Source organism: Cheilinus undulatus, linkage group 1, assembly GCF_018320785.1.
Source record: "Cheilinus undulatus linkage group 1, ASM1832078v1, whole genome shotgun sequence".
NCBI classification, from domain to species: domain Eukaryota; kingdom Metazoa; phylum Chordata; class Actinopteri; order Labriformes; family Labridae; genus Cheilinus; species Cheilinus undulatus.
The window spans coordinates 27,337,357-27,439,612 of NC_054865.1; the positions used below are offsets into that span (position 1 = coordinate 27,337,357).

The 102,256-nt window shown below is 39.3% G+C and overlaps 1 protein-coding gene across 1 annotated transcript; it reads left to right on the plus strand.

The window, feature by feature from the left end:
* The first annotated feature begins 26,243 nt into the window (after positions 1-26,243).
* Positions 26,244-101,602, plus strand: si:dkey-234i14.2 (RNA-binding Raly-like protein). The gene is made up of 7 exons (XM_041791148.1): positions 26,244-26,379; positions 36,607-36,682; positions 85,353-85,403; positions 92,138-92,307; positions 95,196-95,309; positions 96,417-96,574; positions 98,826-101,602. Exons 1-7 carry the CDS (start codon positions 26,358-26,360, stop codon positions 98,862-98,864), a joined length of 630 nt encoding a protein of 209 aa, XP_041647082.1. The 5' UTR covers positions 26,244-26,357; the 3' UTR covers positions 98,865-101,602.
* Positions 101,603-102,256: the final 654 nt, after the last annotated feature.

A 102,256-nucleotide genomic window follows, 5' to 3' on the forward strand; every position in this document is an offset into this window, starting at 1 on the left:
ATATAGTAGGCCTTTATGAAGTCATCTGAGGACATAGTACTAGAAAAAAATAATATAAGAGAAACCTCAGATGCTTCAAAATGTATTAACTTCATCATTCAGAGTTTTCAGTGATTATGTTCAATTATTGTAAGGATCTATCCCTTCCCATCAACTAAAAAACAGCCAAACTCTTTTATTGTTACACAGTTTTATGGCAGTTTTACGGCAGCTGCAACACATTTTACGGCAAACAGTAGTAAAGCAGCAGCCATCACAGCAGCCAACGATCACTTTGTAAGTCAAGACAGAAAAAACAAACAAAAAACTTGCCGGTCCAAAGGTAATATAATAACAGGGAGGGAAATAGACAAAAGAGTTAATCTGATGGAAAGAAAATAATAATAAAATGCAATATTACATTTACAACAATACAGTGTTTCCAATACATGTGTGTTTTAGGAGTTGATTTAATGTTTTTGCCAAAAATGTATTCTCCAAGCATCCTGACTGCCAGCAGCAAACTCTGAATCTTAATCCCTGTGGAAAGACGTTAAGTGCACAGTGTTATACATTTGCATTTTCAAAAACCTTAATGCTCCTAATCTGTGATTATAAGGTCATGGCCTATGGCTGACTGAGCTACATGAAAGATTCATGGTTCACAGTTCAATACTTTAAATGATGTGTAAAAACTTTCTGAAAAGCAAATGAAAAAAGAAATATATTAAAAGAGTAGGACATTATCCATAAGAAGTCACACAGACATTTTCTATTTAAAGCCTTACAAAGCAAAATGACAGCATGCCTAGAAAGCCAGCCACACTGGATTTGTCATATGCTTCAAGAAAGATCTCCAACATTAATTCGCTTAGTTTCTTCCATTGTCCCTTTCTGCAGAGCAACAAAAAGAATGTTTACAAAAAGCTCATACTACATTGACCATTGTGGGTTGAATTTTTGTGGCTGTTCAGCCAAGTTTGGGGTTTCACAACAGAGGTTTCTTTTCTCTTTCTTAACATGAGCTGTGATATGCTTGCAAACTTTCTTATTAAAGTTGGCTGGACAGTGTAGACTGCAAACAACAGAAAAGAAGTCTGCAAAGTCAGTGGACATTCCCTCATTCTGTACAAGGGTACATGAGGCCACCCATGGGGGGGGGGGCAACAAAATATTATTTTTATTTCTTTAAGCTGTAAAGACGCAAGTATAGAGGGAAAGTGGTAAAAAAAAGCTGAAAAAAGCTGCTGGGGGAGCAAGTAGCCTAGTGGTTTAAGGTGCTCTACATGTACACAGGCGGCCCGGGATTGAATCCGGCCTGAGGCCCTTTACCTCATGTCTCTTCCCCACTCTTGACCCTGTTTCCAACTCTATCCACAGTCCTCCTCTATCTAATAAAGGCACAAAAATGCCCCAAAATAAATCTTTAGAAAAATGGCAAAAATGGAATTAAAGTGCCAAAAGAAGTGGCAAAAATGGGTAAGAATGGCAAAAAGTGACAAACAGCAGCCAATTAGGGCGAAATATCACAGAAAGGGGTAAAAATTGGTAAAACAGTGGCGAAAATGGGTTAAAGTGGAAAAAGGGGACAAACAGCAAAATGGGTTAAAAGTGGCACAAAGCAGTAGCAAAAATGGTCAGAAAACTTGTTCAAAAAGTAGCATGAATAAGTAATCCCAGCATCAAAATCCAGTTAGTTTGATTCATTTTTCAGCTCCCAAAATGAAGGAACTGTTAGCCAGGACACCTTGCACCAATTCTACTGATCCAACACATGTGCACTGATATCAATAAATCACAATTTGGGAGGGCCCATTCTCTGGGTTTTTTCAGGGGCCCAGCCAACTCTGTTGGCAGGCCTGAGGGTACATCTTATACAATTTAATTCATTCATTGTTTACATATATTCTAATTTATATATTAGTTGTATTATGCATTTTAAAACTGATTTACACTGGTTCCTTGGTGTTCAGGAAATGTAATGTAATTTAGCATTTTTAATGGAGTTGAAGGTAACTGTGCCTTAAAAAAACAGTTTCACAACATACCTTATTTATCTCCTTTGTAATTAATATAATAACCCAATTTCTTCAGGTCATGGATCTTAAACACACAGTTTTACCTTCAATTTGAAGCACATATTAAAGAGGAGAGGGATGGTTGCAGGAGAATCTAAGAGGAGTGTAAACGATGGAAAATATTTTTGTATATATGCTGTTGAATAATCAAAGACTGACCTGAGAGCATTGTAGTTTGTAAGCAGATATGAGATGTTAAAGGATACATGGTGTGAAGCAGTTCAAGTGCTTGACACTGCCCTATGAAAAGGGCATCTACAGTGAGAGAGAGGGGAAAAGAGATCGGGAGGAAAACGAGTGGAACATCTTGAGAACAGTGCCGATAAATGAATAAATAAAAAGTGGGAGAGAGGAGAGGGCTGCTCAAGGATGTCATATCTTAATTGAAAATGACAGCTTCAATTAAAAATGTAATCATTCTGTCCGTTTTCTAATTAAAAGCGAAACGACTGATAGTTTTGAGTCATTAACTTCAAAGAGTGATGCAGCCTGTCAGAGTGGGGAAAGTGTGTCATTTGCTGAGTGGAGAGGGAGCCAGCGGATGAGAAGAGGCATAGCTCTCGGTCAGTGGATGAGTTGTTAAATGACAATAACCAGGAGGGAGGAGGCCAGTATTCAGTATTGTTATGAAGGTTGTTAAACCTGACGACAAGCAAAATGCTCTCAGCAGTAAGAAAATAAGAAGAGACACTTTTTAATCACTTTTCTTCTGATCTAACAAAACCTACAGTGACAATGAAACGTCCTGATAAACGAGGCAAGAAGACCCTAACTCTGATCTGATGCCTATTTTCTGAGACAAATATTTGCTTCTGGTACCAAAGACAAATTCAGGTCCAAGCCACAGTTTAAAGGTATAATATGCAACTTGAAAAGTGATATCCAGAAGATCTCAGACTGAAGCACCAGTGTCTCAAATAAAAATTAAGCTTTTCATTCAAACAGTCATTTGTAAGACCAATCTCCAGGCAAATGGTGTTACGTTTTTGTTTTTTTTTCTCTGAATTATATTAGACCGTGGGTTGGACTAATGTAATTCAATGTCGCTCTGGACTGCCAGGTGCCCACCCCTGTTTTAGACCAGTCATAGTCTTTGCTGCACATTGGAAAGTCTGCTGGTTGTCCTTGAACTGCCCTCTTGTGACAACACTTCACCATTGTACCTTTATACACAGCATTCCTGAGTAAATAGGGCCATCTCTTTCATCCCACATAGTGGCAGGGCTAACAGTTGGGCCTGGCATTTAAGTTTCTATATCCTTGTCCAAACAGGCTTTATGAGTTTGACAACGATATTTTGTGAATGGACTTTTCAAAACAGTTTGGTTGCAGTCCGACATCTCTGATGGCCCCTTTCTAGAACCAGTCATGTGAAACTGTTTCAGTACAAAAGTGCCTAACTTTCTGGTAGAACATGTTTCCAGTTTTAGATTTTTTAAATTGAATTTATTCATAAACAAAGCCTGGCAGTTACATTCATGAAATAACTGGACTGCAAACATTACAACTAAATAACATTTCTTAAATATAACTGAGAAAAGGCCATATATCTAATCCAGGACTGAATTATGTATAGGCCCGTTTCAGAAGTAGTTACATGGCTCACTTTAGCTTCATTACCTTAAGCTAAAGCTAACATAGCTATGTAGTCAACATTACAACATAAGCCAGCTAGCTAAGTTATCTTTAGCAAAGTGAGCTTTAGCAAACATAGCTTATATAGGTGCTAAGTGAGCTACTCTTTAGCTATGTTGGCTATGTAGCTTTTTCAGCTAACATAGCTATGTAAGCTACATTGCTGTGTTGGAGTACAGAGGACATGCTTTTTCATATAAGTAGACTGTTTCCTCAGTTTTATTAAACATATTGTTATCGGGTTTTACAGGTCCGGTTTTTATATTATTTAAATATTTTATTTTATACATTATTAGTTTGGTATCCTAACCTTTACACTAACACTGAACAGAAGTTTAATCTGATTCAGTTTTTAATGTTTAGTCTCTGACAGAGACGTGTCTGGCATTAACAGCCTACAGGAGGGGCTGTCAGGGACATTTGGTCCACAGCAAGACCATTCCTAACTTTTGAAACACTCCTGTCTCTAACCTAGCACACTGCTGGATAAGAAACATGCTTGGTTGTAAATTAGCTTTTGTGACTTTTTGCTTACATGCTAAGGATAGCAACCTGGGCTTGATATTACTCTCTGAGGCTAGTTATAAAGCAAGCCAACAGAGCTATTGTAGTTGCTAAATTATATCTACTACAATCAAATCATTAAAAAAAAAAAAAAAAAAAAAACATACAGACATCAATAATTATAAAACAGTGGTGATGCAAACCCCAGTCCCCTGAGTGATAATCATATTACCACTGAGCTATCTGATAAGCTGATGACATAGGCAACGACGACACCTGAAGTGGCCGTAAAAATCGATAAAACACGTATGTGTACAAAACAACACAACATCTACTACTGCACTGGCAAATAAACATGTTTAATCAATAGTTAGATTCAGCATCAATGATTCAGTCAAACTGATTCAAAAACGATAGTCTGCTGGTTTCATTAAATTTCCCAAACGTGAGCTGAACAACAACTTCTGGAGCATCTGGAGTAACTGAGCCATCACTCAAAAACTTGCTGGCCAATAGGGATACACCCCAGAAAAGCCCACCCACACATGACATTTGTGTCAGAACTGAGACCAAAAACTCAAGAAACACAAACAAAGGATCAGGCAGCGCAAACGCAAAACTGAGAAGTGAAAGCAAAAGTCCGTTCACTGAGAGAGAAAAACAGGAACTGTAAACAAAAAGATGTTAAAAATTCAAAGACTAATAATTTGGTTGCTATTTCAAATTTGTTCTCTTGATATGAACATTTTGTTGCTTGGATCACATTTTTTTGTTCTCAAATGCTAATTTTTGTTTGACATTGAAAAAGTTTTGTTTGAATCTTTTTGACACATATCTCATTCCATAACTGTGGCCCTTTGCCGCATGTCTCTCCCCACTCTCTCTCCTGTTTCCAACCCTATCCACTGTCCTCCTATGGAATAAAGGCATGAAAAGCCCAAAAATAAATCTTAAAAAAAAAAAAGATTTACTCTTCCTGGCTAAATTATGTGTTCTGCTCAGATGTCATCATCTGCCAGTTTTCTGCTCTAAATCTACCAGTCTAAGACTTCATCATACTGTTTGTATATTTAACACCTATGATCCTCTTTTTGTCTTAAAAGTGCATCATGTGGAGGGCTGTTGCTTTTTGTTAAAAAAAATAAAAAAGCCAGTCATCAGCAGCTGATTATTGTTTGCCATTGTACTGTTTTGGTCCAATCACAAGTGTCTCTTCAGCCTCCTTTACAGATGAAGCTGGCAGCTAATTTAAATGAACATTAAATTATTCTTGCCCTGATATTCAATAAGCGCAAAAAGAGACACCTTTCCCTATACATGATGCAGAGCAGGCAAGTTAACTTTTATTTTGCTCAATACTTGTAGAAATTGGGACTGCTAAACAGTTTTTTTTTTATCACATGTAAACTTGGAATAGAAACTGCACCTAATCATTTCCAATTTCATTTTTTCACATTTAAAACAGTTTTTGTTTCATTTGTGATTTTTGTTCTGTCTTGAACTTATTCATTTCTATTTAGGATGCAAACCTGCTTTTATTTAAAAGAAAATAAAGAGCCTGGGGTAGATCAAAGGTTACGGCATGAACTTAATCATGGAAAAAAGAACTTGTTGTGGATTGAAAAGGAAATAAGGGAACAGTGAGAAGTTAAATGTTTGATAACACAAGGTGCAGATGACTTTTGACTGGTCCACTGAGCTGTCTGTGAGCTTTTAAAACTGGAATGAGGCATTAAGGAGCAGTAGTGGACTTATTTTACAACACTGTGGCTGCAGGGAGATGCTGCAATGGCTTAACTAAAGATAGCTGAAATTGATATATAGCATGCCTTTAATTGTAAAATAATAATAATAATACAATTATGGAGTTTAATGGATCACAGTTAATGACAGCCCTAGTGGAAATGTCTGATGGATAAATAGGTACATGTTCATAAGTTTGTTAAATCACATTGAATGCAGTTAAAAATTGGGATAAAGGATGTGAAAATCACAAATCACTTTTTTTGTGATTTTCATGAACGTGATTTCAAGGTGCAGTTGGGGGTAGGAGGATTTCTGGTTCGGGGAGCTCAGAATTTTGTCTCTGCTGTTTGCAGATGATGTGGTTCTGTTGGTTTCCTGAGCATAGGCATGCACCCCCAAGTCTGAGACCATGGTCCTCTGCCAGAAAACGGTAGATTGCTCCCTCCGAGTCTTTGCCCCAAGTGAAGGACATCTCTAGGTCTTGTACACGAGTGAGGGTAGAATGGACCGTGAGATTGACAGATGGATTGGTGCAGCATCAGCCATTTTGCAGGCGCTGTAATGTACTGTTGTGGTAAAGAGGGAGCGACGCTGGAAGGAAAAGCTCTTGATTTACTCATCGATCTTCGTTCCAACCCTCACTTGTGCTCATGAACTCTGAGTAATGACTGAAAGAATGAGATCTCAGGTTCAAGTGGTTGAAATGAGATTCCTAAGGAGGCTGTCTGGGCTCAGCCTTAGAGATAGAGTGAGGAGCTCGGACAACCGGAGGGATCTCTAAGTAGAGCCGCTGCTCATTCCCATTGAAAGGAGCCAGTTGAGGTGGTTGGGGCATCTGATCACCTCCCTGTGGAGGTCTTCAGGGCATGTCCAACAGGGGAGGAAACCCAGAACTTGCTGGAGGATTTATATTTCCTATCTGGCCTGGGGGAGCCTCAGAATCCCTCTGGAGGAACCAGCAACCAATGTTGCTGGGGAAAGGGACGCCTGGGTTGACGTACTTTGCCTGCTGCCACTGTGACCCAACCTTGGAACCTGGATGGATGGATGAATCATGTGTAATTTACCCGTGTCTTGACTAATTTAAATAACTTCCTTATGCAGATACTTTGGTGGATTTAACTATTTTAACCTTTAATTTGTTTTATTGGCAAGAAACAATTGTTTTGATTGATTTGATTTATTTTCTATTTCCAGTCTCACCTCATGCAGTAGACTTAAAATGGATCCACTTTTGCATTGTTCTTCTGAAATGAAAATAATCATATAATGATGTGCCTAAAATTGTGTCTTAAATTGTATCAATTGTATGCTTGGCACAAAATATGTGATGTTTCAAAAAAAAATTTGCAAGGCATTTGGATAGAAGAAAATCAGGCTTGAAAATGGTCAAATACAATAAAAAACTGTGACAGATTTCTCCCAAACATATTAATCCTCATAATCATAGTCTTACTCAGACTTTGTTGCATGTTCTTTGCAGAGTTTGATTGTTTGGGGTATTCTTGTGTGTTTTCCCTCAGCTCTGATCTCTGTAAGACTCTGGATGAGTTAGTTACTAGTGTTTTTTTATCCGTCTCAGCTGGGCAGTCTGAGTGAACAAGGCTGGCCCTGACATGGAGAGATAGGGCTGTAGGGGATGATGAATGAGTCTGTTTGAGAATGCTACTCGGATCAGCCGCTCTCTCCATTGTGTCTGTCTCATCGCATGAGGCAGGCAAAGAGGTGCTAATGCAAAGTTAACTGAGTTCTACCCTCTCTCTGTCAGCATAATTGAATCATTATAATTGCCGTTCAGGGGCAGGCTGATAGTAAATTGGATTATCCACTGAGGAATCTGCTCTGTTTGTCATCAAGCCAGTTCTCCTTTGTTCAATACCACAAAGGTTGGAAAAGGATGTACCGTTGGCCTGTATGTGTTCTGTACCCCCAAGTGCTCTGTGAAGTGAGAGACTCATCCAAAACTGAGATCAAACTGGGAGGAGTAGACACTGTTAAATCGTATTCATGTTGGAACCATTAAATCAAATCCTTCCTACAAAGACACAGTCTGATTTCATGTTTCTATCACTGTTTAGTCATTATTTTCAGAAAAAAAGGTTTTCTATCAGTTTACACTGATTCTGACATTTTAAAAATGTCTGAAACTTCTGGTTAAACTGAAAGTCACCCTCTCTTCCTTCTTAAAAACTGAGTTGTGCTGAAGAGTGATTTCTATTAAACATGAGACCTCACTGATTGTTAAAGCAGAGAGCCCACAGCAAAGCAGAGTGAAGGAGGTGCCAGTTTTAGGCTGCTAAATGTGTAGTTGGCCACTGGCCTCTTATCATCAGACCTGCCAAATCACACTGCTGCAACAGTTTCCTGATGCTCAGAAATAAAACTCTCACCACCTGGCAATGTCACACTGATGGAGCCTTAACTGATTAATTCAAATTCACACACACACACACACACCCACACACACACACACACACGCAGGCATCAAAACTCACACATGCATGTACTGGATCAGACCTGGACTGCGGCTCACCGTCCAACTGAGTTTGTGGGTCCAGTAGCAGAACATAATTAGGTTTTCACACTGAGACACTCCAGCCAGAGAGAGCGGCGGGTGAGGGCGGTGTGAGGGGGAGTCAGTGGGCGTGACAACAAGAGAGAAGGGGAAGGAAAGAGAAAAGGCTCTCAATGGTAATGTATGAGCTGTCTGAACTGCTCTACATTGGGGGGAAAGAGTGCAGTGTAGCATTTAAAAAGAAGATTATCATGTCAAGATACAGTAATACCTCAGTGAACACTGATTTTCATTGTTGCTGATGCTCTGCTCAGCCTGTCTGCGTGTGAAGAGGGGATAATCAGGAAAGGGGGTGTGGGGCGGGTTGCGGTGGTGGTGATAGTGGGGGGCCCTCCATGTCTTATCATAAAATTATGACATTAGCCTTAAGCAAAAATCAACGTCAGACAATTTTCTTTGTGTTATGTGTAACCATGCAGCCTTTTAGATGTGAGATAATCAATAAAAAGCCTATCTTTTTTGTGGACTGGTACAAAAACAAGCAGCCTGACCAAAGGTTTTGTTATTTTGGAAGGGTCAGTTCCTTTAAAAGCTGACAACATGAAACAGCTTTTGTTGTGTATTTCTCTTACTTTGCACTGTATGTACATGTTTGAATAAAAAATGTCTATCTTGCAGACCAAACATAATCAATATTTTCCTTGAAAACCTTTTGTTTACAATCTGATAAATGATAAAAAAAAATGCGCTCCAGTGGATTATCAATTGGTAGAAATTCCAATGCCATGAGTGCAGTTACTGCACAGTTTTGAAAGAAGTAGATGCCATTTCCCACATTCTGGTGCATTTTATCATGTTTTTAGATTGAAAATTATCTCCCCATTTCATTGTTTTTCCTTGGAGCCAGCATGGTCTGCAATTACTGTCTACTATGTTCTGGTGTAACACACAGAGGACTGATACCGACAACTTTTTGGCACTTTATTCTTTATTTAATTTCATTTGATTTTTATTCTATTTGCATCTGATTTTTAGAAATTAAACTTGTTTCAGGCTATGTAGCAAACACTAACCTACTCTTTGCAGAAAAAACTGCCTGTCACCTTTCAGCACCTCAGCATTAGAGCTGTCTCCACTCTCCCTGCATGCTGCCCCTGCCTCTGACTCACTCTCAATCTCAACCACCTATATCAGGAGACATGGAGATGCATCGAGCATTCTTTCATATTGATAATTGAAATAAGCTTAATGTAGATTGTTCATATGAAGATTTCTGTGATGTAGCTAAGTCATGTTATCAGTATATCAAATACACAGGGAGTATAGCAGCCTAATAATTACGTAGGCTACATTAGAAATGGGCCACTTCCCTAAAACATGACTGAACAGTTTGACAGTTCAGAAATTGTTAAATGTGTGTTCAGACCTGGAGTCTTTTTTAATGGATGCTGTCAGAGAGAGTAATAACATCATGAGAGAGAAAAAAGTGAGTAAAAAAGACCCTAAATATGTTTAGAACTACAAGTTTGTCACAAGTAAGCCATAAGTTTAGTTGTCTTAATTTTGGTTTAGTTTTGAAACATATGGTCCATTTAAGAGCCTGCAACAAATCACAGCAAGACATGAACATTTTTAACCATTTGATTCATAATATGTTTTTTCTTTTTTTCTTTGGTTCTAAATTAACCAAAAAGGAAAACTGCCAAAGTGATGTGGAGGGTTGAACATCTCCTGCTCCAACGCAGCTAAGAGGGACTGCTGTGTGAAGACTTGGATGCCTGTAAGAGCTTTGAGACTGGGAGGGGCTCACGGCAGCCCCCGCTGGTCACTGAGAGGACTAGCAACAATACATGCTTCAACGTCAGTCTCCTAAAGTCTCCTTTAACACCAGAAAGAATCACTAGATTTGTCGCTTGTTGCTTTAAAAAAAAAGTCACTAAAGGTGTTTGAAAACTCACTAAATATAGCAACAAAGTCACTAGGTTGGCAACACTGCTCCCGCACAAGGTACCTGAAGAGACCTACACCAGCCTGCTTAGGGTGCTAGCCGGCTAACGTTCTTATCAGAAAAGCTAGCTGTGTTTGGCCATGAAAGAACGCGATTTAGCTGTTTGGTCACTCAAGGGAATGCTTGTGCAACTCTAATTTACTTTCCTTTTCTTTGGAAAAAAACTCCTTATGTCCATCTCTCGTCTGTAGAACAGTCAAAGAAAGTATTTCAGCAAAAGCTGGACATTTTGACATTTGTTGTCGCTGTCATTGATCCAACTCTCAGTCTCAGTACCTCTACATGATGCGGCTGTGTGTGTAGGAAACCGGGAAAATGCGGAGTGGATTTCTATTGATATGGGTAATTCCCCCTAATGAAAAAATGGAACAGATTTGATTGTGAAGCAATGGAAAGAACGCTGAAGTACACCGGTCATGCACTAATACTTTTGATGGCAAATATGGGGGGGTCCAAACGACTTTTTCTTTAAGGTGAGGGGGACGTGACCCCCCCTTATTGTATTGTGGTGACGCCCATGCAATACATAGTAGATGGTATCCTGAACATGATGAAAGAGGATTTCCTTGTTCAGTGTGCACTTTACAGTTATCGTCACTTAAATTGGCCTACCTTAAGTAACACAAATGTTCAAGATTAAAATGTATGTGAGTGAGGAACATGTAGTTATGAAACATACTTAAACATGTTTGTTTGAGTTGGTTTAAACACTATTTCAAAGCGTAAGACAGTTTCCACAGTGTAGTTAAACTTTAAAAAGGTTACATTAACCCAACGTAACACATAAGTAAAACTGAGTTGATATAAGTGATTAGCTAAGTATCTGCTACTAAACAAATATGTCTTTTCAGTGAGTAACTTCACATTTTTACGTAATCAGCTGAATCTAATATTTTGAGTTCTAATAACACATCAGGGATTAATGTGTTGATTATATATTTTAAGTTGAGTCAAACTCTAACCCTTTTTTCACCTCTCACAAACTTTGATGTAATCAGTTTCAACAGAATTTTGAGTAATATTTGGTTTTACCAAGTGAAGGATTACTGGGTTATACAGCTGTGAGATGAGCTTTTATTTAATCTCTAATCACCAATACTAACCCCTAAAGAAGAATCAGTGTTTTTAAACCACACATTAACAGAGATCACATTACAATGGGCAGTGCCCTGTATAGTTTGCCCTCAGGTGAATCTGGCTTCTGAAAAGTGCTTCCTTTTATCCACAGGTTTTGTACTTGATAAATTAGGTCTACACCATCATCATTTTACCACATCTTCAAACACAGGCAGTGCTGCTGCTTGGAATGGACACACACCTTGAGGCATTTTTTACAGTCATACAGCTTTGATGAAATGCTTTCATTTTATAACCTTGTTCTATAAGCCCATTAAGAAACTCAGTCTTGAATGCTCCTGATACTGTCGGCTTTTTAATCCTCCTTCCTTCAAGTATCTTTTGCTGCAGAGCTGTTTGTTGGAGGACATCTTTTTTAAATGGTATCTTTTAAAAGTGCCTCTCACTTTGTTCTACTGCACAGAGTTCAGTGATTTTCATTCATCTCAGGTCTTATACAAGCACCTTTTTGTACCCTTGTTGATTTTACATTTACATTTATTAGTTATAGAATTGTATTCACCACAGTTTAGGATGCGTCATTTTAGATGAAAGGACCTTCATGGTACAGCCCAATATTTAAATGCCATAGTGTCCATGAGTGTTTCTCATCCAGAGTCATAAAAAATATCAGGTCTGCTTCATGTTTCAAACAAGTATTTAAACAGGTTCAAACTTTTTACAGGTTTCACTGAAGTGCATCGATTTGTGAAAAGAGAAGGGGAGATAATCTGTGTAAGAAAGTAGTCCGTTGCCTGTGAGTGAGGAGTCATTCAGAACACTCAACAGCTCCCACTGTACCAGAACAGACAGGATCTGCTCCAGTAGCTCTTATGGAAGAGTTTGATTCTGCTTCAGATTGTCAGAGGATAAAAAAAGAACCCTTGAATCTGTAGCTGCAAGAGATTGTGTGCCACACCATGCAACCACAATGTGAGTGAAATGAACTGCAGAAGGAAAAATGGAGAGCCCAAAGCCCCAGGATTTTATTTAGCATGTTTTACTTTGGGTGTGCGAAAGACGGTCCTTTCATGAGAATTAAATGTCATCCACCTAAAAAAAAATACCCATAGCTCTACTATTAAGGGGCTTTAAGCAAAGATTGTCATGAAAGCACGGCTGAAGTAGTCCTGATGTATCCTTCCCTTAAAGTCCCTGTAAAATGATCAAAAAATTGTATTTTAGATCAGTTGTATGACAGGCCACTATGTTGAACCACCAGACCAAATTCTAGTCATAAAAACATCACTAAGGTCAAAAATTAAGCTTCAACATCATGAAAAATGAGGAGGAGAAATACAAGACCCAAGAATTTAAAGAAATGCCAAACCTTGAATGGAAGAGTCATCTGTCTGCTACGCTGATATGTTACAACTCTCTTTGTTAGACAGAGAAACAATCATATTTATATCAGGACAGACAAAAAGTTTAAAGCTCAAAAGTCTCTGTTTCATTTACTTATCCTGTATTTCAGGATAATCTCATTTTCTGAGAAATGTGGAGTTAGTTTTTTCCCCCAATTATGAAACACTCAATTTCTCAATGTTACTCTTCAAATTAAAAGTCTTCCATGATGATAAGCATTGGAGGCTTTTAACGTGACAGACTTGGCAGGAATAGACTGTGTCTATCATCAGATGCTTAACTAAACTTAGGCTGGCCACACACACAGGATTTAAAGTCCGATTTGAGGCAAGATTTGCCTCCCCCGACGATTGTGGGAGCGTATCCCGAGAAATTTTCATTTATCCCTGTCGCAAATGAAAATTTGTCTAAATAATCTGCATGTGTGTGGTGTCAACACGATTATTTTACTTATCCAAATTGCGTCATAGCCTCCCAGACCCCAATTCTTAAATATCAAACATGTTTGATATTTACTATTTTAGGTCGTAGTGCCTCTGATGGAGTAGCCACAACAACCCAAGAGAGTCTGGCTGCAGACCTCGACAAAACCTCTACACTGGGGCGTTCAGCTGGAGACCTCTACGCTGGGGTGGACCTCTACGCTGGGGCGTGCAGCGTGTTAGCTGTTGTTAGCATGACTACACTGTTGTGCTTACTAGACCTTATAGCATAGCCCCATACGCTTGGGCGTGTAGCAGCAGCAGACCCCGACCCCTACGCTGGGCTGTGCAGTAGCAGACCCCGACCCCTACGCTATTAAAACCAGAGTGGTTCAGTTTAGGCATTAAAACCCAAGTGGTTAGATTTAGGGTAAGCCAGTGAGTGAGTGGATAGAGCAGAAAATTTGTCGCGGGTAATATATGTCATCACCCCAGCATAGAGGTCTGTGCTCCCCTGATCTCGGTCAAGTGTCTGGTGCTTCAGGCCTGATTGTGGAAATTATTGATATGATTTATTTAACTTGAGTTTAATGAACATGCAGTCGATTTAGCAGAGGCCTCAGAAACACTTGTGCTTCAAGATCAAGCCAAAGAAGAGAAAATTTCCATGCAGATAAAAAAAATATGACTCCAGTCTTCTGGTTCATGTTTTGAATTCCTGTACTTTTCTTGTACCAGAAGTTTTAGGAAACTTCTGGCAGCATGGTTTAGACAAAACCAGGAATGGTCTTGTTGATTTAAAACAAGCCATTCATCAAGGCCTGTTACTGACTACTCTAACCCTAATCCAAAGTTCATCTCCCTGAATAGTCAAAAAGATTTTTTTTTCAGTTATAATGTCATCATAGTTACAGGCACTACAAACATTTGAAGTGATAGAAGTGGGAGGTAGTCTGCCAAATGTAATTTCAGCACTTCCGATCAAGTCCATGAAAATGGACAGCATACACTGTCCATAGTTCAACAGCCTCCCTCCTCTTTACCTGTGATGACTCTTCTCTGCCTTCTGAGTACAAGGTAAAGTTGATTTTCTACAGCAGCATTTGATCTGAGGTGTTGAAAGTCTAGACAACATGAACTTAGGTTACACATTAAAACATCCACAGCTGAGTTTAGATATTTTCCCCCGGTGAGTTGAAAGAAGTTAAAACATCTCTTTGCTCATAAAGAAGTTGGAGTCGTGTTAAAGTCAACAAGCCCTCAAGCTTTTCTGTTAAGGTTTGCAGGAAAAGGAAATATATGCACATTTCTGTGTATCAGACAAGTTTTAGAAAATGATTTATTTCATACCAGCACACAGACTGATAAGCAAATCATGTTAGTTCTTGTCTGGATGGCAGCAAATGATTTAACTTGCTTGTATTTATTTCCTTTGTCAGAAACCCTTTAGTGCTGGTGGCAAAGGACAAAACAACATTGATTTGCCCTGTAGCTGCAGGATTAGATCACTTTGAAAGAAGGCCACAAGAGTTTGTGGAGCATCAGCTCCATTTTAATGAGCCAAGGACTGTTGGTAATTCTGGGAGTTTGGTGAACACAAATGTTTTAATAAAAATTTGGATGAGCATAAGCAGTATTTTCTGGAAGTGTTTGAAATACAAAAATGGGTATTTGGCCTCCTGACCATGACACCAACAAGGACTGTGATGACATCATATTCAAATACATGCACTCTGATATGAAGTTGGACTCCCTTTTGCAGCTTTTAACAGCATCAACTCTTCTTGGAAGGCTTTCTGCAAGATTTTGGAGTGTTTCTGTGGGAATATGTGCCCATTCATTCTGTAGAGCATTTTTGTGGTCAGATCATTCCAAAGATGCTTGTTGGGGTTGAGGTCCAGGCTCTGTGCAGGCCTGTCAAGATCTTCCACACTGAACTCATCAAACCATGTCTTCATAGTCCTTGCTCTGTGCACTGGCGTACAGTCATGCTGGAATAAAACAGAGCCTCCCCTAAACTGTTGCCACAAAGCTGGAAGCATAGCATTGTCCAAAATGTCTCGGTATACCAAAGCGTTAAGGTTGACCTTCACTGGAGATAAGGGGCCAAGCCCAAACCCTGAAAAACAGCCCCCTACCATTATCCCTCCTCCAACAAACTTCACAGTTTGCACAATGCAGCCAGGAGGGCACGTTCTTCCTGCATAAGCCAAACAGTCTTATTGCCAAGGTGGCATCCATCACAGTGCCACACTTCAAGTCACTGAGCTCTTCAGAACGACCCATTTTGTAACACAAATATTTGTAAATGGAGACTGCATGATTAGGTGTTTGATTGTATACATCTGTGGTGAGGGATCTGACTGAAACACCTGAATTCAATAATTTACAAGTGTGGCTGAATATTTTTGTCCATATATTTTTTTTTTTTTTTTTTTTTTTTTTTTGTGGAGGAAATGTTAAAGTTATCTTAGCATAAATGTCCATTGTGGTGTCCCTTTAAAACTATCTCGGTAAAACTGTGTCACATTGTTGCAGTGATGTGGACCCACCAGCAAAGGTTTGAAATATGTTAACCCAGAGAGCCTTGTGGCTGTTTGCAGTTTTCTTTTCCTGTTTTTTTACACTTTCATGCAATCAAAAATACAATTAGGAGCTGTCCTTAATCAACAGAGAGACTGCACCCAGCCAGGCATGGATTGGAAACTTGGGTTCTGACACAGCTAGCTGCAACGCAGCCTAAATGAAATCAGTGCTCTTACAATCTTTAGAAAGACCTAATTACTGCAAAAGCATGACACTGTAACCTGCTGGTTCCAAGCAAAAGAAACTACCAACAAGGTAAACATCCTGATATGTCAATTTTGGATGAAGAAAGCAGGCTTTTGACTCTGTGTTGTGGATTCTGGACAATCCATCAATCAAATTACACTGCCAGGAACTCCATTTATCCATTTTCTTCATTTATCCAGGGCATAGCCATGGTGGCAGCAGGCAAAGCAAGTCAACCCAGACATCTCTCCCCCCCAGTAACATTTCCCAGCTCTTCCTGGGAGATTTCGGGCCATTCCCAGGTCAGATGGGATATATAATCTCTCTATTGAGTCCTGGGTCTACCAAGGGGTCTACTCCCTGTTGGGCGCACCTGGATACCCAATAACCAAACCACTTCGACTGGCTCTTTTTGACGTGAAGGTGCAGTGGCTTTACTTCAAGCTCCATTTGGATGTCTGAGCCCCTCATGCCATCTCGAAGGCTGAGCCAAGACACCCTCCTGAAGAATCTCATTTCGATGGCTTGAACTTGCTATCTCTGTCTGTCTTTATCCAGAGCTCATTACCTTAGGGCAGTGGTTTTCAAATGGGGGTACGCGTACCCCTGGGGGTACGTGAAGGCACGCCAGGGGGTACGTGAGATTTAAAATATATTCCAGCTATTTCAGAAAAATAACGAATTTCTATACGTGTCCGGAGCGTCAAGATGTGGCGAGTGTGTTACGTACATTCTAAAATCCCATTCGTGCTGTGAACATCTGCGGTGTGTTTTCTCTGTCCTCTGATAAACAGTGATATCTATTGAAGCAGAAGATAAAAGGTTTCTCCCTCCCCATCCTTCACTCCATGCGTAACGTGGCACTTTTACGCACAGCCAGGAGGTCAGTGCCGTCTTGTTTCACTGTTTCAATCACTGTGCCAGCCAAGTTTGTAAGAGGAGGGACTGACTTTTCATTCATTCTATGTCAAATATGATCAATAATAGTAATAAGGACACAGCTGAGGCTCACTGTGAGAGGAGTTAACTCACCTACAGCGCACAGATTGGCTCACCTGTTTGTGTTCCAGACTGCTCATATGGACATGTCGAGCTGCCTGCTGCCTGTCTACCTCTCTACCAGGCTACGTGAGGCAAAAACACAAGGCAAAGACTACAGATATGAGGAGAGGACAAACATCAGGTGGTGTTGGAGAGGAGGACATTTTTTGTTCCTCTGTCTGCCTTAAAAATCGGCACCACCACCATGTGCGCTCCTCGGAGCGAACCTTTGAAAAATATCCGCAGCAATTTTGCACTGCAAAATGATGTTGCAGGTGTGGAACCTTGCACTGACTCACTACAGGTTCGGAAAGTAAATAATTTGTGTGAATAGTTGGCACGAAAAATTTGTGTCTGGAGTGTAAGGACCTTAAGTTTATGAAGTGGAGTTTATATTTTGTAAATTATTAAATTTAATCACCCTAAAACCCCCTGAGTCTTTCCCATGGCAGAATGGTTTGACCCACGCTGGCACATACCTGTCAATCACTGTATTCACAATCTTTCCATTCATAAAAAGGTTTATGATTTATTTTTTGTGAAGAAATGCTGATCTATAACTAAGTTCATGATTTCAGTTTGAGGAAAGATCTTTATTATGATCCAAAAAGGGGCATTAAGCTGTCTTTTTTATAATTAGTTAATTTTTTTTACAGGTTTTTAGTTCTCTATGTTTTTATTTCCAAATTGTTCCAGAGGGACCACTGCAGCTGAGCAGTGTTTTGCACACTTCTGGGTTCAGATGGATTTATGCCTTTCCAGTCTCTGTTTTCAATACATTAATTTGAATTCCAACATTTAGTGATGAGAAGATGTGCCATGAATTTAGTCATTTATTTTTAACATTTAAAATATTTGAAAAAAACATTTGTAATTTATAATTGTTTATCAGTTACAAAGTTTGATCAATCAGACGGCTGTCACAGCGCTGTTTAATGTCTTTCTTTTTGGCCATAAAGCTTTGCGCTGTTTACGGGGTACTTGGCTGGAAAAATACTTCACAGGGGGTACATGACTGAAAAAAGTTTGAGAACCACTGATGTAGAGGGTTACAAAACTCATGTATCATATATGATACGTTTGGCGTTATAGGGCTAGGAAGAGGTCTCTCTATGCTTCATAAACCCCAGGTATCCCAAGTAGAAATAGTATGTTTGACTTGCACTGAGTGCACAATAAAGGTTGTAACCATCTAAGGTCTATCGAGGGATTATAAAAGACTTTAAGGCTTTTCCACTATGATTTTATTACAGGATCACAATACAATGAGAGGGCAATGAAATTGCTGTATTGTTGCTAATATCCTGTCTCTTTTTCCAGGGCAAAATGTTGTTATGGTGCAGGAATACATGATGAATCTGATTATGCAAAAACATCATCCATATCTTATCCACAATTTCCACAAACAATGACTGCGATATGCACCAAAGCGCAGCGGGTTTGCTCTGACCGAAAGTGAGCGACCTTGCCCACTGGAAGCATGTGTTGAGTGCTGTGCTGCGGTGCGCAGCCCTGATCAGCAGACAGAGATCACTGGAGAACTGTCAGTTCACCAAGGAATAGCATGTCAACAGCAGACTATTTTATCTTTTGGGGTTAATTTATCATCCATTCCGGTATAAGTCCATGATATCATTGCTTCCACCATTGGGTGAGTACATTAGGAAGTGAAAAGGTCAATGTTTGCTTAAAGGATCTGTGGTTTTATGTAAAATTCTTTGGCTTAATGTCCTCAAAAGTTAACTTTTTTCCGTCAGAGGTGCCGTTGTAGCTCTGTGACCCACCGACCTCTCCGTGACCCTTTGCTTGCGTTGCAGGATGAGACGTAATGTTGATAAATTGAAGATTTACGATCGGGAGTCCGTGCATTGTGTTGTATTTTGAAAGAACCGGATATTCTACACTTGTGACTTCCTGTTTGGAGCTTTCTGATCGATGGGAATTGACACAGATTGGCAGTGGCCAGTGCTGAAAATAGACCCGCAACGTATCCCCAGCGAAGCACAGCATAGTGGCGATTCAGGGATGCGCCGGTGCTGGACTGGAGCGCGGGCAGCAGAACTGCTCTGATTGACTAGAGAGGGGGCGTTTTGCTCTGCAGTACGGTTCGCTGGCAGATGGCATTGCAGCCGCTGTCTGTGGAAATTGTAGGTTAGGGCATTGTTAAAGAACGTTTATGGTTTGTGTCCAGGGGCATCAAGCATCCCGTAAGTCTTGCTGGCTGCAGCTGAACCACAGGTTAAAAAAGAACAGGACAAAAAGTAAGGTAACAGGAACAAAAAAGAAGTCATTTTTCTGTCACTATATATAGTTCAGTGTCAGACACACAAACAGAGCTCTTCACTTTTGATATCTTATTTTCGGGCCCTCCCTTCAACCAATTTGCATTTTAATCTCTAAGTGAATTCAGCTGTGACTTTACTTCAAAATTACTCCACTTCTGAACACAGCAGCGGTTAGCGGTTTCAGTATGAATGAGTGGAAAAAAGGGCTAAAGAATCTGAGTTATCAATCTTCTACTGACTCTTCAAAAACCATCACACAAAACCAGCACAGAAGCAGCCAATTATTTTACACTTCAGCTTCCATGCAGGAGAGATTTCCGCATTTTTGGGGTACCATACACCAACAAGTTTGACTTGATCTGATTTTATTGTTTTCAGTCATTACTTGCTGACTGCTGAACCTCAGCATGGCTGCCTGCCTCCTCATGAGAGTTCATCATCAGCACATAGCCCACAGCCAGCGTACTCAGCTACGTGGTCAATTTGTCAGTTGGCTAAGCACAGCTTGAGTATGTCAGCTAAAACAAACCTTTCTGCAGACCCAAAGCAGAGTTTGAACATAAAATGCAGAGGTATGGCTAATAACAGGAGCACCCTTTCACTTACCTCGCACATTATATTTAAAATAAGTTGTTTTTCAAATGGTAGTGGCCATTAACGATACTTTTAGGGAGTTCTTGTGAAAATACCTCCAAAAAAGTTTCCTTTCCTTTCCCCCTTATTATGTCCCTGTTTTATAAAGACTTTACCCAGCTCCTGTAGTTTATTCTCTCTGTGTCTTTCTCTCTCTTTGCCCCCCTCTCTTAGCTTCCCTTCAGCCCTCTCTGTGTAGGTGAGTCAGTCAGCTGCTCTGCATCAAGCCCAGTTCTGCTCCACTACCTCTCTCTCCCCACTGTCCCTCCCTCATCCCCTCACCATTCCACCCTCTTTTTTAAAACCATTTGATCACTGACTTTGACCCTGAATACACCTTGTCTAGATGGTCTCACACCACAATCTTTAAAGTTATTTATGTTAAGTACATTTAGTTTTGGTGTTTCTATAGAGAACTACAAGCTCCTGATTCATGTGTTAGTGTTAGCACAGAGGTGACATTCTTCTATATCATATAGTGTAGCGTGTCTCAAAAAATGTATTAAAAACCAAAGGTTTGAACTAATTTAAACACTGTTTGCACTCCAAATATAGAAGTATGTTTGTGTATGTCACCCTGCAGGAGTTAGATGATTCTTGTTTTATTTACATTAAAAGCCAGGCTCAGCCAAACACATGCAAGAAAATGTTTGTGTAGAGGTAAAGTCAGCTCATTTTTTGCATTCTTTTTTACTTGTGCATATCTGAAAAATGTTTTTACTGGGCACTTGTATTTTCATTTATCCATCTATTACCCACACAACTTATCTGATTCATGGTTTACAAGGTGCTAGAGCCAATCCACATGTCATTTGGTGAGATATGTGCTGTTTCAAGGGTGGGGTGAAGCAAACCCTGGGCAAACAAGCAGCCATGCTCACACTCACATCAATAAAAGTCACCAATGCAGCTGACGACTGTGGGAGGAAGCTGAAGTACCCAGAAAAATCCTTTTATACTCACTCCACACAGAAAGGCCCTGTCTGATCCAACAAGGAACCCTCATGTACTGGGGTAATAGCGCCAACCCCCACACCACATATGAAGGTGCAGCTCCACGGTGAACTTGCTACAGTCGCTGCTACAGTCACTAATTATTACTGGAGCCTGATGGGAGAACAAATTAATGCCAGAATCGTTCAGTGCATTCGAGCTAATCACTACACCGGAGGATGCTGCTCAGCGTTCAGTACATACAAACAACCCTGGAGGTACGCCTTGTGTTCGGATGATGTCGGATGGTTTTGTCTATTCTCAGACCTGGCACAAATGTTACAAATTAGAGCTTTGCAAGATCTGCCTGATGACAGACATGAAATAGGGTTGCCAACCTTCCCTTAAAAAAGGAATCTAAAGTGCATGTTCTTTATGAGTTGATAAGGCACAACTTTTGTTCCTTATTGTTGACTTATTTGAAAATCAATGTCTTTATAGTTTCTATTTTGATGAAGTCATCACAGCTAGTGCTGTATCTTTGCTTGGAACCTGCAGTGCTTTTCATTGACCAACGAGAAGCATCAAATTTCCACTATGCATGTTCTCATTGACAAATAAAAAATGTTTTAGTGTTATTGCCTCATAGTTACTAAGATACTGCAGAGATGCGACTTTTGAAAAATATGGCTAATTGGCAGACCACTCCACCAACAGACAAGAAGGGAAGGCAATGATTGGGACAAAGGCAACGAATTTCTAGAAAATGTGAGATGTGAGAGAGAATGCTTTCTTGATGCAAAACCCTAATGTCTTCAATTTTTTCATACATTTTTCGTATTAAAAAAAAGATACTGCTGCATTTGTGTCAAACCCTTTTCTGCCTATTGCTACAGAACAGGTAGCCAACAGATTCTGGCAAGTATTTGCCTTGCCAAATAGCGCTGACATGGAAACAGTTAATTTACAAATGACACAGAGTTGAAAGCCGCATCAAGGGACTAAGACTTTTGGGGAATGGTCAGCAAAGAAATGTATCCTCTCTTCACTGCATGATCACTTAGACTGAGTGCTTACTCGGTTACTTAGTGCACTTATCTTTGGGAAATGGCATTTTCACAAATGAAAATGATCAAATCAAAGTACAGGAGCTAACCAACTGACAGCCATCTCACTAACTTGAGTAAGTGGACTGGGGAAGTTTTCACTTGAAATAGTACTGTGAAGTGATGCTTCCTTCAGATGGGATGTGCATGTATCTGTAGTGTTTTGTTTTTGTTTTAGAGTTTATGTCTCTGTTTTGCTCTGCCTGAGTGTTACAGTTCCATTTTCTAAAATATTAAGGTATTTACCGTCATGCAGTTGCAGTGAGTAGGCAAACCAGTTACTCTTCAGCATGATCTGTTCTCTTTAAGTGTTATGGTTGCTTTGCCTTTGTTTTATGACTAAACACCATGATTATCAATGCCATGTCTTTCTTTTTCAGTTGATTTGGGGTTTTTGTTGCAATTTGAAAGCTGAACAAAGAACAAGCCACAGTTCACACTATTAGGGTCAATGTAAGGCTGTTTTTTTCTCAAGGCTTCAGTGGGTAGGTCTTGCTTTTTGCACAGGTAGGAGATCTTGGGCTTAAAAAGGTTGATGGCCGCTGGTCTATACAATTATAAATGCCCATTAAGTGCCCCTCTACAAAGAATAACTGTGGGTTTTGTCTACCAATTACATTTCTCTTGCAATAGCTCTATGGGGACAGTTATGTTTTCAGACCACAGGAGGATTTTGTAGTTCTGGAAGACTGCGGTGGTATTTATCTTCATTCATTAGTGGTACACAGGCTGAGGTACTGCAATTTCAGTGTAAGGAAACCAAAAATCAGTGATGCCAGTATTTTTTTGTAAACTATAAAGGATATGATAAGAATATAGTTGATTTTGTAATATGAAGATATAATATAGTTCTGTTATCAGGTATGACATTTTAATGTTCCACTAACGTGAGTTTATGTCTGTGTGCAAAGAGAATCTCATCACATCTATGTGCATAAAAATAATAAAAGAGAAACACCATTCCTTTCACCAACTCAGGGCCAATGGCCCAGGGCTAATTCATCTCCTTGTCATCTGACTGAATGCACAGTTATCCAAGGGTTAACAGCCTCATAATGAAATTGTGCCTGGGTTAAGTGTAGTGTGAAAAGAGGTAATAATGGTTTTAGAGTTGACAAAGATTAAAGTTTGGCTTACAGCCAGTCTTACTCTGTGTTGGTTGTTCAAGAAGCTAATTAAACTCACATGAAAGCCTCTCCTCGGGTGCCAGGAAAGATTAAACAGCCTCAGGTGTATTCTCTCTTTAACTACAACAAAAATGGAACAACGATTAGACTTCATGCACGGTTTGCAAAAATGTAAGAAAAGGATTGAGTTGGGTGAATTTTAAAAATGGTGCATAAATTGATATCAAGGTTTTAGTGATGGGAGATTTGTACAGTAATAATGATACTAGTGGAGTCTGTTTACATGCAGCTCTGATATTCAGAGTGGTTCAGTCTTAGTGTGGAGATTAAGTCCTTGTTTGTCTTAGCATTACAAACTTATAATTAAGTAGAACATCAAATATGACAAAGTCAGACAGCAAATGTTGTACTAGTCTGTAATCTTTGGATTTATGTATTACATAATCTCAATTCTGAACAGTGCAACAGTGGATATGATCCCCAATTATATTACACAAAATCATATAGTTAAAAAGAAACAAAAAGAAAGGGGCTGTAAGGTGAACTATCAAACAGAGAGCAAAGTTAAGGTTGTAGTAATGTGGGGGTGGGGGGCATTGACTGTAGAGCTGAAACTTAAACTTAAAAAAATGATCTATGTGACAGGACTCTTTCACAACACAAAATCAAATAGATCATCTCTTTAATCCAGAGATGGCAGTTTCTTTCTCAATCCATCCATTTTCCTTGGGGGCTGGGATGCAGTGACAGCAGGCTAAGCAAGTCAACCTAGAAATCTCTAAGAGCGAAATTTTCCAGCTCTTCCTGGGGAATTCTGAGGCATTCCCAGGCCAGATGAGATGTATAAGCCCGCCAGCAAGTCCTGGGTCTACCCTGGGGTCTCCTCCCAATTGGACATGCCTGGAAGACCTCCAGAGGAAGGCGTCCCGGAGGCATCGTAATCAGATGTGCAAACCACCTTAACTGGTTCCTTCCCACACAAAAGAGTGGTGGCTCCACTAGAACTCCATCCAGATGTCCGAGCTCCTCACTGTCTCTTAGGCTAAGCCCAAAAATCCTCCAGAGGAATCTCATTTTGACCGCCTAAACTCATGATCTCATTCTTTCAGTCATGAGTCATGAGTGACTATAGGTGAGGGTTGGAATGAAGATCGACCATTAAATTGAAAGCTTTGCCTTCCTGCTCAGCTCTTCCCCACAACAGTCTGGCACACTTCTGCAGTACTGCCAAAGCTGCACATGCCATGACAGTACAATATATTGTTCTTCTGTATGTAAAAAGTGAATGGAATAGTGCTTGGGTTTGAGAGAGATCACACTAGTCACTTGCTGCATGTGGGGAGAGATTCATCTCAGTGCCAGGTGTGTCTTTTGACTGATTGGTGCTGACCTGGGTCCAGGTGTGGTACGCTTATATATATACTCCTGGGGTGCAGCCCATTATCTTATCATCAGAGGTAGTGAGAGCATCTCTTTGTGTCTTCTTGGGTTGTGTATGAGCGTGAGTCTTCTAAAGCACTTCAGGAACCTTTCAAGACTTTAGTTTATTTGTGCTGGATGGCATTGTCTAGTCGTTTGTGTTTGTCTTCTAACTCAAGTCTGATGGCCTCTGTCTCACTGAAGGAGTGTTTTCTCAGTTTCCTCAACAGTTTGTTTTTAAATCAGGTGAAGAGCTCCAGTGGTTTTATTGCCCATTTTTGTCAGTGCTTTTAGGACTGGAAGCTCATTAGTTGTTGGGCTTACTCCTGTTTTGTTTTGGTCCTTACGCTCTCCCATTGAATCATTTGTGATTTTAGTGGTTATCCCTCTGGAGTAACTTTAGGACACCTGGGTCTGCAAATGCATCCCACTTTCCCAATTCCTGATCGGGCTGTGAAAACAAACTCTTTTAAAGATGTGTATTTTTTGGACCTATTATTTTAAGTTGCTCTTTCTGGTTCCAGAAATATTTGAAACAACCCATTATAAATTGTTGGAAGGATAATTATCTAATCTTTATTGTATAAGAAAGGGAGGGCTCAGCCTGAAACTCCATTTATACCAGATATCTTTACATTTAGGTCTTTTTTAAGTGGCTAATACTTTTACACTGATTGTTTGATTAGTCCTTGATTTTTTTTCCTTGGATGTGATTGATGGTGTATAATGCTTGCTGATTGTAAAAACCCTGTAAATGTGTATGTTATGATGTATTCCCAAGAAGACTACTTCTTTTATGCTGAAAGATGACTTTTATTAACACAGTCAGATACTTTTCATACATATTTTTATTTAACTTTGACATTTGAGAGGGTTTTTTTTTCAAAAAAGTAAAATTATATTGAACATGATCAGTTTATTAAATCAATAAAAGAGTAAAACATCCACTGTATGCATGTTTGCAGCTTAAAGTCACTAATTTAAATTTTTTTTTGCTTGTTTTTGATCTGTTTTTTTTCTTTTGTCAAACTTTATGTGCTTCCATCTTGACCGGGACTTACTCACAAAGGAGAGTTTTGTGACTTAGTGGGAATACTCCTGGCAGAATAACAACAATAAGAAAAATCCTTAATTGGTACATTATTATAGATTTTTTTCTCCTCCAACCCTGTGTCATTTAGTTTTTGTTTGAGTGCAAAAGTCTATTAGTCTGAGCATTTTCAGTGTGAAGTGAAATGGGTGCACAGCTGTGTCTTTGGGTTCCTGCTCTCTGACATGCATTTTAAGACACACATACACACATACACACCAACACACCATGGCAGCTTCCTCTCCGCCTGGCTGGATTTTGTGTGCCCTGAGCTCCTGTTGCTGAGGGGAAACCAGCTGCACACTCATCCTATCCTCCTGCCTCTTACTCCGGATAATGGAACAGCCCGGTGCACCCCTCTCCACCCCTGCCAAAGGAAGAGATTTGGTACATCCCATCGGTGCTTCTCTAGCTGGTTTGTCACTGACTCAGTAGTATCATCAGCAGTCAGCCGAGCAGCAGCCTGCAACACACACTCTCACACACAGACAGAGGACGTAAGAGGAGAGTTGCAGGAAAGAAGGAAAGAGGTCTTTGGCTCATCTTTCTTTTTTCTGTCTCTTGGTTGTTCTGCATCCCTGATATGACTCTGTTCAGCCCAAGATGTGAGTATTCTGGGGTTTATTCCTTTTTTTTCTGTATGCATGTGTTAGAGGATGCTTGTGAGCAGAGCTGGGTTTCTAAGACAGCATTTCCCCTTCATTTTGCCTCTTATTTTAGAGCTCTTCTCCCTAAAACCCTTCTGTTTACTAAATCATAGAATCAGCCTATATTTACAACAGTGGCTCTTAAATTCCAGGTTTCCTTTTATGTTCTTTGCACCCATTTTATTGTTTTTGTGTTCTGTCTTACTCTACTCTTACAGAATGACCCAGTCAGATGGTGTTGTTGGTGGTTTTTAAGATTGGGAGTGAAATACTGTGATGCATTATGAGGTGTTCAAGGTAACTTTAAGGCTTAAACAAAACTATACAGGTTCATTTGATCAAGCTCAAACTGACAAGGTCAGCACAAGCTCTCCACTCACAAAGCTTTATCATGCTTTAGGTGGTGTTTCTTTCATGGGCTGAATCTTCATTTAGATTTCTTTTTATCTATTAAGCTGTGGGATTGTAATAGCATATTAACATGGAACATCTCCACATTATGGCAATTTACAGACATTCAGGTGGAGCAGCTGTTCCTCCTTCCACTTCCACACTAGTTTAAGAACTGCTGAGACTGTTGCATCTCTTTTGTGGAAGCATAATCAAAAAGAATTTAACTTAAACCTACAGAAACATCCCAGACTAGCTCTGCTGTACAGATGAACTCTGATTATGCTTAGCCCTTATCTCCATCACTCTGATGCAAAAGCTTCCATCACCTCATTTTCTTTTGCAACATGCAGCTCCCCTCTCTCATCTCTCTGCTTCATGCTCTTTATCCGTCGGGGCTTAAACTCTTGTTTTATGTTGACAGTAATGCTCATGATTAGTCTGCGCTTAGCTTCAGGGTTACTCTAGTCTGACCTCAGGTCGGTTGTAGTTCAGGATATGAAGGAAATACAGCGTGACAGAGTGCGGAGCCTGTCAGTAAGGGGCATGCACGCTGCACTTTGTTGTCTGTGTTTAATATACTGCTTTGTCTTTATACTTACCGGGCCTTACTGTGCCTGATTAAAACACTATGAAGAGAGTAGTGTCAGATTATCAGAGTAGCAGATTTTTGGAAAATGGAAGTCTAGATTAAACCAAAAGTTAAAGCTATTCTCATAAACATCCTTTATTTGCACACGGCTCATATTTAACCAGGGTCTCACACTAAAAAAAAAAAACATCCTATTGACTTTTAATTATCAGGCCTATTATTATTATTATTTTAAATAAAAAATAAATGCATTTTTGTCCCACATGGTGAAAATGTTCATCCAACACTGACTTGGTGGCAGAGATAACTAATAATCAGTTACAAATACAGGAATAATCAATATTCTTCTGATGGACTTGTTTTGTAGGTCACATAGAAACATCAGCATTGATTTCAGACATTTCTTAAGCAGATAAAAACTTTCAGATGCTGTAAATTACTCCCATTTCCTATAACTACTACTAGAGCATTTTAAAAGACAAGTTTACAGCTTACAGTTTCACTTCAAAGAGGATTCACATAACTTTTTTAATAAAATAAAAACAAAACCTGTTTGAGTCATTCGCTTTCCAATTTACAACATTTAAGTTTTTAAAAAAATTTTAAAACATTTAAAACTGTAAAATTGTGACTGTAAATCACCCAGCCCTAGAAGAACATAAGGTGTATGAAAACGTGTTATTTCTTACCTTCAAAATGTTTTCAACTTAAGCAAAGGATGCCAACAAGAACTGAGACACACGCTCTAATTAGTTATCTGTATATCCTCTTGAATTTTATACTATAAAATAGGATTAAAGTGAAGCAATAGTTTCATAAATAAAGAATTATGTAAATCCTTCTGAAAAAATATAGTCATATTAACTTCAAGTGTTTTTTGATTATTACTTTGTATCTTTTCTTACATCATAGTAAAAGTTTTTTATCCTCGTTACTAAATTCTTAAAAGGGAATTTTAATTAAAGAAAATGTACAATACTGAAACAACAAAGCAATACATGAAATATTTTCTGAAATCTGCAAAAGCAGAATCCACATTTTAGTCCTGGTCATCTTAGTGTAAATGATTTGTTGCAAGGATGTTCAGCCATAATTGCTTTTTTTTTTTTTTTTTTGTCTGTTAGATGGACTGTTTGAGAAAATAATCATGTGCCACCAGAATGTTCCTTCTTCTTTTTAATTAAAATGCACCTGGAATAAAATAATCATTAGTATTCAGCTCAAGCATCTGTTTTTTAAATCATCTTTCCAATTTGAGGAAGAATTTAAAAATTATACGGCTGCGTTTCAACCCATTTAAATGACAAATGTCGATATGACGGAAGAAAAAGATGGTGAAAGACAAAATAAGCAGTATTATTTTAATCCGATCCTGATCTTATCCCATCTCGCCCACATCAGTGCCTTCAAAGTGCACAGATTGATAAGAAATAAATCCTCATATATTGTTCATATTTTAGGGCAAACTGTAAAACTCAGTGGAAAAAGAGGAAAAAGAAAGCATGCGTGTGTGTGTGTACGGTTGCACAGATGATGAGGCTTCTTGCCAAAACAAAACTGTGAATTCTCTGCCCATAATGTTAAAATCTGTGTGTTCCTGCAACTCATTTGTGATGTTTACATCTTGAATCATAGAGCTGTACCCAAATACTGTGTATGTATAAGCACAAGTTCAGCTATAGTAGCTGAGGCAGGTGAAGGGCTGAAGTCAACAGCATTAGGATGGATTCTGACTGACTGCAGGTTAAAGGAGACAACATCCTGCCTTTTCTTTCTGAATTTGGTAGAGTAAGACAAGCTTTCTATGCTTTTACTAATTAATGTAGAGAAGAATTAGTGTGATTAAGGCCAATTTCTCTTTAGCTCCTTTAAAAAGGACAGTCTGGCACTTAGTCTGACGTCCGTTGATAAAAACACAATGACAGATTGTAGACTGTGAAAGAGGCCGAGCTTATAACTGATGACCATGTGACCTTGATGTTCCCTTTATAAGCCCTCTGCTTCTTTCTTACAAGCACGTTGTCTGATTTATTTCTTTATGATAAGACTCAGGAGCTGAGACATGGTGTGAAAAGAACGTTTCAGAAAAGGCAGTCAAAGTAACTGAGTAGCCACTATAAATGAGCCTTTATGTCAATACTTAATGTCTGATATGTATCAATATTCACCATGTCAATAAAACTGAAAATACATTCAGGTAAACAAAGGAGATCATGAAGCAGTTTCATCAAGTGCAATGAAATCACACCAGACACATATGAGGTATGGCTATGACAAAAACAAGACTAATGCTGTAATATAATTTTATTGAACATAAACTTTTTTTCAATGTCTTTCTCCTTCAATGTTCTCCCCTTCTGCATCAATACACAGCTCTATTCTGGTCTTCCACTGATCAGAGCAGTGCAGTAGGTCTTCTTCAGTGTCTCAGAACCTCTGTGGTTCTTTTCTTTACTTCGGACAGACTCTAAATGTCTTCCTTTGAGCACAGATTTGATCTAAGGAAAAAGTTACATGGTGCTAGATCAAGTGAATAGTGAGGGTGATCACCAGAAACTGTTTTAATGAGAGCGAAGTGTGAGCTGGCACGTCGTCTTGAAAAAGAACATTTTCCCACAGCAATGGTCTCTTTCTTCTGACTTTATCTCACACTTTTTCCTAGAACCTGTTTGTAATAATGTTGATTCACCACTGACCCTTCAGGAACTCACTCCTCCAAAATTATTCCCTCAGTATCAAAGAAAACAATCAACATGGCCTTGAATTTGGACTTGCTTTCTTCATCCTTGGTGATGATGGTGTTTTCCACTACAAGTTTGTGTAATCACTCCTTCCATAAAAATTGGGCTTCCTTCAGTTTATTCCAAAGTTTCTCCTCAAATTAGCTCTTATTTTTCCTTTTGATCAGGAGTCAGAAGTTTTGGAACAACTTTGACACACACTTTTATTGTGTTCAAAAAATTTCTTTGCCCGACTGTCTCTTTATCAATGCAGACCATTTTTGTCATTGCACACCAGTTAACATGAAGAAATTGACTCTTTAGCTACACTATGTACAACTTCATAATAGTGGCAAACAAACTGTCAGTTTTATTTCTAAAATAATCACAATATTCAAACTGCAACTGTCCTTCAAAAAAGCAATACAATGCACACTGTAGTATTGGTATAGCATTAAAAGCCTGTATTTTACATGGCAAAATACTTAAAAATAGCAGATGCATCGTGACCTCAGCTCTTCATCGGGGCCATAGTCAGCTCAAAGCTACAATATCAAGAATAATTGTTAAAGATTTGAGTTTTAAGAGCACAACTGTTACATTCAGAGAAATTCCCATTTAAAAACAGTAATCCAAAGATTTCACCATATTACGTGGATTTTTATGTTTGCGTAGGTGTATGGTGTGTGACATCTATGCCAGAGAAGCTAATGACATAAAGGATTGTGTTTTCCAAATGGCGCTCTGATTACCTCCTGAGGTTTAGTTCCTGCAGAGCGAGACAACTGTGCTCAGCGGCGTCCTCCGCTCTCTTCCTGTGTAATGGCTTCCTCCTGCAGTCAATCATACAGTCATCAAGCTGCTCAGCAAACACATCATAAAACTCTGTTATGTTTCCTTCTGCCACACTATCACTTCAGCTATAGTCAGTGTGGACAAGGAGCTGTCTGCTGCGGTTTTAAAGATTTGTTTCTGAAACATTTCAGTCTTTTCTATAATTGGCATTTCTTTCTTGATGAAATCATCACTGCTTATAAAAAATGCATTTTCTAGTGAGGTGAGCAGTTTGCTGGAAAACTTGTTATGAGAGGAAGTTGAAAAATTTCTTTTAAGTATAAGAATAATTTACAATTACAAAAGTCATTTTCTGGCCTTTAAATGTGAACAAAAACGTTAGGAAACAGTCATGGTTTATTTTAAGGTAGAAAATAACAGTAAATGCTCCTGCTCATAGGGCCTTGTGCAGCACCTATTTGCATGCATGCCTGCATAAAAAATTCCACTGAACCTCATAAAACACAAGTAGCACAACAACAGGATCAACAGGAAGCTATGAAAATTTGAGCAAAAATAAACCAATAAAGCGCGTAAGGTGGCCTCTTTCCCAGATAGCATCCCCCACTATCTCTTTTCCTGATTTCCAAATCTACCCACTGTCATGACCTCTCCAAAATAAAGGCAAAGTACTCTTCGTCATTCTTGTTTACTTGTTTACAAAAATCTTTGAGCTCTAACTTCCTTTAGTTTTTTATTTTTTTTCATCCAACTTATTCCTACCCCCCATGATACTTTGCATGAAATGTGGGCGCAATGTCCTGTCCTTTTTGTCTAGCTGGGACTTTGCACAGAGAGTATATGTAAACTTTGTCTGTTACACCTCAAACTGGATAATGTTATTTTTTCTCTGCCCTCTACAAGAGCGGACAAAGTGAAGACATTACCTCAGATAACCTAAACAAGCATATTTAACTTTACTGGCTTTGTATCAGTATAGTCACGATCACATTTTGTTAAAGGACTTTGGACACCACCTTCAAAAACATGTTCTGTTTGGTTAGTGAGGTTGCTGAAATTCTTATTTCACCAACTAATCCCTCTTTAAATTCATTAAATGAATGTTGAAAGTACCACGAATGGAGCAACAGGTACTGAGCATTACAGGAAGTATAATTTATAACTTTAGCTTATAATAACTTTAGCAAGATATTTGTTTGAACAAAAATGAAGCAGCATTTACAAGAGCGAATATTCATTTATTTCAGAACAACCGCCATTGATGCTAAATCACTTTAGTAAGCCACTGGAAGAATTGTGTTTTTGCTATTGTTAGTGTACTGAAGTTCCACCCTCATCTGTAGCCACAGGGATAAGGTCGATAGTCCCATAACTTTTTTTTAATTCAAGTGACATTACTACAGCATGCATGTTCTTAAAGCCCAGATTGTCCTTAAAGGGATACTTCCTTATTTTGGCAAATTGGCCCATTGCCATAATTCCTATAGTCTTAGTAATAGGTTCGTTACTTTCAGTTGTCGGTGCAAGCTATTTTTAGATCGACGCTGCCGAGTTCGGAGCTGCTGTGCCAACTCAATGTAAGCAGATGGTATTCTGGCTTTCCCTCATCAAACTCATCAAATACACAATCCAACAACTCCAAAACGCTCTTGTGGAAAAGTTGTGACCTGCATATTCACCACGCTATTAAAAAATCATGGAACATTACGATACGGAGATGTTTTAAAGCTAAATGCAAAGCCGGAACTACACTCCAGACATCGCTGCTGCACTGTGTCACTCCGCCCAGTGGTTTACTCAAGAAATAGTTCTGAGTATTTTCTTCATGTGTCGTAATGTTACATAATTATATGTTATTATTTCATAGCGTGGTAAATGTACAGGTCACGACTTGTCCACGAGAGCGTTTTGGAGTTGATGGATTTTGTTTTTGATGAGTTTGATGAGGGAAAGCTGAAATACCGCCTGCTTACATTGAGTTGGCACAGCAGGTCCCAACTCGGCAGCGTCGATCTAAAAATAGCTTGCACCGAGAACTAAAGGTAACAAACCTATTACTAAGACTATAGGAATTATGGCAATGGGCCAATTTGCCAAAATGTTGAAGTATCCCTTTAAGAATAATGTTTAGAGCTTGACTGTGCACCAGAGGGTTGATGTTTGACAAGCTTTTTAAGACAATAAGTCCAGGTGAGACAAAATAGTTAAAAACTAGCTAAGGGCTTGATGTGTTAACCGGAATTATATTATTTTTCTTTTGGACAGACAAGCTGTCAGTAGGGTACATAGTTTGTACATAAGATTTAAAATCTCCATCTTCATGGAGGGGTCTTGGTGATGTCTCTCTGAGGGGCCTTCCATTCATGTCATTTCTTTGTAAATTCTAATTGTTGAATTCTCAGTGTCTGAATGTTTCCATGTGAAAGATCTCCTGCATAATCTCTTGCTACTGCGTCACTGCTGGGTGGTTACCTGGTGACTATTTTTTATTTTCTAAGAAAGACTTGAACAAAGAAACAGGTGTTCATATGACCACATTCTCACTTTGGCAGGTTACTTGGATATACTTAAATTTTAATTTTGTTATTAACTTAACCAACACATTTCCAAGCATTTTCCCAATGTGGTAACCTTGCAAAGCAGATGGATACGCCTGTTTCCATATGTCTCACTGGCGAATCCATGAAGAGCTTAGCGTGAATGCTGCTAAAGTGCCAGTTTTATCAGAACTTGACCACATTTCTTCATTAAAAGAAGAGCAAAGAACAGCAGTGAGTTGTTTTCTTTTCAAAAATGACAAAAGTCGTGTACTGACATGTCTATAGTCGCCATGCTTCGCGTTATTCCTCGGTAGCTGCACACATGCAGCTCAATAGCGGCTACGTCACGTGTTTTGTTGCTCTAATTGGCCAGTAGAGATGTGACAGACAGAATGTTCATCCAATCACACTCTGAATTTTTTTCAAAGCCTCTGCCCTTTCCTAAACACTTAGTGTTGAAGCTTTCCCAGATGGCCGTGTGAAACAAATCCATCTGGCAGGTCAGATGACCAATGTGGTACATTTTTAGAAAAATATGAGCCTGACTTAAATGTATGCATGTGTACCCTGCATGTGTGTTGTGTAGATAAATACTATTTTTAGTCTTTGATAGACTGAAAAATCAAACTCTTAGTGATTTTACGACTAACTTCTTTCCTCAACTCCAAGCTGGTGCTTGATTGCTGCACTTTACATTCAGCATTTTACCCCAGTCTCTTTGTGTTTCCATTTGTCTCTTCTATAGTGTGTGGGAGTCTTCCTAATGATTGTCTGTCATTGATATTGCTGATATTGCTTATTTGGAAGGAATCAAAATTTGTATACAATTTGGCGAAAGCTAAACGTCATATCTCCCTGCTGGTTTTTGTGCTGTACACACATAAATGGTACCATTTTTTAACAGCAAGTGTGAATGGCTGTAGTGAAAAATGTTAACAAAGGCTGTTTCAGCAGCATGCTTTCATCCCTTGTCTGTGGATGAATCAGTCGTCTTTAATCTGATGTTTTCTTTGATTTTTGCTGATACTAAAGAGCCACCATTTTAATTTGTTTTATAACTGGCTTGAAACTGTTGACAGGAGCTTTAAAAAATGTTGTGTGTTTATTTTATCTATATTCCTGAAATTATATGACCATGGTTTGTACCTGTGCAAGCATGAATAGCTCAGACATGCAATAGTTAAAGTGTCAGCAGCAGCAGGAGCCAGTTCCTCACCAGCAGAGACACTGTTTGCTGCAGAGAAGCCGTCCAGCCGATCGCTGTTTGACTCTAAATTGTCAGAAAATTATCTCTGCTGCGGGAGCTAAAGGCACGTACACGTGTCTGAATTTCTTTTCACACATTCAGAGCCATATTTAATTAATTGTAGCTTCCAGCCATTTGACAGTCACGCTGTGCGAGTGCATGTGCAGCTGGCCCAGTCACACTCCATTCACCGCCCATCTGTCCATGTCAGACTGGCCATTCTCTCCTCTCCTCCTCTTTACTTTTTTCTTCTCCTTTACACTCACCTTTGGTAAATCTCTGTTGAGCTGTTGGCATATCCTGTAATCAAGATGGCTCACACTTAATTTGCTGATTGGAGCGTATCTTTGGAGGTGTTTCAGGAGAGACAGACAAAGAAAGAGCGGGAAATGGAGTTTGGCTTTTCCGATAGGTCTAAAGCTGCACCAGTTTCTTAATGCATGCCTGCAGATGGCAGACAAAGATGGAGGGTAACAACTGGCTGGGAATAGCAGGAGGAATCAGAGCAGAGTGATAAAGGATACACTAGAAAAACAGCCAATGTCAGACTTAGTTGGCCTTTTAATCATTTAACTGTCAAATGATTTCAGCATCTACAACAGTATGTTTAAATTAGACTAATTAAACCAGTGGCATGGGCTTAATCCAGCTTTTTAGTGATCCCAGTTGAGCTCTTCAACATTTAGCATCAAAACACTTACATGAATAAAAATCTTTAAGAAATATCCAAAAGAAAATAAGATGCTAAGTTCAGCATTGTGTTGTAAAGAGGAAAGTAAGATTATTGGTGTATTTTAATTTTAGAAGATCACCAAAAGATTTTGGTCGTTTAATATAAATACTGATCTGTTTTTTAAGATATGTTTATTGGACTTTTTATGCCTTTATTCATAGAAGAGGACAGGGGATAGAGTTGGAAACAGGGATGAGAGAGTAGGGAAGGCCACCCGCTTACATGGGCCATCCTTTAACCATCTGCATCCTGATATTAATCAATTTAATATATGAAATGAACAGCCTACTTTAATAAAACAATGTGTTCTAGTGAAAGTATGTGACCTTCAAAGGTGTCCATTAGATGCCACACTTCAGCACCAGCTTCTCAGACCAAAACAAAGCTTTGCTTTTGCCAAAGGCCCCCTCCAATGACCCAAACGGTCTGTGGTTGTATCACAGTGGAAGGGGCAGCATAAAAGAAATGCTGTTGAGTTTGACCTTGGCTGACAAGTGACATCCAGGTTGAGGCACATCAGGCCCCATAATAAGTCCTTACAGCCTGCATGTCTCAAACTTGCACATATAACTGTACTTGTTTTTAACCTTGCATCAGAATCAGTAGTGCCATAACCATGGATATTTACTGGTCTTGGCACTTTGTGTGATACTGCAAGACACCTCTGAGCACACCGGAGAGCTCAGGCTGTAGTTTTGACAACTTTTCTGCCCTTTAGTTTCACCCCAAAGCCACAGAGCTCTTCTTTTACACTCCTTGGTCATTTGAAAGTTTAAAAAAACAACGTAAATTATGGTTTTCATAATTTTGAAGCACAAAATGCAACAGAATAGCATTTAATCACATTGCCACCACTGTTTACTAATTTTCCATCATCAAATCTCTCTTAAATGACTAGTATGCATGAATACATTACTTAAATTCTAGCTATTTTTCCACACCATGCTTTCCTTCATACAGCCAGATTCATCTCAAATGCATTAATCTGCAGAATGAGTAAAGTCATAAATGTGGGGCTAACTTAGGTAATAAACTGCCTGACTGCTCCTTGTAGATTAGGCACCTCAAAACAAGTACCTGTTCAGACCTGGTCCAAACACCCTTGTCGTTAGTTAACCCCATTTCTTTGCTGTATTAGTACAAATCTAACTGGCTGTTCTTCCATGCAGACACGAGCATGAGTGGAGAGCTGAAGTCCAGCCGCTCTAGGGCAGCGAGTAAGAGGGCCAGTAACACCACTTATGGGTGAGTATGAACCCCCCACCCCATCTCACAGAGACACATATATAGGAACACATCCCCCACACAAAGATAATCATGTGCTCTATTATTTGCTGCAGCCCTTATCCATAGCTCAATGTTGCTGAAGCTCACAGTTACAATCAATGCAGCATTATTGGTTATTAGCTTTGTAGCATCTATGTGTGAAAGCTGTTATTGATTTTCCACGAGGGCAGCTGTCACCATCAGTCAATGTTTTAATCTATCTGTTGATGTAGTGCACAAGTATGAATGGAGCTGATTACTGTTTTATTGCTATCGGTTCAATGGAAGGCTGTGGAGCTACACTAACATTTATTGTGTGCTTAGATAGCGTCGGAATGGAGTGGAGGGTGAGGAGCTGGGGGGTTGACAGCATGTGGGCTTGTTTAAATTAATTCATGCCTTCATTACTCTTACCACCAAGACTCTGCTTTAACTACTTCTCTTACTCTGACTGCACCTCTGTGAAGCTTAGGCCTGTCTAATGAGCATAAACCACAGAGAGAATTGTGTGTGCATGTGTGTGTAAACTAACTTTAGCATTGTTATATCATTGTGCTTACCTGACTGAGTCCATGCAATTTCTCCCAAATGTTCTCTGGAAACCCACATACTATCCTTCACACACAAATGGATGATGAAAAAATATATATACTAGACTGGAAACATCATTTTTTTGTATCAGCATACTTTTCCTCAGGCATAGAAAAATTAGGCTGCAACCTGTTAAAGCTAACAAATAAAGCCAGTGCTGAGGACAAAAACAGTTCTTGATAGTTTAAGTTATGTAATGGGTACATTTTTTAAAAAGTCATCTATTTTGATTATAAAATGGCTAACTTATGGTTAACTGAGGGTGTAGCTTTAACTGACTCATTGATTAGTGTTAGTTTTCATTAGTAATTCAATCAAACATAAGAATGAGTTTGCATTTCAATAAATTGTTTGCAGATGAAGACTCATCACAGTGAAGAACTCCAGGTGGGGGTCAGGAGTGATTTCTGCATAGAGTAGCGATATCAAAACGCCAGTGACAGTAATGACTGTGCCAACAATTGACCCCTCTATGGCATTTTACTGCGCATTTGCATTTTCACATCATGTATGAGGCTTGTCTTTAAGTGGGCCATGGACTCACAAGAAACATTTCATGAGTTGTAAATAAAACATTTTATTAAATATACTGCTGCTGAGAGGGGTAAAGATCACACCGACAGGTGTGAGAGAAGGCAGGAGAGAGCAAGCGGTACAAGCTGAGGAAGATGTGTGTGAGCTGGGGGGGTTCAAAGTGAAAGTGACCAGTTTATATTTGTTTGTGACCAAACCCCAAAACACATTTCAGAATAAGGAACAATTGATAAAACTCAATAATGACGTATCTACGTTTCAAGCAGCTTTTAATAATCAATCATAAAGAGTTAAATCCTGTCTCTGGAAATTGTCATTTAAGGCACCTTTGGTCTGCGTGCAGTAACTTTTCCTCCATCACTGATCCGGTGACAGAGATGGCAAGCATTTAAATACAGTTACAGAAAAATCAATAATCTTTTCATGCCTTTGTTTGCTTTGAAAGGTCAAAGAGAGGCATCAACATTATATCAGTCTGTTTTTTTGTTTGTTTGTTTGTTTTTTTTTCATAAAAAGATAAAAACTCATGGATGTACATTTGAGCACCCAAGCCCCCCAGCTTTGCTCATAGCAATGGGAAATCTATCTATTGATAAGTATCTGGATCATCTGGCTCAGCCCAGTAATAAAAGCTGGTCCTTATGGTTCTTCATTCTGTACCTGTTTGGCTTTAAAATGTAGGCAAAATAATCACAAAAATGGGAGAAAATTCTCAGACTCATTCTCAGATGAGTGCCAGCTTTGGTGGTTCACAAGAACTCGTAGAACAGGCTCATTCATTAACAACACATCATTAGCAAGCAAGCAACTTTATTTATATAGCACATTTCATTACAGGAAAGCAAAATGTGCTTTACAGAGAGGGTTTAAAAACATCAACAATTCCACAATCATAAAACACAAAAAACCTTAGAAGGCTTGTGAATAATCACATCAGACAAGACAGAAATTAAACAATTGGAAGCATAAAAGGAAAGAAAATGGGCACATGGATCACATAAACATACAAATAAGTTATTGGTATGCTTTGGACAATAGATATGTTTTTAGTTTAGATTTAAATAAAGACACAGTAGTGATGGACCCCAGGTCTGCAGGGAGGTTGTTCCAGAGAAAAGGACCACAGTAACTGAAGACCCCCTCAGCAGCCTTCATTATGATTCTGGGTATAGCTAAAAGACCTTCACCTGAGGACCTGAGGGGTCAGCTTGGGTTATGAACCGTGAGCAGGTCAGAAATGTATTCAGGGGCTGAATACATTTCTGACCTGCTCACAGTTTATAAATGTATTCAGGGGCTGAACCATGGAGAGCTTTATGGGCTTGAAGGAGGATTTTAAAAATGATTCTGAATTGTACGGGGAGCCAGTGGAGTGATCTGAGGTTGCTTACACCACAAGATTGAGGTGTGATTCCCTATCAATTGAAAGCATGTTCATGTCATGTCATCTCTCTTCATCTGCTAAGACGTCTTTAGTGCACAGTGTCTTATGATGCCTGCATCCTGTCTGTGGTGTCATGGTGTGCTTGGTCTCTTGTGACACCTGGGTTCTGGTGTCTTATGATGCTATTAGTTTATTATCTTAATCTTGTTTCTGTTCAGGTTTTTGAACTGCTGGGGTTCTGTTGATGTTGCTGGGTGCTGTCTCCATTTTTGTTTTGGTTTTGTTGCTTTGTTCTTCTGTTTGCTTCCTCATATATGAAAGCACTTTGTAAACCCGTGTTTTTAAAAGTGCTTTATAAAGTTATTACTATTATTAGATGTGTAGATGTGCAGTGCTAAGTCATATATGCTATCATTTTCTGTTAAGTGTAGGGATTGTACCTTAAATATGTCATAATTTTCTAATGATAATTGCAGCGTACAGGTCCATTTAAAGCTTTGACAGACCAACTTTCCTACATTCCCCATGATTCCTAACTGTTCTTCACTTCCTGCCTCCCGTTTGGCATTCTAGTATGATCAGGATCATGTGAATGCAGCAGTCTGTGCAGTAATATGGGCTCCATAGGTTCCAGTTTTCCATGACAGTTGAGATAGTGAATGAAAGATTGCCACCATTAAAGCAATTGGAGTAAACATGAAAAACAATAATGAAATATTTTGAAATTATTTGATTAATTTGGAAATTAATGTCAACAGATGTAATAATATTAATGCCAACTTGTCCCAGTTTAGCAAATCCCAATATCATCAGCATATGTAGGACTGCACATAAGTTTATATTTCCAGGATAAATGCTGGGTTTTTTTATTCTTTTCAGCATCATTTTCTGTCCATCTTTTATTTCCATCATATCATGCAGTCCTATGTGGGGGATAAAATCTTAGTGAGTCCTTCACAACAGTAAATCCAGTCATCTACACACTCCCTTCCCCCTCTGTCTGACCATTTCTGGATAAACCCCCCCCCCCCCAAATTATTTAGATTATTTAGATGCCCATTCCACCATGTAGTTATTCAGCATCCATGCATTCATGAGGTTAGTCATACAGCACACTTGCACACACACACACACCCACACACACACACACAATGACCAACCTCAAATAGAACACACCTGAGGTATCAGTCCTGATATGGCCAGGGACAGCATGATTTTTCAGAGATTACACAGACTTAAAACAGAAAATTTGGCTCCCTGTGGCCATTTCAGGTTTGTGGATACAAACTGTGATTAAACTGAGCTGAAAACCCATCCAGCCTGTTGACATTCATAAAAGAACTTTTAGTCCAAGACCAAACTCTGAAAGACCATATTTATGCATAGAGGACAGATCTAAAGTCAGCGTTCTAATAACCTCAGTAAGGATGCCCATATGTCAAATTAACTATTTCTATTGTTGGATACAATAATTATTATATCAGGTGTTAGCAAGTTAAATTTCCAAATCAACACCATGGACAGGTAGAGTCGGTCATCTCTCAACTGGATAGTCCTGGGTTTGATCCCCAGCTCCTAAAGCTATGTTAATATGTAGTTGGGGAAAACACTTGACCCCAATTCCTCCTCCTGCTGCATTAGTGGCATGTGAATTTGTATGGGTGTGTATGACCAACATTAGTTAATACTGATGGCCACTATACATAGAAGCTTCACTATAAGTGTTTGAAAGTGGAATAAGTGGTTGTGAATGTGAACTGAATTGTCACAACAACCCTTTTGAAGCCACCAGAGGTGACTATTTTGATCTGTCAAAGGCTTTCGACCAAGTTGACCATTCAATTCTATTAGGCTTTCTAAAGTTGGTGCTGATGAGACTGCATGTAATTGGTTTCAAAATTATTAAACAAATAGGACTCGAACAATCGTTGCAGACATTGTAAGGTCAGCAAAGGAACAATTCTGGGTCCACTTCTTTTTATATTATATATCAATAACATTGCAGAAAAAAGTAAGTACTGTAAAGTTCATCTTACACAGATGATAAATTACTATATTCTTCAGCACCCTCACACAGCCAGGCTTTGTCCCAGTTACAGTCTGATTTTGATGTATTCCAACAAGCTCTAATTGATCTCGACCACCTTGATGCCACTTTGTACACATTAAATAATGTAAAAACTGAATGTGTTTAATATTTCAAGTATTTCGGTATCTGGCTGGAGTAATATTTCCAATTTGATTAAGAAACTAATACCACAACTTGGTTTTCTGTACAGAAATAAGTCCTGCCTATCAGTGAGAAACTGAAATATACTATGGAGTGACCTCTACACACGCCACCGTTCCTGTTTTGAAGCCATTGGATGCCATACACCACGGTGCTCTTTACTTTATTACTGGTGATAGTTTTGCTATCACCAGTAATGATAGGATAATATCACTAGTAAAGCTTTACATAGCCCAGCTCTCTGTGAGATGGGATAAAATCAATGCATCTGACTTGAACTGCAAATATAAAAAGGCATTCACACAAATAGCAGACAGCTTATTAAGTCCTAGATTTTGAGTTGTAGATAGACAGTCTACATGACAGAAACAGTGAGTACAATACAGTTAGATTCACCAGTGTACATCATGGTGAGACTGACAGCACAAATCTCTCCGTCCAGACTCCAGTAATCCTGCTCTGTGCTGCTGGCAACGGTCTAACCAGTCTCCTCTCTCCTCCCACTGTTCCCACAGAGCCAGCCAACAAACACCACTGCCTGTGGCCTAGATTAGTTTTCTGAGCAAAGTCTCCAATTCATGTGTAAGTCGCTAAATCGATGCACTCAGGCCCATGCAACACTGTGTGGGTTGTCTGCAATCCTGAACTATTTTAACTGATGAAGTTAAAAATAGAAACTTTCTTCTTTAACTTGTCTTGTGAAAGATGGCCTTTTCCCCCTAACATTACCGCTGATGTCTTTCCCTAGACCCTACGCTCCAGAGTGACCCTGACAGTATCTTTGGTCTTCTCGTCATTTATGGTCAGTGCTCTCTGACTGCCACAGGTTTTCTCCAACTTGCTGAGCCCCAGCTGTAGAAGGGGGACGGGTGCAAGAAGAGTGGTGAGCATTTCACCGCCCAGATGCTGCTTCTGCAGTCGTGGCTTCTGTGTGCTCCAATGCACCACCACAAAAGCTCACTGTACTGTGAGGCATGTAGCAGGAGGCTCAGGTGCCTAAAGAAGAACCCCAGAGGACTGAAGGTTAATTAACGTAATGGCTGTATTGGTTACACAAGACAAAAGAGAGCAGCAGTTTCAATTTTAGCTCCCTGAAATCGATGCACCACTATGTGGAAATACTGAAACCCCTGCAAATTAAAAAAAAATCATCTATGTTTTAGATTGTTTTAAACTTTTAAAATCATACAACAGGGCCAACGACTGCTAAGGTGCATGGTTTGTAAAAGTCACCTGTACTCTGCTGATTCTATAGCTTAAGAGTTCTGAACGTCCACTGACATTAATGTTAGCACAAAAACTGTGTAGCGGGAGCTACATGGAATGAGTTTCCATGGCTGAGCAGCTGCATGCAAGCCTCACATCACCAAGTCCAATGCCAAACATCGGATAGAGTGGTATAAAGCACACTGATACTAGACAAACATGTTCTAGAAAGTGACAATTCTTTTCTTTGTTTGTCAGTGAAATGGGTGAGTCTGGATTTGGCAGATGCCAGGGGAACATTTCCTCCTTGACTGCATTTTACCAACTGTGAAGTTTGGTGGAGGAGGGACAATGGTATGGGGCTGTTTTTCAACGTTTGGGATGCTCCCCTAATCTCTAGTGAAGGGTTATCCTAATGCTTCAGCATACAAGACATTTTGGATAATGCTATGCTTCCAGCTTTGAGGCAACAGTTTGGTAGAGAAAGCCTTTTTCTATTCTTGCATGACTGTGGTCAAATGGTCAGGGGGCCAAATCACGTCATCATTATCAGATGGTAAGATATCAACTAGTTTCTGAAGCACTTCCTTTTATTGTACTGATGAATTCCCTTTATAGTCCATTACAGAGATCTTGCTATGTGACATATAGTCAGTGCATGATTTCAGACACAACTAGTATTAAAACACAAATGCAGTAAGACTTAATCATATTTCCTTAATTTCAGACTAAAACATTTTGCTGTTTATCTGTCCCCTGAAGTTTTGATCAAACATTTCAGCGTTTCTCTGCAAACCCTCAGCACTTTGTTTTGGAAGCTCAGTTGAAGTCTTCTCTGTATACATATCACGCCCATGCTGAGGTCAAAACGGCACTCATTTTATTATCCAGTCTTTTTGCATCTCAGTGAAGAGAGGACTGGTCTGAATATGGAGTGGCACTGAGCATCTGGTCTCTGGTATTTCTGTCCGTGCTTCATTCCTTTTAATATTCTCTCATCTGTTTTAATTATCAGAAGGGCTGGTCGGAGAGGAGTTTGATTTAGGATGGGAACAGTGCAGCAGTCCCATCTGTCATATAGGCTCAAAGAGGCTAATGGGGGCAGGATAGATGTCGTGATACTGTTCTGTTGCCAGAGCAGTTGGTGAACATGTCCGATCTTTCCATGTGATACACAGTGTGCTGCAACATAAAAGCTGATCTGCGATATTATACAGATTTATAGGGGGGTGACGGGAAATGGGTCACATAAGTAGGCCACTAGCAACAAATTTTCATTAGTTATGATAACATGGTGCTTCATCGAGTTTTCTTTTTTTTTTTTGGTTTTCGTTACCTGTTTTATTTTTATATTTGATCCTCTATTCTTGTGTGTCAGGCTAAATCCCCTGACATCCTGTTTCTTATACACCATAGAACAAATTACTCCTAGAATTCAGTTTTCCTAATACATAAAGGTTTGGGGGAGTCTTTATTAAAATCTTCCCTGCAGATTTTGCAGAATACATGGCTACTATCCAGATGAGTCACAGTTATAAACTAAACTAGAGTAGTCCAGCTCAGCTTAAATTTGCAGGCACATATTTGTGTCAGTTTGAAGCACTTTCCTGTCCAGACATTTTCAGCTACCTTACTTCTTCATACAGCTTTTGTCTCATTTTGTGTGGAGTGCAGCCATGCGCACAGCTCTTAAATCATGTTGTAGGTTTCCAGAGGGGTCAACGTTTTATGCAGTTCTGGTTTGCATTTGTGTTTCTTGATTTACTGCTAACCTGGCAACTCTCTTTGAAACACAAAAACATATAGATCTAGAAACATATAGATATGTAGATTGTTTATAACAAGTTTGTAATGGCTGGGAAAATCACAGGAGTTTCCATGAAAATATGGCAGAAGGATATGGGAAAACCATGAGTATTTTCAGGTTTGGTCATGGTGCTGTTGGTAGTTTTATCCAGCTTAGCCAATATGTCAGTAAACAAAAACATGAAACAACCTGAGCCTCCTCACAGTGTTTTGTGTGATAAGCCTGCATCACAAACCAATGGTAATGTAATATGGACATGGTAGAAAAAAAGACTTACTAATAAAGAAGGCCATCCATAAAGGGGGGTGGGGGGCTTTCTGGGGCCCAGCAAACTGGGAGTCAATGGAGGTTAGCAAAGTCATGGTCCATTGTAAAGGTTAAGATGTATTAACTATATTTAATTTTTTTTAACCTGAATAATGAAACAACAAAAATGAAGTTTATTCATTAATTCTGTAAAACAATAAAACCTTTTTAAACCCCTTTTCTTAAAACAGAATTCCCCTTTTATTGTTAATGTTAACAATTTGGAATGGCCAACTGAACTCAACCATGAGGAAAGTAATGTTCGTCCTCAAAGTTTACCTCCAATTTCCACATACAACAGCTGGGCCACGATCTGCTGGCGAATTGCACTGTGGAGCAAATCACTCCCTCTCTAGTCAATGGAGCAGTTCCACTGTCCGCGCTCCAGTCTGGTACTGGCACGTCCCTCCGCTCTGCCTCGTTGGAGATAAGCTGTTATTCTATTTTCAGTGCTAGTCGCTACAAACTAGGTCAATCCACGAAGAGCTGATTGATCCAAACAGCTGGAAAAATGTGGAAGTGCCCAGTCAACTTCAAAATACAACACAATGCACAGACTCCCAGTCATAAATCATCACTATATCAACATTATATCTCATCCTGCAGCAAGAGCAAAAGGTCACCGGGGGGTCAGTGGCTCACAGAGCTACAACAGCACCAGTGATGGAGCAAAGTTAACTTTTCGGGTTCAAATTTTACATGAAATGGCATGTCTTTAAAGCAATCATTAACCTGTTTTATCAATGAATTCATGGAATCATGTCAGAATGAGTGACAAATCAACCCCCAAAATTTTCTGCATGAATTTGCAGTTCCCCTGTAATCTCTGCTCTCTTTTCTCAAGCTAATCAGAGCTGTGCTTTGTTGCATAGCACTAGACACGCTTCCAGTGTGCGAGGTCCTTCGCCTGTAGTCGCAGCAAAACTGTGGCGTAACTGTTTAGTGTGGAAATTGTGGATAAGCCATGATGTGCACAAATGTAAGGGTATCATTAAAAAAGCAGGAAAAACTAAGACAATAATTATATCATTGTGAAAAATAGGTTAGAAGTGGAAAAACAGTGGCAAAAATTGGCAAAAACTAGCTAAAACGGAGGCAAAATTGATATATTGTGAATGATATAAAGTAATTATTGAATTACTAGATTATCAATTGTATTTTCACTTAAACATTTTCTTCACTTTATATTTAAATTCACACACATTTTTATGCTTTTAATTTTTGTCACTTTTACCCTTCATAAAGCCAGGCATGCAACTTCAAGCCGACTCTGTGACAGTTGTGGCCAAATGTCTGCTCATACAGTCTGACTAAATCGTTTATGACGTACGACCATTGCACATAGGAATATTTCCTGCTGGTTTTTTTTCTTTTTTTATGTTGGGGGGGCATTAGAAAGTCATTCCTGCTGTTATGATGATTTAAGATGCTGACTGACAGTTTACAAAGGAAAAAATACCCCAAAACTGAGGATTCCTCTTGTGGTTCTGCTTTCACTGTGGGAGTGTCTGAAGTCATACATCCAAAATATGAAACATGCAGAAATCCATCAAACCTGTCAGGAGCAGCTGGTTGGGCCGTGGTCAGTCATCATGTCCCTCTGTACACAGCACGACAAACGATCTAGCAGAAACTCGGCGCGATTTCCTAGTGAGTTGTGAGACTCAAAATTCTCTCAGTGGATGCCAGGCTTAGGTTGAGAACCTCTGCTCTAATGGATTACTTCATAATATTTAATCCCCAACACTGTTTGGATGTCACATGGAACTCAAACTCTGGCCTCTGATGTAAAGTCCTGTGTTTATTTGACTTGTGCAAATGCCCATTCAAACCAGATATAGTAGCTTTAATTACTTCAGTGGACTTTGAGACTGGATCTGGTGACTTTCCAGTGCATTGTTTCCATAGTGCTGCCATGTAATTTTAGCACATTACGTGATACCACCATGTAATGTGGAGTTAGAAGTTTGCAGCCATTCAAAATAACAGTACGGCTGTTTCCTCTTAGTTGTTGGTATGTGCAACCAAATTTATGATGAGAAAGGTGATTTAAATAAAGACATCATTTGACAGTATGGTAGTACTGGGGATGGTTCTGGTGTGACTGTGTGCAGCTTTGGATTTTGCTGCCAGAGTAATTTTAGTCTCATCATCCTCCATCTCATTTTTTCCGTGTAACACTTGTCACTTTCTTTGTCAGATTATGTATTTCTAGGCAGCCTGAGGCTCACTGGCTGACATCTGTAAAACCACCACAAGCTGTGAAAAAGCAAAGGGCAAACAGAGGCAATCTGCAGCCAAAATAAGCACTGTTGAAGTTCATCCGTTTTTATGAATGACCTCTTTCTGCTGGTCAGATTTCTTCAACATCACTTCGGTTGTCACAACACAGTGGACTCCCAGTCGTTATGACAACCACCCACAGCTTAACCTGCACACACAACATCCTGATCATGTCTGAAAATTACAGAGGTAAAAATTATTCAAAGAGAGGTTTACATTATACAAAGGATTACAAACAAATCAAAAATAGATTAAATACATTTTTAAATCTTATTAGATGCTGATGGATTGGACACAAAAATGATGAAAAGTAGTTTTGTCAAAGTCAGTGCAGCATTTGTAAGTTTTTCTGTGTGTAAAGAAACTGCTGATAAAGAAAAGCAGAAAATTAAAGTTTCTCAAAAAAATCAAGAGCTGTTTTTAATGTCTGCACCTTGCAAAAACATTAAATGAAGTGTGAAGAACAGTGTTAAGAGATTTATGCTTGTTTTTTTGTTTTTTTTCATTGGGAGGAGCAATGTTGTTCAGCCCATGTTCCACTCCGTGCTTAAAATCACGTCCCCTTAGGACAAAAACTGAGCCTTTTCATGATTTACACCCAGCCCGGGAGGAAACAAAGCGTGCATGATGAAGGGCTTTCACACACAAACGAAACTCTGTATGAACATAAACAGACAAATTTCATCCCAGCTTTCCTTGAATCCTTCAGGCCACTCACCTGGTGAAATATAAACATGTGATGTCCAGGTGATCAGATTCAGATTCACAGCAGAAAATTCCCTGTGTGAAAGATAAAAGAGATGATGACAGTTTTATCCTACAAACAACGAGGGATCTCTGCAATCTACATTTGCATAATGAAACTGCCTCATTATGTTCTCTATCCACCAGTACACTTTTCTCTGTTTTTTTAATGATATCTTAAGTTAAAGTGAACGTTATCTACACTGCATTTCTGTAATGGCCACCGTTATGCTCCGTTGCCTTGTCTGCAATTTTCTGTGTTCTTTGTCTCTTGAGACACCCCTAACAGTCCCTCACTCTGAGATCCACATGCAAACACCAAACTCAGAAGATTCCTGTGATATGGAGCAGAGTTAAATAAAATGTGTGGATTCATGTACGCTCAGTGTGTTTTTTCATAAATAACCTGTTGCATGTAAATATACTTAACTTTTGTGTTTGACATGGATTGTATGACCCCTGTGTTATTTTTCAGCCTATAAACCATGTTTTTTGAATGAGAGGAGAAAAGTTTAACACTGACATCTGAAAGTAGACAAGAGCTTAGGTCAGCCGATGTGAAAACGTGAAATCTACGGAAGAGTATTAGGGCCAGATGCGAAGGAAAGAGTAATGCCGTGCACTTTGAGATAAAAATCAAAATAACAAGAAAAAAGACTAAATGTGGAGAATAAAATTGAATAAAATCTCTAGTGTTAAATCCATTGTTAAGTTTCAAATTTTCCTCAATGCAAAATGTTTTGTAGAGACAGTTGAGGTTTGCTGTTTCTTAAAGTCTTCAGTACTATTCACATGGGATTAGTATTACTGATGATCTCTGTTCATCAAGTAGTTGCCCATGACATAAGTGTTTGGTGTAGTAGATTTGCAACAAAGTTGATGTAAACAAATTTATTGACAGCGTGTGCTGCATGACAGCAGCAATGAAAACACAGGATGATTTTTTTATTTCTAAATTCCACATTAAAATACAATATAGTGCCCATTTTGTTTTGCAGGTACCATTGTCCTGACATTTCCTATTGTTTACTGGAGTTTACAATAGACTAAATGTGCCAAAGTGGGTTTTTTTTGTGTGCCTTTTTTCATTTTATAACAAGCTGTCCATGATCAATAAACGAGTTAACAATCTTCTCTGGCTCTCCCATTTTGCATTGAGGTTGCATCTTTTACCTGCGCTGATCTGCCGTTGATTAGGCAGAAAGGAAAAGAAAGAGAGAGCTGAGCGCTGTTATAGCCCTCCTGTTTATGGATGAGAGAAGTTAAATGTTTCGTGCTAAATAAAAAGCTTCTCTGACATTTTTATGCAGCAATGTCCCTAAATTATAGTCACATTGACTTTATCACACGCGAATGCACCACACCAAACACTGAAGTCACAGGGTAATTCAGGAATTACTGTATCAGAGGTCAAAAGGTAATACTAATACTTTAACACTGAAAATGATGAGAAACAGCAAATCTTGACTGCCTCTCCTAAATGCCTTGTATCGATGAACATGTGAAACTATACTTTAGATTTAACAAATGAAGCTCAGTATTAATTCATGCAGGACACGGTAGTCATACACCCAGCAGTGATCAGATGACAGCCAGCTGATCCTAGTTATCGTCTTCTAGCTCCAATCACAGCTCTATCTTTCAACACAGCAGGCCATTTAAATATGATGTATTTCTCACTAATCCCTGCTTGCATTAATGCTGATGCAACAACCTGCTGCTGCTGGCAAAGCTTCACCTCCTCCACCCCAGCCTCCTCCTTTATAGCTAAAAGCTTGTTGCACCCTTATTGAGGAGAGAGATTTGTCATTAATTAATTGCTTTTTAACTAATTTTATTGTATTCAGTACATACTGTTGTAAATGTATGTATCCATATGGAGGTTTCTATGCGCTCACTGGAAAGTCAAAGCATGCTGCTTGAATAACCCATGGAGCATCTTTTGAGCAGAGCCTTCTCCGCCAAGTAAAACTGCATTCATTTTGCAATAAAATGGTAAAATGTAAACCAAGAGTGACCCTGACTGAACTGAGGTCTTTCACTTTTAGCTGAAAAACACAGTGTCGTTGCCTTAGACCCGCTGTTTGTTATAGTAATACGCTTTGTCTTTATTTAGTCAATTTTTTTTTCTAAAAAAATGTAATTCAACTTTATTCTCCAAATTTTGACTTTATTCACATTTTTTCTGATCACTTTGACTTTGATCTCAAAGTGCACAGCATTGTTTTGTCCTTCACCTCTGGCTTTAATCCTCCTCTGTAGAAATATGACTGATGGAGTGATACTCTGTGTAGTTGTTGATTGGTACCAATGTGGTGTATTTGTATCAGTTCCATTTAAGTATACTGAACATGGCATCTTAAAATGTTCCCTTAGTGAGCAGGCCATGACTGCCATTGGGAAAAAAAAAAAAATAGAAGCCAGGTAAAATTTCTGTCATCCTTGGCCTACACATAGCTAAAAAATAGCCGACTAACCCATTCATGAACACATGTGCTACCTTCCCTTTCACACTATAGTCTAAATGCCTCGTTTTTTGTTTTTTATTTCATCCAGCTATTTACTCCGTCCTTTATACCCTCTTTCACTGCATGGACACACAGGTGATGTAGAGTCTGCTGCCCATTCCTGGCAGAGATGACGGGGGCTGTACTGTAGGTAAAGGGCAGTGCAGTCAGAGGTGGATGTACTGCTGGGGAAAGGTCACTCTGTGCAGAGAAGGGAGGAGAGTGCATCTGCTGGTTTTCAGGGATGCCGCCAAGGCATTAGAGACAGCAGAGAACAAGTGAAGATAGGAGGGGGTGGATGGAGAGAGAGAGGAATAAAGGCAGGGTGATATGGTTTCTTTCTCAGTGGAGAAAGGTCATGAGTCAGTGTGGTGACACTGATAGCACAGGGCATGAAGGCCAGAAGGAGCATGATGACTTAACTGACAAAATAAGAATATTTTTCCAGCCATTTCCATGTTTATGTGTGTGTGTGTGTGTGTGAAGGCTTGCATTGGCATATTCTGTAACTGTGTGTAATAGCGAGCCCGATGAGTTACCTCTCCGGTCCTGCAGGCTTATCACTCTGCAGGGGTTGGTCCCTCTGCTAATGAAGTCATCTCTACCCCTTCTGCCTACTCCACGCTGGGAGGTGAAAAGTAACAGAAGCAGGTGGGAGAGGGAGAAAAGGAAGCACAAGTAAGAATTGATGCTGCAGTTAGAAGAAGGTTATGTTTGAAACAATTAAAAGAGAAGGGAGTAGAAAGGGTGAGAAAAAGCGAAGAAAGAAAGAAACAGCAACAGTCGAGGAGAATGAGGGGTGAAGAAAGCAAAGGAGGGGAAGCTAGTGAGCACTGCACTGCGTGTCATTGGCCCCCTGGCGTGAACAATCCATCTCAAATTGATCTTGCAGCTTGGCCCAGCAGGGCATTCTGAATCAATCTCAAATTGATCTCTGTGCCAGAGGTCGGGAAAACTAGCAGTGGAGCTTATCAGAAATATAGTGGTGCTGGGAGGATCTGACAGGGAAACTTATCACACTGCACAACAGGAAATGGGCTCCAAGCCCCCGGGGCAGCAGGAGGACGAGCCTGCTCCCTGTACGCTCACACACACAGACATGCACAGAAGCACACAAAGATTCAATGTCTCTGCGTGTACTCAACACAACTGTACACTGACACATGCTCCCTAGTGTTCGGCTCACAAACAGACACGCACATGCTCACTGCCAAGGCATCATTACACACCCACAGGCTACCTCAGAAAATAAAAAGTTTGTCAGAGCACAATATGTCAATATATTTTAAGTTAGACAGGTGAGATTTGAGGCCTGGAGCTCTTAATGACTTATAACACGTTTAATGTGTCCTCAGCAAGGCTGCGTGAAAGGCCAGAGGAAGGACGATCGATACAGGCTCACATTTAGACGTTCAGTCAGCTTAAGGGAGCAACCTGCCTCTCCAGGCTCAGTGAAAAAAATTAAACCATAAAAACAATTGCTCAAAAGTGACTTTCATCTCACAGTTTCTCTGGCAACACCTAGAAAATAACATCCAGGAGTGTGGGAATCATAGACTTTATATAAGAAGTGTGTGTAGCCCCTGGTTTTAAGAGTAAAGCCATAGTTGAAATGCCCTATTCCTCTTTCTTATGGCAAGCAGGGGTGCTTTTCCACCACTCAGATTTTTTTAGACCAGATGGAAAAATTACAGTACATTTGGTGGATTTATTACAACTGTGACAATTTTACTAACAATTTTTTAAGTCTCCATTATTGGATTAAAGTCTTCTGGAGAACAGCATGATGTTTATTTTGGTCAATTTAGTCCTTTTCAGAGGAAAAAGATAAAGCAGGATATGCATAAGGACATGGCTAACTTGAAAGACAAATCTCTACCACAGCAGGCTGCCACTCAGGGTGGAAAAAATAAAGTATTCATTCTGTTGTTAAAAAATGGTTTGAAAGAAACACAACAACGCCAGAATGCCAAATAAGGTTTTAAAAGAGGGGGGAAACAAGCAAATGGATAACTATGTTCTCTTCATTAATATTGTTACATGAGGGTTGGTATAAAAACACAGCAGCATAACTTTGTCAGTGTAAGTTTAATGCCTGCCACATTTTGGGCCTACTCCCTCCATCCTCCCCCTACACACTTCTACTCTGTGCGCCCTTGCAGAGGGTCCACCACTGAGTGTTGTTCCAAACCTCTGAGTAGAGAGTGAGAGTGGGTGGATATACCCTCCATCAGCGAGCCGCTTACTGAATGCTCTTACCGAACAGGTGTCCCACCTTTTAGTGTTTTTAATGGGAGATGTACTGTAGATTTACACTCTGTACAAACTTTATACCAAGTAAAAAAAATATCCTTATAATACAGGCAAAAAAAACAAAAAAAATCTTATCAGTACTATTTTGATCTAACATGCAGATCCTGACAATTTATGTTTCTTAGGTGTCCCATGCTCAGAGGGATTTAATAAACGAATGTTATAAAATCCAGATTTAAATTATGAAATGTTTCAGAAATGACACCAAATATGTTGTTTTTTCTGATTTCCGTGTCAGTGAGGGGAGTTTGTTGTGCCTGCTGCTGTATTGAAACTCCTCTGCTTAACTGACGGAGCCTCTATGGAGTGGTTATTGTTGCAAAACTGTTTGCGAATGTGTACACAGATCTGGACACAAATCTGCAAATGTGTAGATAGATTTGCAAATGCATGCAAAAATCCACTAACCTGACACACTAGATGGATGTGTTTCACACGTCCATCTGGGATACCTCTTATAGGTGGCATTTGGGAAAGGGCAGAGCCTTTGAAAAAAAAACACTCAGAGGGTGATTGGATGAACGTTCTGTCAAACCGTTACGGGCAAATCACAGCAACAAAACACGTGACGTGGCCGCTTTTGAAAAGAAAACAACTCAGTGCTGTTCTTTGTTCTTCTTTTATCGAAGAAATGTCATCAAATTCAGATAAAACTGGCGCTTAAGCTAACCTTGCAAAGCAGATGGATACACCTGTTTCCTTGTTTCTCACTGGCGAATCCATCTTGCAAAGCTCCTGTCTGAACTGTTTGGGCCCCGTTAGAAAGTGACAGGACCCATCAGCAGCGGCGGAGTTGTGTCGTAAGCAAGCAGCAACAAGAGGCCGGTGCAATAATGGCAGAAGACATTAGCGTGATGCTTCATCTAATCACACTCTGAGTTTTTTTTTTTTCAAAGGTTCTACCCTTTCCCAAATGCTGCATATCCAAGGTTTTCCAGATGGATGTGTGATGGGCGCAAAGGCAATAAAAGTCTCCTGTCACTACAAAAACTGCTGTATCTGCACAGCGCGAGCCCATCTAATCCTCTGAGCTGCACGCAGATGTGCAGATACAAAGAGCGAAGTTGCTGGCATATCAAAAAGTGATTTTAAATCATCCATGGCTGCAGCATGGACTTTTTTGCCGGGTTAAAACAAAAACAACCTTCGCTCAGATCATGATCCAAGTGGTTGCCATGATAGCTTCTTCTTCTCTCTCCTCCTTAGCGAGGTTGTAAACCAGCTACGTGCATACCGCCACCTGCTGTTTCAGACTGAGTACATACGCAAGTGGGCCGATGTTGCTAGTGTGAAAGCAAGCCAGCGGGAAAGGAGGAGGGGGACGAATCGTGCCGCTGCTCGAAATAACTGGGCCTAATGTGAAAGCGCCCTTCTTTCTTTAACTTGCTGTTAGCCCTCGTGTTCGTGTTGAATTACTTCTAAACAGAACTAGAGCACAATTAGTTGGGGAAGCTAAGGGTTAACCGAACTCTGCTTAGATGTAATGTTTTTTGTTGATTTTCATGAGTTTTGCAGGCACAAAAGCAGCACCTCCTTCTGTAAACAAGCCCCCTCAGTGTTGGTTATAATGAGGTTTTGATGCTCACATGAAATAGTTAACTGGTTGCTCATATTTGATGACTTTTGTAGACTCTAGTTTCCCTAGTCACATTCTTAAAAGACTGAACTTCTCTTCCTCACTTTTCCCTGCTGCTAGGATCATCAGATTGAAGCTGACGGCAACTTTACAGCACACGACCAGAGACCCGAAGACACAGAAAACCGACTCTTAAGTTCATTTTGATGACAGAGAGAGCTGCAGAATGACACAGAGATAGCGTGAGGAGAGAAATACAGGCATAGAGAGGCTGAAGGAGTGCGGTGAAAAGCAGTGAGGAGGGGAGGGGGTGTTCCTTTGAGCGTGTCAGCGTTTGGGAGGCAGCAGTAGAGGCTTTTCTGTGGCCTGGACTCGAAAAGCTCTCTGTCAGCACAGAGGGGTAATGGAGGTTAGCAGGGTGAAAAGAGGGAGTGTAGATGAGTGTGTGAGTTTATAGAAAAATGTGTGTTTGTGGGTACAAGTGGCTGCATGTTCCCTGAAGTACAACAGGACATCAGTGACCGCAGTGACCTTACAGGGGAATAACCATGTGTATACATGCATGTATTTACAGCCAACTCAGCAGATTAATGCATCAAAATGCTGCTGTAGGCATCACTCTAACATGATATTATAGATAGTAACTGCATGGCATGCAATAAATACAAATGTAAAAGAAAGGCAAACGAATATAGACTGCACCAACAGTGAACATTTTTTTCTTTTGTTAGTTACACCTGGACAGACCTATTAAAATAGTTGGATGAGGTAAATTTGAGCTAACTCTTCTAAGGGGTGATGAGAAATTACATGAGGTTGTTCAGGTATCTTTATTTCAGAGTTTAGAGTAGGGGCTTAAAGTCTTTGATTACATTGATTTTTTTGTTTACCTGGTAATTAAAATTTTTATGCTGATTTCTTTGGTAAACATACCTCCCCAACATTTGAGAAGAGCATATAAGGTAACTATGTATTTATGTATGCACAGTGGTACTTTTGTCTACAATTTACAATCCAAAGCAATGTACATTTGGGGACAGGTGTTCCTGGTGTCAGGGCCTTTATTTTTCCTTGATTATCAAAAGGCTTTGTGAATTGTACCTTTAGCTGTTGCAGACTGTGATTGCGAATGATCTGCAGTTTGTGGTGCTATCAGCAGCTGTAATCTGTCTGATGTGTTCAAACACAATGTCTAAAAGTCAAACTCTTGTCTCCCTTCTTTAACACTTGTCCTCTCTTTATTTCTAATCTCTCTCCCATTTTTAATCTCCACCTGACTTACAAAAGTCAGGCCGGTTGACAGAGGGAGGTTGTTGATTTATTATAGCTAATGTTAGCTGAGGTTAAAGTTTTGTCCAAAGAGGATGGCACACTGCAGTCGGAGGTTGGCTTGGTAAATGTCAGTCCTGTCGATCACTGTTAAAAACACACAGAAATCTCTTGAGGGTATTTCTGAATGGCAGCAAAGTATTTGTCTTCAATATCCCTGGAGTTTGGATTTGTTTGGACTTCTGCAGGATGGCAAAGTCTGACTGAGCAGAGCTACTTGCACACACAGCCGGAGTGTCGGGGTGTCTTCGTGACAGTGTCTTGTCTTATAAACTTCCTTTTTAGAAGCAGGCAAAGCAGCTAATTTTAGCCGTTTGTAACCATGCTGCTTTGCCCTTCATGCAGTTGAGCTAGAGCGACTTTTAGCTTTTAATTCTTCAGTAAATTCAGGACAACAGCACAGTTCAGGACGGGAAACCGGTGCAGAAGCTTGACAGAGCTGAAAAGGCTGGAAGGATTAATTACTCCAGGCAGCCTCGGGTAACCTTTAAACACTGTGCTCTGAGCTGGTTTTGATTGGGGGTTAGCCGCCCCTGTTAGAGGAAGTGTCTTGATATCTGTGCTCCTCGCACTCTTTACGGATAATGGGTTGAGTGGAGAGGTCTTTTTAAGAGCCCTTGATGTAACTTGTCACCTTAACGCTGCATAATGCTGCTAATTAGCTCTAAATATCCAGAGCTCTGAAATTTCCAATTACTGCTCCCAGCAAGACCCTGAGATTTTGATGAATGACACAGAGTTGAAGCAGTCGTCCCTCCTGCAGACACCACACATACGAAGGAGTATGCACATTTACAGTCTCATGACATGTTAACCAGACCTCATTTTACCTCAAACTCCTACCTAAGCTCTTAAACACCTTCACAAAGTTAAGAGAAAAATAAAATAAAGTAGCATTCTTTGCTTACTTTGTACCATGTTTAGTTGAGAGCAGATAGTCTCAAGTAACACAGGAGAATGAGAGCCATCCTACTCCACTCTGCCTCCAGCAGGATTAGGCCACATTGTCCACACTACTGAGGGGAGAATGTTTCTACATCCAGCTAAACCCACACTTATCTACAAATGCACACATTTACGCGAGCAGACATACCCTCACCCACATACTTCATGCACACATTCACACAGTCACCATGCAGACAAACACACAAACGTATAGCACAGATTATACTGTACATCTTCTGCCGGTTTAAATTCAGAGGTTGGAGTTTTTGGCTCTCTGATCTCTTTGTATTTTTAGCCTTGCATTGTATGTCTGTAGCAAACAGAGGTCAGCCAAACTGAGCACCTGATCTGACTGGATTATATCAAATATTTCACTGTGGTAACAAAACATGCGCACTATTATTCATGGGCTTGCATCCTGTCCTACAAGAGAGCTTTATAAGTAATTAATTTAAAAGCTGTTTAGAGTTTTTAATCACAGTAAAATCTGTAATTCTATCTGATTTGAAAGAGAGATTATGCTAATCTTTTGTTTAAAGTCAGGACCATTTACAGTGAGCTTATCCCTCCTACTGTCCTGTGCTTTCCGTCATCCTCCCATACTGTACAATAGACACCACTGTGTTTCATCTCGCATCCAGTTATATCTCTAGATTCTGTGAAGTCTTTTGAACCTTTTTTCAGCTGCTGTATAATCAAAACTCTGCTTTAAAGTTTAATGATTACATGCTGTTATCAAGCATTATAGCTGAGGATTTTGTCAGATTAATATCTACTTTTTTTTTGACTGTGTCAGGAGAAAAATGCAGGATGAACAGAACAGCTGGCTGCAAACTTCACACAGTCTCAAAATGACCCTTCAGTTTTCATTTTTAAGGATTAAGGAGTACAAAAATTAAAAGCCAAGAACGGCTGTAGTAACCTTGCAAAGCAGATGGATACACCCGTTTCTGTGTTTCTCACTGGCAAATCCATCTTGCAAACCTCTCATCTGAACTGTTTGGGCCCGGTTAGAAAGTGACAGGACCAATTAGCGACGCGGGGCAGTACTTATGGGTGCGGCAGAGCTGTGACATAAACAAGCAGCAACAAGAGGCCGGTGCAGATATGGCGGAAGACATAATGGTGCATGCCACTAAAGTGTCAGTTTTATCAGAACTTGACGACATTTCTTTGTTAAAAGAAGAACAAAGAACAGCAGTAGGATGTTTTCTTTTTAAAAATGACTAGAGCCGTGTGCTGACATGTCTACAGTTGCCATGGTTCGAGTTATGCAGTTCTCTATGGAGTTTACTCGGTAGCAGCTACGTCACATGTTTTGTTGCTCTGATTGGCCCATCAAGATGTGACAGACTGAACGTCCATCTAATCACACTCTGAGTTTTTTTCCAAAGGCTCTGCCCTTTCTCAAACACTGTCTATGAGAGGTTTTCCAGATAGATGTGTGAAACAAATCCCTCTGACGTGTCAGGTTAGTAAACAAGGTGATTGTAGTACAATATATCAATGAAAAAATGAACCGAGGTATGTGAAGTGGACCAAAAAGCGTGTTACAGCAAAAAAGGACAAAGTTACAGCAGTGACTGTTCAGTGGTCGTCAGAGAAACTCAAGCTGCATTTCCATTACAGATTTTCACAAAATATAAGCGATATTCTTAAATTTCGACTAAGTACAATTGCACTTTGAATGTGTTTCCATTGAAGGGAGTTTTGGGCATTAGCCTCACATCTCTTTAAAATCTCATCCTGTGAGATTCTGCTGTAAGGAAGTTGGATGTTCAAAACCTGTTGCGTGTTGGTACGGTTGTGATCACATCTACAGCGATTGCCTTGATCATTTTTAACAAAAGATGAAAGCAAAGGATGTTGGGTCAGAGGCAAAGTCTGTATGTATGGCCACACATAAGGGTAAAAGTATGATGTTAAGAAAGTCTCGTGTCCTCTTCTGTCCACATGTACCACGCCATGTTTTTCTAGGAGTGAAGTGGTCATGTGACTCGGTATGTTATGTCCTGTAATGTGTAAATGTGGAGAAAGCGTCTCCATTGCACTTTTGTAATACATTGCTGTATCAAAACATCTGAAAAACCTTCTCATGAGAGCATAAAAACTTTTTAAAGATATTTGAGAGCTTTTTTGAAATTAGGGTGTTTCCATGACCAGTTTTTTATTGCACTATTTAGATTTTGCGCATTTCTAAGGGTAATGGAAACACAGCTTTGCTAACGTTGGGCTCATGGCTGTGGCTTTGTGTTTATGTTGCTAAGCTTTCTGCTGTCCTCCAAGTTTCAGCTTCATTATATCCTACATCGATGACTAAATCAGAATATTTCCATACAGTTATTTCCTGCATGGTTTTTTTAGCAGTTTCAAAAAACACAAAAAAACAAACTTGCAAGACGTCCTCAGTCTAAATATTTGCTGTCTTAATTAGCCATGTGCTACATTAAGCGAATAAACCCCTGTTAAATACTGGCTAAGGTTAACTCTGCTGTCAACAGATGATATTGTGAATGTAGCTTTCAGAAGCACATTATGGTCAGAGATCTGCAAGTTACTATGTTTCATCATTCCTGTGTGTCTTAATTTTTGCCAAAAAAAATTCACAACTCAGAAACCTTTTGAATGCTAGAACCTATGGTGCAAAATTAAGCTAAATAAAGACATCAGTATGACTTGAACCAAAAAGAGGATTGAAAAAATTAATGAAAAAAAATAAAAAAGGTGGACATTTAAATAAAGGAAACAAAACATTGCTTTTTAAGCAGCCAGATCTTATTCAGCTGACAAATGTTGTTGTGTTCAGACTGTAGTGACACTTTCCTCTGCCCATTTTGAGAAAAAGATTTAAAAAGCTGTTATTTGTGACTCAGTGGTGTCTAGTAGACATTATTCACATGTCCTGTAACAATAAAAGTGTCAGTTTTGATTACTATGTGCTGGTAATGATGCTAAAAACAGGCTGATTCATGAGAGTTGCTCATAATTTCCAACATTAACTATCCTGGCTTGTGGCCTAATCAAACATTAACCACAGCACATTACAGTGCACCTCATGGCTGCCATGGCTGAGCCTACAAGCCCTGCTGTATCAGAAAAGAATGTCCACACCCTGACAGCTGTGGGGGAATCTGACTCATTCCTCTTTCCGTCCCTGTCCTCCTTGTCTCTTTGACAAACGCACCACTCATCCTTTCTCACCCTCCCTGTCCTCTGTGTTAGCCACCGTATAAAAGCTTTGGCATGATGGCACACCCTCCTCCTCCTCTCTCCTCTTGCAGTTTGAGTGTTAGTTTACTGAGGATAAGCGTGAGGGGACAAGAAGGATGCAGGCAGATAGACAAACTGAGGGTCAAAGAAGAAAAATCTGCCTCCTGTGGGACTTTTTATCGAGTCTCCTGTTCCTTGATGAGTGTCTGTTGTCTGATAAGTACTGCCTGTTATGCTCAAGCTCTGCTCCTGGCTCCTGTTCAATGGCTTATTGATGCAGCAGCACTCCCCTGCTCCTCTCTATCAATGCTCTGCTCCTCTTTTCAGTGTGGCTGCAATCAAACCTAAAGGGCTGTCAGCCATTCACTGATACTTAAAACTAAAGTGAGGAGGGATGAGTGCAATCTGACACATAACCCTTATCGATGTGCCTCTATTCCTCACACTATATAAACTCTTCCAGAGCTGTAATTTAACCTCAGTGCATGCAGGATATAAATTTACAAGCCCTGTGACTTGCCATTTCTCTGGATTCCCCTTATGCTCAAGGCCTGCAGGTATATATCACCGTCTTGCATGCAGTACATACATGTGATGGAGACAGCTGGGCCAGGCAGTGGTGGATGTCCAGGAGTGGCATTACATGGTGATGGGTTATTGATCGGCTACTGTCCAGCACATGTTATTGATTGAAGCAGCAGAGTGTGTGATAGCTGCATGTTTAAAAAGTTCTCTGGAAATAATGAAGATGCTCTTAGTCAAGAGTTAATTCTCCCCCTGGAGGGGCTGTAAACGCTGACAGAGGTGTAGCTACGTGTATTGGTTTGAAATATGGATAGCAGCAAATAATGATAAATGGGATTATTAATCAAATTATTACAAAATAAAACAGTAAATCATGGAGTAACTCTACTTTTATTTGGAATTTCCTGTAATGCACTCATTTAAATTTGGTATAAACCTCCATAAAAATTGAGAATTGAGTCAAAATTTTCTTGTCAAGACATTTTCTAACATGGTGATGCCATGGCTATTAAAGAGGTAGTGAACACTTTTACTTTTTTCAGCTTCACACTGAAGTATCTGACTGAACTATGATAAAACACATCAATGCTGGTGTTACTTCTGACAGTTGCATCAAACTGATAAAAATCTGCATTTTATGGCTTTTAATTAGCTGAAACCCACATCTACCATTGGTAGGTTTCTATGTCACAAACTTTATATAAAAGGTAGAATGTTACTGCCTCTAACCAACTTTACCATTCAGAGACACTCCCATCCTCTTCTGCACCTGCACTGCTTCAGCTCCGAGAGCTCTGGCTTTAGTAACACCGGTGCTGGAGCTAATGGACCAAACAGGTAGTGCTCAGAACCACCACGGTCCACTACCAACTACAGCCTGCTTCAGGGCACTCTGGAGGGGAAAAATCCTCCACCTAAAAAGATCGCTCCGAGGCAGCAGTGCTGCAGTACTCTGTGTCACTTTCTGGTAAGGGGACATCACTGTCACTCCCTTCTCATCTGGAAAATCCTATCCTTTTCCCCTCCCTCCTCTCAGTACCAAACTGCCCATTTATATCTGAAGTGGGCGGAGTTAGCTCTGAGCTGGGGGTTTACTTACACTTTAAGTTTTAAATATACTGTATTTAGGGGTCATATGCAGACCTGCCCACAGAATTGGCTGTGCCCCAGAAAAACCATAGAGAGCTGCAGCCAGGTGCCTCTCAAAAAATGGGCCCTCCCCATTTGTGATTTATTTACGATATCAATGTGTGTGTGTGCATTGGCGCTCACATCCTGGCTAAGGTTATTTTGGAGCTGAAAAGTGTGTCAAGCAATTACTGGGTTTTAATATAGAAATTAGTTATTTGTGCTCCTTTTGACTCAATTCACCTCTTTTTATACCCATTTTTGCCACTTCTTGCCAATTTTTTTTTTTAACCCTACTTGCCACTTTTAACCCATTTTCTTGCTTTTTGCACATTCTTGCCACTTTTTCACCCAATTTTGCCACTCCTTTTCCACTTGAACCCAATTTTTTAGTCATTTTTTGTCTCTTTTGACAATTATTCCATTCTTTTCTAGTAAAGTTTTCACAGTTTCTACTATTTTATTTTTTTAGGCATCCTGGTGTTTGAAGTCTGACTTATCTTTCCTCGTTTAGTTCAGTGTGTCACATTTTAAATATTACCAATCAAAAGGGGTTTACATTGAACAGATATATTGTATCAAGCATAACCCAATAAAATATATATTGTTTAGCTTGATAAGAGGTTCAAATTGGAATATGGATTTCACAGCTTAATTTAACAATGGACCATGATTTTGCAGACCTCCAGTTTGACAGAAAGCTCTCCCCCCTTAAAATCAGTGATGCAGCCATAAAATGAGTGTTTTAGTCGTTAACACACTCAGAGGTGGCAGCAGTCTTAAATTGGTTGCTGGATGGAGAGCTCTTAAATGCTTTGCTATCCACATTATAGTTTAGCTTTTCGTTCCTATAAGCTAGTAATGTAAAGCTTGTCAATTGCCTTGTAGAGCAAGGCTATCTAGTGCTACAACTGCCTGCCCCCTCTTTTTTGTTTCTAGGTTAACAGAGAGTTAAGTTGAGGCTGCTAGCAACCACTGCCATTGTGCTTCAGAGAAACCTATTGGTAGCTTCACAGTGTTCATTTCCTTGACTGAAAATGATGAAAAATGTTTGTCAATTAATTTCTTTTTCATGAGGAAGATGAGACCATGATTAGCTAAATATCTATTTAATTATAAAAACTTTGATGAAAAGTTCAGTCTAGTTTAGTTTTCATCCCAGCCAAGACCAGACGAAAATGTTATTGCTGGGTTGTTTTAGATCACAGGTATCAAACTCAAGGCCCTGGGGCCAAATCCAGCCCATGGTACAGTCGTATCCAGCCCACAAGGTCATAAGCTCTTTCTAGTATAACTGGCCCACCAGTATGAGGTCTGCAGATTTCCTCCAGTATAAACGTGTAAACTTTACTTAGATAATTTAAAATATCCTTTCAAATTATAAAAAATCTGAAACAGTAAAGAGTAAAAGAAGTTCGGTAAAAAGTCAGGAAGGTGGGAAAAGAAATTAATGTTGTCATTTCATATTTTCAGTTTTGCATCTCACAATTCTGACTTAAACTTATGAGTTGGACTTCTTTTTATGTTTTGACTTTTTCATATAATATTTTAACCCTCAAGATTCACAATTTAAAAATTCTAAGTCATATTTTTACCTTTTAAACTTGTGATTTTGACTTTCTATCTCATTAAAAACATTATTTTGCCTTTAAATTTCATGTTTTGACCTTTTGAGCTAATAAGTTTAACTTTATCCCGGACCTTGAACCATAGACTTAGCATCATCTTAGAATGATTTATTATCAGTGTTATTTATATTTTTTTTCATATTTTACTAATGGTGAAAAAGAGGTTGACAGTTTATGTTTAAATGTTGACCTTAATGGGCTCTTAGGTAAGGCCTAAATTCAGAATACTTGATTGACTTTCACAATCCTGGCCTAAATAGTCCGACCCTCAGGACCTCTCATTGGAGCAAATCTGGCCCGGGACTCGATATGAGTTTGACACCCCTGTTTTAGATATTCAAAATCCACAGCATTACGCTTAAGTACAGGATTTATCTCAGAAATACGGGCACAGGTGAGAGAGTAGGAGGAGTGTGGGTGTCTGTGTGTGTTCCTGCACTACAGCAGCATGACAGAGAAAGCAGGAGCAGTTTATAGGTTGAATCGGAAGTTCTTCTGTGTATACATGGGGTAGTATTTGCATCAAAAATATGGTGTACTCCACTGACATTTAATCCAGCACCTGCTGCAAGTAGCATTCAGACACTGTTAGCTGCTAAAAGTGTACAGTCATCCTTTGTTCAAAGCAGCTGTGCTAAACACTCCCAAACCTTTTATTAAGTCCTGTTGGTGATGATTAAATGCTGGAATCCATTTTGTTCAAGGTCCACTCAGTAAATGACTAATTTCAAATAAATAAAACCCTATACCGACATGCTCAAATGCCAAATAAGACAAATAAAATTGACTTTCAAGGTGAGAAAGTTTGATAAATACTGTTGTTCGCAGGAAAATATGTTTTTTCACAGCATTTTCAACATAAACATATTCTGTTCAGAACATGTTGTTAAATCTTTCCACTAGGGATGTTTTTATTTTTCAATAAACACTGCAAATTTGAAACTGCAAATCTTAAACTAACCCTCCGCCAGGGTTTTCTATGGGAAACATTGATGAAGTGTCAAATTAGCACTTTATAAAATGTTAAGATTTCAACAAAACAAAAGTGTAAAAGAACAATTCAATAATAAAATCGGCCCCCATGGCATTAAATTTAACACTTTTCCTAAGTTTAAATAATTCTACTGGGTTCTGAGTCCAAAAATCACTTTAATAAGTCAATATTTAACTATTTTTTACACGAATGTTGTTTTTACCCATTAGAGTGTGCTTTTAGCACAATGTTGTGTTGTTTTTTTCACATTGGGTGTAAATTTGAGGTATTTTTAATTCAATTCCTTACACAGTTCAAATTGCTTTGCATCAATAATAAGTATATACACTATATTGCCAAAAGTATTCACTCACCCATCCAAATAATTGAAATCAGGTGTTCCAATCACTTCCAAGGCCACAGGTGTATAAAATCAAGCACCTAGGCATGCAGACTGTTTCTACAAACATTTGTGAAAGAATGGCTCGCTCTCAGGAGCTCAGGGAATTCCAGCGTGGTACTGTAATAGGATGCCACCTGTGTAACAAGTCCAGTCGTGAAATATTCCACAGTCAACTGTCAGTGGTATTATAACAAAGTGGAAGTTACTGGGAACGACAGCAATTCAGCCACAAAGTGGTAGGCCACGTAAAATGATGGAGTGGGGTCAGTGGATGTTGAGGCGTATAGTGCGCCGAGGTCGCCAACTTTCTGCAGAGTCAATCGCTACAGCCCTCTGCTGGACTCTAGAGCAGAGGAGATGCATTCTCTGGAGTGATGAATCCAGACTTCTCCATCTGGCAATCTGATGGAAAAGTCTGGATTTGTGGTTGCCAGGAGAACGGTACTTGTCTGACTGCATTGTGCCAAGTGTAAAGTTTGGTGGAGGGGGGGATTATGGTGTGGGCTTATTTTTCAGGAGCTGGGCTTGGGCCCATAGTTTCAGTGAAAGGAACTCTGAATGCTTCAGCATACCAAGAGATTTTGGACAATTCCATACTCCCAACTTTGTGGGAACAGTTTGGGGATGGCCCCCTCCTGTTCCAACATGACTGTGCACCAGTGCACAAAGCAAGGTCCATAAAGACATGGATGAGAGAGTTTGGTGTGGATGAGCTTGACTGGCCTGCAGAGAGTCCTGACCTCAACCTGATAGGGATTGGGATGAATTAGAGCGGAGACTGAGAGCCAGGCTTTCTCATCCAACATCAGTGTGTGACCTCACAAATGTGCTTCTGGAAGAATGGTCAAAAATTCCCATAAATACACTCCTAAACCTTGTGGAAAGCCTTCCCAGAAGAGTTGAAGCTGTTATAGCTGCAGAGGGAGGACCGACTTCATATTAAACCCTATGGATTAAGAATGGGATGCCACTTAAGTTCATATGCAAGTCAAGGCAGGTGAGCGAATACTTTTGGCAATGTAGTGTATTTTCACCTCACGTTAAACTATGGCAATGTGAGGTGTCTTAAGTCAGACAAAGCAATGAGGCAGAAACAGAGCAAGAATATGCCTTGAGTTGAACGCCTGCACTACAACCTCTATGGAAGATCAACTATTCCCACAGTCAGGAAGTGAGCAATGTAGTAGACAACTTCACTCATGGTGCAGAAGTGTTTCACATCAAAATCAACAATAATTCACCAGAAATTTGAGCAAAGGAATCCCAGCGATGATCATTGCACAACATTCTGCCCCCAGATTTGGGCATTGCTTGGATCAGTTGGCTCTCTGCAGTCTTAGATAAAGACTTACTGAATCAACACTCTCAGAGAAAATTCACAACTGAAGGCCATTTAGCACCGAATAAAGGTAAATTACACTTTTATTGTTAAAATCAGCATTGAAATGTTTAACTCTGATAATTCAACACTCCAGTTTTAGCTGTGATGACTTGGAAAATAAGGGAGAAAAGATAAGGGTATCACTGTCAATAAAAATAAAGGGTTCCCATTCCTGAATGCCCTCTTATACACATAAAAATCAAGGTATGTCATTTTATTTTAAATCTTGCTAATTGATTTTGTTTAAAGAGAAAATAAAATTCTGAGTTAAAGTTTTGACTAAAATGTTCCTTTTTATTTTGTCTCAAGTTTTTCATTGACTAAAGCTTGTCTTTAACTAAAAAGTTTTGAAGTAAAATGTGACTAAAACTGGTATTAAATTACTGATTAAATCTCATATAGTTGTTCTCATATTTATATGCACGTCATGTATTGAACAGTGTGGGTAGCTGAAGCATCAGTTGTGTACTTTGCAGAAATCTAGGAAGACATGTGAGTAAAGGGGAGTAAATAACAGCGACAGTGATTAAATGAGAGTGAAAGAGGGAGTAGATTAGCTCAGTCTGTCCTCAGAGAGTGTCTGGGAGAGAGGACGAGCTGCCAGCTCTCCCTTCATCTTCTCCTCCTCCCTCATCAAAGCGTCCCTGCTCTCATCTTGATCACACTCACCCCTTGCATCCCATCGTCTCTCTCTCTCTCTCTCTCTCTCCTTTCTCCTTCCCTCTCTGTGTCTTCCCTGATAGTCAATCTATGAACACAAATGTGGTTTTCTACATCATTTTTCTACAGGGGTGAGAAGAAAAAAAAAACCTTGCTTCACAGATTTAACACACAGTAATCTCATTTTTGCCTGACTGCATGCTGTTGTCAGTCTCTCTGTGGAGGTGGGGGTTGTATTCCAATGTGTTTTCTCTTGATTATTCATCTTTGCAGAGCTGTTGTCATATTGTGCCCTGACTTTGGTTAGGGGCCTATGTTGACAAATACACTGTGTCACCCTTGCTAAGTTTTTAAAATTTTGTGAAGGTACTGTAAATTTTCTATATTATCAAGGTCAAGAGGTATGTTAACATTTTTTTTTCTTATATGACATGAATCATCTTTTGTCAGTGCCTTCCAACATTGTAAGATAGCAATAGAAACATTTTTTATCTAACTGGTTGTAATCTGGTTTGTTTCAGAAATTAAAGCTTCTATAAGGGGTTTTTATCTGGTGATGAAAAGATTGAACTTAAATACTTACTGCCTAGCTCCTGCAAAGCTCCCATCTGAACCGTTTGGGCCCGGTTAGATAGTGACAGGACCAATCAGCGAAGAGGGGCAGTACTTTCGGGCACGGTAGAGTTGTGATGTAAGCAAGCAGCTGCAAGAAGCCGGTGCAATTATGGCGGAAGAGCTTAGCGTGAATGCTGCTAAAGCGCCAGTTTTATCAGAACTTGACGACATTTCTTTGTTAAAAGAAGAACAAAGAACAGCAGTGGGTTGTTTTCTTTACAAAAATGACAAAAGTAGAGTATTTACACGTCTACAGTCACCATGATTCACGTTATTCCTTGGTAGCTGCGCCCACGCAGCTCAATAGCTACTACGTCATGTGTTTTCTTGCTCTGATTGGCCCGTAAAGATTTGACAGACAGAGCGTTCATCCAATCACACTCCGAGTTTTTTTCAAAGCCTCTGGCTTTTCCCAAACATTTCCTATTGAAGCTTTCCCAGATTGATGTGTGAAACAAATCCATCTGGCATGTCAGGTTACTTTCTGCCTCTATGTAACCTAAAAACCAAACAACACCATCAGACTATGACAATGTCTAGATGTTATCTCTAATGCTTTAATGCACTGCCACTAGCTAGACATCTGATAACCATGGTGAAAAAACTGCTTTCTGCTCACAGGAGCGTTAATACATTGGAAAGGAATCATAGCTCAGTTTAAAATGACTAATTTTAAACATACCCCCTCTTCACCTTTGAACACAGTCCCCTGTGGTCTAAATGAAACATCTGTGCCATGCTGTGCTTTGGCCAAAGAATAAATCAATCAAGCCCCAGAGAAAGTGTTGGACCCCGTCTAAACAAGCACTAAACAGCCTTTCTCCTAACAGTCAGTTTTTGTACATGTCTTTTCAAGTGCACACAAGGATGTTAATCATTTAAACCACTAGAGCTTGCTGTCTCACACAGACCTCTACAGCTCCAACTCTGCTGGTTCTCTGTTGTTGTCTGTCTCTGTGCCCAGGTTAGCTAATATCATATAGTACTTATTAAAAGTATTCACCCCCTTGGATGTTTGACCCTTTTATTGATTCTAGAAATCAATCATGGTCAATATAATTTGGCTTGTTTGACAAAAAAAATATCATAATAATATATAATAATAATATTTATGTGGAAGTGAAAACAGATTTCTACAAAGAAAGGTCAATAAAATTAAAGCATGTCATGTAAAATAAGTGACTGCATTAATATCCCCCCTTGTAAGTCAGTATTTAGTAGATGTATGTTTGGCTGCAATCACAGTATTGAGTCTGAGTGGATAGATCTCAATCAGGCTTGTACATCTCTGCAATTTTACTCCATTCATATTTGCAAAACTGCTCAAGCTCTGTCAGGTTGCACAGGGATCAGGCGTGAACATCCCTTTTCAAGTCCAGACACAAATTCTCTATTGGATTGAGGTCTGGGCTTTGAATCAGCCACTCTAGAACATTCACCCTGACATCTTTAAATCATTTCTGTGTAGCTTTCTCTGTATGCTTCGGATCATTGTCTTGCTGGGAAATAAGATGTAGTTCTCTTGCAGACTGAATAAAATTGTACTCCAGGATTTTCCTATATTTTGCCACATTCGTTTTACCTTTACAAGCCCTCCCGGACCAGCTACTGAGAAGCATCCCTACAGCATGATGCTGCCACGACCGTGCTTCACAGTAGGGATGGCAAACTCTAGTGGAGATTCAATTTGAGTTTTCTTCAACAGCCACTCTGCCATAAAGCATTGACTGGTGAAGAACAGTTGCTGTATGCAGGGTCTCTCTCATCTCAGCTGCTGAAGCTTGAAACTCCTTCAGAGTAGTCATAGGTGGCCTTTCTCAGTAGTCTCCTTCCTAAACGGTCACTCAGTTTGTGAGGACAGCCTGATCTAGGCAGATTTATGCATGCGCCATATTCCTCCCATTTCTTGATGATGGATTTAACTGAACTCTGGGGGATGTTCAGTGCCTTGCAATTTTTTTGTCCATCCCCAACTTACACTTTTGAATAACCTTTATTTCTAATATGCTTGAACTGATCCTTGTGTAATGTTTGCCAGGAATACTGTTTAACCAGTGACTGGACCTTCCAGACACAGGTATATTCATACTACAATCACTTGAGACCAGTCACTGCACTCAGGTAATCCCTATTTCACTAACTGTAAGTTTACTAGCACCAATTGGTTGGACCTCTGTTAAATTAGGTCAGTTACTTTAAAGGGGATGAATATTTATGCATTACTAATTTACATGAAATATTTTGGTTTAACTGACATTCATTTGAAAAACTGGTTTCACTTTGACATTAAAGGTTTTTTTCGTGAACTTTTGAGGTCAACAAAAGCCAATTTGACTATGATTGATTTATAACATCAATAAAAGGGTGAAACATCCAAGGGGTTGAATACTTTTTATAGACACTGTGTTATGTTTGTAGTTTCTAACAACTAACACATTTTTCAGCTATTTTCTCAGAAAGTTAGAGCACAGTTCTGCTATTTTCAGATTCTTCTTTGTTGTGTTTTGCGGCTCTGGCTTCAACTGATGGCACCATCGCTCAACACTGCCCCCATGATTACCATTGGTATTGCAACATTTGCATGTAGACTGACGATGAATGTGGGACTGGGAAGGCTAGTTTCACATTTTGTGGGTTGGAAGATATTCTGATGACAAGATAGATGTGAAAAAATACAAAAAAAGTGTTGTTTTTTTTCATGATTTGTCCCCTTTAATGTTCAGTGATTGTTTTGTGTCAATTTGGAGAAGTTCCCATAACACTCAGGCTCCACTGAAAGTGTTAGTCATTTTTGGAAAGAAAAACAGAAATCAAACACAGAACTAAAGAAGAATTTAAGTCTGATGTTTTGTTGCCCCATCGATCCATCCTGACCTCCTCCACCCACTAACGTTATGGCTCAGCTCTAAGTCTTCTGCTAATCACATCTGAGACTCTAATTCATTTCCTGGTATTTTTTGATTGTTTAGATCAGAGGTGTGTGTTACAGATACTGTATTAGAGTATGAACACTCACACTGAAACACACTGTGGTTGAATAGTGGAAGAGATTAACTGTAAGCTGTCAGCGTCATAAACACTCCATGCTCGCATGACGTAATTTTAGAAAGATTTCAAGACTGATGTGAGCTGTTATTAGGCTTGCTCTATTTCCAGAAGTCTGTCCTTCAGTTTCATCAGCTGGACTTCTATCATGTCACATTGGACTCCAGTCTGACAAACCAATGTTAACAACCTGTTGTGACCTTTGCTTTTCCAATACAAAGATGTGGAGCTCTGGGAGTCGCTGCAGATCTGAAAGGGGCAAAAACTCAAAGAAAGTAATTGTAATGTTTTCTCCTTTCATTAAATGCAGCTCCATCATCTCTTTTTTCCCTCCTGCCTCTTATTTGTCTGTATCAAAAAAGGTCAAACCATCCACAGCCTTATATTTGTGGCATTTATTTTGTTGTCCTTCAGTGAAAAGGGGAGACATGCAACATTGTGTCTATTAAATCAAGACCAAAGCGATTTCTGCACACTCCTGACACAACTTTGATATTAAACTTTGATTACTAGAAGTTTGAGGTCTGCCCTGGACCTTCACCCCATGTTGTTTGTTAGGAGTGTATGTGTGCTTTTCAATGCATTCAGATACGATGTGGTAATCCCTAATGCTGCTGACGTACCTCAGTGCATACTGAAAACAATTTGATATCCAGAAGCTCAGACTGCAAACAAAGGTGCTCTAGGATGCTCTCATCCGGACTGGATTGGTTGTATAGATACGAGTACTGGCACGTATTAAAGACTGCCCCATCTCTTGATGTGATCCAGGGTCTTTGGATAGTAAATAAAAAGCATGCCTTTAGTTGTGTCCATCCAGCCTCACTTGGAGTGGGGAATTGCAGCTTTTTTAAAGATCTGGATTTTTGGCTCAGCTCAGTAACAACAGTTGGTCTTTCAGTACCAAACAGCTCTTCATTTGGTTCCATTTTGCCTTTAAAAATTTTTAACAACAACTTCTATCAAAATGGAGTTGGCTCTCATCACTCATACAAAGGAGTCAGCTGAGAGAACTGACTCATCTGCAAACGACACATCATGACTCCCTGATAACTTGAGCTGTGATTTTAATCTATCCAGTACACAAGAGGACTTTATCTTTAGAATAAAACACTAAAGATGCATCACTAACCTCCTAGATCAGTGGTGTCCAAACTATGGCCCAGGGGCCAAATGGATTCTGTACTATTGGGAGATAGGGCTAATGGCGGAGGTCTCCGCTGTTACCATTTTACACCAGAAGATGGCGGACATGAGTAACTTATTCAAAGTTTTGGTGTTTATAGAGTTTGAAAGACGCACACCCAGTCAAGGAGACGAGTCGGAGCGTAACAGAGAGAAAGACTGCGAAGTGTAGCGAGAATACTCACAATGCTGGGAGGAATAGCGGAATATTCACTCTCTGCCATGACTTCCACACGTAGGGAAGCCAATGCTTTGCCTCACCGAGTCTCCACCCCTCTGGGGAGGATGTAATCGGCAAATTAGATTTTGGGAGTGATCCAGATCACTGTCTGGATCCAGGAATATTTTTAAAGGATTCTGCACTATTAGGAGATAGGGCTAATGGCGAAGGTCTGTGCTCTCTGAGTGCTTTTCTAGTTCTCATTAGTTTCAGCCCACGGTAGTGCTACCATGCTAATACTGTAAACAAACATTTTTACAAGACGGAGTTATTGCTGTTTTTTCAGGACTAAATTGAGACAACATTATAAATAGTTAAAATATTGGCAACCAAAAAATAAAAATACCTTGATTCATAATGCCCTAATGGATTATAGCAGCAAATAGCAGCACCAATGATGTTCCAGGGACGGAGCCAGTGGTAGCCAGAGCTGACTAGGGCTCCCTGAAATCTGACTGGCCTCCCCAAAAGCCTTAAAATGATTGGTTATTTGGCTTGTAAGCCATCAACTAGCCATTTAAGCATACCCAATCACTGAGCATATCTTAACCAACATTAGATTGGTTGGACTAACTTTAATATCGAGGTGAGATATATAAAAGTGACCCCAATATCCTTATATATTTCTGTATGTGGCCCCTAAAGGACAAAGTTTGGACACCCCTGTCCTAGACTGTGGCTAATTTGCCCCAAAATGAGGTTGTATGCATGGGCAACGCTGGTACAAACATTGCCGTAGTATATGAACTTTGGAACATGCTGTGGATAAAATGTATGCCAAGGATGGTCGAGAGAAGAGGAAAAATCTCTCTTTCACCAAGAGAAGCTTACAGTGTGGTTCTTTGCTCATTTTAAAAAAGAAATGTGGCCCAATTCTGTTACAACTGCTGCTTTTCTACAGCTGCGTCTGAGCAAATCACTGCAGTGGTAGCAGCTCTGGTAAACTTCTGTTTACAGAACAATTTAACCCCACCTGAAACGATCACAAACTCCTGCCCCTAGCAGGTCAGGAGAAGGGCAAAAATAGCTTTTCTATCATGAAAAGCTTTCAGTGTGGCTCTATGATCTTGTTTTAACAAAGAAATGTGGTCTAATTCTGATTAAAATACCACTGTGGCCGCATACAAGCAAACAGCTCCACTGGCAGCCATTGAACATACTGATTCACACTGTAGCACCCCCGTAAGTCTTGCAAACTCATGCCAAAGCAGCACAGCAGAAATGTGGTGCCATTCTGATAAACTGCCACTATACTATAGCTACATCCCAACTAATTGCAACACCACTGGCAGTCATTACTAACGGCCTCCAGTACAACTTAACCCCACCGGTAGCTCCCACCTCGTCCTCCTCAAATGATATTGAATCAAATCTGTCTCTGGGTCTGGCATAATCAGTGCAGATTGGAGCTTTGAGAGATGAATTTGCTTAATGACAGACATCAATCCATCTGCTTTACAAGGTTACCATAAAACTAGGACTGTTGACTTTTCAAACACTATTTTAAACACTAAGACCTTCCTGTCTGACGGATATATGGGGCCGTCACCTTTTCCTCTGCAATTAACGAGACTTGTATTGGTTGCACAGTTGTTCTTACCAACACAACTCTGATCATCTCAATCTTTTAAAGGCCACATATTTTACCCCTTTAAGACAAGTTTATTTTGGTCTCAGAGGTCCCCAAAACATGCCTGTGCAGTTTGTCGCTGAAAAAACATCCAGGATTGGATTTTTGTATGTCTAAAAGTCCCTCTGTTTCAGCCCTGCTCAGAACGAGCTGTTTCTGTGGCTTTAAATGTTAATGAGCAGTCTGAATACACCCCTCTCAGGAAATAGATGTGGCTTAATGAATGTACTGAAAATCTTCTCAGCTGCCAGTTGAGATCAGGGATCAGGAGAAGAAAGGGAGAACTTTCTTCGATGCAGAAAGGGCTAACCGAACCTTCGGGGCCATGCTAACTCCCCACATGACACCATGAGGGGAAAATCTGAGAATGGCTTGTCTCAGCACCAGTGTTGGGTAGCGTTACTTTTGAAACTAACTCATTAGATTACTGCGTTACATACTGAGAAAAGTAATTTGTTATGTTACTGCGTTACCGACTTCTAAGAGTAACACATTAGAGTACTTTTGCGCTACTAAATATTAAAACCCTTCAACCACTTGTTCCACTCGGCAGTTGTAAAAATGACAGATAACGACCACACGTCTGCATTTAATGTGCAGACTGTAATGCCAATGTACAGTGTAATTTACAGCCCATAATCTGTATCTCTGCAGCCTGAGAACACCGCTAACAGACAGGAAAACCTTTACATCTCTTTAACATGCTCACAATCAGACAACAAGCTGAGCAGAGGCAGACAGAATCACTCAAACATTGTGCGTAATAACAGCTGATTCAATGCTGCTCTTGTCCCTTTCATCCAAAAATCCATCATAATGAGGATAATTCCACAGTGGCCTGCACAGAATGTTTACCTGCCACTGGCACTTGCCAGCATGACTACAGGAAGAGTGAAGGACAAACAGAGCAGATGCTTCAAGGAGCTTCTTTTTTTCTTTCTCTCTTTTTGAGGCCATGGAAGAGAGAGGAAATTTGGGATTTTTCTTTCGGTAATGGATTACTTTTATGAAAATGTAACTAATAACGGCATTACTTGAATTGTAAAGCTAACGCGTTACGTTACTCATTACTCCAAAAAAGTAATCTGAGTACTCTAAGGGATTACTTTGTAACACGCTACCCCCAACACTGCTCAGCACACATTTTCTGAAAGGTGGAGAAAAGGGGTGGGTGGGTTCTAATTCTTGGAGGGATTGTGGACAGATGGGGGACACATATTTTTTTAGAAGAGCCTGAAAAAGGGATTTTCCTCTTTAAACTTCTGATGATTAGTTTCAAGTTTCCTTCAATACATCAGGGTGTTGGTTTATTAAATCCTGTTCCTTTTAGCAGTAGGGTTCGCTCTAGTTTGTGCCCATCCTCTCATCCAGTCACAGTCAGGAGTTGCTTTTTAAACCTAATATGGTGATCTCATATGAAGTCTGTGTCTTTATCTTAATTTTCTCTCCTAATGTTTATTTCAAAATCCTAGATATTTGGTCTATGAGTGTAAGAAAAGTTATTTCTAAGTATCTGATGTTTGCACAGATCACCGTCCTTACGTTTAGAGCAAGAATCAGCGTGCTTGTGACTTAGTTTCTAAATTATAGCATATGCTAATAGCATAAAGAATTTGTGATGTGAAAATTTCATGGTGTCCAACATGATAAAAAAAAAACACACATTGAAGAACTTGTTACATAAACCTTAAGATGATGTTAGCTTTGTGTGTGAAGTTCATTTAAATACAGTTGTTGTGTCCATGGGTCTGAGTTGAGTGTGGTTTGTCCTCTGTGTGAACTGATACCTTACCAACAAGACCCACTATTAAGTAGATAAGGAGGCAAGTAGAAACAACAGCTTTAAAATAAATGCCCAATGCTTCACTAATGAAAACACCCTGGCCAAATACATACAGGTGAAGTTTTGATGCATAAAGAAAAAACAAATGGATTACCCCAGACAAGATAGGAAATGCATCACTATGAAAAATAAAATATTTTTAATGATGTCAACCAGGTTGAATGACCTAACTTTTCTGATTATAGTTACAAAAATGAGCTCCTATAAGTTGCTATATGGGCTTAAATCAGCATAAAGGTTCCAGAAATGTATTCAGGGTTTTTTCATTCAGCAGTATATGACTTGATAGGTAATTACCGAGTTTTCATTCTAAACTCTGCTGCTAGATAATGGAGAAAGGCCAACACTGGAGTAATTTGCTCCATGTACTTACTCTTTGTTAAAAGATGAGCTGCAGTGTTTGGAATCAGCCAAAGGCGAGCTGCAGCTCCTTAGCTGAGGCAGGCATATAGAGAATTACAGTAATCTAAGCGTGAAGACACAAAAAGCATGGATTAGTTTCTCAGCACTTGAACAGAGGGAATATGTCTGAACTGAATATTATTTCTCTACGGGAGGAAGCATGATTAAGTAAATGTGTCAATACAGGTAAAAAGAGATCCACACTGCCCTTAGACGATATAAAAAAGAGAGTGGGGAGTCTGCAAGGTCTGAGGTTGATTCTCAGTGATGTTTTAAGTCTGTAGTTTTCTAGTTTGTAATTTGACAGCATTACAGGAAACCAAGACAAAAAAAAATAAACTCTATAAAAAATGTAGGGACACACACAGCATGAGACAGGTGCCTCAGTGCATGCTGGGAGCAACACAACAACCCCACAGAAATGCTGCATCTGAATGTTTGTGTAGTTGAAGTCTTTAGAAAGAGTCTTTGGCTTGTCATGCTTTAATTACTTTGTACATGACTCTCTAAATACACTAATATACTGACGATATTCTTTTATTCCTTATTTTGATTTCGTCAACCTGCTTATGGTATGCAGACAAGGAGTCTTTATCCTTAATGCAACCGGGGCCATATGGTCTGCATACTTAATCATTGCAGGTTATATTGGTTTTGTTTAAATAGAAAATAAAACTGGGGATAAAACACAGCCCTGGGGGACCCTGGTGTTTAAAATAAAGTTTTTGGATTTAAAACTATTTACAATGACATGTTGGGGCCTGTTCTACAGGAAGTCTTCAATTCATATAATCAGTGTTGGATAAATGTGTAATTCCAGAAGGTGACTGCAGAGGGTGTGAGAGTCAACTGTGTTAAAATCAGGAAAAATCCATGAAAAAAAACCCATGTCTAAGGGTGTGGGGAGTCCAGGTGCTTGCATACAGCGTCCAGGAGGGTGAGACAAGCATCCCCCACCCCCCGCTTTGCTTTAAAAGCAAACTGGAATAGGTCAAGCCACCACCATAGTGGTTAGATGGTCACTTACCACCCTCTCCATGCACTTTAACAGTATGGATAAAAGGGCTACTGGTCTTAAGTCATTTACCTCCCTGGCATTGGACTTCTTTGGCACCAGAATGATGGTTGACTACTGCCATACCTGGGGGACACAGCTGGAGTCCAGGAGCAGCTGGCATAGCTGAGTGAAGACGGTGCGTAACTGAGCAGAGCATTCCCTCAGCACCCTGCCCCTTGGTCCATCAGGGCCAGAGGCCTTGTGATGGTTGACGTGGCTCAGTTTATTGAACCTGCTGTAGTAGGTGTTCAGCTGTTCTGCAAAGGTGGCAGGATCTGGACATTGGATCTGGTTTAGTTTCAGAGCTCTGCCCATCATGGTCTTTAGGCCTTACCATGCCTTTCTAGTGCTGCCAGAGGTGAAATTCTCCTACACTTTGTTTATTTTTTATTTGTTTATTCCCGCCAGTATGCTGTTTAGGAAGTAAACAAACAAAAAAGATTTCACTTTCTTTAAGTCCATCTTCTTATTCTTAATGACTCAGCATGGCAGCCAAGCACAGCAGGGGATTTGCTTTTCTACCACAAATGCGGTACCCATTTGAGGGCGCATCTACAGCTGACACAGACTGGAGCAGCCAAAAGTCATAGTGGAAAGCCCCATATGGCCTTCTACAAATCTAGAACTGGGGCCATTTTATCCTTGGTAATAGAGCACAAAGAGAGATCATAACTGTTGTGGAAATTAAATAACTGGAACTAATTCCTACTCCTGTGATAAGCTCTACAACTCTTTAACAATGCATGACTTAATGGAATGAAATAATGATTTTGCATTACTAAGAATGAGACCTCACAGTTTTTAGCAAGGTTAGTAACATGATGTTTATCAGATTAATTTGGACTAATAAGAAACAGTATCCATCACAAAAAACAAACATTTATCACATAAAGGGTACGATAAGGGTAAAAATGATAAACCAGTTTTGGGCCCTTTTTAGCTCATATCTACTTTCACATGTTCATGTTTGGCCCAAACTGAGAGGCTGCTGTTTAGAACAACTGTCCCACTTTGGGTCCATGTCATACTTTGTACAGCATCATACTTTGACACTTCCTTGGTCACACCAATTCACTCCACTCCACATCCACTGATGGCAGAGGGGTCTATGGAGAGAGGAAATCAGTATTAGCTCATCCATACAATTTTGCATGCCAACTCAGCAGTGGGAGCATATTAGGGTTAAATGTCTTGCTCAAGCACACATTGACGTGAAGGAACCGGGGATCAAATCTCACAACCTTCTGGATGTGATATGACCGACTCTACCTACTGATCCACAGTCATAATGTTAATGGGACTTTATTGTCATTGATCAAAATACTCATGTCTTGTAATAAAATATTTATAAAACATGTTGACTGTTGATACAGTAACCTTGCAAAGCAGATGGATTTGACGGACTTCATTTCTAAAATCAGGCAAATCTGAACTGGACACTGTTCAGACCAATCAGGGTGATTTAATAAGAACAAAGCAGTGGCTATGGGCTGGGTTTAATTATACTAGCCTTATCCAGTGATTTGTGCGGATGTAGCTACAACATAGCAGCAGTTTTACCAGAAGTGGACCACATTTCTGTATAAAAAAAGAGTAAATACAACACTAAAAGCGTTTCATGATAGCAAAGATGTTTTCACTCTTCTGCTGACCTGCTTCAGCATGAGTTTGTGATTGTTATGGCTTACAGGGGAAAGGGTTAGTTGTACTGTGAGTGGTTATATACAATGTCCGCTAGTGAAGTGATTTGCTTATACTTAGCCACAGAAGCGGTTTGTTAGAACTTGACAACATGTTTTTATCAAAACAAGAGCAAAGACCCACACTGAAACCTTTCAGAACATAAAAGATGTTTCCCCTCTTTTCCCAGTCTGCTTCAGTGTGTGTTTGTGATCATTACTTGTGGAGTTTGCCGGTGTATCCAATGGCTGCTGCTGTGGTAGGTGCAGGAAAGTGGCAACCAGGAGACACATCAAAAGCTTGTCTTAGTAGAGAAGATGTTTTTGTACGTCTCCTGACCGGACTTTGCATGAATTTCATTCAGCGAATTCTCGCTATTATTCAGTCCATAGTTTGAACAAAACATATAAACTTAATATTATTTTAACTGCCCAATAGAATAACTACACAGCAACTACTGGCAGTGTTTTTGATTGTTGGGAAAGAAGTGTGGGAAAAAAAGACTAAAGTGGTGATTATTTATCACCTTCGATGTCAAATCAATGAAGAACACATGAAACACAAAATGTCACTTTGATTAATTGTCAGTGAGATTTAAATTGCATCTGTCAACTCTCTGAGCAAAATAAATCTACAACAGTCCATCTCACACACACACACACGCACTCAAAGCTTTGAGCTCTCCCCACAGTTGCTGTGTCTGAGCAGCTGTTATTTTCTGCCTTCTATTGGTGTTGAGTTTGTATGTTGGAGGAAACCTCTGGGCTGCTTTGTTCACAAAATACCACCCGTCTGTGTCTAATTCACTCTCTCTCCCTCTCTCTCACTTTTTCTGTCTCTCTCTTACTCATGCACACTCTTAGACACACACACAAATGTACACCCATGCACGTAGGCATGCTGAGGCTGAGATGATTTATAGCCGGCCATGTCTAATGGATTACTTTGGCACTTGAGAAATTATGAAAAGAAATTAATTAGCCTTTAGTGACCCTGCTGTCCATCTGCATGCCTCTCTTTCTCTCTCGCTTACACACACAGTCACACACAACACATACACACACAAACAGCCGTAACACACAGTGACCCAGGCATTTGGCTCCTAATTTTGGTGGTAATTACAGTCTAAATGCTCTTTGTTTACCTGTCACATATCAATTGAACAAAATCACAATCTATCAAACAATAATCAATAGATTTTTACTGAACCAAGTTGATACTAAATTAATAGTTTTATATTAAGTATTAACATAATAAATGATAATGTGGCTGGTACTGTCAAGATATGTTAGGGCTATTTATAATCTGCTGAAATCTTCCAATAACAAGAATTTTTTGAAAGTTGTAATACATTAAATTCCTATCATCAATTTTAAGAAATGTGGTCTGGGGCTGGGGACACTTTCTGGGGCCTAGCCAAACTGGCGGCCCATGGAGGTCAGCAAAATCATGGTCCATGATTTTTAACCTGAATAATAACCACACTTATCAATGCAACAAATATTTTTTAGAACAAATGTATTCTGTTGAATATAGCCTTCCTCAATATGTCAACCCTTTTTTCTAAAGCAGAATTAAAACTGGTTTGAAGTAGCCAAAATGGGTTAATAGTGACAGAATGTGTTTGAAGTGGCAAAATTGATCTACAGAGGCAAAAATAGCAGAAAATGGCAAAAATTGGCAGAAAACTTGCAAAAAACGTGCAAAAATTGATTAAGTGTGGCACCAAGACTAGCACCAATGCTATTGATCCAACACACATCATCATGAAATGCTTTTAGACTAGTTCCCTTTCATGTCAAAGCTGGCATTCCTGCAAATCTCGATCAACACCAGTTTGCATACTGGACAAATAGACTGACTAATGATGTAATTATAACAACCCGCATGTAGCCCTTTCACACCTGGATCACATGAGCACGTAAGGACGTAAGGATGCTGTTTGTTGATTTTAAAAATTGTGCGTGTGTGTGTGTGTGTGGGGTCATGCCTCAACCACCCTGACCCCTGAGCACTGGAACACCACCGGGATGCATCCTCACTGCTCGCCTACTCACTCCACCAGCTCCACTGTAAAATTTCAGATGACCCCACAGCAGGAAATGGACTTATACATTCAAGAGTGGTTAATGACAAAATATGAATTCAAATGTCAAAAGTTGGACCAGTTTGCAGCCAGATGTAGGACAATAATGGGATTATTATAAATAAAGGTGAGTTATTTTAAAGATAAGAATTACAAATGCTACAGGGATAAAGGTTGAACACTGGTGCAAAAGAAACAGAGACTGAACATCAGCTTGGTTCCCCCTCAGTGAGGATTTGGAAAATAACTTATTTTCTGTCTCTCTTCTGGTTGAATTTGCTCACAGAGCAGAAAGCAGCACAGCTGAGGAGTTTTTTGTCCTCTCGTCCTTCTGCCTCCAGTGTGTCCTTACATGCTTCATGTTGTTAAAAGAGAATCCACTGCCCTTTTTGTTTTGGTCTCCTTTATGAATCAACATGTTACAACTGCTTTGCAGAATGAGCCAAAACAACACTTGTGTATATTCCCCTCATTTCCAAAAGGATAAGAAGATAGTCTTTAAAATTGAATGAAATGCACTTCCCATTCTTGGCAAGAGTCTAAGTCAGAAATAAGCAGTTGTCATGAATTATTTTGTTTTCCTCTCTCCTGAGCTCAGGAACCAGCTGGTAGGAGACACAGACGGGGTCAGTCAGAGGAGGAGATGTGAAAACGGTCCTTTTCAAAATAAATCCACCTCAGATCAGATGGTTGTTCTGATTGTGTTTACATGTTTAGGCTGTGGATAAGTGTTCCCTTGCTGTTTATCCTGAAAGACATACATAAAAAATCTCTCCTTTGAGATAAGTTAAACAAGTGAAACCAGGAATATCACCGTTTCCCTGAGTGGCAGATAAGCAGACAGCATAGAGTGTGCGTCACTTCCTAAACTAGAAAAGCACTTGGAGAGCGCAGACCCCCGCCATTAGCCATATCTCCCAATAGTATAGAATCCTTTAAAAAAATTCCTGGATCCAGACAGTGATCCGGATCACTCCCAAAATCGAATCAGTTCTTCCTTATGACATTTCTGACATTTCCTGAAAATTTCATCAAAATCCGTCCATAACCTTTTGAGTTATGTTGCTAACAAACAAACAGCCTAACTCACTAACCAACAAACAAACAAACCCTGCTGATCACATAACCTCCTTAGCGGAGGTAAATATGCCAGTGTGTCCTGAAATATCACATATCACAAGCCTATTAAAGATATTAAGAGCCATTTTTTCTTTATCTCCAGGACAGGTTGGGAGAGATGGAAAATATTTAATCCCATGTATTTGAAATTTAAGTCCATATGTGCCCCATTTTTAATCCAAAAGCAATTTAAAAACAATAATTGGGAGAGATGTAGTGCTCATGGGTCCCTCCACTAGTGTTAATTTTGGCTGCTATTTTTAGTCGTACTCTTTCCATTGTTTTTTGTTTGTTTGTTTGTTTGTTTTTTTGTTTTAAGTCACATTTTGTAGAGATGTGAATCTTTCAGCATCTCACGATACAACCCAATTCACAACACATTGCCTATTTGTTGTAAAAAGGTGATTATTTCAGGACCTACTCTTGTCTTCTGTCCACTAAGGAGCAGTAAAGTGTTATTCGGCATTAAAATGATAAGAAAATGTGTTTAAGATAATGCATCTTGAGCCTGTTTGCAGCATTTTATTTGCTGATTACAATAATGTCAATACATGAAGTAAAACCCAGAAAACTGTGTAAAACACAGATAGCATTTATTTGTGCTCTGACTGCAAAATTACATAATGTAAAAAAAATATGTGGGCGTACGTACGATAAGTTTTATCACCAAGTCAGTGAAAAAAAGCAGGTGAGCAGGTGCAACAAGTGACCGTGTTTACTGATGACAACTGTGTTACCTCACTCAGCTTCTTCGTCCCTTACAGTAGTACAGGACAGCTGCTTTGGCTTGTTTAATCCTGGTAACTTGCAGGTCTGGCTAATATGGCAGGTAAAACAGTAGAGGAGACGGAGCATAACTTCCGAACTGGTCACTTTGTTCATCGACACACTAGACTTGTACACACTCGTACCTGCTCCGGTGGCATCAGCAACGACACTTTTCACCTTCGCGCCCTGCACCTCACCGCCTACATTACCCATAAGCCACCTACTTAAAAGAGAGGCTCATGCCAGTAACAATTGTTGAAATACTGAATATTTTATATTTTATCTCAAATATGTTTAAAAGATATGAATTTAGGGAAAACTTTAGAAAGGGGGCTCGTCACGTTTTCATAGACTATGTTATTCAGAAAACCACAGAGGCATCTGACATGTGGTCACTAGTTAACATGGTCCCTTGTTAAACCGTAACAGACGATAGATCCTGCTATTTTTAGTCAGTCAGCTGTCGCTGGCTGATATTCTACTAATTTTCACTCCTAGTAAATGTTTCTGCATGAACCGTTCCTGAACAAGGCTACAATACTTTAAGTTTGGGGCTCTTAGCATACATGCAGGGTCAAGCTTCATCTTACCTGGGATTGTAAAATCCAAGGTGAGTCTTAAAAATTTTCTTTTGTTAAAAAGGGGTGGGCTGAGTAACTCGTGGCTCCATGAACAGAGTAGGCAGTTCGTCACTATATGAGAGACAGTAGCCTAATGTAAACATTATAGATGCTAAGATCTAGTGCCACTGATGCTAACAGCTAAGCTAATGAGCCTTGCACCTCCTGCTTTATTTGTGCATCAAAGTAGACGGTGCACGGAGGTAAACACCAGCATCAGGTTTGCTATACTCAAACTGTATGATGTTGAAATGCAGTTAGGATGCAGCAAAGTATGTTTAAACTATAGACTGTAGAAACAATTGAACAAACCCTTTGTGACGTCAGCCGTCTGCTTACAATAGGCAGACTCAAACAGCTCTTGAAGCCAATCTGCGGAGGCTTCCATATTGAAATCGCTGTCTCAACCAAACTTTGGATCAACCTAACAGCCTGCCCACTAACCGCGACTTCCTGTCAGCTAGCTAGCTAGCTAGCATTCTGGTTGACAGAAACGTAGCCTCCTCCTGTCGAGCTACCTGTCAATCAAATGAGACGCGCCAATCAGCGCGACGTGAGGTTTTCCTAAATATAATCCAAATGATCACAGAGCACAATAAGACACTAGCTAATGAGACATGTTTAGTTTTTTGAACCAGACTGTAAACCAGTTTATTTCTGGTGTAAAACCCGGCTGTTTGACATGTGTCTAGACAGGACTTCTGGTGTTCCTGCAGCCAGCCTCAAGTGGACATTCGCGGTATTGCATTTTTTGCACTTTCACATTGGCTTCATTTTTCAGGAACGGAGGTTGCTGCTTGGTTTAAACATATCAAATCTTAGGATTTTGGAATCGATTAAGAATAGTTGAAATTAATATTTGTAATTACGACATGAGTCGACTTTTCCCAACACCTCTACATAGCCTATTAGCAATTCTACTGGATGAAACTCAAACTCTCCGCCTCATTTGAAGTTGATAAAATGTCCTTACATCTTAGTCTAAGATTTGAATCAGGGAAATTATTTTCTTTGACCTAATTAAATCAGCCTAATTATAAAATGTATATAAATGTAAACTGCCCATATTTATGCACTGTTTGTACTTTAATTGATTTAAATACACTGATGAAAAAAACCTGCATGCCTTAAATGTACAGTTGAGCAATATCATGGATTTTCAATGCCCAACAGTTCAGCACTCATTCTTTAGTCTCATTTAAGTCTCCTTGACAAAAACTTAACTCACTTTGCATCAGAGATCTATATTTAGCTGTTCTTCCTCTGTTTTTCCTTATAAAAAAAAGTTTGTTGACAAGCATAGATGGTCTTAGTTTTAGTCGAAAAGTTAATACTCCGCCTGTTTCCATAGCTTAGCTTTTGTTTTGAGCTGAGCTCTCTGCTCAGTAAAAACTGCACTCTGTAATGTTTGTTTACTAAATCAAAGTTATCAAATGAATAAATTTCACATAATGAGGGAGAAAAGCTGTTAAAAGTGACCCTTCTGGTTCATGCCGTGAGTGATCCCTAAATGCTATTTAGGATCTTTACTGTAAATTTTACGGTATTTTAGTGTTGAGTAAATATCAGGAACGCTGGTTGAATTCTCTTTGAAATTGTGTTTATTATGTTTTATGTTATTTGTAAGTCCCATTTCACAAATGATTTTTTTATGAATTATCATGATGGACTGTATTGCTTTTGTATTGATTTTGTGAATAAACTGATTGATGGATTGATGCTTTACTTGTGGCTCGCAGAATGCAGTGAGGCCACTAAAATGCCAGTACTTCAAGAGTGTGGCTCAGACATCATACTGTGCACAGACATCTTTTCTATATTCCACCTGATGCAGCCGTCATTTTCATGCCAAGCTCTCATGCTGTTTAAATATCAAATCCAGGTTTGTGGAGTGGTCAGATATGTTCTGATCTTGAAGACACCGAAAACATCTGCACCTTAAACCACCTAAAACCTGCTCCAAAGTCTAATCTGTAGTGCTGTGTGTTCCTGGTATTTATAGGACACATTAGACATAGGACTTCCATTGACTGAGCTTGATCAACACTAAAAGGATGTATAGGTTTCATGCAGGTATTGAGTCTTGCAACAGAAGTGGCCTAAGTAAGGTTTGTGTATTTATAGAAAAAAGGGAAATCATAAAAGATCCCTGAAAGAATGAGAATGATAGAAAGAGGGAGTGAGTCAGCAAGAGACAAAGGGAGACAGAGGGAGGGTGAGCAACATGGAGGGATTATTAGTGACTGTGTGCAGGGATTAGAGAGGAACCCTGAGGTCTGACACACCAGAATATGATCTCGCTCTTGCTTAGTGTCACTTTAGTCTCCTCCACTTCTTCTGGCCTTTTTCTGCAGGTACACACCAGCTGTCGGCTCATTTAAGTTCTCTGCTGTTACATCACTCACCTGCATGATTCTCAAACATACACAGGCCTCACAAAGCGCACACATGGTGCTGTTCAGTGAGGGGTACAATTAAAGCAGGGGACTATTTCTATGGATTTTCCACTGTGGATGTTGCAGCTGAACAAATCCATGTCTTTTTCTAGATGAGTGGAGATCATGATGCTGTGTTATCTAAATGAAATTATTGGACTGTAAAACTCTGGGACACACGCACATTTACACACTGATTCACAAACTAAACTTACTCTCTGTTACATAAAATTGCATTGTTTCATTGCTTCACTCACCTCCTTCTGTCTTTCTTTCTGCAGATTGGAGTTGGACTTGGACTATGACAGCTACAATGAGGACTACTATGACAGGTACTGTCGCAAAGCTACACATGGCAGCTCTCACACCTTATTGCTTGTCTAGGTGTCACTGGAGGCTCAAGAAAGAAGGTTAAAGTGGGTTCCTAATCCTTGCGGTCCCCAGGAGTCTTTGCAACGCATCACTGCCTGCCACACAGCTGTCACTCATCTTGCCTTTGCTTACAATGTTGCCTGTTACTTTTCAGCAGCCCCACACACTCACACATCTAACCTGCACACAGACACATTGATGCAACAGACCCAACGTCAAATGTATGTGCTCTCTATGTACCACGAGAGCTGCGTTCTTAAGCTGTTTTCTTATATGCACTTCTTATATGCACTTAAATATTTCTGGACAGGTTGCCCCTGAAATGTTTTTTTTTCATACACAGTCCCTCCCAGCATGAAATTTCCCCAAGATAGGACATCATTCAGTCACTGGTTTAGCCCAGTAGTTGAATCCTGCATAGGCCAGAGTCCTTGTAACAATAAATGATCCTACATTAACTTAATTAATAATAACTACAGCAGAGACGATGTGGAGAGAAAACACAAATATGTTGAAGATCATTTTTGGCCTTTTTGCCTGGAGGTGCAACTCAAGAAAGGCAGAAAATGTGTGAGGGAATAAATAGGAGATGACATACATCGAATGGCTACTGGTTGGAAGTCAACTCAAAGACTGCTAAGAGCAGCTCAATTTTTGACCGGAGAGAGAAGAGAAGCTTAATTTTGATGAATCTACTGTTAACACAACAAACAAAAAGCAACTACGCGCACTGCCAGAGCAAGGGGTACCATGTTTGCAAGGTTAGCTGGTTGGTATTTTTTTAATGTAGTCAGCACCATTCTCATGAGCTTTATTTTTTTAACTTTTGGCATCTGTAACTTTATTGTGGGATAATTTTGACACTAGATAAGTTTTTACACCTTTCAGTAAAAGTCTTTTTTTTAATGTAGCATTTGTAAATGTTAGCTAATGCTAAATCAACTTTCTTTATATGGTAGGGGGACAAGGCATCCCTGATTTCTAGGGGACAGTCCCCATTTTGAGAGACCGGTCCCAGCTTGTGCTGACCCAAGCAATGTCCCAGGTTTTTTCTGACTGTTGCAACCAGAATACTAACAGCTTCTTTTTATTTCACTACAGACTAAATAAAACTCCCTCTTAACATATTTCAAAACAATCCACCATCAAAACAAGGAAAAGGTCTGCTGTTTTGTCCATAGCCTGGGTGCAGTTTGATAAGCAGTAATGTTCTAGTACTTAAACATGTATTTCCCGTAATTAGTCTCAGGTCATCCTGAGTTTAGCCAGCTTAAAGCTTTTATTGAGAAGCTGCAATGGCAGGAAAAGTTTGTGTTTCATGAGCAATCACTTGACACAGTGGCATGGCAGCTCATAGTTTAGAATAATTAAATGAAGTTATATTTCAAATCCTGGATCCATTATATGATCCAGATAAAAATCTATTGACATGGAATTAGTTTTACCTGGAGACCTCTGGAAAATCACAGAGGGTGTCGGTGAGAATTTACCTTTTCTATAAAATATAAATTAAAAGTGTCAGGGTAAATATGCTATTTCAGCATGCACAGGTCCACATGTACAGGGATTCATTTATTGATGAAAGTATGTCTCCTACTCCTCTATGGCAGATGATGATATGCTAGGTTGACCATATTTTCAGTCCTTTAGGGTCACTTATTTTATCCCAAACCTACAAGTATAAGCTCATGGTACAATGTGATTTTAAATCAGTGCACTCTTGGAAAGTAGATTAAAAGTTGAAAAAGAATTTCTCCAAAGGCCACCCAAATCTTTATTTGAAGAATGTATTTTTTTTTCCAACCAAAACAAATTAGGCCTGAAAATATATTGCAGCTGCTTTAACTTCACAGTCCCCAAACGCAGAATCTTCAACCTACCCCGGAGCTCTTTACAAAATGCTTACTTATTTTTTGTCACCATAAACTGGCTAGCTGACGTTATAGAGCAGGTCCCGTCAGTATGGTGAGCTGAACTAGCTAAGCAGCAGCAGCATGCCAAGATAGATTGGCACATATACAGATAAATCATAGTGAGCTTTAACATGCAGCACGTTCTTTGTGTTTTTCCATAATAGCAACAGCTTTGGCGACAACATTGATTGACATATGCAGACAAACACAAACCAAGTGTGCAGGCATGATTTATTATTTGTGTTTCACTTTGCTGAAATCAGGACAGAGGTTGTACAAAACCAAGCCATTTTGGAATGTTATAGATTTTTGTCAGGACATTGGACAGAGAGCTTCAAAACAGGACGGTCCTGGTTAAAGCAGGGTGAACGGTCACCCTGATATGCCTCCTTTCAGCTGGACTCCGTTTTTTTTTTGTTTGTTTATTTGTTTGTTTTTTTGGTTAGAGCCAGAAACAGGGATGAGAGAGTTGGTGATGACATGCATTGAGAGAGCCACAGGTCATACTCGAACCCAGGCCACCACTGTGCACGGGCACACCTAACCACCAAGCCATCTGTGCCCAGGACTCTCTCTTTTTTGGATGACACATTGTTGTGTTTCACCAATGAAAAACGGGTCCTCTTGTCAAGAACAATTTAGTTAAAATCAGCACTTATGGTTTACTGAAACAGGTTTCTTTTTGGTCCATGTATATCCTTTAAGATATTTTGCAGTTCCTGAGCAGATTTGTAATAAACCATAGTGTTGTTTAATACCCTTTAAAAGTTGTGATTGAACTATATGGTTGACTGTTGGTCTGTATTATTGGTCCACCACTGAAATTGCGAAGGGACTTTCATACATCCCCCAGGATACACTCATAAACTCCCCACTCAGCATATCTGAATAACAGAATGCAGTTACATACACGGCACTCACTCCAACTCACACATACGTACAGTAAATATGCAGAATAAACACCTCATTTCATTAGCTTTCTTGCACATGTCGATGCTCTGTTGCTCCGAGTATTAACTGTCATCTGTTTTTATTTTTTGCTGGTTTTCCTTGCTCTGCATTTTTCCATGTTTGCTCAGGGGGCAACACTCACCACTGATTTTCAATTTGTTTTTAACACAGTGCATGATCATTCCCCATGCTGGTGGCTAGCTCTGCTGACAGCTTTGTGCATTTTTGTGTGGGTATGTGTGCATAATTATGTATGTTTCCCTCTGGATGTGAGTGTGTGTGGGATGGCGTGCATGTGTTTTTCTTGTGTGTTTGTTGTTCATGCACATCAATATGTGGGAGAGAGAGAAATGACTTTTTTTTCCAGCTGTCTTCCTGTGCAAACGCAAAGTAAGAGTGTCTTCAACACACAGATAACAGGCTGAGCTGACAAAGCTGCGTTCTGTGTGGGGTCTAATCCACAGAGACAAACACTCCCTCTCACATCCACTCACACACTTTTCTGTAATCCTTACTCGTCTTCGCTCTCTCATTGTCTGAGCTCCCATTCTCTCAGATGACACTTCAAAGCTGGTGTAACAACACATTGTATATCTGCCCCTACAAACTGCTCTGAAGGACTTTAAACTCCCACAAGTCTTTGGTGTCTGTGTCTCCACATGGACAATGCTCCAAGCGTCTAATCTGACACTCTCATGGTGGCCTTGTACACTTCATCCTCATATGAAACACATGTCTTTCTGTGTGTGAGGCTAGGAAAACAGTCAGTGTTGGTTTTTCACTGTAAGAGAGAGACAGAAGAATAAAACAAGACTGAAAAACAGAGAAAAATTTTCAGGAAGCTGGTCTGCGTATAACAGCTCAATCAGTTAATCTACATTTCTATCAGAGTCCAAGTCCTTGCAGCTGACAGCTTGTCTCCCTGTTGTTGGCTGGTGATGTACAGCAGAGGAGCTTTATACCCACACAGCTTTTCAGGAACCAGACTGTCATCGATCCAGGTTTAAACAGATTGTGTCTGCATCAGTTTGGATGGATTATTATCACAACATAGCATCATAATGCATCATAAATTCTGCTGAACTGTGAATTTAATCAGAATTATTGGGACATTTCCTCTCTGCAATTATTTTAAAAGCTACTAATTTAGACAAAACAAAGATGTTAAAAGTTTTTAGTTCAAGATGCAGTGGTCTCAGTGGTTTTCTTTTCCACTGCAGACATATTTTTGAGACAACTTTTGGTGTACAAAAACTGTCAGCAGCATTCAGCTACCTGTAAACTTTGCATGAGTGTTGAAAAGTGGATTGTACCTACATGAATCTGTTCTTGAGATAAGTGTATATTTGCATAGGTTGTGTAAGTCAGACTACAGTCCATTTTCTTGTTTTTGGCAAGAAGCTAGGACCTCCTCATTTTGGATTTTAGTGTTTATTTTTTATGGCTCATGGCTATGAGCTATTTATGGCTATGGCTAGTCAAATTTTTATGAAGAACAATCAATTTACTTAACCTTGCAAAACAAATGGATGCTGCCATTTCTGTGTCAAATCCATCTTGCAAAGTTCCCGTCTGAACCGTTTTGGCCTGGTTAGAAAGTGACAGGACCAATCAGCATCGAGGGGTAGTACTTTCACGCGCGGCGGAGTCATGATGTGTGCAAACAGCGAGAGGAGGCCGGTGCAATTATGGCGGAAGACATCATCGTGGATGCTGCTAAAGCCCAAGTTTGATCAGAACTTGTCGATATGTCTTCGTTAAAGAGGACCAAAAAACAGCAGTGAGTTGTTTTCTTTTCAAAATCAACAAAAGCCATGTACTGACATGTCTACAGTCGCCATGGTTCAGCTCTCTATGGAATTTAATCCTTGGTTTGGGGCTACGACGTCACGTGATTTGTTGCTCCGATTGGCCCGTAAAGATGTGACAGACAGAATGTTCATCCAACCACCCTCTGAGTTTTTTTTCAAAGGCTCTGACCTTTCCCAAACACTGTCTGTGGAAGGTTTACCAGATGGATGTGTGAAACAATCCATCTGGCGTGTCGGGTTACAATTTACTGGTATTTGTCCAAATACGGGCTACACTACCTGCTTAAATGATTGTTTTATATGTAGATTGTGATGTAAGTGTACTTCTTGGATAAGTACATAAATTCTTACATTTTCTTCTATCTGCTGTTTTAAAAATCTGTGACACTTTGCTTGGTGTGTAAGCTTCATATAGTAGTAGAGTATGGTAGTAGCATTTGCTTTGGAGGTGGCAGTCACTCTGCCTTGAAAGGTTTTGGTTGGAAACTGCAGGATTATTCATTGACAAATAGGAATTGGTTGATGTAGAGGCTCCTGTTAACTTCCCTGGGCTCAGTTGAGGTGCAATTGAGCAAAGCATCTCCTACTGTTACATTTTTTTGGTTGTTTTTTACTTATTTTCAATTTGACTCTGACAACTGCTACAGTTATATAGAACCTTTACTGTTATTTTTCACTGATTTGATTGAAATCATGTGCAGGCTGCACCACACTCAGAATTTTCTCCAGTCCAGTTTGACTGTAAAATCTGAAGGTTTGACAGCTTCAGCACCAAATTAAAGTCCTCTACCAGCTGACAGGATAATAATGTTTCATCTGTACGACTCAGACTGACTCGACTATTTTCTTAGTTTTTCCTGTGATGTTGATAACAATATCATTCAACCTGATAATAGATCTGGACCATAGTGAGCGAAAGTTAGTTGTAGGTTGACTTAGGGATATTTTTTTAGTAGTGAAACTTCTTCAATCAGTGATTTTTGGTGTTCTTTTCATCATGGTTTTTTGGGGAGGAGGGGTTGCCTATATAGGTCATTCAGCCCATGTTCAAAACAGAGTATTCACACTGACTACCGTGGGAACAATAGCTCAGTCTTGTTTCTATTGTTTACAGCCTGCCTACCTTTGCTCCTGCATTGCTCTGTTTTTTAAAAGCCCCTATGAAACTGAGTAGAGGACCGAGATTCCACAGATGATTTGAACTATTGACTTCTAGGGATGTTTCCTTACTTCCTGCAGCTTTTCTTACCCATGATTGGTCAATCCTGAAGCTGTGTTTCACTTGGTCATCAGTCTCACTGAGAGTTCTCTGCTTCCATCACAGCATCACCTCTGTTTCTAGCGAAACAAGCCCACATGCACAAACACAGTGTGTTTTCAGTAAGCACTATAGAGTTTGACTGTGATACACCCCCTGTCAGCAGCACTACGAGCCTGGCGGGGAGCTATTGATTGGCCCTGACAGAACCAATTACATTCTGTGACAGATAGAGACATGGAGCTGTCCACAGGGAGGAACGGCGTTAGTGTGTCCCAGCAAGAAAAAGAGATAAAAGACAAAGGAACATAGAATATAAATATCCAAATTTATCTAAGAGTTATTTGAACAGATGCTTTTCCAACTTGCTCTCTTTTTATATCTCAGTGTGTTTGAGCAAGGGCTTTCTTTGATTTTATTTTGCAATGTTACTGCCAATATACCTGTGTCTTTATCTTATGCGCACTGAAGAGACATTTCTTGAGTCCTGTTGTAAATGAAGACAGATATATTTATGTTTTACCCCTGTTTTATTTAAGAAATAAGTGTCCAAAATTTAAAGTGTTGTCTAAATATACAAACCTAAAAATGGCAAAAACAGGGGAATATAGGCTGTGTGTAGGTCAAACTAAGTATATAATAATCAACTTTTCATGTTTATATGCCTCAATATGTTGAGGCATACAAATGAAGTGAAAACTTTCTGCATGAACACAGTTCAAAGAAACATTATTTTAAGCCTCTGTCGACTGAATTTCCAGGGTGTATGACTACCAGCGTGTGCCGGCCTCCTTGTCTCCTCTCCCCCTGGGACCCAGTCTGGCCAAGCGATCCCGTTCCTCCTCCTACTCCACCGGGCACAGACGCAGCCGAGACAGAACCCACTCCAAAAGCTCCAGAGCCCACTCTACCAGTTCATCCACATCCAAGTGTAAGTAATATTTAAAACACTACTTCAGAAAAATGTTACACGAGAGGCTGCAGATTTACATCATTTGCCTCTCTGTATTAAAAATGTAATGCTAGATAATTAAAATTTAGGGTGCTTACATCTTCAAATTCTCATCCTTTTAAAATTGTCACACACATTGTACGCTGTGTAAAACTAACTTAGTGAAAGTCTTGTTTCAATGACATAGGTTTTCAGTTCTGGTTTAAAATAGTGACCAAAAAGTTTGACTTATATGACAATTTATGAATGAGAAAATCAGTTTCACCTGCATATCTACTCTGCAATAAACACTTAAATCCAAGCAAGTGTGTTAGTCTAAATTCTACATCTTATACATATTACTATAGAAACCACATGCACTTGATAAGTCCAAATACAAATTTTGAACTAGAAAACAGAAAATAAGACCTGAATTGCATGCAATAAAAAAATGTACACACAGATGTCTGCTGACGGGCAAAGCAAATGTTTGTGCATTTCAGAGGAAGTGAAAATAAGTATTTATTATCAGAAATTAGGCACATACACTTGCTCAGATAGGATATTTTGCAATGTAGGAAGCTACAGGCAAAATTTAGTTAGTATAGCTTAACAAGAAGAGGGATGTGGGGGAAACCCAAAAATTAAAAAGGAATTCACCTTTAACCCTCATGTTGTCTCTGGGTCCAAAAAGTCCCATCCTAATCTGGTTTACGTTTCTGTTTTATATTAATTCCCTGTTTTAGATTATAATCTAATGTAGAGCTGGGCAGTTAATTGCAGATTAGATTAAATCGCAATATGGCCTGCTGCAATTTTCAATTCACAGAAGGTGCAATATTTCTTTAACCTGAACTTTTTTTGCAGCTGAGACATTATGCATTACATATCATGCACAATTGCATGCACATATCATTCTAGTGGCATATTTTTAGAATAGTGTACAAAAAAAATCCTATTTTCTTCATTTTTGTATGTTTTTCTCATTAAATATTAGAATTATATTCAAATTATCATTTCCTTTAATACAACAGTTCATATCCGATTAGCAAAATGAGTCATCACAATTGGATATACATTTTTTAAGTTGTCCAGCCCTAGTTTTATCTAATATTTTGTTGGTTATAGTATAGAATGAATTATTGCTTGTTTTTGTTGGAAAATACATGCAATGAAGAAATTAAGAAATATAAGAAATATAAAAATAATTGTGTATTAAATCGCAGTCACAGTACTGGGTAAAAAAAATCGCAATTAGATTATTTTTCCCAAATCATTCAGCCTCAGTCTAATGTTGTTTTTATACAAAATGTGGATTGGAGGGATGGTTAAAAGACTGGTGTTGTGGTTGAATCCCTCACTGTGTAGTAAATTAAACCATGCAACATTTCTATGTTCAGAAAAAAACCTCTTCCTTCAGTTAAATATATTCAAAGCCAAATTCTGCACGTCTGCCACTTTTTTAGGCTATACAAGTATCTTTTGAAATAAAACACACATTAGCATTGCCTTTTAGTAATTGTAGTATTTTTGTTAAAATATTGCCAGTGTTACTTAGATGGACCATGTTTTTGGCCAACCTTCATGGGCCCTCCCAATGTGCCTGGGTCCTAGAAAGCTTTCCCCGTTTTCCCCTTGTGGGCGGCCTTGCCTTCTAGCACATGTCCTTAGTGCATGGCAGGGCAGTGTGGAGAAAAAAAAAAGTTCTTAGTCTTTTTATTTGTGCAAAAGAAAGAAGATTAAATTGAGACAAAGGTATACATGTACATATGAAATACACAGGTGAAACAAAAGAAACCCCTAAGGCAGTGATCATCAAGTGGCGGCCCGGGGGCAACATCTGGCCCCCCACAGCTTCCCATCCGGCCCCCAAAAGATGGTTAAGTTCAGAAATATAGGGAGGAAAAAAGATGTTGTGGTAGTTAGGATTTTTTTTCAATCCCTACAGTTACGAAAACAGCCTGTACAACAATTTAGATTTTAAAAAAATGATCAGTAATGACTTCAAATTTAATCTGTCGTACAGAATTTCACCCATCAGACCGTAATAAGCAAAAATAATACATGATAAACACATACTCATTACTCCATTCTTGATTAAAGCACTTTTCTGCATTAACTTTCTGGTTCATTATCCCTGTCTGAGAATCAAACCAAAAAAACAGTTTCCTGTACATGTCCTTCACCAATCATCACATTGCACATTAGCCTCAAAGACCAAAACAGCTCAAGAAATATGTGGCCAAACTATTGCCTTTACCACCTTGTAGCTGGTTGTAGTACTGGCAGTTTGGATTGATCTCACTGGTAAAGAGTTAAACATTTTAGAAAGGAAGATATTGTCTTAGAAAAAAATTAATTTGACCAAAATTATGGTAAATTTGAAAATCCGTCCCCCAAAGAGTCCGTCAAGGAAAAACTGGTTGATGACCCCTGCCCTAAGGGCTTATGAGAGAATCCCACATAATTTGGATCCCACCGTCCACATAAATGATCCACCTTTTTGAACTGGCTCATTGTCGAGTGACACATCAGTAACGAGGACGTCACTGTACCCTGTTTTTAAGTTCTTAATACCGAAGTTTGTTTTATACCTTTGAAAAACAACAAGTTATCTTGTTATAGGGTTAACTTTTAATTTGTATTATAACATCTGTACAAAGCCATGCAAATTTGTTATTATTTTGTTAGTCCTAATGCTTCACTAAGGTTTCTAACTTTCTCTTGTTTACCAAACTAACAGTGGAGCTAGTCTAAATCAGTCTTCATCTCTGGGCTTCAATACAAGCACAGTTCCTTGTTGTGCCTATCCATCATTATAAAACTCTCCCTAAAGACATTTTATGCTGTCGATTATGTTTTTACATTCTGACTTTGTGTCCCTGCAGTGGGCATGGAGGAGTTGCAGGTGATTAAAAAGGAGCTGACTCTGATAAAGACACAGATCGATGGGCTGCTCGACAGTCTGGACAGGATGGACACACAGAGGAATGACCACAAAGGTAGGATGCTCATTCACAAAGACAGTGCAGGAGGGTCCCAGTGCAAACCATTGATAGATAATCTATATCCACATCAAAAACATTTTAAAGGCAGACTCCAGCAATATGCCTCGATCAGATTTCTGCCTGATTAGCTTCACCAGTCACAGTTCTAATCGAAAGGATTCAGGATCTGTGCTGAGGGGACAACTGAGGGGGGCTGGGAACTGCTCTGCACCGGTAGAGTCACTTCTATTTCACCTGACATGTCAATTATTTCCTCCATTTAGGGCATTTGCAAAAGCTGAGTCGAGGCAACATGGTGGCCAGTCTTTTGATTTATTATGGCTGGGAGGAAATTATGGAACATGCTGAACAAACAAAGTGGTTGACTGACTGATATAGTTTTAAACAAGGGACCAAATCCAGGCACTCAGAGTATAAAGCGTTTTATAATGAATAGAAGAGCTGCTACTGCCCTCATGTGGATATTTGAGGGCAATACAGTCACAGCCCCTGCCAACAAAAGCAACAAAACAGAGCATGAAGGACGTTTATTATCCTTCCTAAGGCAACAACTTTTACTGGAATCCTGTTTAAACCAATCACAGACTGAAACAAAGTGAAAATCATCTTTATAGTGCTGCCCATGATCTACTTACTTTTGAATCTTCAGCTACATTTAAATTTTTGTGTCAAAAGACGGACAAAGATTTAACCTTGAGCCTTTAATTATAATACCATGAATATAAAAAAGAAGTGTGTCCTGTCTTCAATTTGAACAATGTACATGCTGTCCTTAAGGGAGGTGTGCATGTGTGAGTTAGATCCACTTTGAATGACCTTGTGGCAATTGATAGCTTTCATCTTCATTTTAATTTATCTTCAGCTCTACCTGACTCCCCAGCCCATCTCTCTCTAGCTCGACTCCCTCACTCACTAGCTCCTCAATAATTGTCCTTCATCTTGTCACTCCTGTTCTTGTTTTTCTGTTTGTCATCCGGTGATAAGTCAGTTTGGAAATTTTACATTTGCCCAAAAAGTCAGACCTTTTTTATATCTTGAGTTTTGCCCAAACAAACCGCATTTACTTAACTCCTTGTGTGTTTGTGTGTTTGTGTGCTGTAGGTTCTCCACAGAGAGAGGACAGTCCAGCTGGCTCAGGGTACGCTCTGTCTGCCAGTAGTCCCGAGCACTCTCTCTCCTCCCTCTCCCCACCCAGCTCCCGTCATCGAATCCACAGGGAGAGCCCCGACCTGAGGGAGCCAGACAACGACCACCACACGGTAAACAGACCACAAATTTGTGTTCAGTTCTTTGGCCTTGACTAAACTGTTGTTAATGGCTTTACTCTGTAACTAGTCATTAATAGAGTTACTAAACCCTTGGACAACTTTTCAGATGAACATAGTACTGTTGATCAGTTAGGGTTCAAATCTTCATATTTCTGACACAAAGTATTTAAATTCTACATATTGTGTTAAAATTGTGCGCAGCACCTGACCTCTAATACCGTCTACAACTGAATTGTTTTAAAATTTCTACTGTCTGATCTGTTGCCAAGTATACTTGGTGGCATTTGTCGTCACCACAGAGGTCAACTATGGTGGCCTGGAAGTGCAAACCAAAATTACAAAGCCTGAAACAATTTCCAAAACTAGAAACAAATTTACAAAGACAGATAAACTTTAGAAAAACTTTTGGTACATTCTCTTTTAGCTAGATACTGTTCATTGTAATTTGGTTTAGAAGTTGTAAGTGTTCTACAACTTGTAATTTTGTCTCAGTTCATGTCAAGACATTTTATGTTTTGGAAATTTGTTTTGTGAAATGTAAATTTAGATTTCTAATGTAGTTTTTTAAATTTTAGATTTGTTTGATGAAATGTAGAAGTGTTTTTGTTAAAAGTGTTTCAGACTTTGTATTTTATGTTGGATTTTTTGTAAATTTTTGTAAAATTAAAATTTGTTTCGTCATTTGTAAACATGTTTTTCTACTGTTGATTTGTCTCATGATGTAAAAATGTAAACTGTTTAGGATTTTGTATTTTTGTGGCTTCCAGGCCACTGTAGTCAACAGTTACCACCCAGATGTGATACAATTTTGAGCCTCTGAGTGAATCAAAAACTAGCAGCAGGAAGCCCTGTTATGCAAATGTAAACACAAAGCTAAGAACAACAAACCATGAGGGAGGTGACTTCACTCTCTTTTTAAGCAGCCCACACACGACACAATAATCATGACCATTGGCGGTCTGAATCCCCCCTTCCAACCAAAGTCAGCAAAGGCCGGATTATCAGATGGTTCCAAAGGTTATTTGCCAGTTTATTAGTAAGGATTATTGTGTGCAGTGAGCACTTGGACAGCAAAGCAGGCTCTAGAAGAATTGTTATGTGAAACGGAGCAATAGCCAATCACAAATTAAAACACAGCCATGTCAGTGATAGCAAATGTGACACGTATAAGGATCCACCAGCTCCTCCTTACAAGAAATCATGACCCAAATTCTTCAAATTGTTTAACCACTTGTGTATCTATGTATTTAATGAGAAATGTTACAGTGTGAACCATGACTGGAACAAAAGAGACAGGAAATAAACATGTTTATTTCCTTCATTTTTCCCCAAGACAGCAGAGAAATTTTGCAACTTCTTGTGGAATGTTTTAATTATCTTGAGAAATCCAGGAAAAAGGGATAAATTAGTTGAAATCTTAAGAAAAAATTTAATTGCTTGACATCACAAGAAAACCTGAAAAAATGTATAGATGTTCTGTATATCCACTTTGGGCTTTTAAACATCAAAATTTTTTGCCGCATATTTTATATCTGTTTTTGTCTCTGTATTGATTCCTGGTCTTGGTGCATGCTTGGTGCATGTCTCTCCCCGTATATCCTGTCTTCAGCTGTCCTGTCATAGAAAGGAAAAATGCCCAAAAACCAATCTTTAAATTTTTTTCCTTATTAACTCCACCAAGGAGTTAATAAGTAATCGGCAGGTTTGTTAGTTTGTTTGTTAGTTTGTTAGCAACATAACTCAAAAAGTTATAGACAGATTTTGATTAAATTTTCAGGAAATGCCACAAATGGTATAATGAAGAACTGATTAGATTTTGGTACTGATCCAGATCACCGTCTGGATCCAGGAATTTTTTTGAAAGGATTCTGTACTATTGGGAGATAGGGCTGATGGCAGAGGTCTGTGCTCTCTGAGTGCTTTTCTAGTTATCTACTGTATTGATGTTTAAAAACTTACATATTCAACCTTTAAACACTTTTAAATGGCAAAACTCAGCTCATAAGAAAGAAATCTGAAATTAGTTTCATTATCATGAAACAAAAATTTGTTCTAGTTTTAGAATAGTACAACAAGATTGTAAGCTGTTTCTCTAAAGAGCACGGATATGTTACAGCTCTGTGAAATCAATTTACACTCATGCATCACATTTTACTGAGTCATTCTGATGTTGCACTTAAATCAAGCATCTCTATTTTCTCTCACTATGCCCTGTCTTTCACTGTCTGTCTGTCTGTTCCAGATGAGCAACCACAGCTCTGAGCCTGAGGAGGAAATATGAAGTAAAAATTAAGAAGATGTGGATTAAGTGCCAAACATGGAGGAAGAGAACAACAACCACCGAGCCAACACACATATCAGAGGATCATATCCCCTTCAACAGAGTGTACATTTAACAATGCACAATACATTTGACCTTTTCTCAGCAGCTTGGTTTCTGTGAACATACTTTAGGGAGGAAACACTGACACTGGTGACTTCAACACACTGAGCACATGCACATCATTTAGAAGAAGTTATGATGAACTAAGAGAGTGACAGAGAGAGTCAGAGGGATTTTATCCAGAGAGTAATTATGAAGATTACCTAGAGGCATGCTGGTGAATTAAACTTTTTTAATATAATCCTGCCTGAGCAGGCTCTTCTATTGTTGTGTGAGCAGGTTGGTACAGCACCAATATTCCAGTATTAATACAGATAGTGCAATATTAATCCAAATGAGACAATAGACTTCTCTGATTAAAACATTATGTAAGCAGCTTACCAGATTAGCTTGTTCACATTAAAATTCTTCTGCTGAACAGGAAGCAAAATGTCAGATGGTCCATACAGGAATCATTAATGTATGGTCATGACGAAGTACAGAAGGAGATGCATTTTGTCTGCTGGATCTCCAGAAACAGAAACTCTACAGAATAGACCCTTCTCTATCAAATATTTATTTATGTTTAATAAAGACCTTTGACTAGACAGTGGATTCGTATGAGCGACTTGCTTAGAGGTTGTTGTAGTTAAGAGAATAAATGAAATAGTGTGTGCATGTGCAGTAGAAATGAAAAGTCTCTGCAGAAGTCATTGTATCTATACCTTAACTGTGTATTAATATGGACACCTCCCTGTCTCCATCTATTGTGTAGAATGAAACCAAAATACCTCCATGACAGGTGCTGACATATTGCACTGGTGATGTAATTTAGAGCCAAGACGTCTTAGAAAATTCCCCGTGAGCCCTACCAACCAGCATACATCATCATTATGTAATATGCTATTTAACCCCAACAAAAATTGCAATTTGTAAACTTTCTGTATTTCCAAAGCTCACATAAGTATTATCTTAAAAATGTAAATGAAAATATTATTATGCATTCTGGTAAAAATAAATAAATAAAAAATGGAAGTGTAATAAAATAGGTTTATGTACCTCTGCCAGTTTTACTCTACTGAAAAAGAGCCAGTGCACACATTAGTTGAATTTAACTTATAAAATAGCATCAAATAAAAACACTAGTAATTATGTTAATTTGATCTTTTTCCCTCCTCCTCTGTTTACTCTTTTTTTCCACTCCCAGGCAGAAAATTCCTCCTCATTTGTTTCTTCAGTGGCTTTCTTTGTCAAACATTTTCACAGGGATACTGCATGCAACAGTTAACATCATAGCATCTCATGAGGCTTTGTCTGCTTTAGGGTTATCAAAATTGGGTTTGCACATATTAACTAAAATCATAATATACACATATTAAATGTTTAATACAAAGGTCTTTTGGTAATAAAAAAACACATGTAGACCTATTTTCTTAGGATTTTATTAATAAAAAACATTTCATTGATGTTTTTTGTTTTTTTTTTCTAATTTATAATTGCTCTGTTTTTGTGTGGGTCTTGGAGAGACTCAGCTGGTCTTTGATACAGTAAGGGGGGACGACAAGGAAAAGTTGAACGACTGTGTTAGACCAGTGCGCTACCAGTACAAACATTACTCATTTAGAGCCACTGCTGTGGTCTAAATCCTTTGGTGGCCCCTTATTGGCTGTGGGGCCCCAAGCAGATGCGTATCTTGCCTGTTGACAACAGTGCCTCAGAGAACAGATAATTCTGGTTTGAAGCAGAGACTCTCAGTTATAGTAGGCTTACTGACTGTCTGTTATGTTTTTCATTGTTTTCTCTTGTCTTTCTCCTCTAATCTCAAATCCATCTGACAACACTACACATAGCCTCATGTCAACAGAGCTGTCAATCATGATGGTGCATCTGGTCTTTTTTGCATCAAATAGCTAATTAAAACAAAATACTCAGAAAAATTAACATCAGTCATTGTGTTTGAAAACTGATTATTACGTCATTTGGACTTGACACTGTTTTAGGTATTTTGTAGTACTTTATACGTAGTTTGGCCCATGTCCCATGTGTCAACATAGAGGAGTTGGGGTTTGTGACCTATACTGCTACCAGTCAGCAGAGGGAGCTTTAGATATTTTTCCTTCACTCCAAGGCAACAGTTCCATGTCCATCTTAATATACAGTCTTTGATTTTGACCCAAACAAAGGAAATGAGTGAACACTCAGATTTGATCACTAAAGATTTTTTTTCCAAAACACTTCTTGTATATGATAAAACATCACGTAGCATTCAGAGACTTTAGAGTCCTGTTGATCAATCAAGAAAAAAGAGGTTGTTTTCTGCTGAAGGTTTTTTTGCTTGAAGTGACTCTAATGAAATTGTTATTCCATTAAAATGTGTTTTCCCCACTGCTTTAAATACACTAAAGTTCATGATATTCTTCCACCATGTATTTGGCACTTAAAGATGTGCAGACTCCCAGGTCAGTGTGTAATATTGTGAATTATTGTAAACTTTTATGTAATTGTTGAATTGTCTGATTTGAAACTTGCTTTAGCACTTCTCATGTTTTTGTTTGTTTTTGGGTTTTTTTGTAAAGAAAAACAATGTATAATTATAATTCCTATGGTGTTACATGTTTTTGTTTGCATTCTTATGAAAAGCCAAATGGAAATGCTCATTGTCCCAGTAGTAAAAGTATTTTCATATTGAGTATAAATACTGTTCATGGGAGTGTGTTTGTTTTGGAAAAATAGAGGGGAAACAAGGGGCAGAGAAAGTGACCTTCTGGGGAAATCATTTGAGGTATTAATGGCATTTTAAAGATACTTTGAGGAGGGTTATGGTAAGAATGAAACAGAATGAAAAATTAAAGTAAAACCTACTATAAGCCATAACATTATTTCTACAGAGTAATTTTTGATGGCTGAAGCTACTGAAATAAGTCAGTTTGTGATCCTCCCATGTGTCAAAAAGCACGTAAACCGACGATCCATTCAGAATCTCAATGCGACATCACAATGACAGTCATAATATTAGCTACCCATCATGTGATCTGTCCATTGAAGCATGCAGCTGTATTTGTGGACACACCCCACAAAAGAGAAGGGCAAGGTGAAGGAGCTCATTTGCATTTATGGAAGAACAACCAAACAAAGTGTTGTTGAGAGAGGCTGTTTGGGGCTGGTTTATACGGGGTCAGAAACCTCCTGGTGATCCATGTTATGTTTTAATCAAAGTATGATACAGACATTTCATTCAGACCCATAGAGGACTGTGTCAAAAATTGGGAAAGGGCTATAATATGTAACTTTGAAAGGTAAAAAACACAACT

Coding starts and splice junctions, on each gene's coding strand:
- si:dkey-234i14.2 (XM_041791148.1), top strand. CDS start 26,358: ATGACTCTGTTCAGCCCAAGAT. Junction 26,380..36,606: donor GACTCTGTTCAGCCCAAGAT/GTGAGTATTCTG, acceptor TCTTCCATGCAG/ACACGAGCATGAGTGGAGAG. Junction 36,683..85,352: donor GCCAGTAACACCACTTATGG/GTGAGTATGAAC, acceptor TTCTTTCTGCAG/ATTGGAGTTGGACTTGGACT.